Source organism: Zootoca vivipara, chromosome 1 (genome assembly GCF_963506605.1).
Source record: "Zootoca vivipara chromosome 1, rZooViv1.1, whole genome shotgun sequence".
NCBI classification, from domain to species: Eukaryota; Metazoa; Chordata; class Lepidosauria; order Squamata; family Lacertidae; genus Zootoca; species Zootoca vivipara.
Window position 1 is genome coordinate 34,623,064 of NC_083276.1, and position 135,913 is coordinate 34,758,976.

Here is a 135,913-nt window from a genome sequence, read left to right on the forward strand (position 1 = left end):
GCATTTTCTCTAGTCGAAAGCTGATATAGAAAGGATGGAGGAAAGCTTTCTTTGGTACAGTGGGGCATTCTGAACAAAATTAATTTGGTAATTCAGTTGTATTATGAATTTGGAAACAGAGCCGTCGTGTAGGTCAAAGCAACCTATATTGCAACCTGGTAACAAAGGAGTGAGGAACCATAAGTTTGGTGATAGAACTCATGTTTCGCATGCAAAAGGTGTCGAGTTCAGTCTTTGGCATTTCCCGTTCGAAGGACCAGGTAGCAGGTGAGAGGAAACTGCCCTGTCTGGGGGCATGGAGAGCAGCTGCCACTCAGAGTAGGAAGAACCATGCACAACACCTTCTGCTCCTTGGATAAATAGTGGGATATCAGTGTAAGAAGAAAAAGAAAAGAAGTCAAGTAGTTCATATAATATAATAAGAAAATTTACTGTGTGCAGAATGTGGACCACCATCTCTCATACACCTGGGATTAGGGCATGACTTCTGAATAGACTTCAGGCCTTACCTTCCATGTCCCGGACTGCAGAATCCGGGACCGGCAGCCATGTGACACCGGAAGTTGCGTCAACGTAACTTCCGGTGTCGCTTTGCCCTTCTATGGGCACCAAAAAATGGCCGCCGCCGACACCGGAAGTCGCGTCTATGCACTTCCGGACATGCGTAGATGCGACGTTTGAAGCAGGCGGCGGGCATTTTTGGTTCTCATAGAAGGGCAAATCGGAAGGAAAAAAATGGCTGCCGGCAGGAGAAAATAACGGAGAAAAACGGGAGACGAAGTGATACGGGGGACCACTGGGAAAAGGTAAGTAAAAACGGGGGTTTCCCGGGGAAAACGGGGTACTTGGCAGCTATGCTTCAGGCTAGGCTCTGCTTTGTTCTCTTCCCTTGAAGTCAATCATCACTGCTAAAGAGTGCACATTGGTTCTGCTGGTCTGAAGGAAACATTTGATTAAGTTGTTGTTTAGTCGTTTAGTCGTGTCCGACTCTTCGTGACCCCATGGACCAGAGCACGCCAGGCACTCCTGTCTTCCACTTTGATTAAGTACAATATCATTATAGATTACATCTCGTTACCATAGAAACTTTAGAGAAGAAAGGTTTGGTGTGGGTTGTTTTTTAACCCTTAGGAGGTGGGATCTTTGCCACCAAATGAAATGACGCTCCTGACAAGATAATTTCTCCCAGCGATTCTATTCCATTAATTGGATTAAATGCTTATGTTTAGAAACCGAGCTGCAGATGACATTTCACAGGGAGAGGGAAGCTGTGAAACATTTGTATTATAGTACATATTAGCCAAGACATTCATAATTGGACAATTTGTTTACTGGTAAAATCCTAGGGGAGTCATTTTGAAAGGCATAATATAATAGTTGTAACAGAGATATTTGAACAGAGGTCAACCTGGGGCAAATGCAGATGGTAAACAATGCTACTCCTCCTTCAAGATTTTTAACCAACCCAAGTAGTTAAAATTCAAAGTTTTATTTTAGAAAATGCCAACAGATGGTTTCATGGGCACCTTTCATTCAGTTTTATTCAAATCATAATACTTTGACCTAAACAATGCTGTGGATCTCTCGCCCTCTTGTGTAAACATGGATATTTAAGATGTAGATGTTCCTAAACATCTACATGAAGAAATTAGCAGTGGAAATAGCTGATTGACTCCTGGAATGCTAGAGGCACTTAAAGGTAAAGGTAAAGGGACCCCTGACCATTATGTCCAGTCGTGTCCGACTCTGGGGTTGCGGCACTCATCTCGCATTAATGGCAAAGGGAGCCGGCGTACAGCTTCCAGGTCATGTGGCCAGCATGACAAAGCCGCTTCTGGCGAACCAGAGCAGCACACGGAAACGCCGTTTACCTGCCCGCCGGAACGGTACCTATTTATCTATGTGCACTTTGACGTGCTTTCGAACCGCTAGGTTGGCAGGAGCTGGGACTGAGCAACGGGAGCTCACCCCATCGCAGGGATTCGAACCGCCGACCTTCTGATCGGCAAGTCCTAGGCTCTGTGGTTAATAATAATAATAATAATAAATTTTATTTATACCCCGCCCTCCCCAGCCAAGGCCAGGCTCAGGGTGACTAACACCAGATATAAAACAGCTGATTGAATTACAACATAAGAACAAAATTAAATAAACATTAAAATTAAAATGCAGCCTCTACGGAAGGAAAGGGAAAAGGAAAATGGGGGAGGGGATCAGGTTGGCTCCAGGCCAAAAGCCAGGTGGAACAACTCTGTCTTACAGGCCCTGCGGAAAGAAATCAGGTCCCACAGGGCCCTGGTCTCAGGAGGCAGAACGTTCCACCAGGTCGGAGCCAATGTTGAGAAGGCCCTGGTTCTACTTGATAATAATAATAATAATAATAATAATAATAATAATAATAATAATAAATAATAATAATAATAATAATAAATTTTTATTTATACCCTGCCCTCCCCAGTGAGAGCCGGGCTCAGGGCGACTGACATCAATAAAATTACAATAAAATGTAAAAGAAAAAAAACAATTGATTAAAATGCAGATTAAAATACAATTTAGATTTAAAAATTGTTTTAAAATGCAGCCTCATTTTAAAATGGCTAATCTGAGACTAATCTGATTTCCTTCGGGCCCGGGACCTCTAAAGTGTTACTGTTTATGGACCTTAAGGTCCTCCGCAGGGCATACCGGGAGAAACGGTGCCGTAAGTACGAGGGTCCTAGGCCGTAAAGGGCTTTAAAGGTCAAAACCAGCACCTTATATCTGACCCTGTACTCCACTGGGAGCCAGTGCAGCTGGAAAAGCACTGGGTTTACTTTTGTGATGTCATGTTTATGATTGCACTCTGTGTTACTGAGATAAATATATGACATGAAGGGAACATACTTCACAATTAGATTTACACTAAAGTCCTCATAATTAAAAGAATCAAGTATCTGGTGTGGTATTCTAAACAGAGGAGTAGGTCCAAAGAATCCATTCTAGTCGAGAGTACTCCACAGGCACAAACATACCACCAAATATTCCAGCCCTTCCTTCCTTCCTTCCTTCCTTCCTTCCTTCCTTCCTTCCTTCCTTCCTTCCTTCCTTCCTTCCTTCCTGAATGTTTACACAAAAAAAGTGAAACATTATCTTTTGGGAAACAGTGATGCCCATGAATTCCAGCACATAGACTCTTTGCCACCTAAGGACAAGATAAAACAGTGAACAATTTAGAATGTGGTTAAATTATAAACTGTCATGCACTCAGATGATTTTTTACTAAGATGTCAAAAGGAATTAAAATATTCGCCCCAAAAGAATCTGAAATGTGCTCTCAAAGGGACAGAGAATAGAACAGCAAAAATCACACTGGAATAATTTATCCAGTTCCTCTTTACTAAACGACCTGCTTAGTTCTTCTTTTTCAGACGACTAAGGGGGTAAAGGTCTTTTTTTCCTGCATGACGGTTTTGAAAAAATTGTATAACAGTTGTCAAATTGTATATTGCTCTACGACATTTGTTGGCAATGACTCTGCCGGGACTGCTGGTGACTATTTGTTTTGAAGTTTATTGTGACAATTGGTAAAACACATAGAAATTAGAGGTGCGCAAAAGATTTGTACAACTCCTAAATAACAAGCCAAGGAGGGATTCCACAGAGGGATTTTGTGCTTCTATAAGGTGAGCCAGGATCTCTACAATACAGGCAAGAGTTGAAGCAAAGCCTTTGTGGCCTTGGTGATCTAAACATTAGAAAAAAGAAGCAATGAACAGGTATCTGTGGAAAATTAAACTATGTTTCCAAGCTTAATGATCAAGCCAGGGGCTAGCAGCTTAGCAAAATTGAAGAGTACACCTCTCAGGATAACATTGTTGAGGATGAGGAGGTCTCTTTTTTGTAAATAAGGTTTTTTACATGGCAGCTGTCCTAAATAATAGTTGCAGCATCCCCGGGCAAAACACCCAAGGCTCCGCGCTAGTGCTCCCGAACTGGGCACGCTCCTCTAAATCCGCCTCTGGCAACTTGCTTGCATGGTCGAAAATTTCATTGGTCATGCCTGCTACATATATAATCTCTGAGTCAGGTGCCACAGGGCTCCAAATGGGAGGCAGTTCACTTGCGTAATAGCCCAGAATTAATTCTCCTGGTCCAGTGAATCCGCATGCTGTATGTAGAATCTGTAGAATCATCTCCAATTAAAAGAAACGGGTAGTAGATGATGCAGAGATCCCAAAGAGGTGTCAGTAGCCTCAATAGACAACATTGTGCTAAGTATAAGGCAGTTTTGCATGTAGCTGGACCATAAAGAAGGCTGATCGCCGAAGAATTGATGCTTTTGAATTATGGTGCTGGAGGAGACTCTTGAGAGTCCCATGGACTGCAAGAAGATCAAACCTATCAATTCTTAAGGAAATCAGCCCTGAGTGCTCACTGGAAGGACAGATCCTGAAGCTGAGACTCCAATACTTTGGCCACCTCGTGAGAAGAGAAGACTCCCTGGGAAAGACCCTGGTGCTGGGGAAGATTGAGGGCACAAGGAGAAGGGGACGACAGAGGACCAGATGGTTGGACAATGTTCTCGAAGCTACCAACATAAGTTTGACCAAACTGCGGGAGGCAGTGGAAGACAGGAGTGCCTGGCGTGCTCTGGTCCATGAGGTCACGAAGAGTCGGACATGATTAAACAACTAAACGACAACAACGACAGAAGATGGCCAATCCTGGGCCAGTTTCTGCTATAAAGTGCCTAGATCTGCTGCACTCCCTTGGTGTGCTGCTGTTAGTGCAATTAACCTGGGTCTGCCTGCAAGGAGCATTGGCCCACTGTTCCTTCCTTGCCGAGTGCTTTTTACACAATGGAACCTCTTTTCAAATATCTGCCCATTGTCACGAGAAGGGAGATGGGTGAGCGGCTGTGTTTGGTTCTTGTGACTATCCATGGCATAGTAGGGATGTGTTTAACTTGGGAACAGAGAATTTGTTATTAAGATTCCTTGGGCTACACTGTGTGCATTTCTCAGACAAACAGTTCCAGTGGAGTCAATGTGCTTGCTGAGCCTTATTATTTCCAGTCCTGTAACATTTACTGCAATGAATCACTTTAATTTTAAATTCACTGGCGCAAGTACTCACCAGTGCCAGGAAGGTCAACACAATCCAGCTCAGTGTGTACCGTTTTCCCCGCATGCAACTGATTGGCATTCTCAGATGAGAGGATCTTATAAACCAGTGTTAATAATATGTCTCCTACAAGAGCTTCACAAAGATTCTAATGTGTCTAAGTAGCATGTGCCACCCCTTTCCACGTTGTAGGTTTAACTATTAGACCAAGGATTTGATTAGAATGAATTGGAAGCTCCTGTCTGATTTAGAGGAAAGTCTGAATGTTGGATTTGCGTCCTTGGAACACGTTGTCTATGAATGCATGGTACTTAATTTGCAGTGTCTCCTAACCTTCCAATAGTCCATGAGTGACAATACATATACACACGTAAGAGGTTATTTGTAGCAACGTCCCTTATCACCAAAAAGTACACTTCTTGAAATAATCTATTGTACGGTGAAGCATCTTTCTGTGAATAGAAATACTTTAAAGCTGTCAGAGCCATTTCATTCAGGTATTTGCTGTTTAGAGTCTGAGAGAAGAGCACTTAGCTCATTACCTACTTATACAGTAAAGATCCCAAAAGCAGCGCTTGAATAATAGAAAGAATGGGGGGAAGGCAGATAGAGTGGGCTTGGGCTCCTGAACTTTTGTAATGGTCTCCTTGTATACTGCTGTTAGAAAGTTGCACAGGGGAGGCACAAAGTTGGGGTCCAAAACTGGGGAGAATCAGGTATGGGATTGATAGATTTCATTAACAGATCCTTGGACACTTCTCCCATAATTTGAGCACCACCATATAAGCATAATGGAGTATTTTCTGTGGGTTCTCCCAACACCCCCTAGTGCTGCTTGCACTGGTGGAGGAACGGGGTGCAGTGTGTACGGCCCGGCCCGGGTGTCATCCCAGGGGAGGTGACATCACTGCACCACCACCCAGATGCTCGCCACTTGCTACCGGGGGCTAGCTCCGCCCCATGGACGGCTAGCTCCGCCCCCGGGTGCACGGCATGTGTGCTGCTCCGGGTGCCAGAGCAGCTAGCTCCGCCTCTGGATGGTTGTGGGGGGCACAGGGGAAGAGATAAGTCCTGTTGCGCTAGCAGAACTTGTTGTGTTGGCTCCTACTAGCACAACCATTTAGTTGACTCAATTTACATAAAAAATATTGAATAAGTACATACAGAAGTCAAGGAAATCTAGAGATAAAAAAGGGAGATAAACTGAAAAAAGAAGAAAACAATTTTACATATAAAGCAAGAAGGAACTAATGTAAAATTTCAAATATTAGATTGCCCAACAGATTATGAATGGACTCCAGTGGTCTAAAATGTGGATGGTGTGTTCTCCTACAGTCTTTTGAATTGTGTCAACTAGAGCATTGTCACAATTTGCCAAACACTTTTGTTACCAGTTTTCCTGGGGATTGATCTTTTAACTGTTTCTAGCAGAGCAGTTCTCATATTCTTAACCCTATGCATGTTTGCTCACACCAGCTGGGAAGGAAGGTTGGGGGAGAATATGGAGGTGATACAGCAGTGGGACCTGAGTTGGGCCCAAGGACATCAAGTGGGTCAAGATCCAGTAGATTCCAAGCCAGTTCAGCCCTTGCCCAACCCTTGCCCACCCCATTTGGAGGCTTTCCAACAGTGGCACTTCTGCCCTTTGGCATGTTCAGCACAAGGAGCGCCGCTGTGGCACAAGTGGGCCCCAGCCCAGCCCAGCCTTGCACAAAGGGAGCTTGGAGTGCAGCCATTGTCTCCCAAGTGCAACATGGAATTTAAGGCAGATGTATCTCATCTTGCTTATCTTCTTGCCAAGTCCCTTGATAGCAAAGCTGTGTAATGTATAATATAATGAAGAGCAGAAAAGCAGAATTAACACTTAAAATAGTGCTTAAGTATTTTGTCCAGGAGGATCCATTAATCAGATTTTAATGGTGTGGAGCTTATTTTGGAAGAGAGATGAAAAGCCAAGCAATGGGAATTAGATGGCACTTGAGTTCACCTCAGCTTCAAGATGGATATTATTTGTTGATGCTGTTTGATTTAAATACCAGAAAATGCTTCTCCTTGAACCATCATTGCTATCCCATAGAAGCTTCCCAGCAGTAGTTTGACAGCCCAGCCAGCGCAGCTTTGATCTCTCTCATAGCTGCATCTGTCCCTATGCAGTAAATGACCAGACCAGACACCACTAAAATAAATAACTCCCTAGCTAGAAACATCTCTTTAATCCTAAATCTTTCCAGTGTGTTATTCTTTATTTTGGAATGATTAGTATCTCATCTTTAGCTGCTCAAACTCAGGGAAAAAATGATTTGTTAGTCTTCTGGTCATAATAGTTCTGCAGAATAGATTGCCCTGTGTTTTCAAAGTCTCTTTAATCGTCATGTTGCATTTTAAATATGAAGCAGCAACATTTATATTAACCACTATTTATAGTTCCATATATCTGGTATTCCTCATATCGCTCTAACTTTATGAAGCAGAGCAGTGCCCAAACTACTGTGACTGATGTATTTTCACAGCAACCCCATCTGCAGATAGCCAGTTTCAAAGAGACTAGATGTCAGTTCTTCAGCAAACAGGAAACAAGAAGTACACTTAATATGGGGGGAAGAGCATTCAGCTAAGGTCCACAAAACAAAACAAAAGCCAACAAAACAAAATTCTGCAGGAAAATGATCCTAAGCACTATAGTGGCATCAGCCAAGATTATAATATTGCAAATTAACACCCACATACCTCAAGGATCATGTCTCCCAATATGAACCTACTCAGACACTGTGATGTTCATTAGAGACGCTTCTTCATGTGTCTCCCCCACAAGAGGTCCAGAGGGTGGCAACATGAGACTGGGCCTTTTCTGCAGTTGCTCCCTGTTTGTGGAATGCTCTCCCCAAGGAGGCTCACCTGGCATCTTCAATATACACATTTAGGTGTCAGGCAGAAATGGCATTTGGCTGATTAACATGGTATATCCATTTATATGTGTCTTTGCTTTGTTTCTTTCTCCTCTCTGTGTTGGTGTAACCAGTCCCATCAGGTGGATGTTGTGGTCCAAAACATCTGGAAGGTGAAGGAAGGCTGGTTTTATCACTGCAAATAGATCTGAACCTCTTTTTCCTCTACCTAGCAACAATTCAAGACATGAGCTTTCAACCAATTCCCATTCCTAGGGTTGTGTGTTGTTGTTGTTGTTGTTGTTGTTGTTGTTGTTGTTGTTGTTGTGTGCTATGAAAGGGTGGGGGTGCTCAAAAAGGTTTCCTCTCTGTTCCAATGGCAGAGCAATCATTTCAGAGCTACCCAGTCTCTATAGTTACAGTAATACTAATAATACTACAGTAATACTAATACTACAGTAAAACTAATAATAAAACAGCAATGCGGTGCCCTCTCTTCAGGTATCCTTATGCTTATCTTAGAACAGAGCCATATCAAATAGGTAAATTCTGAGGTGTGCTTAAAGGTAAGGTACATTCTCTCTTTTGATGAAGGCTTTGAGTTTGTTAATCTGTTGATGTATGTACATCTCAGTCTCTCACTATGTGTTTAATGAACACTTGATGATTCTCACTTGGATGTGTGAAATGTAGCTCCGTTAGCGATTGTTGTGTCTAAGATAATGAAAACTGACATGTTTCACAATTAAAGGATATGGATGTTGAAGCTGCCCTGCAGTATCTAGACAATGGGTAGGCAAACTAAGGCCCAGGGGCTGGATCTAGCCCAATTGCCTTCTAAATCCGGCCTGCGGACGGTCCGGGAATCAGCATGTTTTTACATGAGGCGAATGTGTCCTTTTATTTAAAATGCACCTCTGGGTTATTTGTGGGGCACAGGAATTCATTCATTTCCCTCTCCCCCCAAAAAATATAGCTTGGCCCCCCACAAGGTCTGAGGGACAGTGGACCGGCCCCCTGCTGAAAAAGTTTGCTGTGGAAGGACGTGCGGATCCAGAATTGGCCTCCACAGTCACTTATGGACTCACTGTTAAAACCATGTTTGTGGAAGACAATCTTACTCGGCCACGAGTGATCGCCAAAGAGGAGAGACCTAGTTTTGCTTAGCTTCAACTTCGGCAACGTTGCTACATCATGTGTCCCAAGTCTCATATTATGGGTGTTCAATGACATTTTGCAGTCCATTGTTGGACTGCATCACACCTTGAAGCTCATTAATTGCCTGCCTTGATGCCTGGACTACAAAGGATCAGAACATGAGTTGTCACCATGTTGCTGTTTCTTGGACAGGTAGATGTCCCAAATCAATGCCATGCTATATCCCAGCCATGAACTGGAATATTATTTTGGAGCATATGCTCAGTTCCTAGACTTTTAGCAGCAGTGACATTTGAAGACACACTCTGGAATCAGGCAAGGAAATTTGAAATTGTTTTTATGCCCCTCAAAATGCATAGCAGATATTTTCAATCAGCTTGAAGTCTCGGCAGCTTGTCCCTGGCAAATATCCAAACGATGAGTGGAGCAAGGCTGAGACCTGGCACCACAGCAAGTACATTCTTGAAAGATGGGAACTTTTTTCTTTTTCTTTTTTAGGGCTTGGAAAAATAAATGTTAAAAGTGAAAGCACTTTTTGTTCGTGTTGCCCAGATTCTAGCTCCAATGTAACTCAGATATCCAGCTGCTCTTTGTTAATGATAAACAGCAAGAGGCCCGAAAAATACAGAATATAGAGTCTCTCTTTCCTACAAAGACATGCTGCGAGGCCAAGTGACTGCTTAGAAGACAGGAAAACCCTTGTAATAACATTTGGGCACATGAAATAATAAGACATGATTTAAACAAAGAACATGAAACTTGAGTTAATTGCGCTGGATGGACACCAATGAGAAAAATTCAGAAAGTTGAGGTTTACCTAAAGGCGGCAAGGCTGTGGTGGTTAGATTTAAGGACACTTTGACTGTTCCCTGAAACCATCTGAGATGGCGAGACTGGAGGTGGGGAAGAAGCAGACATGCTGAAAACTAACATCTCTGCTGATCAGTGTTAACTGCAGGGCATGTACTGACTTGTACCGCTGCAACTGAAGCCAGCTACATTTGCCTTGCTACCCATGAAATAACTGTAGTTTCCTTACAAGAAGCCAGTTCACATTGTGCCAGCCTCCACAATTCTAATTAAGGCCCAGGGGGTGCTGCTTCAACCTTCTAGGTTAGGGGTAGACAACATGGTGTCCTCCAGATTTTGTTGGACTACAGCTCCCATAATGCCAAATCATTGACTGTACTGGCACAGACTGATGGGAGTAGTAGTCTCACAACATCTGAAGGGTTGTCCTTGTTCAAGGTTGTAAGCTTATCCTTTGGTCTGCTTGGCTTCTCTGACACCTTATACCCTGATACCATTCTATCTGATTATCAAATGTCTCAATTGGAAGGGGACATATCTGTCAGTACAGATCATCCTTTCTAGCACTGCAAATGTATTACAAAACCCATGCCACTTGTGTCTAAATTTCCCATTTCTTTCTGAATCTTGCATTGCTCTGTTTGCTTTTGGTTCTGATGCATTGAGCTTGGTCTAATAAGTCCAGGAAAACTTTTCTCCTGTTGCTAAAGCAAAGGTAATGAGATTACTACAGTGACAATTCATATGCATCGTATAGTTCTTTATTTCATGTGTTCTTCAGCTAAGTTGTGGCCTAATAAGAAACAAGCTAGGAAGCGCCATCTTACAATAAATTAGGATTGTGTGGTATGTGTCCACAGACTCAGGCAAGAATGCATTTTGTACCTCCCAGCTACCTACAGTCACACATAGTCTTAAAAGCAGGAGCTCTTCTCTTGTTTAAGTGAGTTTGTAATAAAATAGACTGGAATATTGGCCAAGATGCATATTTGCATTACAAATGACTCTCGTCTTCAGTATGATCAACAATCAAGCGTTAACATAAATAGTGTGAAAAATACTCAAAGTTCATATAGTCTCTTCCCCACCTCGGGGGGAGGAGATGTTGTGGGCGCCACGAGGCCTTCACATGGGGGGGGGAATGGTTAGCATTCCCCCCCCAGCCCATTGGTCATCTCCCTGCCGCGGCACGCCCCTAGCACAGTCAATTAGGTCGCTCTGGGGGGCGCGGCTCGCCTATTTGAACAAGAGCGCGGCAGGGACTCTGCCTTGCTTCTTCTGGATTCAACAACTGCGTTTCTCCCACCCACCTCCCCCACGTAGGCAGGGTTTCTTCGTGACAGTGCTATGGACTACGGTTGGTCACCTATTGGGGCCTGGTAGGAGTTTTTCCCACTTGGCAAATTGGCTCAGGCCTTGTGGTTTACGCCTACCTCGTAGCTACTCGTCACAACTTGGGTTTTGGCGGTAGGCATTGGATTATCTCGTGAAGGTACAGGTGTGGGGGGGAGGTTGCGGCCATCACCTCCCCCAAAATGCGGAAAGGTACTCCCTTAAGGAGTCCGGGGGCGTTGCCAAGTCCGAAGCCGTGGTAGGTGAGGGCCAGAGGGCACGCCCCTAGCGGTGGCCCCAGGATAGCTCCTAGTTGATGTGCATCGCAGGACTCATCCAACGGTGGTTAACCTTTCACAGACTGCCAGCAGAGCGGGCTGGAGTCAGACATAGTCGGTTAGATCCAATGCCTAGGCCAATACCCCTCTACATCCGTAATCAATAAAGTTGTGGCCTTCTATGCCCATTAACCTTATGCAATGTGTCTAGTGTTTTTATTTCTCGGGGAGGCATCGGGGTATCGCCACACAAAATGCTTACATACTAACAAAGGAATGCAGAGGTCCCAATTCACATGCCACAAATGCAAAGGTACCTGAAGCCCTTAGATCTTGTTGGATTACAACTACCACCAGGCCTGTGCAGGTGGGGAGGCAGCCAGGTACACTTGTCCTGGGCCTTGGGGGTCCAAGCCAGCTGGGGGGGGCTGCCAGGGACTGGTGTGGCGGAATAGTGCCTGATGATGATTCCGGTTCATCAAGGGTTAACCTATCACTCCTATGATAGGCAGGTGTTCCCTGGAAGGCGGAGCTAGACGGCGTTCTAAATGGAGGGGGGACAACCTTTGAAAGGCAGTTGGGGGTTGGCAGTTGGGGTTAGAGAGGGAGCAGGAGGTTGGGTTTGGGTGGGTGGGAATAAAGGTTATAGCCGTTATTATCAAGATGCAGGAGATGTATTAACAAGTCTGTATTATATGAAAAGAAGATACACACTTTTAAGAACCAGAGAAATCCATGTTTTCAAGTTAAATAATAAAGTTAAATGTGCCTAAACGTTCGTGGACTCGGGCAGTGTCTCAGTACCTTCAGAGGTGTGACTAAGAGGCGAGAACAAAGCTTTCCTGTGGAAGAGGAAACTGTTTGCTTTTTCTCCTGTCATACAAAGGGCTGGTTAGTGAAGCCAAGGGAGCCACATAGTTGCCTAAGGGAGAGGCAAATTGTAGCAGTAGGGATCCATGGGAGGGAGACCCTACTGGTGGCAATAGGTTTCGAACGCAGAGCCCTGAGGTACCCTGGAGACAAGTCCAATTTGGACACTGGAGGTTTACTCCCGTTTGAATAGAAGCACAGGGAGAGCCTCTGTTGTTAAAGCAGTGAGGGGTGGGAAACGGGGAATCCCTCACAACTGGCTGCCTTTTTGTTTGAGTTTACCACTTTATTCCTAACAAGACTCCTGCCCCAGCCCTCAGACAAGCTCCGCATGGGCCTGACCACCGCCATTTTTCACTATTGGCCGTGCTGGCTGGGGCTGATGGGAGCTGGAGTCCATCCGCATCTGGAGTCTGCCACAGGTTCCCCATTCCTGTGCTGAAGATTTTGTCTACAGAGAAGCCATGATTAAAACTAGTCAGTGGCAAGTGGGAAGTGCAATGCATATCCCCACATCAATTGCACATGCGTGTAAAATGAATGGGTCCGATGGTTCCAATGGTGCCATTTCATTCATGGAAGAGGTTTGTACCTAGTGGAGGCTTCTATCAATGGAAGGAAGAGAGTTGCCTCTTTTAGATTCTAGAGTGGGAGGTGGCAACCCTAATATTTAAGAGCAGATTTCATAGAGAATTGGGAGTGGAGATGACCCCCATCCTGCTATTCATCTTTTTTAAAAATCACCACCACCACCACTACCACCATCAGCATCATCCAGTTTTGGCCTGCAAGACTTATGAGCTGTGCAAGTATAATGTCAATTGTGCCAACCTGCTCTCCACACCAGCAATGTCCTATAGGTTTTGATTACCATTTGATTCTTGCTGGGAAGTCTCACCAAGGCTTGGGTCTGGGAAGCTACTTGTGATTGCCCATATATAGGTATAAATATCTGTGATCAGTTTCTTTGTAAGGAGTTACTACTGCTGCTAACATTGAGTGAAGGCAATTCACGTTAATTATTCTACACCACAAAGACAATTAGCATTTCCAAGCAATATCATGGCTGTGCTTCATAGATTCATTAGCTATAAATTAATTCTGTGTGCCGATGCTGACAACGAAAATACTAAAATTAATGTTAACACTTTTATTCAGTCTTCCCCAAGACACTAAACTGCACATCCATGACTGTTTCATTTTATTATGGCTGTTTGTACTCAAAGATGTTTTAATATAAATGATTAACTCGCCCTTTAATACTTCTGCCATTCTTCTGTTTATCCAACCCACTGTGGGCTGAAAGCAAAGAGCTGCTGAAAATCTGTTTCTTTTTCGGTCCCCATCTGGTACCCACAGGTGCAGTGACGCGTGCACTCTGCTCCCCACAGTCCAGGATTGGCTGAAGCATACAGGAAAGGCGGGCTGCTTGACACAGCAGCTTTACCTATGGTTTGTTTACTGCTAACAAACCATGATCTGAAGCCATAATTTGCGGCTTGCAAACCTTGGCTTGTTATAACTATAGCTTGGCATCATGCATGAACCCAGCACCCTTCCTTAACCATCCTTTGTTCAGCCAACCCACCCCCCTCATCACCAAATACAAAGGGGGAAGAGAAAGAGACAGATCTCTGAGCTCTAGAAGACTAGAAGGCTATCTGCTGTGGAATGGTACCAAACTGTGTATCTCTGCTATGCTCAGCTGGTATAGTTGTAAATAATAATAGAAAGTCATAGTCTTCGGTCACATCCATTTCCCAAAGGAGCTGCCCCTGGAGCTTCTCACCACTTGGGGGAGTGCAAAACACAACACACAGGCAGCTGAGGCCCTACCTGCCCACAGACTGTCTCGCCAGAGTGGTGCATGCTCTAGTTATCTCCTGCTTGGACTACTGCAATGCGTTCTATATGGGGCTACCTTTGAAGGTGACCCAAAAACTACAACTAATCCAGAATGTGGCAGCTAGACTAGAGACTGGGAGTGGCCGCCGAGACCATATAACACCGGTCCTGAAAGACCTATATTGGCTCCCAGTATGTTTCTGAGCACAATTCAAAGCATTGGTGCTGACCTTTAAAGCCCTAAACGGCCTATACCTGAAAGAGCGTCTCCACCCCCCATCGTTCAGCCCAGACACTGAGGTCCAGTGCCGAGGGCCTTCTGGCGGTTCCCTCACTGCGAGAAGTGAGGTTACAGGGAACCAGGCAGAGGGCTTTATTGGTAGTGGCACCCACCCTGTGGAACACCCTCCCACCAGATGTCAAGGAAATAAACAACTATCTGATTTTTAGAAGACATCTGAAGGCAGACCTGTTTAGGGAAGTTTTTTATGTTTGATGTTTTATCGTGTTTTTAATATTCTGTTGGGAGCCACCCAGAGTGACTGGGGAAACCCAGCCAGATGGGCGGGGTATAAATAATAAATTATTATAAATTATTACTGTTATTTGAAGCTGTATTATACCAAGCTGGATCATAGACCAGTATTGTCGGACTGAGAGCAGCTTCTCAGGCTGTGGTTTCCCCCAAGCCTGCTACATGGTACTACATGGTATCCCCTTATCTTGAGCCTGGGATCTTTTGTATGAAGCACATTTACTGTGGACCTTCTCATCTGATAGAAATGAAAACATGGTGATGTGGGACTCCCAAATTTCTATCCCTTCTACGGTAAGAGTTCCAGCAGCATCCGATTGTGTCAAAATGCCACAGAAAAGCCAAAGAGAATAAAACAAAGTTATGGTATGCTCCCTCTGTCTAAAACTGAACAGATTCCAAACAGACATATATTGCTCTGCTTGCCACATTTAAAGTTATCCATCTTCCTGATGAATATTTATATTTTGCTACTGTCAAACAGAAATCTTTCTTACACGAACTGTGAAACAGTTTAAAGGGGGAACATTTGCCACTTGCTGTTGCACTGTGCCTAGCAGATAACAATATATTAGCTGTTCTTCACGCATGGGCTTTGCTCAATTTTGAGTGCCTTCCATGCTGCACAATATCTTGTCCTTTCAGAGTCTTGCTTCTTGATCTTTTTTTCTTTGAAGAGGCTTCATTTGGTTAAGATTCCCGCCCCCATAACTCTTACCCATTTCCCATCAGCAAATGCTTTTAAATAATGCAGTTAACAATATGTTTTCTATGGGCAGGACACTTGGAAGCAATGAGAAGTACCCCACAACATACCGGTAACTTGTTTTCTGCCCAGAAATGTATCTGCTACCTTTTAGTATTGTTGGTTCAATGCCTCTTGATACTAGCCCTTATTATTAGGTGAGGAATCTCTACTTGACAGAGGCAAAAGAAGAACCCTCAGGAAATATTATGGTTTACAATGGCCCAGTTCTCATGTACCTCTAAGCCAAAACGTGACTAAGCACAAACATGTGGCCTCCAATGCTTAGTGTTATGTCTGAAGCCAGACTCGTATCTCCTAAAAACAAACTACAAGCCTTAGATCTAGCCTTCACTACAGCTTATGGTTTGTCTAGAATGAAATAAATCTTGAGCCTGGATTTGGACCTCTCTCTACCCTGTTTCTCCAAAACCACCAGGGACCCAAGTGGCGCTGTGGGTTAAATCACTGAGCCTAGGGCTTGCTGATCAGAAGGTCGGCGGTTCTAATCCCTGTGACGGGGTGAGCTCCCATTGCTTGGTCCCAGCTCCTGCCAACCTAGCACTTCGAAAGCAAGTCAAAATGCAAGTAGATAAATAGGAACTGCTACAGCGGGAAGGTAAACGGCGTTTCCATGTGCTGCTCTGGTTTGCCAGAAGCGGCTTTGTCATGCTGGCCACATGACCTGGAAGCTATACGCCGGCTCCCTCGGCCAATAATGCAAGATGAGTGCGAAATCCCAGAGTCGGTCACGACTGGACCTAATGGTCAGGGGTCCCTTTACCTTTACCTTTTACCTACCCTGTTTCTCCAAAAAAATAAGACATGCCCATAAAATAAGCCGTAGCAGGAATTCTAAGCATTTGTGCAATATAAGCCATACCCCGAAAATAAGACATAGTGATAGGCACAGTTCTGGAGGGCGCCAAGGAAGAGGCTAGGCTGGACACGTAATTAAAAAATAAGACATCCCCTGAAAATAAGCCACCGTGGGTTTTTTTTTGTTTTTTTAGGAAAAATAAATATAAGACGGTGTCTTATTTTCGGAGAAACACAGCATGCCAGGCATAGGCAAACTCTGGCCGTCCAGATGTTTGGGACTACAATTCCCATCATCCCTGGCTAACAAGAACAGTGGTTGGGGATGATGGGAATTGTAGTCCAAAACATCTGGAAGGCCGGAGTTTGCCTATGCCTGCTCTAAGCCAAACCATGGCTTAGTTCATAGCAGCATAATAGCAGCAGGATCAGAGTAGGAGACAGCTGGTTGAAATCCTCTCTCCAGGAACCCGCATGTTTGCACTAAGCCATGGTTTAGCTTAGTGTTAATGATTAAATTTCAATTACAAATCCACTACTAAAGGCTTTATAAAATCCCTTTGCAGTCGTTCTTCGCTCCTGACTGATCTCGGGTGCATTCTGACCCGAAGTGTTTATTGTGGGACTGGTGCTCCTCATACATACTTTAATGTTATTATTTATTAAATGTATATCCTGACAGCCCATCATCCACATGATGTCATAGGCATAAAAATGACATTCCATGTTTTCTTTCCCCTTTCTGGGAAAATTCTGATGTTAAAAAATCCTGTGGCCAACTAACCATTTTTTTTGTGATGTCTCAATGACCCTATTGCAATATTAAGCTGCCATCTGGAAGCACCCATGAAGGCGATTGCTTTTGTTTGTCCTCAGGACTCGATATTCAGAAGCATATCACTACTTTTCAATATTCCCCTCTAACATGAAAACCTATTATCTTTGCTGCATCACCCCACAGATACTGGGACTGCAGAACGAACCAAGCAAAAACAAAGAATATTCATCTCTGTTTTGTGTCATCTTTTTTATAACAAGCCCCAGTATTATTGATTTTCAAGGCTGCAAGGAATTTATGCAATTAATAGTCCTGTCCCCAAGCAGAACTGCTAAAATGGGAAAATGCCTCACTATGTTATTATTTCGTATCTGCTTCCTATTGATTTTTCTGGTATATGTGTTATTCGTTTGGCGGAATTAATGAATTTTGGGGAGATATATATGTAAATGTTCATCAAATCTCCCATTTACAAGACAACTGTAATATATTTCCTTGGCTATTGTAACTCATGATTGTACTGGATGCAAATTTGATGGGAATCCATTAGCCTAGCCATAATCATCAATGGTGAATGAACAAATTTCTACTCTGTTTTCTCAGAGTGAGTCTATCATTGTTTTCTTATTAATTTCAATTAATTTTATTGGGGTTTGCTTAGGTCAATGTTACAGTGGATTGTGCCCTATAATAATAAACTTGATCAACTATTAGCTGAAGTTATTTAAATCCACACAGAATATGGTTCAAACATCTCACTGTTGCATGAACTCTAGCCCTGAACCCACTATTTGCAGACCTAACTGTTAGGGCTGTGGGTGCAATTTTGACAATTAACTGTTAGATGGGAATAGAGAGCTTTTGCTGGCTTTGTTTTTTTGTTTTGAAAACATGATTAGGCATGGGGAGTAACTGCACATGCAGCACCCATTTGCACATGTGTCGACATCCAAAGAGGAGTGCTTGTGTAGACACCTACCAAAAAAGCACAGGATTAAAATGTATAAAAACTTGGAATGATCCATTGGAAGCCAGCCAGCCCAGGGCATGCATTTTTGAATGGCATGAATCGTATCTGAGAAAGATAGGGTGGCTTTTTCAAAAGCAGGACTAACTTTGCATTTTTTAGGAAAGAAATTCCATGAGAAGATAGGGGACTGCCTAACCTGTTAAGTTTCACATGCATTACGAGTGAAACAGTAGATCTGGCTAGAGAAAAAGATCTCAGCATTGGATTACTGGATTACTGGTTTTCTGGGTCTAAATTTTCAGTGGTCTACTCTAGTGTTTCTCCCCACCCACACTCACATTTTCAGGCACTCATATAAAGAAAAAGAAAAGGCAGAACAATAGGAGATACCTGGTTTTGGATCACGGATCAGATGCAAAATGATACCCCAATGTTACTTTAAAGTGCTGCATAGCATAGGGTTTTCTTGTTTTTTTTTTAAAAAAAAATCATAATGTGCAATTTAAACAGTTAGAAAAACAAAATAAATAGCCAGCAGGATATATAAAAATTACCCAATTATCTATTTGTGCTTTGCGTAATAGCCATATGTTTCCTGCTTTTTGTTTGCATGTGTTACTTATTCAAATTTCCCTGGGCTAATTGGCAGTTGTTAAATTTCCGCACCATATTATTTATTTGTTACGTGTCTTTTTCTAAATGCATGTGTACAAAGTGTGTGCCCGCATTGCTGCTGTTCATCATGATGGCACCCTGGTGTTATGCCTCTGAATGCCAGGTGCTGGGAATCACAGCTGGGAATCGCAGTGCTGTTGTGCTTGTGTTCAGCTTGTAGGCTTCCCACAGGCATCTTGGTTGGCCACTGTGAGATCAGGATACTAGACCAGATGAGTCATTGGCTTGATCCAGAAGAGTAAAGGAGCCACTGTTAAAATGTTCGGGTCTTGTGGAACCTTAAAAACTGGTAGCTCCATCCTATGCCTGCCTATTCAGAACTATTGAGTCCAATGGAACTTACTCTCAGGGAACTGTCACGGGAATGCAGGCCTGTTGAATAATAATAATAATAATAATAATAATAATAATAATAATAATAATTTATTATTTATACTACGCCCATCTGGCTAGGTTTCCCCAGCCACTCTGGGCGGCTTCCAACAGAAATATTAAAATACAATAATTTATTAAACATTAAAAGCTTCCCTAAACAGGGCTGCCTTCAGATGTCCTCTAAAAGTCTGGTAGTTATTTTTCTTTTTGACATCTGGTGGGAGGGCGTTCCACAGGGTGGGTGCCACTACCGAGAAGGCCCTCTGCCTGGTTCCCTGTAACTTGGCTTCTCACAGCGAGGGAACCACCAGAAGGCCCTCGGCACTGGACCTCAGGGTCCGGGCAGAGCGATGGAGGTGGAGACGCTCCTTCAGGTATACTGGACCGAGGCCGTTTAGGGCTTTAAAAGTCAGCACCAACACTTTGAATTGTGCTTGGAAACGCACTGGGAGCCAATGCAGGTCTTTCAAGACTGGTGTTATGTGGTCTTGGCGGCTGCTCCCAGTCACCAGTCTAGCTGCCGCATTCTGGATTAATTGTAGTTTCTGGGTCACCTTCAAAGGTAGCCCCACGTAGAGTACATTGCAGTAGTCCAAGTGAAAGATAACTAGAGCATGCACCACTCTGCTTCATCCAACCAGGTCTCCATTACACATGCCAGGTCAAGTCCTCCATTCACGATCAAGTCATGGATGGCAGTGGTCTTATGAATCATTGACCTGGCATTGCACAGCAACACCTTCAGGTCATGTGGGTATCCCTTGCTGATTCCAGTATCCATCCGGTCAGGACCAGACCCGGAGGCAGGGATAGTCCTCAGACAATGACTAAACCTGCCTCCTCGGTAATGACATGGCCTGGTCTTAGCATAACTCCTCCTCCTACCCATGACCACTGAGATCGTTTTTCCCAGTGCATCCCCCCCCCCCAATGGAAGCTGCCCCAGCCAATACAATGGGACTTACTCTTAAGGTTAAGATTGCAGCCTCAGTTCTTTTTTTTTCCAGGCCTTTAAAATGGCTTTAAATTCCCTTTCATATTTAGGCCCTGGGTTTTATGTAGCTTTGTAAATATATTTTATAGTTTTTTTTATTTTAACATGTTTTTATCTTTGTTTTAAGCGGCTCTGAAAACATGGTTGTTAATATAAAACTATTTAACACAGAGAAGTAAATTTATAATCTCAAAAAGCAAGTCAACAAGCACTGAAGACAGAGCAGAACAGGAATGAGGGTTTTTCTTTTGTTGGTTGCGGTGTTTGCAAAATGAAGTTCAACATGGTAAAAGAAATACAGCCTTTGTTGCTTCTCTGAGCTGCCTTGCAGAAGAGCAAGGGTCACCTTTCTAAAGAGATAGTAACATATGGCTGGCCATGTGAAAGAAGCCTGCAGGAGAGAAAGCAAGAGCTAAGGCATGAAGTGAAGTGAATGGCAGCAATTTCAACAGAGGCATTTTAGTCTGCCCCGGAAGGCAGACTCCACAAGCACATAACAGATGTAATTTTGTTGTTTTGTATATGATTCACTTTTTATATTTCTTTTACTTATGTACATTGTCTTGAGAGATTTATTGTTTAACTGTGTTTCCTGTGTTTCCATGCAGTAAGCATGTCAGATTAGGTCCTAGGAGACCAGGGTTCAAATCCCCACTCAGCCATGAAGCTCACTGGATAACCTTGAGCCAGTCGCTGCTTCTCAGTCCAACCTCCCTCACAGGGTTGTTGTGGGGATTAAATGAGCAGGGGGAACCATCACCTTGAGCTCATTGGAGACAAAGGTGGGATATAAATGGAATAAAATAAAAGGGGGAAGTTGTAAAAAAAATGTTATCATTATTATTAGTTGTAGCAGTTGAGGTGGAGAAGATCAGTCTACATCCCAATCCCAAAGAAGGGCAGTGCCAAAGAATGCTCCAACTACCGCACAATTGTGCTCATTTTACCCGCTAGCAAGGTTATGCTTAAAATTCTACAAGGCAGGCTTAGGCAGTATGTGGACCGAGAACTCCCAGAAGTGCAAGCTGGATTTCAAAGGGGCAGAGGAACAAGAGACCAAATTGCAAACATGTGCTAGATTATGTTCCAGAAAAACATCTACTTCTGCTTCATTGTCTACGTAAAAACATTTGACTGTGTCAACCACAGCAAACTATGGCAAGTTCTTAAAGAACCTCATCTGTCTCCTGAGAAATCTCTATGTGGGACAAGAAGCTACAGTTAAAATGGAATAACTGATTGGTTCAAAATTGGGAAAGGAGTACGACAAGGCTGTATATTGTCTCCCTGCTTATTTAACTTATATGCAGAATTCATCATGCAATTCCCAAGCCGGAATTAAGATTGCCGGAAGAAATATCAACAACCTCAGATATGATGATGACACAACCTTGATGGCAGAAAGTGAGGAGGAGTTAAAGAGAACCTTTTAATGAGGGTGAAAGAGCAGAATGCAAAATATGGTCTGAAGCTCAACATCAAAAAAAAAAAACCAAGATCATGGCCACTGGTCCCTCCTGGCAAATAGAAGGGGAAGAAATGGAGGCAGTGAGATATTTTACTTTCTTGGATTCCATGATCACTGCAGATGGTGACAGCAGTCACGAAATTAAAAGACGCCTGCTTCTTGGGAGAAAATCAATGACAAACCTGGACTGCATCTTAAAAAGCAGAGACATCACCTTGCCGAGAAAGGTCCGTATAGTTAAAGCTATGGTTTTCCCAGTAGTGATGTATGGAAGTGACAGCTGGACCATAAAGAAGGCTGATCGCCAAAGGATTGATGCTTTTGAATTATGGTGCTGGAGGAGACTCTTGAGAGTCCCATGGACTGCTAGAAGATCAAACCTATCCATTCTGAAGGAAATAAGCCCTGAGCACTCACTGGAAGGACAGATCCTGAAGCTGAGGCTCCAATACTATGGCCACCTCATGAGAAGAGAAGACTCCCTGGAAAAGACCCTGGTGCTGGGAAAGATTGAAGGCACAAGGAGAAGGGGACGACAGAGGACGAGATGGTTAGACAGTGTTCTCGAAGCTACCAACATGAGTCTGACCAAACTGCGGGAGGCAGTGGAAGACAGGAGTGCCTGGCGTGCTCTGGTCCATGGGGTCACGAAGAGTCGGACATGACTAAACGACTAAACAACAACAGCAGTTGTACTAAGGGTGGGAATTTTTTATTGCTGTTGGCATCCGCCTCAAGAGACAATGTTTGTGTTTTTATATTATATATAGCTATTGAGATATGTAAACCACTAGAGATTTCTGGAACTATAAAGCAGTATGCCAGTTAAATAAATAGATAAATAAGTCTTGTAGCTGCATTGATCAGAATGCAACCCTCTTCACAATGAAGAGGACAAGTATTTCGACAAAGAGATGCAGTTGCTCATTGACATTGCTATCAATAAACTGACTATTCCCATCAAAATCTAGCAGCCATACATGGCATTATTTATTATTATTATTATTATTATTATTATTATTATTATTATTGATTTTTAATGCAAGCACATGAGACAAAGGGGGGGGGATGAGAAAATAAAAACAGAAGAAATAGGCAGCAACCACCCGCTCATTAACAATGCAATAAACATCAATACATACAGTACATATTAGTTTACATGCACAGATCAAAAGGTGCCCTCCAAATGGATATCCAGGCAAAGTTAGTGTTTATAAAAATGTATGTTCAAAAGTGACAAGGGCATTAAGGTCTTCAGACCATTGTGTAATAGATGGTGGGCACACCGTATTTTTCTGTCTATAAGACGCCCCCATCTATAAGACACCCCCTATTTTGGGGGACTCAGATTTAAGAAAATGGGGGGAGATGCATCCGTGTATAAGGTGCCCCTTAATTTTTGACATTATTTTTTAAGGGGGAAAACCTAGTCTTATACACGGAAAAATACGGTATTTCTCCTTCCAGCCTTGAAGTACATGTTTTGTAATGACCATTAGGGCCCATAAATGCAATTTTTGTCATCCTGCCATCAATGCCCATACCACAGGAATATAAATCAAAACAATGGGAACATCCACAGATATCAAAAATATGCAGAACTTTTAAGTCAAATAAAATATCACTGGAGATGACAACATTATTTGCCTCAGCGAGACATTTCCAGCCTCTACCTGAATTAGACAATGCCTTCCTACAGAGACATGGAAGCCATACATTGATGAAATGTTAAAGGTTAGAATTGTCAATCAGTGCATAAAAATAGCCTTCCTATTTTTAAACAAAATATTCCTTTCACTGGTTTACAGTAAAGTAAGGCAATATAATGTCATTATTATTTGCAGGTAGTAATGGTGGTTTTATGCTGGTATCAACTTGGGGCCAAGTATAGGCTAAAAGTGTAATAAGCATTTTTAAATGTGCACATATTATCGGAACTAAATATGAGACGCATGGTTACCAATTACTAATTCATATTGTAGCTGCATCAATATTATGAGAGTACCAAAAGGATCTCCCCCACCCCAATTTTCTATGGTGAAAAAGGCATCTATTGATTTCAAATATCATCTGATGATTTCTTATGTCAAGGATTTGCTTACACGCCTAGAGATTTATTTAATTTTTTTGCCAAGCCTAGCTGAGCTTATGTGTTAAATAATTTAGTATTACATTGCATCTCTTAAATATAAGCATCTAAAGAATTTCAGCTTCAAAAAAACCAAGCAAAAAGAAACATTGCCCCCTCCCCCCAAAAAAAATTCTGGATCATCATCACAGTTAGCTGTAAGCATGGAAACTGAACATCAGAGTAGATTGGCCACTTACGGATTTCCAAAAAAGAGAGGACATAGATAGCATAAATATATACAACTGCTAATTTCCGTGTGGAAATGCAAATTTAGACGCAATTAATAATTACCGTAATTAAAATGGAAATATAGCGCAACTCACCATAGTGGGGACAACTGTGAGCAGGTGATCTGTGTGCCTGAACAGTTTGTTGTTTGGGTGCTGTCAGTGGGCAACTTCAAGGTCTCTGCTGCTCTCCCTCAGGGGCTGAGGAAGGGGTGGCGGTGGGGGTGATCCGCCCCGGGTGTCACCACTGAGGGGGGGTGACAAAATGCCGGGCAGCACTCACTGCGGGGCCTGCAGCGTGCCCGACCCACTGCATCTCTCCTGGGAGTGACATGGTGGCTTGGGCACCCGCAAGCTCTATGCTGCTCCAAACGGAGCGTCCACTGCCTCCCCCCCCCAGCTGTAGGGCGGCTGAGTGGGAGGAGGCAGGCAGACTTCAGAGGCCCCGGCTTAGCTGCCAAGTATCCTGTTTTTCACGGGAAACCCCCGGATTTTAATCCATTTCCCATTGTTCTCCTGAATGGAGAAAAATACTGGAAATCCCCCGGATTTCCTACCTGCCAGGGAGCCTCCATTTTGGGTGCTGCTCTGCCCATGTGTGGGCACCGGAAATAGGGCAGAGCGACACCGGAAGTCGCTTCTACGCAACCTCCGGTGCCATGTCGCTGCTGATCCCGCATTTTTCAGCAGGAGACTTGGCAGGTATGGGCCCCGGCCCTATGGGCGGCTTGCCCTGCCCCTGGTCGCGCCTCCCCAGGCACCCGAGCGGCTTCCTCTGCCACTGCTCTTCCTGTCTTTAAACCAAATGTGGACCAGACCATCCAGGTCAGCCCTTCAAAGAGGATCCCCCTGTTCAGTACAACATGTGGCCACACCACATCAGTCTCTACCATGCAATTGTAAAGCAAGTGTGAAGGATGGGGAGCCATCATTCTGAAATTGCCAATTGTTATTATTATTTTAATTAACCACCCTTCATCCTAAGGTCCCAAGGCAGGTTACAATTATTTAAAATACAGTTTAAAACCCTTATGAGTGACATCTTACTTCTTAAAAGCAACAACAACAACCCACCAACCAACCAACCAACCAACCAGATCTTCATTGGAAGAAATCTGAGTATTTCCCATCATGTACTACAGATATGTTTGCATTATTTATTTATTTATTTATTCGTTCATTTCATTATTACTACTATAAAAGACAATGTGGGAAATGAAGTACTCAAATGAACTAATCTCTTCTGTTTAACAAGTATGTGATGAGAACTCAACTCATCTGCTTGTGTACTGGGGTGACATTTAGAAATTAAATACCTGTAGATCGGATGAATGGAGTATTGAGAACGTAAAGCGGCCGTGAAGTCTGGGTAGGGTCTTGGGATGCAAAAAAGGGCAGAAATCTAATAGTTATGTAGAAGTGGAAAGTTGTTACTGCACATTTTCTCAGCTCTATATACAAGTTGCACCTGGTGAACATCTGCCCCAGCTGCTAAATGTATAGGAGCCCCATCCTGCTTGGATAGGCAGATCCATGAGAGATCCTCAAGTAGTGTTCCTATCATGTTTAGGCAGTTTTTACAAGCAGCACTTCAAAATTGCACTAATTAGAAAACACATGGGAAGCTGTCTTATACTAAGTCAGACCAATGCTCTGTCCAGCTCAGTTTTGCCTGCAATGACTAACAGCAAGTTTCCTGGGTTTCAGGCAGTCCTACAATGAAGCCTTTTGGTTTCACTCCTATAAAGAATGTCAGTGCTGAAATGTAAACATTTACTCATTATGCTGTAAACTCAAGGCTGTGTACAATTCATTGTATGCATATTTGTAAATGTTCAGTTTCTAAGAGTCAATTAGTGGCTCCCTGTAGCAGCGATTTGCTTTTTCTATTTTTAGTTATGGCAAGTGACAAGGGAAGCAAGCCTAATATTCATGTAACCAAGATGAAAAGAATGGATAATCTTCTGCTCAGTGTGTTCTGTCAAGAAACTATTGGTAGGATGAACAAGGACATGTTGACATCCACATACTGTTTAGAATGATGTTGCATAATTGTACCTCATTTCCACATGATAATGGTGTCAGTTACAAAGACATACTTTAGTCCAGTTTAAAATGGAAGTCTCAGACTTAGCATATGTTCTAATTTCTGCAATGAGGTTAAAGAGTGAAAAGGAAGTACCTGGCCAGGTGAGATTATAAGTGGCTACGCTCTTCCCCGGTGAGGGCACAGTGGGAGTGGCTCTCAGAGTTCTCTCTAGCAAACTTACAGGAAAACTCTGTTGCAAATTTAAACTCCTATCATGTGCCTATCTAGCAAACAGGTATTGTTGATTTGACTGCATTGTAAATACAGTGGTACCTTGGTTGTTGAATGTAATCCATTCCGGAAGACCATTTGACTTCTGAAATGTTTGACAACAAAGGCGCAAAGGGCAGTCTGCAAAGTCAGTGGAGAAAATTGAGGGGGAAAACCGCAGCAGAAGCCATTTGACTTCCAAGGCACATTTGAAAACAGAAGCATTTTTCTGGGTTTTCAGCGTTCGAAAACCGAAACATTCAGCTTTTGAGACGGTCGAGGTACCGCTGTATTCCAAACTTTCTTTCAAAGTGTAGGAACTGTATTTTATCTATATATTACTGACTGGCAACCTCATAATGGGTGTTGTTCTGGAATTCTAAGAAACTAAATTATCAGTGCAGCTTTGAAATAAGTTCTGTTCAGAATGGTGGCCAGTTGTATCCAAACACAGACAAAGATCTGCTCCTTGAAGTACCAACATGCAAAATTTGAATACAATATCTTAAGATGTGTAGCAAACGGACAAGCAAACAACTTTGCAAACTCTACTCATCAGCAAGGAATAGAGTTCAGGCATTTATTGAACTTGGGCTAGTATAGCTCAAACTATGTAGAGAGAACACACCCATCCCCACCCTGGTGCAAAAGGCAAACAAGCAAATTTAAAAGTTCCTTCAGACTTTTACACTGAGAAAATTATAGCACTTAAGCATTCTTGTAAAACATTACAATGTTTCAGAGATTTGGTATACAGACCTTATGAAATAAAATGAATAATTAAAGTAAAGGCCCACGGTAGGTGCCATGATACCTTTTAATAGAGGACTCGAGATAACTTCCCAACTGGGAACTGAAAATATTCCGGGGCAGTGAAGTTATCAAGATGTGGACTCAAGTTTCACTTTCTCCCTCTTTCGAACTAGAGGGGCCTCAGAGAAAGGCTGCTGCTTCAGCACTGAGCACAGGCAGCTGATCTCTTACTGATTTACAGTCCCTGCAATGAGCAGAAAATGGATACATAATTCTATCAGTTTGATAAAAGACATGCCTCAGTAGCCACAACGCTCTCGGTTGATGAATATACAATAACCATGCACAAATATGCAGTAAATCTTTACTTATGTGAATATAATCTGGATCTTTACCATTTCATTGTATGCTAATGTCAGCAGACCTCTGTGTTTAATGCTGGGTTTGCACATGTAATGGAATGGGCTGGTGGAAAGGGTTGAGTTAAAGAGTTCCCATTTATGAATGTTGCTCTCATCTTCTGAAATTTCATACACACAGAGAGGTGGGAGGAGGGGGGAGTTTTAAGAGCCTTGCTCACTTTTGCAGCTGGCCACCAAAGTTAATTAAGTAATTTGCAGGGGCTACTTTTTCCACAATGGGAAAGCATGCAAAAATGGTGTTTCCCACCTCCAGTCTGATGGTACAGTCCACTCTATCTCATGGGTGTAGCCAGGGGGTGCGGAGGGGCAGCTGTCCCCCCTAAATCAATACAAATCAATACAAATATAAGGTTCTGCCCCCCCGAAAAAAGCCTGCCTCCGTATGAAAAATCCTGGCGACGCTCATTCTCTACATCCCAATTCCACTGTATATGTAGAGCTGCCCAAAAATGCCCACATATGACAGGGAGGAGTGTCTCCAATCAATCATATAATTTTAATACACTTGCTCTTAAAACATCACCACCAAATGCATATAAAAATAGAATCAACAACCATTCAGCAAAACCATTAAGAGAGATTTTGGCTGGAAAGGGAGCTGACATCTGGATACCCTAAATTTTGTCTGGAGGTGGGTGGTGCTTGCTTGATCCTTACTAATGTGCCTTGCTTCTTAATGTGATCATTTGCTGCACTTCATAGTCTGAGAACTGTCTGCTTCCCAAGAGCACACCTAGTTCGTACTTGACCTATGTAGCAAAGGAGGTAATTAAACTGCTTCTCTTATCTTTCCTTTTACAGCTCCCACCCAGCTGTGTGCTACCTGCATGCTTCAAAGCAGACCCATCTACTCTGTGGAAAACTGTGAGCTTAACGAATGGAAAACAGAGTCAATTGAAAATGTCATTGGTTTAAGCTACCGGAAGGGCTTTTCAAGTTACAAGTTGACAGTGTCACACATATGGAAACGATCGCTACATGAAAATTATCATGCACTAACAGATTTAGCAACCGAGCAAGAAACATGTCATTATAGGATTATATCCTTTCCCCTCACAATACAGGAACACAGGTTACATGCCAATTAGTATGGAATGTTTTTTTTAAATAAAAGTAATTGCACCGTAATTTGCCTGTAGTTACATGGCACTATTTATCAGTAAACCTTAAGCTGGTGCACAGTTGAAGATCAGTGGAGAAATTCCTCTGCCACCCAAATTAAAACTGAATGGGAGAAGAGGGAGTAATTATCTTCCAATCAAACCTGCTTCCTAGGGTTGCTACAAGGCCACTCCCCAGAAGAAGAGGAAGTGCAAATATAATACAGTACAGTATTGGGAATTTTCTGAGTTGAATGCTTCCGTTAATTAAATTACTAATAGAGCATCTGTTCTACTAAGACCAAAAGGCCATCATATTATTGATGACTGCTTTGTCACAGTGAAGTTATATCAAAAGCATGAAGGTTTTTCACAAGTACGAACTATCATATTTCTTATTCACATAGCACATAGATCAATTATGGAATGTTCTACCACAAGAACCAGTAATGGCCACTAACGTAGATAACTTTAGACTTTAGACAAATACATGGAGCACAAGGCTATCAGTGGTTACTAGACATGACGGCTATGTTCTACCTACCATTTGTTTCTGAATGCCAGTTGGTGGGAATCACAAGTGTTGGTTGTGGTGTTGTGTCTGCTTGCAGACTTCTCATAGGCATCTAATTGGCCACAGTGAGAACAGGGAGATCAAACCAGGTTCATCTTCATTCATTCATTCATTCATTCATTCATTTGATTAATATACAGTCCTTCCTAAAATCTCTGGGCAGTGCACAGAATGTCCTACAAAATCAGCAGAATGATACATTTTGTCAGACCAGGAGCTGCGGCTACTATTTTACTTGTTTCTGGGTGTTCTTCTACTTTAGTACCATCAGCAACAGTTTATTACGATCAACAGACCAGAAATAAACTGTACAGATTAACAGATACGAGCACAAGAAAGTGGAACATAGCAACAGCAGCCCAGTTGGTTGAATTGCAACATCCACCAGCATTAAGCAGCACAGAGAGCTTCTGACAAGATTGTAAAAATAGTATCTGCAAACAGTTTCTTCAGAGGAAGGCTGTCTTCCGTGCATCTTGACAAATCCTGCAATGCATTGTTTGAGAACAATGACTATCTAGTTACATGACAATTATTGGCACAAGACCATGTCAGCATTTTTCCTACACATCTATTGCAATGGTATAGAAACTTCCAGCATGTTGAAAGCGACTTTGCCCTATTTTTTTATAATTAATCAATCACTAAGCATGGCTTACTACACTATTTTTTTTTTCCTTTTGAGAAACATTAAGAATTAATGCGGCTGGGGCTATTTTCGTTTTTGAAAGCTGCTTGGAATTTTAATTTAGTTCCGCTGTAAACAACTTTGTTTGTCTGTCGATACAGCAGTACAATAATCCAAAAGAGGAAAGTTCCCAGGAGCAAATGAGCAAAACGTCATTTACATACAATAAAGTAGCAGTTTGGACACAAAGTGCAGAGCAAAAAGGTCATGTTGACCATGAATGAATCAAATCATCCAAGCTTACCATGTTTCCTGTTTTTCAGACTGATATTGCTGAACCAGCCTCTGCCATTTGCCAAAAAGTAACAGGCTTTCAATTTCCTCCTAAAACAACGCACAGTACAGTGGCATCTATGAACTCATAGACATAACACACTTAGTGGTAGCTTTGGGGGGATAAACTGCATGGTGGTGGCAGTAGCAGATCCCTGTCTTCCCACAAGGGTGGGCAGGTGCGAAATAGAGCAAAGCTCCTGCACATTTTATCATTGTGCAGAAGAGGGGAATTCAGCAACTATACATTGCCATGCAAATGGTACCTACCATATTTTTCGCTCCATAAGACACACTTTTTTCCTCCTAAAAAGTAAGGGGAAATGTCTGTGCGTCTTATGGAGTGAATGTGTGGTCCCTGGAGCCGAATTGCCCAGGGGGCGAAAAGCAGATTGTGCTTTTTTTATATAGAAAGAGCTAAAGGCTAACAAGAGGGAAAGAGGAAGCTGCTCAGCAGCTGATTGCAAGAGATTGGGGAGGGAGATAAGGGATGCTAGCTCCCTTCCAGCCCTGCCCCCTTGCCCAGGCCTCCATTGTTGAATGTTCTGCAGAGGGAGGTTGTTTGTTTCCTCAGCAACATGTGACTGGCTGATTAGATTATTAGAAGCTGCAGAACTGTGAGTTGAACAGGATTTTTTCCCTTTGCAAAGTAAACTCAACAACTTTGAGCTGATCCTTTAAAAATGGGTCTTTTCCTCTTTGCAAAAGAAGCTGCACAACTGTGAGCTGATTCACCCCCAAAATGGGGCTTCCCCCCTTTCCTCCTCTGAAAACTAAGTGCATCTTATGGTCAGGTGCGTCTAATGGAGCGAAAAATACGGTATTCGAATTCCTACAACTATTAAAGGTGCAGGAGCCCTGCCCACTTTTGCTTCTGGCCACCCTTTTAAACCACCATCACCACCATTTATGACAATCTGAAAAAGCACCCCTGGACATCCTCTCAATAAAACAGATGTTTGAAATGCAATGCAATGAAGTGGAAACCAAGTGCAACAATAACCACCTGATCTGGAACCTCATTTATAGTTTGCTAACAGGTTTATACCCAGGGTTAACTGGAAATTCTAAGAAACCCTGAAATCTGTGCAGTTTTAAAATCAGCAGTCAAAACCACTGATTTTGAAAGGTTCAGTACACCATCTTGATTCAAGATGGCAGCCAATTTTATCCAGACATAGACAAAAGCCTTCTCCTTCATCTCAGGAACCTATTGTGCCAAAGATGGTTACAGTATCTTAAAAGTGTCTGAATGCATAGCAAGCAACATTCCAAAATATACAGCCTATGGCTGATGCCCTGAATGTTTTAAGTATCTAGCTATGCATTCTACCATATTATGGACAGATAAACCATCACTGAAATATTTTAAGCCATCCATTTTTTTTTCATTTGGTGGTTAAGCAGTTCAAGTGGAGAAAGGGGTGATCTGGACTGATGACAGAGTGTGGAAAAGTTAGACCATTACACCATAGCCCCAATCGACTCATCTACAGCATTTTTAAAAAAGAGTTTCCATTTAATGTGTGGCTTGGCACTGAATATCATACATTCTCATTCTATTCAATATTGCCATTTAACATGATGCTAGGCTAGCCTTATCTTCTCAGTAAATCTTAGCTGCTTTCGGTCATTTTGTTCAGCAAAATCCTTGGTAGCTCTGAGCAGCTTTGTTGCTGCCGTTTTCTGAGTTACACACAATCGGGCAATCATCTGAGTAATCTTCCCAACATTTCATGCATTTGAAGACATAGAAAAGGAAACAGATTGTTCACTCATCATTTCATTTTGTTTTCACGTTTGGCTCAGTGAGGTTTTTAAGGCTCCTGCTTCCTACCTTCTTTTTTGTCCTTTTGCACGGAACGTGTCCTGGTTATTTTCAACTTTGTTTCTCAACAACATGTGCTCAGCAAAAAATATACAGTATCTCAAATACCGTGGGACAAAGGAGCAGTGTCAGGGAGGAACCAATGGAAAAAAACAGGCTTCCTTTGACTGCAACCGCAGCTCATTGCATTCCATGGATAGACAACATGGTGTCCTCCAGGTATGTTTAAGTTACAAATCCCATCAGTCCCAGACAACCTAGCCAATGATCAGGGGTGATGAGAATTATAATCCTCAGCACCTGAGTAGCATCATGCTGGCTGCCCCTACTGTATGCAATCAGCAAAAAGAAGCAGTTAAACTATTTCTGGATTATTATCATTCTAGATCAGGGGTAGTCAACCTTTTTATACCTACTGCCCACTAATGCATCTTTCTTGATGGTAAAATTTCCTTACCGCCCACCAGTGCTCAATGGAAGGAGGATTCAGCTTGTGCCAGAGAACCCTCTACCGCCCACCTGGAATCCTGAAACGCCCACTAGTGGGCGGTAGGGACCAGGTGGACAACCCCTGTTCTAGATGCAGGTGAGAAGTTGCATGTGTGAAGGGCCCACAGTGGGGAGTTGCACATGGAAGTCTTGTATGTAAGAGAGAAACTTCCAGGCCCTTTCCCTATAACAGAGCATGCAAATCCACAATCTCCCATCCCACTTGCATTCCAGTGACAAAATCGAGGAAAAGGTAACCATATTAAGTAGGCTGTGGTTGTGATCTAGCAAAGGTGAGTGCCTTGTAGCTGGTATACATTGCAGCCCTCCTGGAGAACAGCAGCATGGCTAGTTTGAGAATGCTGTTTCCCCCAATTCTGAAAAATGGCCGGATGGAAAGACGTCCCATTACTCTTCTGTTGCTGCTGTTGCTACTTGCCTGGTGCAAATGATAAAGCTCCTGTTGTAAATCTTACAAGTGAGGTATGCTAATTGAGCTTGCTCGGTATGCATGTTGATAAAGTTGATACACAATTAAGCTTCTTCTTAAGGCACAGAGGAACAAGTGGTAGGTGTTGGTTTCTTGTGTAGTCATTGCAACTAGAATTCTTTGTACTGAATCCTGGAGATTATAAATCATACCAACCATCAAAGAATGGGGGAAAAGTGGGATTTTGCGGTCACAGCCAAAGTAACGTATTTTCCAAGATGCTGAGGAAGAGGACCGAGGCAAGACAATTTCATGGCAAAATGACATAAATTTATTGGTTATAGTAAAAGATGTGGTTTAAAACCAAATCAGATTTATGATGTACTACTATTTGTGAAGGAGCATTATGGAAAATAGATATACTGTAGATATGTTTTATTTATTATGAGATAGATCAAGGGAATTATGGAAATATGCTTTATATTTATTTTAACCCAGGATTATAGTGGGTAGGAAGATTAAACAGTATCTTTCGGATAAGCTTTCGGTTAGCAACATTATTGTGAAAGGGATCATGATTTTGTTCATTCCCAGCAATATCTTAACAATCTTACTCAGGTTTTGATAAAATCATGTATTGAGGATGGGGCCATAGCTCAGTGGAAGAATAGCTCCTATGGATGCAGAAGGTCCCAGGTTCGGTCCTCAGCATCTCCAGGTAGGACTGGGAGATAACCTTACCTGAAACCCTGGAGAGTTGCAAGTGAAGTCATTGCCAGTTTGAGCACACAAATGCAGATGCGAGGAACCTGTTGCCTTCACATGTTGTTAGACAATGAATCCCATCACCCATCACTATTGGCAATGCTGCCTTTGCCCTGGGGTGCTGTAGACTCACATATTTCTTTCTATATATAGCTCAGGGCTACGATTTATTCACCACTTCTGCTTAGAGTTTGGAAAGGGATTCTGCATTTTAGCCCTGCTTTCACAATCAGGGTGCAGTAACAAAGAAGGCCATGCTATCAGTCACCAGGGAACAGTGTACAGCTGTAGACAGAACCACCAGCTGGGCTTTTTGCAGCAGCTCTCAAGGCACAGACTGTCAAAAGATACCTATCTCTTTCCCTCAAAAAAGTAGCTTGTTTAGAAGTGGTCATGTGTTCGATCCTCCACCTCCCCAAATGACTGTTCAATATCAATGCTGATTAATATATTTGATTAATATATTTGCAGACCAAACCCATACTGTTCCCTGCAGGTATCAAAATTTCATCTGTCCAGCAGGACTGAATGAAGTTGCCTGAGTGGCTGAGTTTTTGCCAATAATATCTCTTAGAGTGGTAAGTGGCACTATTATATATTTTACATGGCTGTTTATTTGTATATATACAGTAATACAGTACCTTGGAAGTCGAACAGAATCCATTCCGGAAGTCGATTTGACTTCCAAAATGTTTGGAAACCAAAGTGCGGCTTCCGATTGGCTGCAGGAAGCTCCCGCAGCCAATCAGAAGCAGCGGAAGCCCTATCTGACATTTGGCTTCCAAAACTAGTTTGCAAACCAGAACACCCACTTCCAGGTTTGCGGCGTTCGGGATCCAAAACGTTTGAGAACTAAGCTGTTCAAAAACCAAGGTATGGCTGTATATGGATGTTTTATGATGTTTTATCATGGCCTATTCTTGTAATGCCTAATAAAGGTTTGGCAAAGTAAGGAAGGAAGTACCTGCTTCTGCATGCAGTTTGCCTTTACTGGATTAGGGTGCTTGTAACCACTTTTTTCACAGCTGGTTTTTTTTGTCTGATAATGCGGACCAGCCTCACTGCTAGGGCTTGAACATTTTTGTACTGTTGGAAAGCAGATTTCAGCTGGTACGAGGATTTTTAAAAGGCAAGCTAGCGTCATTGGTGAGCAGCACTAAAAGAACGAGGGAGAGAGCCTCTGCTTTACAGCGGAAAAGGCTAAGCCAACTGTTTAACCCAGAATGCAGCATTTTACGCTGGAAAACAGAGATTGGCGGATGTGTTCCATGATGCTGTAGAACAGCTGTGCCAAGGGACACAACGACCTAGATAATTCATTTGATTTAATGGCTTATCTACAATGCCACACATTCGATCCCATTTAATGTGAACTGAAGGAGGAACTTACTTGCAGTGCCTACAAAAAGCAGAACTGGAAATGAGCAAAGGCCAAATGACTTCAGCGTAAAAAAAAATTAGACAGTGTGGATAAGCCCCCTGCATTAACTTGTATCAACTTTCTGAATTGGTATAGTGCAGGAAACTATTTTAGGGGGGATCTGTATAATTTTGACTTTTATTTCTCCTCCGGTACAAACAAACATACTTTTTGTTAAATAAAAAAATTCCTTCAGTAGCACCTTAAAGACCAACTAAGTTTATATTTTGGTATGAGCTTTCGTGTGCATGCACACTTCTTCAGATACGAAGGTATCTGAAGAAGTGTGCATGCACACGAAAGCTCATACCAAAATATAAACTTAGTTGATCTTTAAGGTGCTACTGAAGGAATTTTTTTATTTTGCTTCGACTCAGACCAACACGGCTACCTACCTGTAACTATACTTTTTGTTAGCACTTTCAATTGGCTCACTCTCTCCACCCCCAAGAATTGGCTGTTAGGATCCATGCATGTCCATCAGCCTCAAGCCTGGCCCCTACTGCAGCCACTAAAGCAAGGTAGTCTCTAGGTTCATGCCTCCTCTCATTTTCTTTTATCCATTCTCACATGCAGGGTTCACTCTTATGAAGGACTGACTCTTTCGCTCACAAGTGAAAATTTGCAGCAAAATGACCGCACGGAAATCATTGACAAATAAAGGAATCCAGACACTGAATAATCCGATCAACAGGGAAAATGTTTTCCAAACATTCAACCAGTTTCAGCATGAATATAACCTCCCTGTGGAAGCTTCTTGGCAATGTACCTAACTGGTGACCAAATGGCACACTCCTTTTTTTCATTTTGACCCCCATCAAAATTAATAGAAACATCAGGAAAAGCAGCCCCAAGTGTGCCATGCCTCATTTCTCTAGCCTAAGCCCATCTCATCCATTTCCACTCTTTTCTTCTGCACAAATCATTTTCTGTGCAGCCCAAGTCAAGGTAAAATGCACACTGGTGTTCATAATTTGAAAGAGCTAACAATAGTTGGGCCGGCTATATTTTTAGTGGAATTAACAGATTCTGTGAGGCTCAGAAAAATGGCCTGTTTCACATCAGAATGCTTTCAGAAGAACACTGCTAAGGTACTGTTCAGGTATTATCCACAATCAGCTACAATTTTACCCCAGAAAGTAATTATGCCCAGAATAGATAACTGCTGTTATCTTTAGTAAGTCTGCAGAATGGGACCGGTTCTTTCACGTCATACGTTCATTTCAAATTCATCCAAACTGTAATAACTGGTAGAGGAGATACATTTGTTAAAAAATAAGTAAATAAAAAGACACCGGTGGTTCTAATACCACCTTGGTACCTTGGGTTAAGAACTTAATTCTTTCTGGAGGTCCATTCTTAACCTGAAACTGATCTTAACCTGAGGTACCACTTTAGCTAACAGGGCCTCCCGCTGCCGCCACACGATTTCTGTTCTCATCCTGAAGCAAAGTTCTTAATCTGAGGTACTATTTCTGGGTTAGCAGGGTCTGTAACCTAAAGTGTCTGTAACCTAAAGCATCTGTACCCCGAGGTACCACTGTTCACATTTGTTACATACCTGCTTTCTGACTCGATCTAGATCAAGGCAGTTCAGCTTCTCATACCAAGTGGACCGCAAGAGGTCTTTGACACAGAACCCATGTGTTGCACTCAGCTTTGTTGCACAGGGATGGGGGAAGCAAGGTCAAAATTTGACACCCCCCAACCTTCGTACTGCGGTCCCAAAGCTGGCTAAGCGAGGCAATGGGCTTTGGGAAGGAACCGTAAGGCTATAGCAGGGTCCTAGAGCTCTCCCACCTCCTTCCCAAAGCTGGGAAAAGGCTAACTAGGCTTTGGGAAGGAGGTGGGAGGATCTGGGATCCCGTCAAGAGCCCCCCCACCTCCTTCCGAAAGCCCAGTGCCTCCTTACGCAGCTTTGGGAAGGCAGTGCGAGGGCTGGGGGCTTTCAAATGTTGCCAAGGGCCACCAAAATGACATTGAGGGCCACATGTAATAGTCATGCTACATCAGATAAGGGTTTTCAACAGAGCATTTTGTTTGCAGTAGAGGGCAGAGTAACAGGACGTGAACGAGTAAAACAGGAAGACAGCTGTCCCTCCTATTGCTTGTCATAAGAACAGGCCAAGGACCCATCTGATTCAGTATTCTGTTCCTACAGCTGCCAACCAGAAGCCTATGGAAACTCCAGCAACTAGTGTTGTTGTTGCTGTTTAGTCGTTTAGTCGTGTCCGACTCTTCGTGACCCCATGGACCAGAGCACGCCAGGCACTCCTGTCTTCCACTGCCTCCCGCAGTTTGGTCAAACTCATGTTCGTAGCTTCGAGAGCATTGTCCAAACATCTTGTCCTCTGTCGTCCCCTTCTCCTAGTGCCCTCAATCTTTCCCAACACCAGGGTCTTTTCCAGGGAGTCTTCTCATGAGGTGGCCAAAGTATTGGAGCCTCAGCTTCACGATCTGTCCTTCCAGTGAGCGCTCAGGGCTGATTTCCTTCAGAATGGACCAGCAACTAGTATTCAGAGGCATATCACTTCTGATATTGGAGGTAATAAACTCATATTCAACAACTGGTTGTTCTGCTGTCTTCAACAGCTATTCTTTAAGACCATCCAGACTAGAAGCTATCACCATGTCTTAAAAACAGGAATTCCATAAAGGGGAGCGAAATTCAAAGCTCCTTTGCACCAAGCTGGGGAGGTGGGGGCTGTCAAGTGGAGAGTGGTGTTCCCCTGCCCAGCCCTTCTGACCTTTGCCAGCATCACTCTACAAGCATGGGACTCCCTTTCCACTTGCTGAACAACTGGGCGAAAGTGCCACTGGCAGGATCCCACCCAACATCAACCAGTGGAAAGCCCTGAAATGGTAATCCAAATGCAGGGAAGGGCTGAGCCAGTCCAGATTTCATTCAGCTCAATGGAATCCATTTGTGTTCGTTATTCCCTTCCAGACTTTGCTGCCCTGACTTCATGGGATAACAACAAAATCCGTAGCTGGATTTTAGCTAGGGATGAAGCTTTCGACCTAGCACAATCTAAGGCGGCTAAAATCTCCACGTGGCTTCCCCACGTGAAGGCAGTTAGATCTCTGGCCCACTATTTGTGTGATTTAACAAACCCCAAGCTAAGAAGGGCTTTCACACTAGCCCAATTCCACCCCATACCTACAGCATTCTTACACGCTGCTTTTTCCAACATACCACCGAACCTCCGACTCTGCCCATGCAATGTGGGAATGATAGAGGACTATATACACTTTTTCTTTTACTGTTCCCTATATGACCCTGTAAGATCCAGGCTTCTCCTTTCAATCCCGACGACCATCTTATGGGACATCGATCGTATGAAGTTTTTACTGGTGGACGCCAACCCCTTGGTTTCACGTGATGTAGCTATCTATACTTTACAGGCCCTTAAACTCAGGGCCACTTTCCTGGCCAACCAGCCAGGCCCTAGACCTATGTAAATTCCCGTTATATTTTACACAACACGCATTCCTTTCACCTTCACCCAACCAGTTGCATTTACTTGGATTTTATATTTAATGTTCTAATTGTATTTGTTGTAGTTTTATTGTTGTGCGACAGTTGCCTGTCTTACTTGTGCTATGGCCATACAGCTAATGCAATAAATGATGTTGTTGTCATTCAGCTCAGGGCTGGCCTCTTGCCCTGCTTGTGTCTGGCAGGGCTGCAGATGTTGCTGTGGCCCCTTCACAGTTCAGCTCCCATTAAGCAGTGGGGAAGAGTTAGAATTGCAGCCTTAATTACATGTTGCGTGAATAAGAGCTCCGTGCCCGTCAACCTAGTTGCCAGTTCATTTCCATGGGTGACCCGCTGTCCCAGCGTTATGAGACCGAGGGAGAATAATCCGCTCTCTATGTGCTCCTCCCACACCATTTGTAGCATGAATGCCGCCGTTCTCCGCAACATACAAGATTTACACCTCCGCGACTATTTGTAATGCATTTCTCGTCACTTTTAAGAAGCTTAAAAATGTGTAAATGAAATTACACGCAAACAAGCTCTAATGCCGTAGAAAGACTAACTTTTCGTGAGAAGGTATTGTCACAATACAAATCATTCTCTTGATTGCAATTCCCTTGCTTCAGCGATAACAGCTTACATGCATGTTGTGATTAGTCATAAGGAGCAATAAACATAAGGAGCAAATATAATCTGATCTTTTTAAAAAATCCTATTAAAGTCAAATCAAACCTAATTAGATAATCGTAAGATAAACAGCTTGGGTGTTATTTTGGCTTGTTCTGAACACTTTAAAAAAGAATCTGGCTAATGGAGCACAGCGATTATGAATAATGTAGTCATAAGTGAGCAAAATGTCTCTGTTTACAAATGTGAAAAAATGAAAAAGAAAATCCTGGAACAGTGCTTTATAGTACATAAGAGCATACAATGATTATACATCTTCGACCTATCGACTTTTCAGTCTGAACTAAGTTTGGGTTGCATATTCTCTTTCCCCCACATACCAGCTGTACATGCTGCTTTTCTGCTTGCCTTTCCACAGCAGTTGGTATGAAGGTGGTATGGAAACAAGTGAGCAGAAAATAATGATGCTTCCAACCATTTCAATGCTCTACTGCAAGCAAGGTTCTTATATTTAGTTTTCCATCTTAGAAAACCAAACAGGATTGGCCTGACGCCTATCAAAACTTGTCTCTCTTTGGATCAGTGATTCTAGTCAAGGAGTTTAACCATTGTATGAAATTCCTTGTCCATAATTCTGGCGTTGGGTTTTTGAAGATGCAAGGGACATCCCTAAGTCTGTCTGCACGAACTGTCAGTTGGTAGATCACAACCATGATCATGACATCTTCCATGATCAGAGAGCATGCTGGATCATAAGAATGGCATGAAGGCCAAGATCATCATGCTTCCACAAAAAAGAGGCATAGGAGTGACACGCACGGACCACATAACACCGGTCCTGAAAGACCTACATTGGCTCCCAGTACGTTTCCAAGCACAATTCAAAGTGTTGGTGCTGATCTTAAAAGCCCCAAACACCTGAAGGAGTGTCTCCACCCCCATTGTTCAGCCCGGACACTGAGGTCCAGCGCCGAGGGCCTTCTGGCGGTTCCCTCACTGCGAGAAGTGAGGTTACAGGGAACCAGGCAGAGGGCCTTCTTGGTAGTGGCGCCTGCCCTGTGGAACGCCCTCCCACCAGATGTCAAGGAAATAAACAACTATCTGACTTTTAGAAGACATCTAAAGCCAACACTGCTTAGGGAAGTTTTAAATGTTTGATGTTTTATTGTGTTTTTTATATTCTGTTGGGAGCCGTCCAGAATGGCTGGGGAAACCCAGCCAGATGGGTGGGGTATGAAAAATAATTTGTTTTTGTTTTTGTTACAGTCACATTAATGGAATTAATGGAATGGAATGGAATGGTGTCCCCTAGCTCCACCCCAACCTCCAATAATTCACTGGCTCTGTATCCAGAGAGCCCATGATCATATAAGCTTAGGCACACAATCTCTGCACACTAACAGCTCACCAAGATGCGGCAATCCCTTCAATGCTGTGATTCTACCCATGCTCAAAATGTTTGAATAGGTATGTAACCTACGAATCAGCAGACAGAATCCAAGGGAGTGAGAATACTTGCTCTGTGGAATATCCGACACGAAAAAAGCAGGGCAAATATTTCATACATGACATCTGCTAGGGTTTTCACTAAGCATGAAAGGTGAATGGTAGTCATGAGATTTGCTCACCTAGGCTCTTCAGGTTCCTTGGAACGCTTTCATCAGGCCTTGCTCACCCGATGTTGTCATTCAGGCATCTGCCTCACCGACTGGTGTCTCCCCTCTTATCCTCAGGGAGTTTGCAGATTCATAACAAGATCAAAGTATACACTGAGATGCATGCAGGGTTTTTTTTAATTCTCTCTCCAAGGGATTTAAATTTGTGAAGTCCCTCCCCCCCCCACATCCTTCTCATCAGATACTTTGCTAAATCCTTTTAGGCAAACATTCCACTGCTGAGGAACTGTCACACTGGTTACGCCTGTAGTAACTGATGGATTCCAGGAATTAGTCCAAACTCCTTTTCATAATGTATCACTAAACTTGGAGTATTTGTCTTAATCAAAATGCAATAAACATAATCAATTTGCTGCGAACAAACTTCATTTTTGGAGCTGCCACTATCGTCAAGTGGGAGCAGACCTCCCACAGAGGCAGCGATAAAGTTACCAAGGAACTAGAAATAATAACTTTTCATTTGGATGGGCTCATGTGTAAGAATGAGCAGTAGTCAGAGAATGCCAATAAGATTACCACAGCTACAGTTAGGAATCCGGGGACAAGCTCTTTCTGTAGGCTGGCTCTCACAGAATATATATATATATATATATATATATATATATATATATATATATATATATATGTGTGTGTGTGTGTGTGTGTGTGTGTGTGTGTGTGTGTATGTATATGTATATATATGTATATATATATCATTACACTGGTGCAACAACAGTAATCAAAAACATTAAGGTTAGTCCTTTTTATTGCTGAACAGAACCATAGTCGGTTGAGAGGGAAATGACTCCCATGTTTAAGTGGACGGAAAATCATTAAAAAGAAAAAAAGAGACTTCTAACATTAGTCATAGCAGAGAGCACTGGAAGCAAGCATTCAAAACACTGTGAAGCATATACCATATAAGAAATACGACCCAGCATATTAGACGACCCCCGACTTTTGAGAAGATTTTCCTGGGTTAAAAAGTAGTCTTATACGCAGGAATATACAGCATATGAATGTAAATAAACACACCTAAGATGCATACATACTGTTTGCAGAAGTCACCATTACATAGGTCTGACAAGTTTATCCAACATTAATCTTTAAAATAATGTTTATATTGAGCTAGCATATGGGCTCTTCTGGCAATTAAAACAATACAAAGCAGCTGTTTACTACAATAATTTTGAATAGTATAATCAGAGAATACATGAGACTGCTGCAAATAATTTAAGGAACTGTATCTCAACCATAGTAGAGTTGGAATCAATGGCTGCAATCCTGCAAAGCTGCTTGAATCAAGGGTGTGTCCACATTTCTGCTCGTCCTGCTGCTTCCCCCCCCCCCCCAGGAAAACTCGTTTTTCACCACGGAATTACAACAAACGTCAGTTGGGTTTTCTGTGGATTGTGCTACAATTCAGTGGCAGAGGGGGTTTTCCCAGGGAAGGTGGCAGGGCAAATGCAAAACCTCTCTGTCCTGAGCTTTCTAGGCACAGGGTGAATGGAAGTGTGGACAAGCCCTAACTAAAGAGATTATGGCTGTGCACACACCATATATTTTAAGCACACACCCACACCAGACTCCCGTGAACTGTAGTTTACCCTACACAGAGGTCTAATTCTCAGAATCAGTGCCGGATTTACGTACACTATAAGCTAAACAAGCTATAGCTATAGCTTTTTTGGGACCCCCCAAAAAAATTAAAGGGGGAAAAACTGGATGTACATTTCCAAAATATAAGATAAAAAACAAATAAAATAAAACCTACATACAGTGGCAACAGTGTTTTGTGTTGTGTAGGCTCCTATGATGTAAGTAATGGGCCCCGCATGCTAGCCTGCCCCCTAAAGTATCATTAAAATGCTCATTTCTATATATAGGGTGCCTACATTCTACATGCGCTGGATTATGGAGAAAGCTAGAGAGTTCCAGAAAAACGTCTACTTCTGCTTCATTGACTATGCAAAAGCCTTTGACTGTGTCGACCACAGCAAACTTTGGCAAGTTCTTAAAGAAATGGGAGTGCCTGATCACCTCATCTGTCTCCTGAGAAATCTCTATGTGGGACAAGAAGCTACAGTTAGAACTGGATATGGAACAACTGATTGGTTCAAAATTGGGAAAGGAGTACGACAAGGTTGTATATTGTCTCCCTGCTTATTTAACTTATATGCAGAATTCATCATGCGAAAGGCTGGACTAGATGAATCCCAAGCCGGAATTAAGATTGCCGGAAGAAATATCAACAACCTCAGATATGCAGATGACACAACCTTGATGGCAGAAAGTGAGGAGGAATTAAAGAACCTTTTAATGAGGGTGACAGAGGAGAGCGCAAAATATGGTCTGAAGCTCAACATCAAAAAAACCAAGATCATGGCCACTGGTCCCATCACCTCCTGGCAAATAGAAGGGGAAGAAATGGAGGCAGTGAGAGATTTTACTTTCTTGGGCTCCTTGATCACTGCAGATGGTGACAGCAGTCACGAAATTAAAAGACGCCTGCTTCTTGGGAGAAAAGCAATGACAAACCTAGACAGCATCTTAAAAAGCAGAGACATCACCTTGCCGACAAAGGTCCGTATAGTTAAAGCTATGGTATTCCCAGTAGTGATGTATGGAAGTGAGAGCTGGACCATAAAGAAGGCTGATCGCCGAAGAATTGATGGTTTTGAATTATGGTGCTGGAGGAGACTCTTGAGAGTCCCACGGACTGCAAGATCAAACCTATCCATTCTTAAGGAAATCAGCCCTGAGTGCTCCCTGGAAGGACAGATCGTGAAGCTGAGGCTCCAATACTTTGGCCACCTCATGAGAAGAGAAGAATCCTTGGAAAAGACCCTGATGTTGGGAAAGATTGAGGGCACTAGGAGAAGGGGACGACAGAGGACAAGATGGTTGGACAGTGTTCTCGAAGCTACGAACATGAGTTTGACCAAACTGCGGGAGGCAGTGCAAGACAGGAGTGCCTGGCGTGCTATGGTCCATGGGGTCACGAAGAGTCGGACACGACTAAACGACTAAACAACAACAACACATTCTACATGGACTGGTTGCATGGCAATGTGTGCAAATGGCTTTAGATACCTATTAGGTCCATAAATTACCATATATCATATATGCAACACAAAAAAGTGACAATTTGTTGTTGACAAAGGACAGCTGGACATATAAGGGGCCCCATTACCTTCAGTAGCTTAGGGCCTCATCAAACCTAAATCTGGCCCTGCTCAGCACCCTTAACAAACTACAGTTAACAGGGTTCTTGCAGTGGGGAATGCGATTTACGTGTATTGTGTGTACAGAGCCTAAGCAAGCACCGTGTGTGAGAGAAACTGAGATTGGATACAGTTGGAGTATGAGACTCTGCCCAAGGATTTATCCTTTCTAGTGACACCAACATAGCAATTGCCATGTTTCTCCAAAAATTAGCCACAACAGACATTGCTTGTGGGTTGAAAAATGGTTGCTTTGCATCCTACAGAAAATATTTGTATTTAAATCACTAACCACGGGTATTTAGTATTAGAACCATAGAATTGTAGGGTTGGAAGGCTCATCTAGTCCAACCCCCTGAAATGCATGAATATTTTCCCCAAAATAAATTGTAAAATAAAATCCTTTTTTTAAAAAAAACAAACCATCGCTATTTTAAATGTTGTTCTTCAGTTTCTTGCAGGGAAATGAGGCAAATCTAGACTGCAAGAAACAAGCTCCCAAATCTTGGTACTATTTAAATCAAAGTAATTTTAGTGTCACTTCCAAAATGAAATAAAAAGAACAACAGATGTTTCCCTAACAAGCTTGCCCAAACATATACATGGCCCAAAAGAGAAGTGATTTAGTTATAGTCATCGTAGGGAATATTCAATCCCAGATTATAAACAAAGATATAAGTAAAAATGTACATTAACAAGTGGAAGCTGAGGTTTCTTTGCTAGAAAGACAATACAATTAAATTTAACTATAACAGAAAATAGTAGCTGTTTGACTGCAATAAATTGAGTCAAGAATCAAGATCCAAACCACAGAGTAATGCATAAAATGAAGACAAAACAAGTCAATGTTATGAATACCACATCTGCAATTATTTCCATTTAGTGACCGACTGCTTCCTAGTCCTTTTCCTGCTTGGCTAAAAATATAGCAGCTCATAAAATATGGTTCTGTGTCCATAGATCTGAGAGAGAACCCCAGCTGTTTTTGGAGTTTTGGCAGAGATTTGGTGCAATATGAGATAGCCTTCCCCTCTTTCAAATCTAAAACAGACGCAGAGGATAATAGGAGGGAGATATAAACAAAAACGAGCTTGAAAATAATATTGCTATAAACATCTTTGAATCACCTTCACCTAATATGACCAAATCGGAAATAAAGGCAAGAGGTCAATGGTTGAAAAATTCAGACGAAATCACACAAGGTGGCAGAATGAATGTCTCAGAAACATGAACTGCTACAGCAGGCTGCAAAAGTTAGAATGTGAGTTGGTATCAAATGGGTTTAAAGTGATGGAGTGGAGAAGCTATTCAAACAAAGGTGTATTAGGAGGGTAGGGGGTGCTGAACCTTTTACCTATCTGCTGTTTGTGCCTCCCCCCCCCCCAGGTGCTTCTGCCCTAACTGGGCTTATTTTTAGGTAGAAAGTAGCCTGGGGAAGGCATTGGGGGAACAGAAACCAGCAGAGAAAGTGTTCAGTGCCTCTGTTCCACCTGACTCTCCCCAGCTTGAATTCTCCTTCAACCTGCTCAGCTGGGCCCCACAATCTAGAAGAGAGCCCTGCCATTATAATGGGGAAGGATCCTGGCTCGGTGGCAGAGCATCTGGTATGCATGCAGAGGGTTACAGGTTTTATTTGATTTTTATTCGCTGAATTTGTATGCCGACCTTCATCCGACGATCACAACATGGCACCCAAGAGCTCACACCTCCTCTCTTTTGGCTGCAAGCGCCTTTCTGTTCTTCAGCCCCTTATCAGAACCTCTCCAAGATGCAGCTGTTGTGAGAAGGAAACGGGAGTTTTTAACATTTGACTTCCTTGCATGGTTTTATTACTGCTTTTAGAACTATCCCGTTCCAGAAACAAGATGTGGTCTGTTTACTCATTGCTGGCAATCGTTACTTTCACTTCTGTGAAGAAAATATAGATATTTCAAATATGCAATAAATAAGGTAATGGTAAAGGTCTCCAAGTCCAGTCAAAGGGGTTGCGGCGCTCATCTCGCTTTCAGGCCAAGAGAGCTGGCGTTTGTCCACAGAAAGAGAAGCTCAAGAACTGTATACTTAAATCTCTTATTTTGTGTGAACACTTGAGGTTAATTTGCTTCCCTATCAGCAGTTTTATTTAGAACACCAGCTAAAAATAAAGAGGGGAGAAAGCAGCCAGAGAAATAAATACGCATTTAATTGCGCTAATAGCACAATTATATGACGTGTACAATTATGCCATGACTACTCTTCCTACTCTGTAGAGAAAGTTTAATTGCACAGCATGGTTGGTACTTTTACATAGCTATTCTCACATCATCAAGCCCAGCTGGATTGGAGCTGCTGCCATCATTCCGTCATGGAGCATTAAGAGTCTCTCGAAACTAGCAGGGAAAGTGTTTTATGATGGGGCCAAATCAGAGATTGCACAGGAAACATGAAAAGTCTGATTATTTTAAAATAAATGAAACAGGGTGCCAGTTTGCAGGAAAGAATGGTGGGGAAGTGCTCCTTAACCACCTCACCACCAGCCACTTTTTCTGCCCTCAAAACAGCCCCCCTGCTTTTTCACCCTGGGGGGGGGTGGAATTGTGTTAAGAGTGTGTGGGGTGATGGTAAAGAGATGCTCGAACCTATACATATTCACTCAGCAGTTAGTGCCACTCCTATAATTGATAAGCTGTTCAGAAAAATTGCTTTTCTTTGTGGGTTCAGTACAGATGTCGTTACTTCATACTGGTTCTTTCTCAGCCAGATTTCTCTAATCATCCTGTCACTGTCTCTCTCCACACTGTTTACCTGTGGGCATCAGTCCAAGGAGGGCCCCCAATGCTGCTATATCCCATCTCTCTAGAAAATGGAACAGTCGAGCCCAAGGTCCTTGCCAGGGGATGGCCTGACCATCCTGGTCCCTATTTTCTCAACTGACCATGCCCTGGGCCTGGCTTTTACACCGGGACAGCTTGTGTTCCCAGTCAGTGTTGTGGTCCTGGCCGTGTCTCCAGATGCAACTGTCCATTATCCGCGGATAATTTCAAATGAAGGCAGAGTCGTTTGCCATACGCATGCAAGACTTGACAACTTAATATATGATGGGGTGGAAAGAGCTCCAGGTGTTTGGAAAAATATTTATTTCAGCCTTGAATCCTCCTTTGGGGTCACCTTTTGTTTAGAATTTTCCATCAAGTGTTCCACAAAAATAACTTTCTCCGGGCACCTAGAAGTCTCCCCCTCCCCCCCCCAGACTGCCAGCTGGTCAAGTTCATGGTCGTTTTTCAACTTTAATTCACATAAGAGCTCTTAAACCCTGAAACGTACGAAACAGAACTTCTGTATCACATCAAAACACAGTGCTTTTCAACAGAAGCATTTCACATATTCAGTTAGGAGCCATCAAGTGTTCTTTCTGCTCAGACTCTGGAACATCCTCTCAAAGGAGGTCCATCTGGCTCTGGCTCCCCTCCCCCCCTTCCAATTATTTTTATTGATTTTCCAAATCGCCTGGCTCCATCTTTGTAATCTGGGGAACCGGGTTTGTGTCTCTGCTCTTCCACATGCATCTGCTGGGTGACCTTGGGCTAGTCATACTTCTTTGAAGTCTCTCAACCCCACTCACCTCACAGAGTGTTTGTTGTGGGAGAGGAAGGGAAAGGAGAATGTTAGCCGCTTTGAGACTCCTTTGGGTAGTGATAAAGCGGGGTATCAAATCCTCCTCCTCCTCCTTTACTTGTCTTTGGTCATATAAGACTCTTCTATTTCAGCAGGTCTTTGGCTCTTTTTCTTGAAGTATTTTAATGGCTTTTTGTGGCGGCTAGCTTTAGCAACATTTGCAATTTTTACTGTAAGATAGCAGAGAGTTTATTGTTGCTGTTGTTTTTAAAAAATACTAAGCTAATTATGTTTAGATAGAAAGGTGAAGTAAAGCAGCTCAGTTCTGTAACCAACTAACACATCTGCATGTTTGAAATAGCAACAATACTGAATTTTCAGCATTGGAAAAGCAACTGATAAAACGGATAACTTACAAGAAAAGAGCAGCGTAGAACTGATGCGTTCTCATTATCTGATTTTTCAAAATTAAGAGTGAAACACGTATGGATATTTTAAATGATATCTTGCTCCAAAAAATTGGAGACCACCTTTCATCACATCAAGTGATCACAGAGCAGGTTCCAAAAGTATGTAAAATGCAATAAATCCATCCAACATATACCAGTGATTAAAAAGCAATTTAATCAATACCAACAAGAGAATACTGAAATCAATGGGTCGGCAGTCGAAAAGGACTCTTCACACTGTTCAATAAAGTAGGACGCTCCACCAGATGACCATGTCCTTCCTCAATAACATGTGCAGCACCGTCTAATATGATGGCTCATCCTCGGATGCCTTCCCTATGAAGAGTGGTGTAAAATAGGGTTGTGTTCTCAACCCAACTCTTTGTGCCTATTCTTCCTTGTTGCTTTCAGCACGCTCCGAGGAAGATCTACAGAATCTCATCAAGTGTTTTGCCCAAACCTGCAGGGAGTTCGGCCTTACCATCAACCTGACAAAGACCAACATCCTGGGTCAGAACATCACCAGCACTCCAAGCATTGGCAGCCACACGCTTGAGGTGCTAGACAATTTTGTCTACCTGGGCTCCACCATAACCAACAACTTCTCCATCAACGCTGAGCATTTTGGCAAGGGAGCTGTAGCAACGGTTTGCCTCTCCAAAAGGGTATGGGAGAATGTGAAGTCAATGGCCAATACCAAGATGAAGGTCTACCAGGCTTGCGTGCTGAGCACACCACTTTATGGTAGTGAGACATGGGCAACTTACACCTGCCAGGAATGATGCCTCCCACATGCACTGCATCAGGAAGATTTGGGGCATCACATGCCAGGATGTGATGGCAACATTAACCCCACCATGTGGGAATCTCTTGCAGACAACTGCAGTGTCTGGAGACAGACAGGTTGTGTATCCATAGCAGCAATCAGAAAAGGAATGACTGCTGAGAGAAGCGCAGAAAGAAGAAATGCCATGCTACACATGCATCAGCTGCAACAAAACATGTCTCTCTCATATCTGTCTCTACAGCCACACCTGGTGCTGTAACTCACCAATGGTTTGTCTTCACCCCAGAAGGCACAGTCTTCCATTGTCTCCTGAGACAGATAGATGTCAAACAACTCTTACTAGTGTATTCCAAACAGAAGTCCACATGGCAACAAAAGCATTCATACACGCATGCGTACAGGCTACCTTGATCCTGTTATGGATAAAAGATGCAAGGATTTATAAATCAGTATTGCTGATTTATATTGTTACTAAATTGCCAAAATTCCTTCTTTCTTGTTTAAACACAACACAAAAATTTGCAACACAAAAATAAAGAAACGATTCATGGATGCTCTAGGAAACTTTTAATCAGAGAATCAGTTTGCCAACGCTCAGTATAAAGAAGAGGGAGAAGATGTGTGCCTTTGTCCATCCAAGATGGAAACTTGAGAATGGTGCATCTGGATCCAGTCTCTCCAAAAGCCAATCAGTGCTATATAAAAGTCATTGTAGTCAAGCTCAGTATAAAGGATGAATGGGAGGCACCTTGCCCCTACAATAAAGGTAAAGGGACCCCTGACCATTAGGTCCAGTCGTGACCGACTCTGGGGTTGCGGCACTCATCTCGTGTTATTCGCCGAGGGAGCCGGCGTACAGCTTCCAGGTCATGTGGCCAGCATGACAAAGCCACTTCTGGTGAACCAGAGCAGCACACGGACATGCTTTCAAACTGCTAGGTTGGCAGGAGCTGGGACCGAGCAACAGGAGCTCACCCCGTCGCGGGGATTCGAAACCGCCGACCTTCTGATCTGCAAGCCTTAGGCTACCTGCGTCCCTACAATATGAACCACTAAATAACTTAGTGGTGCTGAGGGATGTCCTGGAATAAGGCCTCAGCACAATCTATCTAGCTTTTGCTCCCTTGGGAAACCTGCTTCGGAAAGCTTCTTTCCCATTACCTATAGTAACATTACCACGTTTTATCTCAGATCCTGTGAATTCATAGGGAGACTGTATTTATTTGAATAGTATATGCTGGAGAACAAAATGGCAGTCTAAACTCTGAAAATCAGACAGCTACTCACATAACCTTTTCCAGTAAAATATTAGGCCTAACATTTTGGACTAGCACAAGCTATCCCCAGATTTGCAAGGCAAGGGAAACAGATTTAGAGGCATGCAGGGGGGTGAGAGCAGGGGAGGATAATATTCCACTACGAAGGATAAATTATTGTGCTGATCGAATGTTCACCTTAGCGCTATACAGTGGTACCTCGGGTTACAGATGCTTCTAGTTACAGACCCTTCAGGTTACAGACTCCGCTAACCCAGAAATAGTACCTCAGGTTAAGAACTTTGCTTCAGGATGAGAACAGAAATTGTGTGGCTGTGGCAGTGGCAGTGGCAGCAGAAGGCCCCATTAGTAGGTACCTCAGGTTAAGAACAGTTTCAGGTTAAGAATGGACCTCCAGAACAAATTAAGTTCTTAACCCGAGGTACCACTGTATTGAATACAACCCGTTCTCTTGCTTATTCTGTGTATGAGTGAGTCATTGTACATTATCATTAGAACCTACCGTATATAACAGGAACAAATAGTAGCATGAACCAAAAAGATGTAGAATTGAATAGAGAGACACTAATAAACCATTCTGTACAAACACACTTTCAGTTTATGTAAGCCTAAATCCTAGATGCATTCATATTCAGTTCCCCCTCCCCCTGCTGTGACCAGCTCTATTAGCAGAAAATAATGATGCAAGACTTAAGGCAGTAGGAAATTCAGACAAAACCACGCAGTATGCACTGATAAAAAAAGGGCAATTAGATCTTTTTGTTTATAGATTCAGGGCTATTATTTCCTAGTGGGAAAATATTCATATATGCAATCGTCAGTAATTAATTTTTATCACTTGTTTCCTCCTTTGGCAACCTGATCTCAAATGCATCTAATTTTAATGAAGAGCTTGTTGCTGATTTTTGGGTTTATTCAGGCTCAACAAGACAAAGGAAATGGAGCAATTTCCCCAGACAATTACAATAAGAAAATTATCTTATGATCGAACATAAGCTGATAAGAGAATGCATTAAAAAGCCAGTTCTTGGGATTCTTAGTTAATTGTTTGACTGCTTATAAGTGAATCTTGGCTAATGATAACTCTTCAAAGCTGAGCATAATTATCTTACATTTCTAGTATCTTCATTCAGACACATGACAGAGAGAAACAAACTGACCACACATGCAGTGGTGCGTTCTGGTGTTTGTCAGTGTACCTACATAAAGACGCTAAAATCTCTTCAAATATCTCTTCCTCTTTAATACCAGGCCTACTGAATGGTGCACTAAAAATATTGAGTTCCAAATACAAGTTGGCTCTTTGGTGCTTTTTGCTGCTAAAGCATGCCGAAAGTTTGCTTCAAACGTTTGATATGACAATTGCACTAAGTTGGTACCGACATTTAATTTTCCAAGACAAAATAAAAAATAAGGCATGTTCCATAATATGGCATTTCTTCTGTCACATCCTACGGCACACTTCAAATGGTAAAGTTCTAGTCACAGAACCTCAAAAATATGGTTTTAAGTTGGAGAAACTGGCAGTCTTTTCACTATTTCAGCAGCAATCTTCAGATAGGCTTGGGCCTGTAAAAATATTTAAAAATGGCAATGTGTTTATCTCTTAGGTCAGAGTAAAACAGCATAAAATAGTATATAAAACAGGCAACAAACTGGCTGTCTTCTGTCACCAGCAAACCAGCTCCCACCCCTTGGCTGAGCTGTTATGTAATGAAACGTTTAGACACTTTCTAATTGTAAGAGAAAAAATGCGTCACCAACAGAATGTTGACAAATAATGGAGCTTCTGTGCCATGAAATTTCAGTTTGCTGGATGGGATGGGGAGACCTTGCACTGGCAAGTACCCACTGCAACTCCTATATAGTATCGTTAGTTATTGGGGGGGATCCCTGTAATGGAAAATAATTTGTGAGTTTTTCATAAGGTATTTCCCTTCTTGTTGCATCCTTCATCAGCAGGCAAGAAACGATCAAAACCACAACAAACCTGGATTCTACTTTTCATAAACTTAACATGTACACATGCTGAACTTTTTCTCCTACTCATATTCTTCCTAATGGGCTATTTATCTGATTATAAAGCTGGATTGAACTGTTTGTGCCATCATTTCTAAGCAACACAAGACGGACTGAAGTGAAACAAGAGAATTTTAATGGAGGGAAATGGAAAGGAGAAATTTACAGTTCTCATTTGTCATTCTGAACTGCCTTCATATTAATAAACTATGTTGTCAGTTTAGAGATTTTTCTGTTCTTTTCGGTTTGAGGTTTCTAAATGGGATTTTCTATAGCTCATCTTTCTGCAAAGAAAGGTGTGGGTTTTCCTTAGCAAAGGAAAAAGTTGACAGCTTAACATTAACAATTTGCTGACCCATCAATTGGAGGCCAAAGGGCTGCTCTGTAGTGCAAAGAGAAATAAAACAGCCAAGAAATGGCAGAAATGCTCTCAAGATGTAACTACAGATGAACAGTGGACTGCAAAAGACCTTGGGACCTCAACTTCAGAAATAAGGCATGAACTTTATCTTGCTTTAAAGCTTTACAGATTTATAAAGACAGGTTCCTCTTCCTGGCCACTTCCTAAACTACGATTTCTGAAAACACTCCTGCACAAAAAGCACAAGGAACACATTCCAAAGGGACCATTCTGTGTGTGAGTAAGAAAAACCACATGCAGAGTCAAGACGTACACTGTAGTTTTCACCAATGCAGTTCCATGACCAATGATGCAAAGTATTTTAAAACTGAAAAGAAGTCAGCTATGCCAGTTGCAACAGTGAAACTACAAGGCATGGCAAGTTGCATGCCTGGGTCCCTTATGAGGATTGCACATGTGTCTATATCACCTAACACAGGAGGCAAACAGATATCTCAGAGTTCCTAAGCATAGGCAATATGACACAATAAATATCTTAATTTTCTATTTTAAAGGAATGCACAGGTAATATTATTTCCTTCATCATAAACTCGAGAAAACATTTAATTTTTTTGCATCTTGTTGGCTTTCTTATTAGACATTAGGATAGGAAGGTAGTGAGCAAATTCTTTTCACCCCACTTTGGAACGTTTTCATCGTTCACGTTTGGAACGTTTTTGGAACGTGCTCATCATGTTATAAATATCTCCATTTTCTAATGGATATGTGCAGGTTTAATATTCCATACATCATCAGATAGAACTGGGCCTTCGGCTATTCTACAAATAATTCTAATAACGTGAAAAGTGTTCTTCAAGGTCTATTTATTAAATCTTCTGAATCTTCCTTTTTTTCCCTTAGCATGGGAGGATCTTTCCGAGCACAATTCAAAGTGTTGGTGCTGACCTTTAAAGCCCTAAACAGCCTCAGCTCAGTATACCTGAAGGAGCATCTCCACCCCCACCACACTGAGATCCAGCACCGAGGGCCTTCTGGCGGTTCCCTCACTGCGAGAAGTGAGGTTACAGGGAACCAGGCAGAGGGCCTTCTCAGTAGTGGCGCCCACCCTGTGGAACGCCCTCCCAGCAGATGTCAAGGAAATAAACAACTATCTGACTTTTAGAATACATCGGAAGGTAGCCCTATTTAGGGAAGTTTTTAATGTTTTATGTTTTATTGTGTTTTTAATATTCTTCTGGGAACTGCTTAGAGTGGCTGGGGAGGCCTGGCCAGATGGACGGGGTTTAAGTAATAAATTATCTTAGCTGAATTCCTGTTCAAACCATGATCAATAAGCAAACAGGTATACAGAGACAGGGGGCACATGTGTTGTAATAAATAAAGCAAAAATGAACAAGATGAGATTTGTACGCAAACTACACTAAAACTCACCACGTCACTCTGGGGCTGTGAGACCACAATAGGCTTGCCAGCATCAGATGTTTCTCTTATGTGGACATGTAGAGGAATGTCACCTGTATGAAGACCATAAATTGAAGTTTAAGCTCAATATTTTATATATGCCATAAATTCAACTAGTACTGGTGTTACTCATATTTCAGCGCAGTAAGTAGCAACACTTGAATGAAAATCAGCTGAAATATTTCTTAAAGAAACATTATTCATAATTTTTTATTTTATTGCTAGATAGAACCCTGCCTTACAGTCATCTATGGAAATGGAGAGTCTTCTCCCTTTTTGTCTGCTGCAATCACCCAATGGGAACAAAAATTCATAGATGATGACCTATTTAGGGTGACAAAAGAAAGCATGTCGGACTTCCATGCACCAGTGGGCATTCTGTTTTCTTTCGAGTCTCCACTCTGGTCTGGAACCAAAAACTGGCTTTGAATTAATTTGTGTTGCAGTGCAGAATTCCGTGGCCCTGCTATACCAAAACTCAAGCTAAAAGGCCAGCTGAATGCATGCAGTGCCGAGCGCTCACAGAACAGGTCCGCAGTAAAGTTTCCCAGCTTCCAGCTTGTTCACGCCCCACGTTATTTATTCGGTACTGCAGTTCATTCCCTACTGATTTCCACAACTGTAACATCCTAATCAATATTCGGATACAGGCTTAAATATTTAATTGCCAAAATGAAAGGATGTGTTACTGTTATTAGGGAACCACTGATTTAATTAAGTGCTTGTTACATATTCAATTAATTTCCCTTCCAACAGTTAACAACTGTGTTTGGTGCTTTTCTAATCAGCAGGGGACCGCCACGGAAATAAAGAAAAATGGCACAATAACACACAGGATGGTCCCATCCTTTTTTTAAAAAAAAATAATCTCTTGTGGAAAATTAAACTTTTTCAGATTCCAACAATGACCATTATTACGCAACAGCTGAATATAAATCAAATCTATATGTAAAATGGTAAGATGAGAATAGCTGCACAGAAAGCAATTTTAAGGGAGAAATCTGATGCACCCTTTAAGGGTGACTGAGGAGCTATATGAAGCTGTGGACTCCCCTCTCCACGGGTGCAGAGTACCATGGGTGCAGAAAGCTACACTGCCATTATTCTATAGCTGATGGCACATTTGCCACAGCTAATGCAGCGCCCCAGGCCGGAGCCATAACTCTGCCATCCATGAGACAAAAGCCCCTGTTTGTCCCCTTGCTGTGAGGAAAGGCTGGGCCTTGGGGATCCAGCAGCTCAGTCCAAGTTCTCAAAAGTCAGTCACCCACGATTCTGCAGTGATTCCATCCCTTTCTCAAATGTATTGGGTGCCCTGTTTGTTACATAAAGTTTGTTACAAATATTGGGCTTGGACTTAAATAAAAACAAGTTAAGGTAATCTGTGAAGGATGACCAATATTGATACCTGGTGTTTAAAATTAATTTAAAAAGCACACACTGCAGAAGCTGGATAAAATATTCTTGATGTTGAAAGTTCATTCCTACATGTCTATAAATTGTTGTCTGTTTTTTTAACACTTTTCGAGGGGTTACTAACCATTATTTGGCCCAAGGACCGCGTTCATCCTTGGCTACGCCACTGAGGTGGGGGGGCTTATTAGTCATCTCACATGCCCACTTGCACGGTCCTCTCCTTAACTTATACTGGTATGTACATATCGACTGAGGAGAAGGGGTTATTATCCTTTGCTTGCTTGTAAAAAGATCAAACTGATGACTGAGAAGATGCAATTTAGATCCTTATCAAGGTGCTGGGCTGGTGGAGAAATTTAAACCTCTCTGTCCCAATGGCATGCTTGCTTTATTTCTTTTTTACCTTTTGCTACTGATGTCAAAATCAGTGGTCTTGGGGAGCCAGAAGCATTAGATTGGGGACTCCCCCCACAAATCTCCTCTAGGGGATTGGGGGAACCCCAGAAGATATTTAGGGGGTGCAGAGGGGGATCCTGTTGTGCAAGCAGAAACCAAGCCTTATGCAGAATGGTTGAGGGAGCCGGGTATGTTTAGCCTGGAAAAGAGGAGACTGAGAGGAGATATGATAGCCACCTTCAAATATCTAATGGGCTGTCACACAGAAGATGGAACAATCTTGTCTTGTCCTTGACTTGAACCAATGGATTCAAATTACAAGAAAGGAGATTCTGACTAAACATCAGGAAGAACTTTCTGACAGTAAGAGCTCTTCGACAGTGGAACGGTCTCCCTCGGAAGGTTGTGGACTCTCCTTCCTTGGAGGTTTTTAAACAGAGCTTGGATCTGTCATGGATGCTTTAGTTGCGATTCCTGCATTGCAGGGGGTTGGACTAGATTACTCTTGAGGTCCATTCCAACTCTATAATTCAAAACCCTTGCACTGATGGAACATGCTGCTTTGGATACAATCGTGTTGCATGACTCTCTGGCGTATCCAATGCAGAGAACTCTACACTAATTATGTGCTCCAATATATAGGTGCACGTCAGAAGGACCATGAATCAACTCTAATTGCGGGAAGTTTTGGCATGGGAGGCTTCTTACCAGTGGTCAGTACCAGTGACAGCTGAAACAAGATCCCAGACTCCAATCCTCATTACGCTTCCAGCAGACAGCCAAGCTAACCCAACTGTGTACTTTTAATTATGGATTTCCTTGCTCTGCTAGGTCTCTGTCAGCCCTTAATGCTTCTATGGCATTTTTTTTAAATGAACTTCACTTCCTGGTTCTAAATGGATAATCTGTATGAACTGATATAATTAAAGCACGGTGTGAAAATATAAATCATTAGCAGGCACAATTATCTCATTTACCAGCTTAATTGAGGTATGCCACATTTTACATTTCATTACCAGCTTACACCTGAACCATTGCAGGCTTCAACGCAGAAGAATTATTTTCATCGGGGACTGTTAATTCTTTTCAGCATGGAGGGCCAGACTCTCCTGGTCAAATTGCCCTAGTGGCTGCTCTGCTCAGCCATAACTGCGTTGCTGTCCTATGAGCTGAGAGAGCTACAGTCTGAAGGGGCTCCAGAGCAGAGCAAGGTGTCGAAAGAAAGCACAAGGTTGGGGAAAGGAGTTATGGCAGGCACAGCTACAGACCAGGGTTAAAGACAGAGAGGGAGCTGCGAGGTGAGAGGAGTTAGTGGACAGACGATATACAGGAAAAGGGGTGGTGGTGGTGGTGGTAGTTTTCGAGAAAGAAGAAGCCAAGGTGTGGGAAGAAAAATGTGTAGCTCTACTTGCTAATGACACACCTGAGATTGAAATATGAAGGCTGCAGCCAGAGGTTAAGGCAGGCACCCCCCAAACTTTGGCCCTCCAGATGTTTTGGACTACAATTCCCATCTTCCCCAACCACTGGTCCTGTTAGCTAGGGATCATGGGAGTTGTAGGCCAAAACATCAGGACGGCCGCAGTTTGGGGATGCCTGGGTTAAGGCAACAGAAGCTGTTGCATTTGCATCCTGACCAGGTAAGCCATCAAAAACCACAAGATGGGCAGCAACAGGTAATGGCCTTGAATGGCAAAGTTCATCTAGGGAAAGTGCAACTCAGTAGGGTAGAAAAAAGGGCAGGTGGGGTTAAACCAACCCACTCTTACCTAAAGTTTGCCTGCAAATCTGTTGGTCTGACTAAATCTCTTCATTGTGGACCCCCACCCCTCAGTCTTATCTTCCTGCAGCTATCACTCATCCTCAACTAGGGTGAGGGATATGGAGCCATATGAACTGTTCCCTACACATCCAACCATAGGGAGCCACCGTTGCAAGAAGCCTGGCTGGGGAAGATCTGTTCCACCCCAGCTGGAGAACTTGGGAGACCTGCTTCTCATCCAGCCGGTAAGCCATCTTCTTTCAGGAAACAGAAGATCAGCACAACAGCCTTCTTTCTCTCCCTTGCTCCCTCTTTTAAAGAGTCAGATGCTTTCTGAACACAATTTCATCAGAAAAAAAGGTTCCTATGATGTGATACATGTAAGTCCAATCATATTAGCGCTGTAGGATGTGAATCAGTGGAAGGCCAAATAAATAATATTCTGCATTTCCTTCTATATGACACAGGAGTCCTGAATACACTGCCAGAAGTTGAGTGCCTGAAGTCCATTTATTTCAATAGGATTAAACAGCAATCAAATAACTCTGGATTTAATTCTACTTCTTTCTCATCTAATACTTTCAATCACCACATTCTTACCTAAAACATCCAGACCAAGATCACAGGCTAGATTCCTCACACCATCAGTTCCAAAAATGTGGGTTTCGTGGTTGCATTTTGGACACCGGAAAAGGCTCATGTTTTGAACGAGCCCCAAGACCTGGCAAATAGAAAAACTCAGAAAGGTTACAAAGAGGCTAAATAAAAATTAGAGAAGGTTAGTTTCTTCCAACTAGCCAACCTTACATAAATAAATCCATAAACTTACCAATTACTCATAAAAGAAAAGCTGTGCCCCCCACTCTAGATGGTAGGGAAATTATTCTCATGTCTACATTTCACAATTTTGACATCATGAATAGGATAATGAAGCATGCTATAAAATATTTAGTGCAGGATTACTCTAACGAGCCCTGTCAGCAGAAGCCCTATGCAATGACTTCCACTTGTGCACCAGGGATTTCCTCCCCCTCCTCTCTCCCCAAACTCCCCATTCCACCCCATTGGCTCGGGGACTGGGGTAGCACTGGTGCTATCTCTGGGGGACCTGGGTGCCTGGGCACCGCCCACAAAATTTCCACTGTGGGTGTCCGGCTGTCACGTCGCACACATGCGGGCTGCTCGGCTGCCACTGCCTTACCTCTTCTGGCTCTCTGGCGCCACTGCGATGGCAGGTGGCGGCAGAGCAATGCGCACACCGCTGGGCACCCACAATCCGGGGCCCAAATCAGAGCTTCTGGCAGGGCTCTGTGCAGGGGGAGAAGAGAGGGGATTGTTCCATTTGGCAGGCTGTTTATGTAGACAGAAGGACTGCCATGGCGGAGCACGAAATTCCATCCATTACAATTGTGTTTTTTGTACCCACCATTCTCTGAGCGGTAAGAAGACCCCAGGCGGGATCAGTTACTTTGGGAAGGTTATAGTTCTGGTGAGTAGCTCTTTATTAACAATTCACAGGTTGGGCAAGCAGAAAGAAAATCGGTAAGCAGCGTCCATTTCAAATCACTGCCCACTCAAAAGGAACAACAGCTGAGGACCTTCTGGCGGTTCCCTCGCTGCAAGGAGCCAAGTTGCAGGGAACCAGGCAGAGGGCCTTCTTGGTAGTGGTGCCCGCCCTGTGGAACGCCCTCCCATCAGATGTCAAAGAGATAAACAACTACCTGACGTTTAGAAGACATCTGAAGGCAGCCCTGTTTAGGGAAGTTTTTAATGACTGATGTTTTAATGTATTTTAATCTCTGTTGGAAGCCGCCCAGAGTGGCTGGGGAAACCCTACCAGATGGGCAGGGTACAAATAAATAAATTATTATTATTATTATTATTATTATTATTATTATTATTATTATTAGAGCTTCAAGCTCTGACGAGTCAGAGCTACTTTTTCTCAAATTCAAAACTTCCAACTTTCTAAGTCTCTCAGCTCCAGCTCATGTCAAGCAAATGAGCTCAAAACCTCTGCACAAAAAGTTGTGAGCTGAACAAACAGTACAATCCTATGCATGTACACTCAGAAGTACATCCCACTTTGTGCAATGAGGCTTATTCTCAGGCAGGTATGTTGAGAGCAACAGGCTAAATAAATAAGGCAATCTGCTGCCTTGACTGCCGATTGAATATGAACTCATTGTTAGTAGCCAAATTATTCCAAAGCTAAAGGGAAACTGTGAACACTCTCTGTAATATTATCTATGCCCTTAAAGCATCCGTTTCATTAGACCACTTACAAGGTGGGATGGGGAGGAGGGAGGAAAGAACTATGATTTTCTATTCACTCTAAAGAAGAGAAACATATTTAAAAACCAAACAACAGAAATAACGACATCTGGCATGATGTGACAAATTACTGAAGGAAAACCTAATGCACTTATGTTAGATGTTGCTTTAAAAGCTAAATGAACTGAGTTAACTTAGAAAACCTGTCAGGAAAGTTAGCATTTTTTTCTTTCTTAATGAGGATGGGGGGGGGGAGAGAGAGAGACTAATTATATTTTATTCATCACTCAAACCACATTCTGCACACTAGAGTTTCTCTCCCCTTTGCCCAAGCCTAGAAAAACATTAGAATCATCTCTCTCACCTGTGGTATTAAGCCTATTTATTTTCAACACATTTGAACTCAGTGTTTCAAATTATATTTCTGAGGCTAACTTAAGAGTTTGGTGTAACATATGCGCCTACAGTAGCACATATGTGCTATGCTTGCTAAATTCAAATACAGTCGTGCCTTGGAAGTTGAACAGCAGAACCCGTTCCGGAAGTCCGTTCAACTTCCGAAACATTTGGAAACCAAAGTGTGGCTTCTGATTGGCTGCAGGAAGCTCCTGCAGCCAACTGGAAGCCGCGGAAGCCCTGTCGAACAGTCAGCTTCCAAAAGAACGTTCAAAAACCGGGACACTCAGTTCCGGTTTTCGATCGTTCGGGACTCCCAAGATCGTTCAACTCCCAAGGCGTTCGGGAGCCAAGATACGACTCTATGAGGAATCCCCAAAAGTACATATGGCAATGAACCCCCTCCCAAAAGAAAACTCACCAAGCCCGATTATGGATACCTATTAAATGGGGTTGATTTTTGCATAAAGGACATTTGGATGTGCATACTATTCAGGGTGGGTGCAGATGTAATACCGGAAGTTCACTGGGATGGAAGCCAGAATTCGAAACATGTACAGTGGTGCCTCGCTAGACGAAATTAATTCGGGTCTTTTCTTATAGCGAAAAATTCGTCTAGCGAATCCCATAGGAATGCTTTGAATTTTTTTTTTTGAATTTTTTTTTGCCCATAGGAACGCATTAATTGAATTTCAATGCATTCCTATGGGAAACCGCGATTCGCTAGACGAATTTTTCATAAAACGCATTCGTCTAGCGAGGCAACCTCCGCTCAAAAAATCATTTCGTTAAGCGGAAATTTCGTTAAGCAGGGCATTCGTTAAGCGAGGTACCACTGTATCTCTCATCTTCTGGAATGCTGCTTTTTGCAAACACTCATAAACCACAGGGTGGTGTCTAAGATCAAAAGTTGGGAATTCCCAGGGTGGTAATGGCTGGAGGAACCAATGCTGTCACTCAATGGGTTCACGGAGGGATAAAATTCTAGCTAACACCAGCAGAGCATCAAAGCCTGGAGGTAGCAGCCATTTTCTAGTGTTAAGTAAAAGCATAAGAGTTGAGGTGAAACTAACAATTGTTGGAAACCACACAGCAATTTCATCTCTACAGCGAAGGAGCTTCTGGGCCTGGCTATAAGATGAGAGGAGGAAGCTGACCTTTTGTCACCACTGTTTTCCATAGCGTCTGCCTCTCCCTGTACCAGTTCAGTGTGTCTTAGCGCATAACAATTGAGGGAAAAGTACAACAGATATTATGTCTCTTCTCCTCTCATATATAAGCACAAATCTAATAGTAATACTTGGAGGCATAGTATATTTAAAACACATATAGTCGAACTGGAAAACAAATGCAGACAAAATAACTTGGTTTTGGTATGCAACACAAGATTAGGGCTGCAATTCTATGCAGCAGTATGCAGGAGCTGGGGAGAAGTGTGTGCATATCCAGAGGTGTTTTTGACAGTTTATGTTGCACTGGGCTGAATGAGCAAGCCACTTTTCCATTGAAATCTAGTGTTCACATTCAAGGCAACTGGCTGCCGTAAAAGCTGTCAAACACACCTCTGTCCATATAGACACACACCTCCCCTGCCAGCATATAGGTTGACTACGGTTGCAATCTGCGGTCGCAGTTATGAGCATGGTTTGGCTCTTGTAAGACAGCTATGAACCAGGCTCATTTGATCTTAATCTCTATGGTCTGGCCAACATCCATTTTTAAAGAGGCCCTAATCAGAAGTCCCAGGGACCCAGGTGGCGCTGTGGTTAAACCACTGAGCCTAGGGCTTGCTGATCAGAAGGTCGGCGGTTCGAATCCCTGTGACGGGGTGAGCTCCCGTTATTTGGTCCCAGCTCCTGCCAACCTAGCAGTTCGAAAGCATGTCAAAATGCAAGTAGATAAATAGGAACCGCTACAGCGGGAAGGTAAACAGTGTTTCCATGTGCTGCTCTGGTTTGCCAGAAGCGGCTTTGTCATGCTGGCCACATGACCTGGAAGCTATACGCCGGCTCCCTCGGCCAATAATGCGAGATGAGCGCGCAACCCCAGAGTCGGTCACGACTGGACCTAATGGTCAGGGGTCCCTTTACCTTTAATCAGAAGTCAGCACAGCAGTCTGTTCTTTTGTAAAGTCTGTGTCTGTCACATATACAGCACAACATCCCTCCTCCTTATTTCCATCTGGCACTCAGTCAGCCCTAACGTAAATGCTCTAGATCATGGTTTGCCAACCTTTGTGGGACCCATGGGCACATTTGAAAACCATATGGGCACAACATGCCTGCCACAAATCTCCCCTCCCCAGCTGTAAACCCACCCACCCTGAAATCACCCCTGCACCATGATTATGGTGAAATAAGTATTCTGTTGGCAATAGAAGGTTTACTTCAAACTTAATTTCACCAGGAAGATGGGACCCTACGGGCACCAAGACCTGCGCTCATGGAAGGCAATCTTACTTGGCCACGAATGATCACCAAGAGAGAGCAAGCTACACTTCAGAGATCCTGTCTGAATATCATAATTGCAGGAAATCAGCTCAGCCGCAGTAAGGAGCTGAGTAGTTGTGGAACAATCTTCTTGCCTTTAGGAGCAGCTATGAAACCCATCTGTTTAGGAAGTCTTTTGAGAGCTGAAGGTGTCTTGATGACTGCTGCTGCATTTCCCCCCTAATGTTTACTTTTTATCTCTGAAATATTGTGTGAGTTGCCTTGAGCACAGGAGAGGTGGAAAAGAACTATTTCAAATAACCCAACCCTGAAAAATTATCTGTAAGTTTTTCCCAGCTACTTGTTTAGGCAGGCTTTTCAGTTATTAGCCAGTTTGATGAGCTCTGAGCATGCAGCATGTTCCAAGCAACGCCAGGGGCAGTCCGGAGAAACATGCTAGCTCTACCCACCTCCACTTGTCATTCCTGTCACCCTCAATTCACGGAGGGCGACTGTGCAAAGCAGGGAGCTGCCTGTATCTGTGAAGACACCCCAAACGCAACGGAATCTTAGAAAGTCAGGGTTCCAAAATCTGCAGAGAGCCTCCACAGATATAGAAGGCTTACTCACGCGGTCAGCTTCCTTGCACAAGTTGAGGGCAATGGGGGGGAATGGGGCTGGGGGAAGCAAAGCTAGCATGCTCAACCCCACTGCCCACCTCATGCATTGGATAATTGAAGCTGAAGGGAGCTTATTTGACTGCATTTTCACCTGTGGCTTTAAAGTGTGGTGTTTTGGTTTTGCTATCAAACATGGATAGGAAGTACAGTTGCAACGTATCATATTCACAGGGGTTTGTTCCACGGGTTGCATGTATAACCAAAACTACCTTTTCCTTGGCTGGCAGGTGAGAGCCTACCTTGTGTCTCCACTGCCTCCCCTCTCCCCAACCAGCTGAAGGGAGGAGGAGGAGGAGGCAGGCAGGCAGAGGATGATGAAAGCAGAAGGGAGGAGCAGAGGTAGTCAGAGGCAGAAGAAAGGGGCTGGAATGGATCTGAAATGGAGCTGGTTATGGATATATGCTGCTGAAGCAAGCATAAGATACAACTCAACTGCATCAAAGATAATATTATACTGATGCTAAATATCAAATGCCCAGTGAGATATTTCAGCTTTGATTCCATATCAGATACTTAGTACATTCTCAGTATAAGCTACTCCAGTTTCAGGAGAAGACAAGTGTACTCCTTGGGCATAGCTCTAATTGAACCAGCACCACAGTTGCCAGTTTAATTTTTTAAAAAGAGGAAACTATTTACAGAGATGATTGATACTATTCTTAATTAAGCTTAAGGGTACATCGCGTGAAGAATAGTTCTTAAAGGTAGGCAATAGTGCGGGTTATCTATATTTTGTCATTAGGGCTGTGCCAAACGTTCACATAAGTAAAAATGTTCTTTTCAAGACCACCCCAAATTCCTTTTTATGACCTGCTCAATCTGCTGCTACTTCCAACTCCTTATTCTTCCTGGAAGGCCAGTGGTAGGAGTTGCCAAACTGGGCGCTGCCAACCCAAACTCCCTGCCACTTGCACTCAGACACTCGTACTCTTGCCACACAAAGGCCACCTCCCCGTTGTCCATTTCCTACTGGAGAGATCTAATGGTGAGGGCAAGGTGGGTTTAAAGAAAGCCTTTTGAAGTCGTCGCCCCCCCCCGGCGCTCTCAGATAGGTTTAGGAAGAAAAAAACCAACTCCGTGGCCAGCACTCTCCCAGAGCGGGGGGTGGGGGCTAAAAAGTGTTCGTTCTCACCTAGCGCCACTCAACCCACGCCTCTGCCCTCCTCGCTTGTGGCAAATTGGAGCAGAACAAGGTACAGTGGTACCTCTACTTACGAATAACTCTACTTACGAATGTTTCTACTTACGAAGGGAGCTCCGTCCGCCATCTTGGATGTGGTTTAGATTTTTAGGTAGGGTTGCTTCGACTTACGAATTTTTTCTCCCAATGCATTCCTATGGGATTCGACTTACAATTTTTTTCGACTTACAAATGTGCGTTCGGAACGCATTAAATTCGTAAGTAGAGGTACCACTGTACCTTGGTTCCTTTTTGCATTGCCACCATAACAAGACTGAGCACTCCAGATTGGAGTACTCCAATCTGCTCTGATGTTCCCTGTGATGGCAATTGTTCTGCGCAGGTTTTGCCGCTGCCAGTACACTGGATCTGGTGGGACAGATCTGGCTCAGGGCTACAGGTGTACCACTCCTATGGAATACGGCGCCATGACACTTATACAGCTATATTTGGCTCTTTGATGCTTTCACGGAGGGCAAACCTTGTAAGAATGAGGGCGATGCTGCCTGTGCTGGCAAACATGTTTGAACCCTTTCATATAAAATTCTGGAGGTCGCCAGGGGTGTGGATAAAGTTTTTTGACACTGCCAAACATATTCACGGGAAAGCAGTGCACTTCAGCTCTGTCCTATTTATAATTTGTTTATCTGTCTTGAAACACTTTCATCCTTAAATGAAACAGGCCTACAGAAACAAAACAAAAAACCAGCAGTGTGGAAATGACTGAAACTGACTTGTTATATAGTATGTATACCAGCGATGTCCCGATAACTTTCAGCCCGTGCTATTTTATAATGAGACTTTTGTTCTGTTCTCAGGAACATCCTGCCCCAGATACCAAATTCTATGAGTAATTCTGTAAGGAACTGCAGAAGATAAACAGCCTTTTTATGGGTTTCTGTCTAAGCTGTGTCTTGATTAAGTACTAGCTGTACAAGTATAACACACTGTGAAATAACACATACCTCCTTTGATTTATTATTTACTTCTCCATATTTCATTGTGCTGTAAAGTATTACCATGTTTAACCATTAGCTTCATACTTAACCACCAGTGGTTCTTCCAATGAATATTACTGTCTCTCAGATTTTGTATGTTTCAAATCAAAAGATGGGTTTGGTGGCAGTGAGAGGAGAAACATGTGGTAGAAACCCTCACCAACTCTGAAGACCAGATTAAAATATCTGCGCAAACTTCAGAATGGTGTCTCTCAAAAAAATATTTTCCTCTACCCATCTTTGCTGTCTTCCCCCATTGTCTGGGGTGGGGAAAGCTTTTGATTTGTTTGATATAAAGCACTGTAAAGTAACAATGTCGCTCTCAAGATCTGCATCAACTGGCACCCTTTACAGTCCTTCATTTTCAACTCCCCTTATTTGTTGCACAATGGCGTATGGCAGGTCTTGGAAGTGCCAGACCTAGGAGGTTCATGAGTTTGTATCCATCCTTGCTAGCCAAGCAGCTAAAAGTTTAAATTCTCCGTATGGAAAACTCATTCGCTCAAACTTCTCAAATATACCTAAATAAGGGAAAACTGCATGTGTGTTATGTAGGAGTACAGCTGGCAACTTTCAGGTTAATTTGTACCGTAGTATATTTAGGATTACAAAGGCTGTATTTTAGTACAGCAAAGCAGTACACCCACTATTCACTTCTGAAATAATTTTGCTATCACCCTCAGAGCTCATCTGTTATTTATAGCATACAGTCAAGTTTCTTCCCCCAAAAAAGTATCAACAACTAGAACATATGAAAAACATAAATTTCTTAGAGAACAGGTACTATCCCCTTCTGTACTCTTAAGATACTGTTATCTAAATGGCCACTATTATTCAAATGGCTTTGTGGGGGCGACTCAAAAACCTGCTCCACAGATTGATCACAAAAGGTCAGACACCATGCATCTAGGACCAGTTGCTTTACAAAGGCAGAAGAACTAGCCTTGTGGGTTTCCTTCAACTTCAAGGAAAAGTGATTTTACTTATAAGCAAAATTGTGACTTTCTTCGGTATATTTATACTGAAATCAGACCACCACCCACAGCAGCTGGCAGTTTTTTCCAGACCCACGAGGGATCAAACTGGATACCTTTGGCATGCAAACCATGCACTCTACTACTAAGCTGCAGGTCTTCCCTAAAGATGGAATTGCAGGCAAAAAAATCACCATCCCTTGGTTACAAGTTGACAGGGCCTCCAGGGGCCAGATGGGGAAAAAAATGCTTTGGTGACCAGTCTGGCCCCTGGACCACATATGCCCATCTTAAAACATATCCATTATTTAGAGGGATCAAACAACTTGCATTTGTAAAGGCTCACCGGCACATTCACTTTTTTGAACATCTCAGTTCCTTTGCGTGCATCCAGTAAAGCGATATCCTGAGGAGTGGACACCATCACAGCCCCTAAGGAAAAGAAATATATGCCATTGTCAAGAATATTGTCAAGAATGCCAGTACTGAGTTTAATTAGGCTGTTTCGTTCCACAGAACACCGCCATGCGCAAACACATATTGAACTCTATTAAAGATTAATGGTGGCTTTGCTTGAGCAGAAAGTGCCTCGGTTCATGCAAATTGGGGGGTCCAGATATTCTGCAGCTCTCAATGTCATTTCCCCTTCTGATCAAGGGCATCTCCCAAACCTTCGGAAAAGTCTTCATGGGTGGGAGGGAATCAGTGAAAATAAGGTACAGTGGCAAAGCAGCCACTGGAAACAACACCTTGAAATTACTACTTTGCCTCCATTAACTCAATTGCTTTCTTTTCACATGGTTAGTACTGTAGTTAAAATCCACAAGTTACTACAGGCATTTCAGGCAACTTCCAATTCTGGAACTTGTCTACACCTAACCAACCATATAAAAACCCACCATTATAGTTGAGATAAACATGATTTCCTACTTAGCAATTACTCCTTCCCTCCCACTCCCTAACAGTTCCCAACACATTTATTCATTCATAGTAAAATATTCATAAATCAAATATGTGACAATCTCATTGAGGAACAGGATTCCGATTCTTCCCCCTTAAGCAGTGTTGCCTCTGCAGGATTAATAGGATTGATAAGTATGAAATTATTTTGATCATTAAAATCAGCAAATGCGACTGAAATTCACTTGAGAAACAGCTCTGCTTGAGCAGAATGTATAATTTTTACCTAATCACTTTTCAGAGATGAACTACTTTAAGGATGATTGAATGAACAAGACGCTGCCTGGATTATGCTTCTTTTGACATGTACTGACGCTGGCTCACATTTTCTCTACAATCTTGTATGTAGAAATTCATTGCCCTGCCTTCAACATTATTCAATAAAAACCAACTTATGGCTAGTGTTATTTATATAGCCCTCCGCCAACAGCAACAAGCCAGGTTACTGAAAACAGTTCGATTCTTATAAAGCAAACAGAAAGAGACATCTAAGCCTACTTTAAAAGCTCTGCAATGCAGGATTCCTCCTGGCTATATCTAAATTGCCTCTTTGCAAATCATGCCAGGCAGCTTCTGGTGTGAAGTGATCTCTCCATAATAGTCTAGAGTATAATCAGTCATTTATCTTAATTCTTCTTCTTTTTAAGTGTAATTATATACATTTTTTCAACAAGATGTATAGGGAGTTGGGGGCCTTGGCAAGCTGAGCTTGCTAGGTTGTCCATGGCTGCTACTTGGGGACCACAGATTGAGATATAGCTGCTACCCAGTGTTTGTATATGAACTGGAAACATTTACTGTTGTTTGCCAGTTCACTTAAAAGCATTGTTTCCAACTCCACTTCACCAGGTGATTGCAAAACATGGTTCTTCACTTCGGACATAATTATTTGCAGAACTTTTATCGCTCCCTTCATCAGACCAGGTTGCTCAGACCAGGTCACAATAAAATATAACCTGTATGTTCAATATTTGCTACTCAAGATCCCTTTCCCCATCACTTCTCCCACCCTCAAATCAAACTGCTCTTTAAATTCCAGGGCCAAAATAATTTAAGATTTAAAGGGGAAATAGGAGATGTTTAATGTATGGCTAATTTTTCAACTCATGGGAGTTAAGACCTTTTCTGATGGAGGGAGGCGGGCAGGCATTCTGAAAGGACAACACAGAGGGAAGAGACAGACTGTGAAGTGGCTCCACCACTCTGCATCCCTTAAACAGACCCTTAACCGTTAGGTCCACTCACAGACAACTCTGGGGTTGCGGCCCTCATCTCACTTTACTGGCCGAGGGAGCTGGCGTACAGCATCTGGGTACAGCATGACTAAGCCACTTCTGGCAAACCAGAGCAGCGCACGGAAACGCCGTTTACCTTCCCGCAGGAGCAGTACCTATTTATCTACTTGCACTTTGACGTGCTTTCAAACTGCTAGGTGGGCAGGAGCTGGGACCAAACAACGGGAACTCACCCCGTGGCGGGGATTCAAACCACTGACCTTCTGATCGGCAAGCCCTAGGGCTCAGTGGTTTAACCCACAGCGCCACCCGTGTCCCAGCTGCATCCCTTTAAGATGCCACCTAAAGTTAAGAAATTGTTACTGCCATTCAAAAAAGCCTCTTGGTGCTTTTCATCTTTAATCACAACTAAGGCTGCAAGGAATATACCCCACTGAATTCTACAGGACTTGCTTCTGAGTAGACACAGTTAAGCTTGCACTGTAGGTCCATAAAAAAGATACCTGCAATTGGGATATTCTGTGAGATTGACAGTTGTACATCTCCTGTCCCAGGTGGCATGTCAATTACTAGATAATCCAGCTGCTGCCAGTCAACCTAGAAAAGGCCACGGATGAAGAAGGAAAGAAAGAATTTTAAATGTATGGGTTAAACATACTATAGTCTAGCAGGTCTCTTAGCACCAGCACCACGGACCAAGGACCACCTGCTTATGTTACATATACTGTGTGTGTGTGTGTGTGTGTGTGTGTGTGTGTGTGTGTGTGTGTGTGTTATACACAGCCCTGTGCAGGTCAAAGGGCAAGGGTTCGGAATCACTGGTCAGGGGGTGGAGTGTGGGGGTGAGGTGGGGCGATCCTGTTGGCTTCAAAGCTCCATCAGATGCTACCATTGACATAAAAGCATAACAGATTAATACAGGGGCATTCTAGCACTCTTGTTCCAAGCCAGTTGCCCCTTGTGCCAGTAGAAACCTTCCTCGGTAGTCGTGAGGTGCCTGCCCAACCACTGAGGTCAGACTAGCACAGAGACCCAAGCAACTGAATATTTATTAATTTAAAATGCGTATCGGAGAAATGAGTCAGGGGCACAAAGTAACCAACATGGTTTAATCTAGATTAATTGCTTGTGAAAGAACATTATGCCCATTTCATTAGCTTCCTGGAGTTCAAAGTGGTAGGGGACTGTCCTTAAAAAGCGCGACCTTTTGAAAGTTGACTGCCTGTTCTCTGAAAACCTACAATTCGTTGTTCATTTATTTCAGACCAGTCCATGCTTAATTACAAAGAGACATACATCATTTTATTTGTATGATGCCTTTCCATCGTTAAAACCACGGCCAAGGCGGCTCACGTGGGAAAAAATTACGTAATCGCAAACATAACGAAAGTAGCAATAGGTAATAAATAAAACAAAATAACAACAAAACTGAACAATTTTCATATAAATCTTAAGATCTAAAAGATGCAAAAATTAATATCAATAATAGCAACAACACCCCCCCCCTTGCCGCAGACAACAAAAAACCCCTAAACAATACCGCAGCCCAAAAGTCCGTTCAGCAGCCTCAGCTTTTGTAGCTGGAGTCAATCAGGGCCCTGCCGTGCCGGCCAGGTGGGAAAAGGCCTGCAAGGGAGGGAGCAGGTCTTTCAGTACTCAAGAGCCAAAACACAATAGTAAACCCTAAGCATCAATCTGTGTTTGGGTGAAATGAGTAATGAATTGGCTAAAAACAAGTGTACACCAGAATGAGCACAGGTAATGCAAAGCTGTGGCTACAAGAGTAGACTCAAGAGTGTGCTCCCGATGGTTCCTTTGTTGAGGTGGCCTGAATTTGGTGCCTTACTCTGTTCCACTGCTTTCAGCAGGGAGTAAACACACGCAGGAGCTTGATTGCTTGAGTGTATCCCACCCCTTCCGAAAGCAGCGCAACAAGATACACACAGGTCCCACTTACTGAGCACAATGTGTTCCCTGGAATTACACTGTGAGTGTTCGCGTAACTAATCCACAATTTCCACTGATTCCTATGGGAATATTTTTAATACAGTCGTACCTTGGAAGTCGAACGGAGTCGGAACATTCGGAAGCCAAAGCACGGCTTCTGATTGGCTGCAGGAAGCTCCTGCAGCCAATCAGAAGCCGCAGAAGCCCTGTCGGATGTTAGGGGTTCCCCAAAAATAGTTTGCAAACCGGAACACGCACTTCCGGGGTTGGGGCATTAAAACGTTCGACTTGCAAGGCATTCAGGATCCAAGGTACAACTGTACATCATATCATTTCTCCTTTCTCTCCCCCCCACCCCGCTTCCATGGTTTCTTCCTGAAATGGCTGCAGCCAATCAGCAGAGCACAAAGAAGTAAGGAAGTAAGGAGTGGGCAAACTCTGGGTGTGGTGCGTATAGCAATGTTTGGGCATAATTAGTTATGTTTGGATAACTGGTTCTTTCGCATAAGGAGAAAGAGGGTAGCAGCACCTGTGTGTTATACACGATATTCAAATAGCACCAAACTCTCAAAGCTTAGTGTGCACTCACGATTGTTCCTCTGCAACCCAATCTGTGTCTTTCCTGCTTTGGGTGATGGAGAGGTGAGTGTGGCTTTCCTGAAATGGCCTCGTGTGCCAAATGGAGAAGCCTTGCAGGTCTCATTGGTTCCACAGGCCAGAAGTAGCTAAAAAAAGTGTTGTCAAAAAGTGTAATGACATCAGACATGATTGTACTGATTGTACAAGAGTGGAGTCAATGTAATGAGCAACACCACTTCAAGAAAAATGTCTTTTTCAGTGAATATGAACAGAATGAGGAATTATGGAGAAAGAGTATTAAGAGGGTTACAGTGTACATTTCATAATCCAACGTTATTCAGTGCTTTGTATAGTTTTCAAAAGTGACTGACTCACATTTATAGAAATTTTTGAGGCTATATGAATTGACCTTACTTACAGATTACTTATATAATCTATCGCTGAGTGATATTGCAAATCTATTTATGTTTGGAGAAGCTGGTATCAACCTTTTAAAAAAAATCCACTTTTTTATAAAAAAGTACAAAGCCAAAGAAAGCTAGTAAAAAGCTACATAAAAGTCAAATGTGCTTTTTGGCAGCAGATTAGGTCTGTATGTGCTGAAAGATTTGAGAGAGATGGTGCGCAATGCACAACGAAAAAGCTAGCCAAGTACCTAAGAACACTTCTCAGTATAAATAATAAGACCAGCACGAACCCATCAGCTTTTCTTATTCAAGTATCTATATATATAGAAATGTAGGCATTGTGCGCACAGAGGTCACAGCCTTTCTCCGTAACCGCTGAACCAAATTGCATCAAATTAGGACAAAGCGTACCTTGCTCATCAGTGAGGGATCTGGTATTAAAAAAATTCAAAAGCACAACTTTCATACCTTAAATAGTGATTAAACGCAAAAAAGTGGCGCACAAATTAGACATCACCAGCAAAAGCTCTGAAGACTCCAGCAGCATCCAATAGAAAGGCAGACTGCACGCTGTCACCAGCAAAAGCTCTGAAGGGCGGCGCCAAATAATGACATCATCAACCAAGCAACTGAAACCACCAAGGTGGCCATTACCAGACCCCTAGGCCCCTGCCAGGCTGCTAAGCCCCCACTAGGCCCGGGGCGGAGGGCGAGCGCCCAAATCGCAGGTCACAGCACAGCCTTTGTTTTATATAGGCCCCTGCCAGGCCGCCAGGCCCCCACTAGGCCCGGGGGGGGGATAACCCACAGCACTTGGGGGCATGGCAATGGGTTTTTACTTTAAAATTTAGTGGGCGTTGTGTCACATGCGAGGCTCCAGTGGCCATTTTAAGTAAGTGCAGTCATGCCCCTTTTAACCTAGGCTTTATACTATGACTGATTGCAAGTCTCTGCGTCTTTTTAAAAAAACACAACCATGTACTTTCTCTCCCCAGTTTAAGTCCTCGGATATTTGCAGTGGCCAATCCCACCCGCCTTGATTTACAATCTCCCACCTTCCCCATGCCGCTTCCTGGGCTTTTAATGGAACTGAACAGCTTGGGCGCTTCGGAACTCGCCTTCTGTTGCTACGGGGCTGTGGGTCTTCACTATTCGATTCCTCTCCCCCCCCCCCACGGTTGGGATTATTAAAGTAGTTCTCTGGGTTCTCTGGGTCACCAAAATTAGAAAATCCAAATAACAAAAAACACACAACCCCCCGCCAAAACACACAACAACACCCAAATCATACAATACCCGCCCACATCATACAAAACCCACCAAAATAAATGACAACACCAAAAATCAACACAATGATACCCAAATCATACAATACCTGCCCACATCATACAAAACCCACCAAAATAAATGACAACACCAAAAATAAAATTAAACAATAATAACTTCTGCTTCTCATGTTCTTATTCCAAATTTTTTAAATCTAAATATATAAAAATGTTCACGATGCGTGTGCAGGGGCCACTGTAAGGAGATACAGGGGGGAGGGGACAACACTCCCCGGGGAAAACAGAGGGAAGGGTATCCTACCGAAACACAGGGATGAGCCAAGGGTTTGGAGGAAGCAGGGGCGGGATATGTCATGGATCGGGACAGGGTGGGGGGAATCACAGGGATGACCCACAGCAACGCGTGGCCGGGCCAGCTAGTTTATTATATTTTTATCCCATGCTTCCACAAAGGAGCAGAAGATTGAAACTATTTTCCACCTCTTTATCTTCACAATGACTCCAGTCAGTCATTAACAGAGGCGCAGCCTACCAAGGCTACCCACTGAACTTCATGGCTTTAAATAGGGTGAATCTGCTATTTTGTATATTTATTTTGTTTATTGCATTTATATACAGCCCTTCATCCAAGGATCAGCAGTCCTGAAAGACCTACATTGGCTCCCAGTACGTTTCCAAGCACAATTCAAAGTGTTAGTGCTGACCTTTAAAGCCCTGCCAAAGCTCATACTAATGACAAACTTAGTTGGTCTCTAAGGTGCTGCTGGAAGGAATCTTTAAAGCCCTAAAGGGCCTTGGCCCAGTATACCTGAAGGAGCATCTCCACCCCTATCGTTCAGCCCGGACACTGAGATCCAGCTCCGAGGGCCTTCTGGCAGTTCCCTCACTGCGAGAAGTGAAGCTACATGGAACCAGGCAGAGGGCCTTCTTGGTAGTGGCACCCGCCCTGCGGAATGCCCTCCCACCAGATGTCAAGGAAATACACAACTATCTGGCTTTTAGAAGACATGTGAAGGCAGCCCTGTTTAGGGAAGTTTTTAATGTTTGATGTTTTATTCTGTTTTAATATTCTGTTGTGAGCCACTCAGAGTTGTGGGGGAAACCCAGACAGATGGGTGGGGTATAAATATATTATTATCATCATCATCATCATCGGGCAGTTTACAGTATAAAAATGCAAAAAAACACAACATAATAACAAATGCTAAGAAAATGTATTTTGATTGTAAAACAGGAAAGCAATCCTGATTTAGCCTTAGGTGTTCCTTCTGTCTTGCTACCTGCTGGAATTCAATAGCCTTCTTCTCCACACACTGAACTAACAAGCCTCGCCCCCAAACTACATGCCTTTACTTCTCTTCACAGTTGCTACCCACATACCATATTCAAGTAAAGCTGTCTACACCACTGGAGACTCCACCCTTTGCAGTGCTCACAGTACGACCCATTGCCCTTTACAAAAGTAACTATCAATTTTCTACCTAAATCCATTATCTTTTCTTCTTGAGAAGATTTATTTGTGCCAATGGTATGTTTTAAGAACAGTGTGGCATATCTCCCCACCCCCAACTTGAAAAATGGGGATGAGGAGATTTATTTGGAGAGTTTAAGTACTGAAGAGTACCGATCCAGCAGGTAAAAATCAAGAGCTTTTAATTCTAACATATTAATAATGCCTGGAGTGATTGCAAGAGATAAGATATAAATTTATCCCATGAACTCAAGGGAAAAGCACTGAATCCCTTTTCTAGCAAGCAGGGCAGGCACAGGAGTTCTGAAACTTCAAGTATTCCAAGACTTTGCATAACTAGATGTGGATGGGAAACATGTTAGGCATGAAAAGATAGTATTAGTAACTGAGCAATGTCTTTTTTGAGGGTATTTTTCTAACTTTCTTAAAACACAATGAAAAGCCATTGAATACTGTGCTGGAGAAAAGCGGGAAAGAAAAGCAATGTCCCACCCAATGCCGGATTTACGTATGAGCTAAACAAGCTATAGCTTAGGGCCCCATTCTCTCCCCCCAAAAAACATTTTTCACTATTAATATTCTTAATTGTATTTCAGTTCAACAATTACTTTGATAAAATACATTTTTAAAAAATAATGGCTTTAGATACCTATTAGGTCCATAAATTACCATATACAATATATTCAATACAAATAGCAGCAACAATTTGTTGTTAGCAAAGGACAGCTGGACATATGTAAAGGGCCCCATTACCTTCAGTAGCTTAGGGGCTCATCAAACCTAAATCTGGTCCTGGCTCCACCCCCCCTTTTTTTGTACATTAAGATCACAATTTGACTGCCAATCAACAGAACAACAGTTTGATTTTTAGAAGACATATGAACTTCATACACTCCCAAGGGGCTCCCTGTGAACCTTCAAAATACTGTAAGTAAGATTGCAACTGCACAGCAGCAGTTCCTGGGGATGTAGTCAACATTTCTCTACACTTCTCCTTCTAGTACCAGGGTCACCAACACAGTGCCCCTGAGGCTGAGCATACATGTGCCCAAAGAAACCTTCCCCTGATATTAGGTTTGAAATTAGAATCATAGAATCCTAGAGTTGGAAGAGACCACAAGGGCCATCCAGTCCAACCCCCTGCCAAGCAGGAAACACCATCAAAGCATTCTTGACATATGCCTGTCAAGCCTCCGCTTAAAGACCTCCAAAGAAGGAGACTCCACCACACTCCTTGGTAGCAAATTCCACTGCCGAACAGCTCTTACTGTCAGGAAGTTCTTCCTAATGTTTAGGTGGAATCTTCTTTCTTGTAGTTTGAATCCATTGTTCCGTGTCTGCTTCTCTGGAGCAGCAGAAAACAACCTTTCTCCCTCCTCTATATGACATCCTTTCATATATTTGAAGATGGCTATCATATCACCCCTTAACCTTCTCTTCTCCAGGCTAAACATACCCAGCTCCCTAAGCCGTTCATTAACATTACTTTGTAGCCAATAGGATAGGGCCATAGTATGGGCTTGCCTGCAGTTATATGTGAGGTGCCCACAGGGCCGGCCCTAAGGCAAGGCTGGGTGCCGCAATGCGGCAGGGTGCCGGGCCACCAGGGGGGCACCGCGCTGTGCCCGCTAGACAGTTGCGCTGGGAAACGGGGCGCCGGAGGGATCTTCGCACCATGGCGCCAGATATGCTTAAGTGGGTGCCCATGACGGTTTCTCCAATTTGCAAATGTGCCCATAGGTCCAAAAAGGATGGAAACTGTTCCTGTAGCGCTTGATAACCTCATTTCCCTCAATCTCCTCCTCCTCACAACACCACAGGACGATTTGAGGTGTAGCTCCCTTTTTACTCCCTCCACCCCCACTTTTTATGAACCACAGGACTCAAGTAGGCCTTGGCTACAATTTCCATTAAAATGTCAGAAATGGAGTACTATTTAGATCAGATTCCCAAATTATTATTACTATTATTAATTATTATTATTATATGGTTTTTTTAAAAAATAATCCAATGGATATCAGTATTTTTTCAGTTTTCTGAAAATCTGTTAGGTCCGAGTTAATCACAGTATGACACATTGTTCTAGATTCATAATAATTTCCTGTTTAATATGCATTTAACTTTTTTCTGTGTAATATAAAAATGCCAGTTTAAACAAACGATCTAAAACCTTAGGATCTGAAATCACAGGGTGTGACCTCACCCCGGAACAATGTGGCAAATGTCATGAATACCTGGAATTTAGGATACCCATCGCCTATGTGCAGCAAGCAAAAGGCTGTAAATTAAATTAGAATAGTTGCAGCAGCTTCCATCTTTCTTGCATCTAGTCACAGGAGTAACAGGGTGCTAGCTTCTTAGCTGCTGCTGGAGATTGTTCAGGCCAATACTTACAGCGTTGACAGTTGAATTGCTGTACTATGTGGTAAACCTACTACTAAGATGCATGCGTGTTCACATATCACAGCTGTGTCTTATTTAAAAGAGATGGCATTCTACATTATCAGCCCTTTTCTTCCATTCATGATAAGCCATCTCAATCAGACTGATAGTAGTTTCTGGCTAGGGAAAATGTGCGCAAATAAACTGTTTTAGACTGCAGACTGTTTCAGGGGGGGGGAATGGAATTTTGCATGCAAGTCTCATTTGTAAGCAACATTCTACCAAATCATGACCTTAATCCTTCTTCTAAGATCAGTTCTAAGAAATGTGTCTATATGCAAATACTTCTTTGTGTAGGAATAAATTAGCTCAGATTAACAAAACATTATGGTAGCAGGAATTCCCTCTTGCAAACAAACAAGTGAGTGTTGGTTACAAAATTATACCTGTAACACCCACCATCTGTCAGCCATTGTGCATGTGTGGAAAATGCTAAAGTGTTCACTGCTTGAGTACGTACAGTGTTGTGAAACATTTCAGATGTTGGAAATGTAATTGCACTTTGCTTAAGCGCAGCATTCATCTTTTTTTTTCCTTCTAAAAAAAACATTTCCTTGACATTTATTGTTAAAGCGGTGTAATTAACTGCCATGTGGTGTCTGTGTATTTTCCCTCATTCAGGAACATCGCGAAAGCTTCTGTGCAAATTGTTCTAATCAATCACCAGGTATAAGCAACAAATTAAAAATCAAAACTATAGATATTCACATAATGTATATTCTAAGTAAGTAGCGTAAACACCACATTCCTCATGATGCAACACAAACAACTTATGAAGGTGTAGATGCACAGGAATGCTGTTTAAGAACACATCCTGTAATGTGTATCATTTGAAGAGTAACAAAGAAAAGCTGCGAATTGTGCACTTGTACTAATGCCACGTTTTGTGAACAGCCTATTCCCATTAATTTAACCCATTTTGGATTAACACTAAACCATGATTTCGCACTACGTAAGCATGCCTGGGGCTCATACACTCTTCCTCTTCTCTGATGTAGCCACAAGAAGATCAGAAGCATTTGCCTCTCTGTTTCAAACTAACCAGAGTTCATCGTTATATCTGAATCGGGGAGAACTCCGCCTTGAATCAGGAATAAACCATATTTAGATCAGGGTGAGACGAGGATAGCAAGTGACATACAAGCATAAAGATAAAAGTGTTTGGGCTTGGTTATAGCTGGGTATCAGGATCAAGCAATTAAGCCAGTCTTTACAGGAAAGGTGAGTTTTGAAGGAAGGATCTGGATGAGCATAAATATTAGTCCTCAAAATATTGGTTATTTTATATATAGGAGCCAAGCTGCGGTGCATGATGATAATTTCCTTGAGCCGTTTCTGCATATTGGCTCCTATGTAAGCTAATATACCACGGATTGGTGATCTTCAGAATTGAATGTTCTCATCTCCCTTCGTGCTGTCCAATTCCTTTGCTATTCTAGAAATTGACAGTTTGCCATTATATATGAGTGGGCAACTATGCTTATCTTTAAATCCAAAACTGGAAATCCCTCCACTTAGTTCCCCAATTCTGATTTTGAGCACAAACCACGATTTGTCAATTTTGATCCTAACAGCAGACAAGGACATTCAGGGAGAAATCCCAGCCGGAGGTGGGGAAAAGGCACATATGAGCCCAGAACCAATGGCCAATCATTTATTTGGCCTTTACTTCTGAACTTTGAAGCAGCCTCAGGTGTTTTGTTTTGTTTTGTTTTTGAAATGTTTGGAAACAGTTTCCCTCATTATTCTTTTTCATATGGAAATGTATAAGCAGACCAAAAAAAAAAACTTTATAAAAAAGTTAAGATACTATCCACAAACCTATGTGGGAGATTTTACATCTCCATATCTGAAAATACATTTTGACTGAAAAGTAATAAGATAAATCCACCCTTTAACTATTCTGTGGCACATTAATGACATTTAGCTTTCTTGCTTTTTGTAATAATCCTTACTTGTTAAGCACACATAGGAGAGTTCATGCTTTTGCTTGAAAGACCGCAAGAGCAAACTACACATTGCATGAAATCAAAACAAAAATGGGTCACCTCACTCCGACTCTCTGAACTTTTCCTATTATCAAATGTCTATGTAATCAAAAGTGGGGCTCACACTCTGGCACTTATTTCTGTTGATATCAAGCAAAGGTTCCATTAAAAACCTACACTGCATGAAAGACACTTGTGTAATAGTATTAGCGTAGCAAATGCTAACATCACGGCAGCGTCTATCATCTTTATACAAGGGAAACAGGGGAGGTTTACCTGCCATTTCAAACAGATTATAGACCAATCCTCTCTCCTATAGGTGAAAGTTACAGTCAAGGTTTGGTATCCAATGGCTGCAAGAGTGGAAGGCTGTGCATCCGACAAAATTCAATTATCCCTTTCGGGCCCTGCACTCTCCAGACAGCCACTCCATAAGGTTGGAGGACATTCTTGAAGCATATGAGTTGTACTGTATCCTCTGTGGGATGCAATCACAGGCAGGGGAACATCCAGTCGGTGTAACTTCCTGTTCCACTGGTCTGGAGCATCCTCCCCCTGCATGTGATCTGGGAGATGGGCATGGCTCTGGCGGGCTCCATAAAAGAGCCGAGTCATGCAGCCATTTTCTCAGTCTTGATTCTTGCAGTTTTGTCTAGTCTAGTTTGTCTTGATCTCTTGCTTTACTTGTTCTCTTGCTTGCTGTTCTTTTGCTGCCATGCTGCTCTCCTGCAGCCATTTTGTTCTATTGGTGTAATTTTGCTGTCTGCTGGCTGTCAGCCAGCAGCACATGAGTTCAGTCTCCATATAAGAGATGAGCTCAGTTTCTTATATAACTATTAAGTAAAGCCTGCATTTCAGGGATCAACATACCTGCCAAGTCCTGGACTGCAGAATCCGGGACCGGTAGCCGTGTGACACTGGAAGTTGCGTAAACGCAACTTCCGGTGTCACTTTGCCCATCTATGGGCACAAAAGATGGCCGGCGCTGGCAACGGAAGTTGCATCTACACATGTCCAGAAGTGCGTAGATGCAACTTCCGGTGTCGCTTTGCCCCTATGGGCACAAAAAATGGCCGCCGCCACCGGAAGTCGTGTCTACGCACTTCCGGACATGCGTAGATGTGACTTTCGGTGCCGGCCATTTTCGGTGCCCATAGATGGGCAAAGCAGGGGGGGAATGGCCGCCGGCAGGAGAATATAAGAGAGAAAGCGGGAGACGAAGTGATACGAGGGACCGCCGGGAAACGGTATGAAAAAACGGGGGTTTCCCGGGGAAAATGGGGTACTTGGCAGCTATGGGGATCAAATCGTGAAGTGAAATGTGAGTAAACGTTTTGTTACTTTATTCAGAAAGACTCTCGTGTCTTTATTCTTTTAAGAGGGATCAAAGGGGACACCAGGAAATAATCCTAAGAGATTCAAGTGTATCTGCAAGCTAGCTTCCAGCTATATGGAGGGGAATCTGCTCTGCTACATCACTTACTAGTGAGAGTGAAGGAAGGATAATGCTTATTCCTACTATCCTTAACATTCCCACATCCTCCCCCTCCTCTGCAGCTTTCTTCAGCCCAAACTGACCAGAAGTCTCCATTCTCCATTCCCTGCCCCATTCTCTAAAGAGGTTTTTCAAAGAGTGCAGAAGCTGTGGAGGGGGAAGAGAAGAAGATAAATATCTGCCATGTGAGCCATCTTCTACTCACACAACTGTTGAATAATATTTATCTTTTTCGAAGCATAAACCCAACAAAAGCAGGTGCCTGCACACTCAAACAAAATAACCAGGTTCTTCAGTGGCGCCATTAACTGCAGTCATTAACTATTGTTATCAAAAACGTTATTCTTTACAGTTACACTGAATGATGGAGCTGAGGATGAAATGCATTCACTCTGAAGTTACTCTGCTGGAAAATATCAAGGCTAACAATGTAAGAGGTTGTTGACATTTCCAACTGATCTCTTAAAAATGTGATGGCTTTCTAGCGACCACTAAAGCTTACTGAATTGCTGGTTATTTCCCATAACGTATACTGTAATTTGTATTTACAATAATTGCTTAGTTACAGCCTATTTAAATAATAATAATAATGGTATTTGAGCATGAAAATGCCTCTACAGAGGGACGGCATATACAAGAATATAGAGGGCTACAGGCTTAAGTAGGTTTTGAAAAGTGAGTCTTGAATAGAGCGAGCCCTGGCTAGAATTAACTGTTTTAAGAGCACAGATGTTAACTATGATTAAGGCTGCAAGGGGAATGTTTCCAAAGAGGAGAGGAAGTATGTGAGAGCTCACATCTTCCCCCAGATAATGCTACACTACATTACGGATATTTGCAGCGGTGCAAGGGTATAAACATCATTATGTCTGCACCAACCACTAATGGAGGGGATATCATCTATTTCAGTGGGATCGACTACAGAATTGGGAATCGTCATTCAACTGTCATGTCCCAGAATACCTCTTCCAGAAACATAATGAAGTCTCAGTGCAGCAGTCTCTTTTCCTGAGTAGCTAAAAGTTCCATGCTCTCTTCCATAAAGAATATAAACAGAATAAATAGTTTTAATGTTACCAGACAGTTGTATTTGTACCTGCCTTGGGAGTGTCTGCAGAACCTAATTCTGCTAAACTTCTACTGTATAAGGGAGAGAAAAAATACCATGAAGAACAACTTGATACACCTCTGTTTTCTGTGTCTCACCCTTATAAAGGAAACATAATATTCTAAAACTGATGATAAAGGCCATTTCACAATATTGCCTAGTTTTATGTGCAAGTCCATGGACCTCTTCCACTGGCTGCAATAAAATGCATTAGGAATATTAGATCTGACTGACTTAATTTTCTTGAGATCTTTATTTAATATTTTATAACCCTGCCTCAATGTCTGGGAGCCCCTTAAACTCAACGTATTATATCATAAACCAAGATTAAGAAGGCAATTTATGTGACTTATATATAGCCAGCCAAAGGAGGAGCAGAACGAACTATTACTTTCAATTCTGCCGGAGAAGAAAAGTTACAACCAGGCTATTAATGCACAAAATAATTAATCCCCCTTTTTTGTAAAGCTCTAAACTTAAACAACAACTTCTGAACAGTAGTTTAACCTGTGGTGACCAGTGACAAAATGTGGAGATAAGAATCATGGAACATCCAATCAAACCCAGCTTTGGAACAATAAAATATTTTGTTTAATTACTGTATGCAACGCCTGAATCTCTACAATGTAAATGTCCTGGTCACATAATTAAATCTGGTAAACAATGAGTAATAACCTACTGTTACAAGCAGGAGTAAGATTTAAACACACACTCATGAAAACACTCTGCAATTATATCTATACAGTTGCGTAGTTATAAAGCCTTCCTCTACAACAGATTCTACCTGTCTTTGCTGGTATCTGTATGCATTTAGTTTTCCTGAAAGGAAACTCAATTTGTCCTGATGCAGGATTAAGGAGCACATAGCTTATACACAAAAGGAAAATGCTTTGATTGGAGGAAAGTCCTTCTTAAAGCCTTCTTGCAGCTACAAGTGAAATTCCATTGTCAGGGAAAATCATTAATGCCCCCCCCCCCCCCGTGTCAAGGCAACACCAGTTCTTTTTTGCTTCTGGATCTGCTAGATTACAACTGCATCTTTAGTTGCTAGGTAACAACCAACTCAGCATACATCATTATCAACACCCACGAGAAAGAAACTGCCATCTGCTTCTCATTTGGGAATTCCATTGACTGAAGCAATATTGCAGTTACTGCAACCCCCCCCCCCCCAATTATCCTTTCAGCCCTGCTTGTTAGTAAAGCAGGTACTGATGTCAGAACTGTGGTATATTATGCTTTGGGTAGTGACCAAATAAGAATAAGGCATGTTTGAAAGGGGGGGGACGCCACCACAGGCAATTGTGATATGTGGAAAACAACACTACCGAAAAAGAAATAGTGTTTCCAAACACATAATAATCTCCCAGTACTAGCAGACCCCTTATCCCAGGGGTCCCCAAACTAAGGCCCGTGGGCCGGATGCTGCCCAATCGCCTTCTAAATCCAGCCCACGGACCGTCCGGGAATCAGCGTGTTTTTACATGAATAGAATGTGTCCTTTTTAGGGTGATGACTTTTTCAATTTTTTTCTCAAAAATTATTTCCTGTAGCACAAATGGATGAACTTTTGCCTATTAATGACTAAAATGAGGCATATTCCATTGAAATATTTAAAAAGGTTACGCACAAACAGTTTTAAATTTTTGTATGCCGTTTTACCATTTCATAAAATTGTATTAACAATTCCATATATATTTCATATCAAATTGGGACACAACACCACATGCCACAATGGGGAGTGTTCTTAGCAACATAGGGTATACAAATGTCACACCTGCGCAAGGTAAAAGCCCCTTTTTGGGACTCAGCCAGCAGACCCTGCCGGACATGCTGGGAAAAGAACCTACAGGAGAGGTAGCAAAACATCCTCCTCTAGCGGCGTCTATACTGTTACTGCAGCTAAAAACAGCTTCCTTGTGTGTTTGATGACCCTATATAATGTTGTATATATGTGACTCTAAAGCTTGGGTTCAATTTTATATCTGCTTACAGTGACTTCAAAAATGGTCAAAAAACTGATAAAAAAAATTTAAAAAATCATTTTGTGCGTGAGGTTTTTTTTTTATCAAATCTCTTTGAAAGTAAGATTTTATCTAATCTTTAGTGAAAGCTCATCAAATTATGATACAGGGAAATGAGGTTGTAAAAAAGTCATCACCCTAGTACTTTTATTTAAAATGCATCTCTGGGTTATTTGTGGGGCCTGCCTGGTGTTTTGACATGAGTAGAATGTGTCCTTTTATTAAAAATGCATCTCTGGGTTATTTGTGGGGCATAGGAATTCGTTCATATTTTTTCCAAAAATATAGTCCGCCCCCCCCCGGTCTGAGGGATAGTGGACCAGCCCCCTGCTGAAAGGATTTGCTGACCCCTGCCTTATCCAGTTGTGCTACGTTGTTATGCTTCTCTTTACGTTAACAAACAATACTGGTGCTGCGCTAAAAACAGCAATGGTTGGAGTAAAATCTTACTTTTAGGTGGTCGGCAGAAATTAAGGCTGGAACTAGCTATTACAGCAAACGGGAAACAGAAGCCCTTTATCACCTCCATAACATCTAACAATGGCTTAATGGGTATCATCACACATTGAGTGTTTTTGCTCTGCCTCAGTTCCACTTCATAGGCTACTGCTTGCTTGAATTGTCCAATGATGTCCCACCATGGACTGTTGCCGTTAGAGGTTACTAACAACAAAGAGGAATGAGACACGGAGCAATTTCTTTCAGCAGAAGCCCCATGTGTTGGTGCTGACCTTTAAAGCCCTAAACGGCCCCGGCCCAGTATACCTGAAGGAGCGTCTCCACCCCCATCGTTCTGCCCGGATAACTGAGGTCCAGCGCCGAGGACCTTCTGCCGGTTCCCTCACTGCGAGAAGCAAAGCTACAGGGAACCAGGCAGAGGGCCTTCTCGGTAGTGGCACCAGCCCTGTGGAATGCCCTCCCATCAGAGGTCAAAGAGATAAACAACTACCTGACATTTAGAAAACATCTGTAGGCAGCCCTGTTTAGGGAAGTTTTTAATGCGTGACATTTTAATGTATTTTAATCTTTGTTGGCAGCCGCTCAGAGTGGCTGGGGAAACCCAGCCGGATAGGCGGCGTACGAATAAAATATTATTATTATTATTATTATTATTATTATTATTATTATGTCCACCATATCATCTAGCCTTGGCTTCAAAGATCTAATATAGGTGATCAGATATTGTCCCATGGGCGTACCCAGCGAGGGGCGGGGGGCAGCTGCCCCCTCCAAAGAAAAAATATTACCGTATTTTACGGACCATAACCCACACTTTTCCCCTCCGAAAACTGAAGGGGAAAAGTCGCTGCGGGTTGTGGAAATTGGGCTGTTTTCGTCCTCTCCGCAGCTGCAGCCAGCGACAGGAACGTGGGAGGGGGGAGGAGCAGCCTAAGCTGGGGGGGCAGGCGGGCGGGAGCTCCATCCTTCCTTCCCCCCTCTTTCTTTCTTCCTTTCTCTCTCTCTCTCTCCCGCCAGCCCTTTTCTCTCTCTCTCTCTCTCTCTCTCTCACCCACACACACCCACACACACCCCTTCTTTCTTTCTTTCTTTCCTTCCTTCCTTCCTTCCTTCCTTCCTTCCTTCCTTCCTTCCTTCTCTCTCTTCCCTCCTCCCTCCCTCTTTCCTTCCCTCTCTCTTCCCCTTTTTTGCCCCTCCCCCATTTTTGATCCTGGGTACGCCCCTGTATTGTCCACGAAAGCAAATTTCAGCTGCTTATCCAACAGAAGGATCCACTATTTATTTGACTGGAAAGTTGTTAAATGCAGAAGGCTACCTAATAGCAAGTCAGACAATGGTACATTGACCTTGTGTTGTCTACATTGACTGGCAACAGTTCTCCAGAGTTTCAAGCAGGGGTCCTCCCCAGCCCTACCTGGAGATGATGGGACCTTTTGTGTGCAAAACTTGGACACCAATTTATGGTCCTTCTCCACTAATGGAAAGCAATGGGATGGATTCAGCTAACCCAGCGCCCTAACAAAAGGGAGCACAGGGATTCCCACTCATGCAATGAGGCTCTCTCCCCTTGTCCTCCCCCTGTGCCTCCCCCAAATCAGCTCTGGAGGGTTGGGACAATCCTCAGAACAGTGGGAGAGGGGAGGAGAGGGAGGATCCTTTCATCTGGTTCTCAGTATTTCCACCTTCTTTCAAAATGCTTTCATATACAGTGATCAGCACAGGCTTGAATAACTTTATCATCTTTCCTTGGTTTATCAATGAAAGGGGGGGGATAAATTTCTTCAAAAAGCAACATGTTTATATAACTCCTTACCTGTCTCAACAACTTCTCAATGGCTGACATTACCATGGGGCCTCGCCAGACAATTGGTGCAGTCTCTTCTACCAAGAAACCTATGGACATACTACAAGAGAAATGCAAATATATTTTTTCAACTTTCAGACATGTTACAGGGAGCAAAATATAGGGAAAAAAATACGTAAAATGGATTTGAACCTACAGATTGCTTACCATGCAATTCCATAGTTCACAAGAGGCCTCATTAGGTTTTCTAGAATGGAAAATGTGTTTTAAAAAGACATTTTTAGACATTATTATTGTAAGCTCTGTTCATTATGACTGTTAAAATGTGTAGAAACTAGAGGCATCTATAAGAGCAATCTGCACCCTCTTAAAGTTTTATGACTTCACTACAAAGCAGAGGGCCAGTCGAGACATTAACATATAACCAGGGTTACCACGAGTCACCGTTTGTTGCTTTAACCTAGTAGGATCTCACATATACAGTATAACCATGGTAATCTCTGGCTTGTGTAACTGTGATATGTTGTTGTTATCGGACTGTTTTCCAAGATATTACATCTTTCTCCCTAACTGCCCTCAGCCTAAAGGGGAAATAAGCTATGTCAATTCTACATTAGGCCTGATACCTAAAGATCTGCTAAGAACCTTCTTAACATGGGTGAAGACAAGTCCAATAAACCAGACTCTAAAGCCAGAATATTTTATCCAGAGAGAGGACCTGCTACCAGTCAAACTAATAAGGTAGCTACAGCTTATTTCAGGAGAGTCCCAAGAAAATGCTGCATCAGCAAGTCAACAAAAATGTGGTTTTTGACATAATTATATTGCAACTCTACTCCATAGATTTCTTTCTGAAGTTTGGTACCATTTAAGATTCTTAACAAGAGTTTACTTGATGAAAAACAGAATATGACGTCACTGAAAATCTAAACATCTTGCATTCATTCAGACACTACAATTTCCCTCAAGAAATCTTGCACTTGCATATGCAATATTCAGCAGTTTATAAATGCTATAAAATAAAATAAAATTTATTGTTACCAGCCTGTGCTAGGGTGCCCATATAATAATCATATAATAATAATTTATTATTTATACCCCGCCCATCTGGCTGGGTTTCCCCAGCCACTCTGGGCGGCTTCCAACAGAAAAATGAAATAAAATAATCTATTTAACATTAAAAGCCTCCCTAAACAGGACTGCCTTCAGATGTCTTCTAAAAATCTGGTAGCTGTTTTTCTCTTTGACATCTGATGGGAGGGCGTTCCACAGGGTGGGCGCCACTATCAAGAAGGCCCTCTGTCTGGTTCCCTGCAATTTTGCTTCTCGCAACGAGGGAACCGCCAGAAGGCCCTCGGTACTGGACCTCAGTGTCCGGGCAGAACGATGGGGGTGGAGACGCTCCTTCAGGTATACTGGACTGAGGCCATTTAGGGCTTTAAAGGTCAGCACCAACACTTTGAACTGTGCTCGGAAACGTACTGGGAGCCAATGTAGATCTTTCAAGACCGGTGTTATGTGGTCTCAGCGGCCGCTCCCAGTCACCAGTCAGTGCATTGCAGTAGTCCAAGCGGGAGATAATGCTTATGCATGCTTCACCACTCAGAATAACCCCATGGATGCTCTTAAAACGTCTTTCTCTATATGCCTGGCTATGCTGAAAGCCGAAAACCATAGGAGACTATGGCTGCACTGTTATAGATTGATTAAATACACCAACATCAATGGGTCTTTAGCAAAAGCAAAAACATACTTGTTTGCATTTTTGACTTAAAACCTATGAACACATAAGCCAAGTTCACCCACCATGTAAGCTGCAGTGAATGGTTTACCATTAATGTGTCAATAGGGGCTGCTTTGCTTCTTTCAGCTAGCACACGGAAGAAGCAAAAACATGACTCCTGACTTAGCATCATATTTGAACTTTGTACTTCTTTTCAGTAGATCATCATGGTTTGTTTGGCATGACAATTCCATATCATGTTTTCTCAGGTTTCATATGCTTGGGGGAGGGGGGCGGAATCTGGAAACCAAACAGGCAGGATATGTACAGAAGGAGGAAACTGTGACATATTGCCCTTATTTCTAGTTCCTTCCATAGTGGCTCCCACCACTGCAGAGACACGCCACTTTTCAGATTTTTTAAAAAAAGGCTTGCCTTTTCAGCAGTGGGAACTGCAACACCAAACACAACAAAAAGATATTTGGCATTCCAGTGCTGCGGAACCAGCATGGATTGCAGCCTTAGAATTTAAAACAAACCACAGATGTAAAATGTTTCAACAAGTGTAGGACTTGAAGGTGCATTTTAAAGTGGCTGATGCCGTTGACAATAGTTCGTGATTGCAACTATTAATTTCCCTTTTCCAAAATTATATTTCAGTGCATAGTTATTGAGCAGTTACTCCTCCACATCTACTTAAAAATAAGACGGCAGTATGAGCTTACTCAGAAGCTTAGGAATCCATTGCATCATGAACACCACCTTTTTGTAGAGCTGAAATCTTTCACCACTCAAAATCATCATTATTATCCACCTCCTCACTTTTTCATGATGTCTCATCTCAGGAAGAGCACAAAAGACTACCACGACAAATGGTATCACTTGCCACAATGCTATTCAGGGGGAGTATTGCAGCATAAACTTTGAACTCTTATTACCTGACAGCTGCAGCACAGACTATTGTTGTTGTTGTTTAGTCGTTTAGTCGTGTCCGACAGGATGTGAATTCAGGAGATCTGAAAGCCAGCCTTTTTTTCCCCTTCCTTTTTTTTTTGAACACACAACTGGGAACAATGTAATTAATCAAATTTCTACTGAAAGGAAGAAGGTTCTCTGTCCATCACTAGTCCTTTCCCAAACAATTAGGATTTCCATTTATGTGACCTCGTGCATAGTTAATAGCAGTCCAACTATCTATCCCTGTTTACTTGAAACAGTCCCTATTTTCTAGGACGTGTCCTGAGTCAGCAGCAACAAAATACCAAAACTGCCACATTAGGAGTATGGAGTAGAATCATAGAATCTTAGAATTGGAAGGGGCCCAAGGGTCATCTAATCCAAGCCCCTGCAATGCAGGAATCTCAGCTGAAGCATCAATGGTAGATGGCCATCCAACCTCTGCTTAAATTGTGCCGAAAGCAACAAAAGTTAGTATAATCAACCAACTGGAAGGCTTTCTTGTTTATTTTTCTCCTCCTAGCCTTATAAACTAATGATAGCAAAAGCATTAAAACAGTTGCCCTAACTATTCTTTCACATTTCTGATTTAATTAAGATTTTTCTGCTTTTCAATGACATAAGGATCAATTCAAGATGTGCATCAACTAGAAGGAGGAAGTGTTCCCGTCACAGTAAAATGCCTGTATCATACACACCTCCCCATGCTTTTGGAAATATTAGTGCTTTAGCCTAGCTGTGTTGCCAAGGCAAGTTATTAAAAGACTGAGAAGAACACACAAAATAAGACTTTTACCTACTTTTCATTGTTAGGAACAACATGTACAGTACAGAATGCTCAGCATTAAGGTTTATTATAAAGCTCTGGATGCCTTTAATATCCCACACTGCTGCTAAAATTTACTCATCTATACAACAGATACTTTGAAAGGCACAGGCGTTTCTGTTTGTTGCAGCAAAAACAGTAAAGAATCTTATGACGTCTTAAAGGCTAAGAAATGTACTATGGCATCAGCTTTCAGGAACTTCGTGCATCAAATGAAGTAGACTCTAGTCCATGAAACCTTACACCATAATAAATCTGTTAGTCTTTAAGGTGCAACGAGGCTGCAGTCCTCTAGGCATGCTTTATGTTTCACACAGAAATCTTCCCACCTCACAAAAGACAACCTAGCAACCTAGGGAGGAACATAACTGAACTTCTAAACTGTAATACACATTTTTTAAAAAAAAATAAACAGGATTGGCCTTAAAGTGGTTGTTTTAAAATTGCTTACTCTGTTAAGCATGCCAAAAATGTCAGAAATTGAAAGGGGCAACACTAAAAATTCTACCTAGCTTGCTGTAGCCACTGCAAGTGCTTTAGAATAGAACACTGAATTAAGAACTAAATCGTTTCACTACCACTGTGATCTGTTATTTATCATCTGGCACCTCCGTCCTATTGCTGGCAATCATCCATCTTTGTAAGGTAATGAGGCTCCCTCCAGTGAAAGTGAGAGAGCCCTCTTTGTGGCCTGATGCTTTGGTGGTGATATGAAGAACCAAACTTCCTTAGCATCTCTTGATCTCACAGACTAAACCCAAAGAAAAGACAACCATCAACACATGGGGTGACATGAATGTGAGTGTGTGAAGATTGTCCATTTTCTGCCTCACAGAACCCCAAATTATTATTTCTTTGGCATGTAAAGCCACAATTTCCAGCTTCTGTGTCACAAACTTACTTCTGTCCTATTATGCAATATGTTACATGCTTTGCAGATTATGTGTTTTTACACTAAAGTAAAATACAGCTACCAACTATTTCTGAATTACAATCATGGTGTTTCCAAAGGAGTGTTTTAAAATCAGACAGTACAGCTTTTTCACTACAGAAAGCAATTCAGTACTGGCCCAAGCTGGCGACAGCTCCATTGACAGTATTTACTACTCTCTGTCTGCAAATTAAACAAATCGCCGCTGTTTAGTCCAGCTTTTCTTGCAACTCCAAGACTAAATACTTAATTTCTGCTGGAGAGTCTTTGAAGAGTTTTTTTTTTTTTAAGAAATTGGAATAGTTGAACTAGGACTACTAGAAATCAAACAGGGGTCATCTCAGAGGGGTCGTCTCTCTTTCATTGCTAGGTACAAAATATGAACGTTGGATCGTCTAGTCCACCCTAGGCTCCTTCTGGCTCAACTGCTTATTTCTGCTAGTTTCATACTACCACAATATTGGGTACATTTTAGCAGCATCACACAGGTTATAAATAGGCTCCCTCCCAACCACCTCTCCCTGTGCCACCTGCAAGCAAAAGTATGGACCCTAAAACGATCTGTCAGTAGCCGCTCCACTCACCCCTTTCTGAAGGGGAAGGAATCATGTGGCAGCTAAGTAAGCCTGGCATTTAGGGCACAGCGAAACATTTAATAATCCATTAATGAAAATTTGTAGACTAAGGAGGGCTCCCTTGGGGGGAAGGGAGCTTTAAACTAAACTACTGAAGGCCCTAATCGACATCTTCCAAGATTTTGTGTTCTACACAGATAAAACCAGCCATAACGCACACAACCAATGTTAACACATAAGGAGATTGGATTAGCTCCAAAAACCAATTACTTGGTGTTCTTCCTACCCCTACGCCACGACATTCCCAGGACTTTGGATAACAAATCTTCACATGAAGATGAAACAATATACAGTAGGTCACCAATGTAAGAATGTCTTATCCCACAAGGGTTTGAGACATTATTATAACACTAAGTACAGGCACAGATAATTTTTCTCAGCCATTAAACACTTGTAATGGTCTCTGTTATAGTGCCCTGACCATAGGATCTTCCACACCGATACTATGGTTAGGAAATCAGGTAGGATGTGACACAGATCATTTCACAATTAGTCTTTACAGATTTGATTTGCATTCCAAGGCTCAGCTACTGTGTTACCAGATTCCAAAAGCAACGCCTAACTCTAGCCAAATGCATGCCCTATTGTGAAGTTAATAAATATTTGTATAGCACACATAATTCATTTCAGTTATAGGATTTTTGTTCTGACAACTTGTAATGATGCTGGATGCTTCCTCACGAGTAAGCGGCTCCAAACTCCGTGGCTGGTTTTTACAGAGTTTTATTATATACATATGAACAAGACAGAGCATCAAAATCCATGACTGTTCTATTCCGAATCAGAATCCGGAAGCACCAACCGTCAGGACTTCTGCCAACAAAACGCCCTTGGCACCTTGAACCTCCTCCTCTGCTCCCGCCTCTTCCCCCCCTCCGCTGTTGGGGTGATGGGGCTGGTGGAGCACCCTCTCCACCCAGGCTGCTCAGCTGAGGAGCCGGTGTTGTCTCCTCTGGAGCCTCCCCTTCTTCAGCACTGTGGTCCGATCCCTCAAGCCTTCCCTCTGGAAACCTCGCACTCTCAGCATCCCCAAGGGTCTGCACCGCTTCCTGGGCCTCAGTACCACCCTCCGAAGGATGCTGCAAGGCGCTAGCATCCCGGGCTGCCAGATGGTGCGATCTCCCCCCCCCCCTGCCCCCAAAAGATAACAGGAACTGGACCTCTGTATGATCAGGCAATCAAGTGGCAGGCCGGGCTCTCACTGGAAGCTGTACGGTGCTCACATTTTCCCACCTCCACACTATTGTAGCACTACCCTAGAATGCATGGTAAGGAGCTCCACCAGAACTGTAGCATTTCCGCTTTTTTAGTGCAGACAGCTTTACTCCATCCAGCCCACACTGAGGAAACTGCATCCCTATTATGTACTTCCATTTGTTTTAAAGATTTACGTATCAAGCCTTCAGCAAAGCTACATTCCAGGACAATTTAAAAACACAGTTAAAATATGGTGTGTGTTTTAAAAGAAACCAGTATGCTTTCAAATACGGTGGTACCTCGGTTTTTGAACGCAATCCGTTCCGGAAGACCATTTGAGTTCTGAAACGTTCGAAAACCGAAAACTCAATAGCCTACAGCCAGGCCTCAGGATATTGCACTCAGTGGAAGCCACGTGGCATGTTCCACTTCCGAGGCGTGTTTGAAAACCGAAGCATTTACTTCTGGGTTTGCGGCGTTCGAAAACCAAAATGTTCATCAACGGAGATGTTCAAAAACCGAGGAACCACTGTAGATGCATTAAAAGAAGTCTGGAATGATTAGGACTCACATTTGTTTGGCACCAAAAAGTTAACATAGATGCCTGTTGAGCCTCTCAGGAAGAGAACTCCAGATGTTATCACTGAGAAGGGCTGCTATTTAGTTGCCACATGTCCCATCTTGGATGATGGGGACACCTGAAGGCAAGGGTCCAAAGATTATCTCAACTCGTGGGCAAGTTGATATGAGAACACATCTCCAAGTCCTAAGTCATATATGGCTTTAAGAGGTAAGCAACATCACTTTCAAGTGTGCTCAGGAGTAGACCGGAAGTCTGTGAATCTCTCTCAGTGCTGCTATGTATGTTCTCATTAACCAGCCCAAGGCAACACCCTTAAAATCTGGATTTTGAGCTACAGTTTTCAAACAGTGGTCAAAGGCAGCTCCTTATGCAATGCAATGCAAGTCTATTTTTGTTACCATGGCATGGTCATTTGGCAAGATAGGAGCATCTTCCCCGACTCTCACCATCACAAATAATCACTGCCTCTCAAGATTTCCTTGTAACTTTGGGGAGGGAAGGGGAAAAACAGTAAGATCCATCCAAACTTACTTGGTGTCACTTCTGGACTTCCTTTCAAATTCATCATCTTTGGGATGGAAGGCCCGTACACATCTGCATCAAGCAAACCAACTGCTTTTGTCTGTGGAAGGAGAACACACAGCCACATCATTCTTAATGGAAAAAGTTATGCGCAACAGTTGTAAGCGAACTTTAATTTTAGCTCTAATTTAACTTTTGTAACTTATTAACTAGTGGTGCTTTAAATCTAGAAAGAACTGCACTCAATTACTCTACTCAGCAAGGGATATAAATGCACAGCCAGTAGATGTGCTTAATGGAAGTATAAGCACATTCCCACCTGGTTCCAACGATTACCATGTGTAACTAAAGCTGGACTAGTGTCGCTAATACAAGATTATTTTGAGACTTAAGTTTAAGAGTAAAAGAAAAACTAAGAGGTGTCTCTTGGCATAAATGGAAGATATTAATAAAAAGATTCAGAGAAGGATGGATTATTATTTCTTTCACAGGGTAGCTGCCATATTAGTCCGCCGGGGAAGGGCCATGGCTCAGTGGTAGAGCATATGACTTGCATGCAGAAAGACACAGGTTCAATCCCTGGTATCTCCAGGTAAGGCTGGGAGAGACCTCTGTCTGTAACCCTGGAGAGCTACTGTGAATCACTGTAGACAATACGAAGCCAGGCGGACCAAAAGAGCTAATAATAATTATAATAAAAATAATTATAATAATAATTTATTTATACCCCACCCATCCGGCTGAGTCTCCCCAGCCACTCTGGGCGGTTCCCAATCGAATATTAAAACAATACAACATTAAATATTAAAAGCTTCCCTAAACAGGGCTGCCTTCAGATGTCTTTTAAAATTAAGATAGCTGCTTCTTTCCTTGACATCTGATGGAAGGGCTTTCCACGGGGACTTTGTGCTACCAGCAAGAAGGCCCTCTGTCTGGTTCCCTGTAACCTCACTTCTCGCAATGAGGGAACCGCCAGAAGGCCCTCGGCGCTGGATCTCAGTGTCCGGGCTGAATGGTGGAGGTGGAGACGCTCCTTCAGGTATACAGGACCAAGGCTGTTTAGGGCTTTAAAGGTCAACACCAACACTTTGAATTGTGCTCAGAAACATACTGGGAGCCAGTGTAGATCTCTCAGGCCGCTCCCAGTCACCAGTCAGGCTGCCACATTCTGGATTAGTTGCAGTTTCCGGGTCACCTTCAAAGGTAGCCCCACGTAGAGCACATTGCAGTAGTCCAAGCTGGAGATAACCATAGCATGCACCACTCTGGGGAGACAGTCCACGGGCAGGTAGGGTCTCAGCCTGCGTACCAGATGGAGCTGGTAGACAGCTACCCTGGACACAGAATTAACCTGTGCCTCCATGGACAGCTGTGAGTCCAAAATGACTCCCAGGCTGCGCACCTGGTCCTTCAGGGGCACAGTTACCCCATTCAGGACCAGGGAGTCCTCCACACCTGCCCGCCTCCTGTCCCCCACAAACAGTACTTCGATCCTGTCGGGATTCAACTTCAATCTGTTAACCGCCATCCATCCTCCAACCGCTTCCAGGCACTCACACAGGACCTTCGACTAACTAAGCAACCTATGGCCTTTTAAACTGTGTGTGGGGTGGTGCTGTATGTTTATTCGTTTATTAGATTTCTGTACGCCTTTCATCCGAGGATCACAGGGCAGTTTACAATATAAAAACCCAAAATATATAACATAGTAGCAAACAAAAACAATACTACCACCCCACACACAGTTTAAAAGGCCATAGGTTGTTTAATTAGCCAAACGCCTAAGAGAAGAAGAATGTTTTTGCCTGGTGCCTAAAATATGTAACAAAGGCACCTGGTGAGTCTTCCTGGGGAAAGCATTACACAAGCGGGGAGCTACCACAGAAAAGGCCTGTTTTCATGACCCTCTTGCCGAGGAGGCACATGAACAAGGGCCTCAGAGGATGATCACAGAGTTTGGATCGGTTCATATGGGAGAGGCGGTCCTTAAGAGAGCTTCTTATGTTCCTATGTAGCAAGTAAGTCCATAGCATGCATAAGCTTTGTGGCATAAAGTTTTTCTAGACTAGAGTCTAGCTTAAGAACTGAATGAAGGAATATTATACGTTATACAGTAGTGCATACACATGCACACATACCGGTACAAACAGATTCTTCAGATTGGTATCTGAAGAAGTGTGCATGCACACGAAAGCTCATACCAATGACAAACTTAGTTGGTCTCTAAGGTGCTACTGGAAGGAATTTTTTTATTTTGTTTTGACTACGTCAGACCAACGTAGCTACCTACCTTTTAGGTGAAATACGATATGGTAACTGTACTTCAAACTTATTTTTATCAAGATACTTTGTAGTGCCTTCTTCATCTATAATATTGAGGGTGCCAAACACAGAGGGTCTTTTCAGTGGCGGCCCCCTGGTTGTGAACATTATCCCTAGAGAGATCCACTTGCTGCTTATAGTGACATTTTTCAGCAGCAGGTGAAAATTCTGTTCACCCCCGAACCTTTTAAACATCTTTATACAAATTTAATACTGTATCTTAAAGTCAATATTACTTATTATTTAGTCTCTAATTTGGCAGCATTTGAGCATTTTATTTTAACTTTCATGGAATTACTGTAGTGCTTTCAATAGTGTGTGTGTGATTTTATTCGCCGATTTTGTTTTATCTGATCCAGTATTTTATTGTATTGATTTTTGCTGTGTGTTGCCTAAAGGGACTAGAATAATAGGCAGCGGATATATACAAACAACACATAAGAAAACAGATATTGCTGCTTTCATGCTGAAATGTAGCCAGTTCTGTATCCAGGCTACAAAAGAACTTGAAGACCAGAATAGACAAGGCATTATCTTCTCTGTAGCGTTTGGCACAGTTTACTAGCTTTAGCTTTGTCTTAGCAAGTTATTTCCTTACCCTGCAGGGACAGCACACCTTAGCAGTTCAAGACCTCTATTTGCAGCACTACTTCACAGCGAATATGGGCTATTTTGTTAAGGGCTGCCCTTCCAACTTCACACTTCTGCAGTGTTTTTAAAAGAGATAGCCACCAGGATGATAGAGCATAATTGCTCTCAACTACTACATACGGCTGGATAGAAGGCAAGAAATTGAAGGAGGTTTGGTTTAAAACATTAGAAATGCTTTCGAGCTGTAAAAGAATTGATCAGCAATGGAGAAAACTTTGCTTTGGAAACATGTGAATGTTGTTTAAGAGAAGATTAACTGAAATCCCTATTTCTGGCAGCATTTAACCAGGACGGCGTTTAGACTTGGCACTGGGGATGGTTGAGATCCTGAGCAAACTAAACCCAGTTCTGGACTCCAAAATGAGTTGGATCCCAACTTAAGCTACTGCAACATGGCTGGAGGAAGATGGGTTTTCTTTCCACCATGACCTACACAACGCCCCCTACACAATTCCCCACCAATGGTCAGGGGAGGGTGCTGAATGGGGCAGGCTGAGGGAGGCTAACTCTGTCCAATTTGCAGGGAAGAAGATGTTGTTATTACTTATACCCCGCCTACCATCTGGCAGAGTCTCCCCAGCCACTCTGGGTGGCTCCCAACAGATTATTAAAAATACAATAAAACATCAAACATTAAAAACTTCCCTAAACCGGGATGCCTTCAGATGTCTTCTGAAAGTCATCTAAAATGGCACAACAGTCCATGCCATTCAGCAGCTCCTGCAACACCTCTTTGCCTTTGACACCTGAGATGTATAATTTTTGGAACCCATCTTACTTCTGTGATTGCAAGTTGTTTTTGATCCACTTTTAAACATTGTAGGTTAACTGTTGTAACCCGCCATGCAAGTGAGCAGGAAATAAATTATAATAACTACCTTTGGTGAAGCATGCGATGGGGGTGGGGATGTCATGAAGTGGAGGGGCAGGGATATCAACTGCTGCCCACTAAGACAAGCTTAACTGGAAGTCATGCACCTGCCTTGCCTGAATTGAAGCATCTTTCTGCTTCTGCAAGAAACTTTTGAATACGTACAAGCCTACTGCTGTTAGCAAAGCAGGGTGCTGGCCTAAAGCTATTATTATTATTAGAAGCTGGTATTTAAAAAGCAGGATTCCGTTTTAAGCAAGAAATGCTTCTGAACTTAAAAAAGCTGTTCTTATTCAACTTGTACCTTTCTCAATACTGATCATTCAGATGCACTAAAATGCACAGACACACATGAGCTTAGCGATGAGGTTATAGAAGTGGTTTTCGTTATTAAGGAATAACTGATTTTTCATTTATTTATTTGGTGTCCCGCTGAAAATATGGCAGCCCAATCCCCCAGCATGTAAAGCCAACTGTGTCCCAGAACCCTAATCCCCTAACCACCAGAAATCATCATTAGCTCCACTCCCACCCAACACCAAATTCTGAGGTTTGACCAGCCCACTATAATACCAGTTTTGCAACTTGAATTCTGCGGGATCTTTCACAAAGGTTGAGTGTTCCATAATCAGCACCTGCCTTTATTTGATGCTGTAAATTGACATCTTATTTATGCTTGCTGCTGGCAGGCCACAAATTTTGGATAGGCTTGACTGTCAGCTATTGTTTCCGGTAGTTAATAAGGGTCAGCTTTCCTGTAGACTACGTTCATCCAGTGCCCACTAATTGGGGGGGGGGGTAGAGGGAGGAATTGAGAGATGTGGGCACATATGTTTGTAACAAACCCAAATCCATTATACTGATGCTACACCTTGACCCATTTTGAAATAGGCACTCTCTGCTTCCCCATGCTGCCACCATCTTTTAAAGAACCTTACTTCTACAGTGGCACCTTAAAGAGGCTTTCACCACTGGTTGCCCATGTTAAACTTATGGATGCCATTGTCTACCGTATTGGTGGACCCCTGCATATAATTTATATGGAGGAACTGCAGCATATTCACCTCCAGTATTGGATTGTACCGTAAGAGATCATTTTTGCAGTTGTGATTTTTCAAGTTGTGTAGCCTTGCAACGTAAGGGGTACCTCGGGGGGGGGGGACTTATTTTTTTACTTGTGCAGATTAAGGATGTGGTTACTGGGTTTTTGGTGAAAGTTCAGGCATCCTTAGTTAAAGAAATCTATTACATTACTTTTACATATATAGATAGATGTAAAACATTACTACCATTGGGCAAACAGAACCTCAGTCCTTGATAGAGGGTGTTCCTAAAACTATCAGTAATAGCTCACTACACTGTCTAGCAGTGTAAAGGGTGGCGCTGTGGTCTGAACCACTGAGCCTCTTGGCCTTGCCGATCAGAAGGTCGGCAGTTCGAATCCCCGTGACGGGGTGAGCTCCCATTGCTCTGTCCCAGCTCCTGCCAACCTAGCAGTTCAAAAGCATGTCAGTGCGAGCAGATAAATAGGTACCGCTGCGGCACGAAGGTAAACAGAGTTTCCGTGTGCTCTGGTTTCCGTCACGGTGTTCCGTTGTGCCAGAAGCGGTTTAGTCATCCTGGCCACATGACCTGGAAAGCTGTCTGTGGACAAACGCAGGCTCCCCCGGCCTGAAAGCGAGATGAGCTCTGCAACCCCATAGTTGCCTTTGACTGGACTTAACCATCCAGGGGTCCTTTACCTTTTACCTTTACCTAGCAGTGCAAAACCACCCCTGCTCCATTAGGCAGCCCTAATACATAATAAGGTGAGTCAGTTGCCATTAAGTGTGGCAGGATTTACTAGAATGTAATCTGAGCACTTCCAAGGCTTCAGTTCATTGATACCAGGTAACTTCTCAGGGGTTGTATCCTTGATTAATTAGAAGGAAAAGGGATACCACTACATGTTCAACTTCACATATTAAAATGTCCTGAGCTGGCCTCAAGTCCCATTAGCATTTTCTGCCAATTTATCAAAACGCATACAAACACTGTACAGTATCTGACTTATTTCAATAGCTTGTTATGACAAGCACAGCCTAAATTAGGGTTACCAGATGTCCCCGTTTCCCGGGGACAGTCCCCAGATTTGCAAATATGTCCCCGGACAAATTCCATCCCCGGAATGTCCCTGGATTTTATCTAATGTCCCCAGGAAATGCAGCAGTGGCAGTCTCAGGAGCCCGGAGCAGTTGGCTCTGGCTGGCTCAGGAGTTGCTCAGAAGTCCCCATATGATGGTGGTGCAGGGGCTCCAAGATGCTCCATTAGGCAACGGGAAGCACGGCCCCTCCTGCTTGCACGCTAGTAGGAATGGGATTGGGGCTGCTCTGATGGGAAGGGGGGCATTTTGCTGCCTGAGAGATCCCTGCCCCCTCCTGTTTGCATGCAAGTAGGAATGGGATTGGGGCTGCTCCAATGGGAAGGGAGGCATCGCGCTGCCTGAGCCTTGCCGCCGCTCTCGGCTCTCCTTCTCCACCTTCCATGCCTTACCCACCTCCCACAGCTTCCCCACCACCAACACCACCAAAGAACCATGGAGAAAGGAGACAGAAACCTTGGAGGAAGGGGAAACGTGGCAGTTGAGGTCAAGGCGGCAGCCGCCCCTATGCTACCGCCATCGCTGCAGCATCAACGTCCTTAACGTGTAGTGTTTGTTTGTTTGTTTGTTTAACGTGTCCCCGGATTTATTGGGGGGGGGGAAATCTGGTAACCTTAGCCTAAGTGCAGACATTAGCTTTTTAGAGAATGGCAGAATAACAGAGTTCTTGTTGGCTATCAATGCACATATTGGGGTGGGAAGGCTCCCTCCCACTATGGTGAGACAGGCTTTCTATTATTTTGAAAAACTAAAAACCTGCAAATCCTGTTTGATCAAAGCCTTAGTGAAATAGAGAGGGTGGGAAATGAATGTGTGCTCTCTGGGCAATAATACCTCTATCATGCCATCTTGAAGGCTGTATAAGAATTAATGTCTGTTCACAGCCATTGCTTAGCATCATCACTGCACATTCCACCAATTCCTTTCTGTGAACCTCTTGATATACATGTCAATTGGGAGACAGTACCATTTTAGGTAATCATGTAGATCAAAGCAAATATCTCATTTAGCACTTCTTCTTTTCTTTTCTTCTCAAAAAATCATGTTTCTTTATAATGCACAAAGCTATTTAAAAACCCACTGGAGTTACTCTGACAGATTATGCTGTTTCGTGTCTACTGTACGAAAGCTGCAATTTAAGAGATCGGGAAGCCACATTTTCATGCCAGATTTCAAAGACTTCAACACCATTTTTGAACTCCTTTGTTCTCAGACAAAACACATAATTTACCTGATTATGAAGATTCATGACTCATTTCTTTTATCTGCATGCACAGCTAATCAAACCCCTTCAAATAGTCACTCTAATGCTTTATCCCCTAATTACCATTTGAAGGATAAATATTTGGAAAACTGCCTAGCTTGTGCTTAAACCTAAGTAGCGCTCTTTTTCCATCTACAGGTTCTCCCATTTTTAACAAACCAAAAGAATACTCGGGAATGGATACGGGGGCAAAGGGGGAGAGGCATGACAAAGCTTGGCAATGACAATGGCAATGCCATCTTTGGACACTACAAACATCTCAAAACTTTTTAAAAAAATAGTTCACAGATGTATGCTTTACTCCATCAATGCACATAGATCTGTAAATAAAAGAACTGTGCTTAAGAACACACATCAAAACATTTCCAAGTGGCTTTTCAAAACTTCATATGTAGCCTAATACAGCATGGATCAACACAATCATGAAACAAGAGGACTTTCAGCCATATTGCTTTTGCAAAGTTGCAAAGTAAGATGCTTGCTTTTTGCTTTAAAGTCTCTCCTACACAAAAGGGCCAAAAGTTCAAAGGAAGTACAGAAGTTTGAAGAGATGCTTAGCTCAAATAGCTCTGCACAAGAGGGTCTAAGTTCAACCTAGGAATCTGCAATTAAGGGGAAACCAAAATTTAATGAGGGGTCTCTTCTCCTCTTGATTGGCTAAAAGTTTGGGAGGGGATTTGAAAAATCAGTGATCCCCAAACTAACCCCCCTCCCCAGCCTATGGAGCACTTGAAAATTGCCAACAGACTTGGCAGACCACATAACAATTTTTCTGCCTTTTGCAGCAATTGTAAAGAGCTGCACTGGAAGCTTATCTCTTACATTGTATTTTATTGTACAGTATTACAATTAAACTAAAAACTAAAATATATGGAACGCTTCACGAATTTGGATGACACGCAAATTCGTGAAGCGTTCCATATTTTTAGTTGGGGACCCAGGTGGCGCTGTGGTTAAACCACTGAGCCTAGGGCTTGCTGATGAGAAGGTCGGCGGTTCGAATCCCTGTGACGGGGTGAGCTCCCGTTGCTTGGTCCCAGCTCCTGCCAACCTAGCAGTTCGAAAGCACGTCAAAATGCAAGTAGATAAATAGGAACCGCTACAGCGGGAAGGTAAACGGCATTTCCATGTGCTGCTCTGGTTTGCCAGAAGCAGCTTTGTCATGCTGGCCACATGACCTGGAAGCTATACGCCGGCTCCCTTGGCCAATAATGCGAGATGAGTGCCGCAACCCCAGAGTCGGTCACGACTGGACCTAATGGTCAGGGGTCCCTTTACCTTTACCTTTATTACAATTAGCATCCCATAGTATTCCAATTTAAATCCAATAAAATGCAATAAGAAACGAAATAAGCAATAAGAATACAATTAAAAGTCAATATGAATATTCAATACCAGCATGCCATGGGTCACCTGAATGAAGCTTGCGAACCACAGACAACAATTTGAGAACCCCTGAGGAAGAACTGAAGAGAGAAAGAGAGCCATGGATTCAAAAAGTTGAAGAGCTCTTACACACTTTAAGAGAGCTGAAGTATTGGAAAGTGCTAGCAAGAGAAGCCAGTATCGGACAATGAACGGATCCAAACTGGTAAATGCTGAATTTGTTAGGAAACTCTTAAATAGGCATATGTGTTTGCCTTTATCAACATTTGCTTTTTTCCGCTCTCACTCAAACCCTAAATTACTTTTTCTCCCCTAAAATAATATTCTTAAACTGTTTAGCTTGTTCTACCTTTTCTAAAATCTTAAGCACAATTTGCTTTGGAAAAATTTGTTCGAAAGCCTTGTTATTCACTCATTGCCTACGTTGCACTACTGGAAAGAAGTTGGGTCAGTTAAAGTCCAGGTGGCCTTGGTTGTCCTTGATTAGTAACAACCCCCCTAAAGGTCCAATTGTGCTCCCACTGCCAGGCGCTCGATGTGGTGCTGCACTCAAAGATGGCCTGGAAACTGCAACCAGTGCTGAATGCAGCTGCTAGGTTGGTAAGCAGGGCTTCCCAATAAGACATTGCGTAGCCAGGCCTGAAATTCAAGATGTTAGTATGCCAAGGTTTTAATGGTTTGGGACCCAAGTACCTAAGAGCGAACCTCTCAATATCAATATCAAGCATCTCAGGCAAGACAATCAGTAGGGGAGACCTTTGCAGTAGGGCTTCCCCATTTAGGGAATGCCCTCCTGCTGGGATAAATCTGTCTCCCTCAATATTCAGGAGGAATTTAAAAACCAAAACATTTGCATTCACCCAAGCATTAGGTGGCGGAAATACACTATTCCTAGCAACCTTGAAATTATTAGCTGTTATTAGGGTGGTTGACCATGTTTAGATGTTCTTAGCAATTTTCATTACAACATTTATCTGTTTTTAATTGTATTATTTTGCTGCTTTCTCGTTTGCCGCTCATTTGTGTGGAAGAGTGGGGGGGGGATATAACTTTGTTTAACAACCCAGTCCTACAAGTCTCTGTGTTCAATGGGACTTACTTCAAATGTGCATAGGATTGCAACCCAAGATAATAATGTTTTGCTTAATGGAGGTTCTCTGAACCATACTGCTGCACTCCCATGGGCTAAATTACAGAGGTGTCAAAAGCAGTGAATAATGAGACCTACTCCTTCAAGAAACCAATGCACAGAACAATGCTGGTTTGACCTGGTGTTTATTTGTTTTATGGTAAAGCAGTATTGTTCTTCTCCAGCACCATGGTGCAGACTCTTATGGTGCTGGAGGAGACTCTTGAGAGTCCCATGGACTGCAAGAAGATCAAACCTATCCATTCTTAAGGAAATCAGCCCCGAGTGCTCACTGGAAGGACAGATCGTGAAGCTGAGGCTCCAATACTTTGGCCACCTCATGAGAAGAGAATGTTGGGAAAGATGGAGGGCACAAGGAGAAGGGGACGACAGAGGACGAGATGGTTGGACAGTGTTCTCGAAGCTACCAACATGAGTCTGACCAAACTGCGGGAGGCAGTGGAAGACAGGAGTGCCTGGCGTGCTCTGGTCCATGGGGTCACAAAGTGTCGGACACGACTAAACAACAACAACAACAGTATTGTTCTTCTAGATACAAGGGCTCCAGTTTAACCTAGGCACACGTAGCTATGTATCACTAATTGACAGCCAGAAGATGGATTTGGATACATTGCTTTTGGTGTAGTGCTAATGAGCAACATCTGTATACAGATGCTCATAAGATTTCCACATCCACAGTTCCTTAATTCAGAGAAGACCTGTGCGTAGAAGTGTCTCCAGATAGGGATCTTCTCTAAATAAGGGCAAGAGTGCATGAACAAGGACATCCACGACCTACTGACAGGATTCATGCCCATAAGTGTCCATTCCTTTATTATTATGGCTTCATAGGTAAAATTACGAGGCTTAACATACACCAAAACCTAAACCTAACTTTTGATCCTGAAATTTTATCCTTCTTAACTGTATTTGAACTTCATTTGGCAGCCATTTTCACCTATGTTCCCTTTCCTGGATGATTTGTTTTTCAAGAATTTAAGCTGCTATATTTGAAACCAGCAAAAGGCAAGCAGGTATCACAAGCACAAGGTTATCTAGCGAAGTGTAAGCTAACCAACATACTGCACTGAAGAAACTTTTTGGTCCATCTGCAACTCTGCATTGACTCTCACAGATGAGAATACTTAGCATGTTTTTACTCTGCACCTCCATTTCCTGTTCTTCAAACTGATTCTGTTGCTAATAAAGAGTTGTGTGGGAATTTTTAAAATAAAAAACTTATTTGATGATGTCATGACCAGAGTGCCGTATGAAGGAAAATGATGAAAAGCACTCCCTCTGCTGGCTACCTCTCTGTTACAAGAGTTCTTTACTGAAAATGGCCTGGTTTTGCTTTGTTGTTGTTTAGTCGTTTAGTTGTGTCCGACTCTTCGTGACCCCATGGACTAGAGCACGCCAGGCACTCCTGTCTTCCACTGCCTCCCGCAGTTTGGTCAGACTCATGTTCGTAGCTTCGAGAACACTGTCCAACCATCTCGTCCTCTGTCATCCCCTTCTCCTTGTGCCCTCCATCTTTCCCAACATCAGGGTCTTTTCCAGGGAGTCTAGCAGAGCCAATTCTGATTTTCAGATATCTGTTCCTGGTAGTATTCATTCCCTGCTTTCTTGCCTTTTCAGAACATGCTATTTAAAAATTCTAAAGTGTTCAGAATGGCCACTCTGCAGACTTCTCTGCCTAGTTTCCATAAATCTCTGAGTTAAGAAGGGCCCAGTTTACTAATACTGAATGCTTTATAGGCCACTGTAGGGCAGACTATGGAACAGGGAATGAATTATGGCTGCCATATGTCTGGATTTTTATGGAAATTACCGGGATTTCAAAGGCAAAACTGACATCTGGGGGGAATTTCCGAAAGAGGCACTTTGTCCTGGATCTTAGCCAAGTCAATCAAAAAATCGTATTTTTGTAAACTTTGTTTGGTGTTTGTCTAACAAAAGCTCAACAACTTTTGGGTTTTCCTAAAGAAAGCTCAACAGCTTTGGGGGTTTCCTTAAAAAACCCTCAACAGAGCCTTCAGGCTATGTGCAGGTGTGTGTGTGTGCAAGCATGCATTTTGGCGTTAGACTGAATGGAAGTAGATTTGGGACCAGGATGTACAATGTGACAAGAGAACTCCCATCTTCCTCTCTGAAATTTGATCTCTCTGTCTCCCAAACCCTCAATGGCTGCAGTCTCTCATGCAATAGTTTTCCAAAGGCAAAATATAGGTGGTTTTTTTACCTGTGCATTTTAAAATTTGGGAAAAGGCAATATGGCAACCAACCAAAGATGAATGTCTCATGCAAGATTGTGCTGATTGCACACAGACAAATGAGCTGCATACCATCTTCAGTGCTGAATACTTGACTCAGCTTTGCTGTAGTTGGCACACATTTATTTATATATAAAACTAATTTTCTGCAAGTACCCTAAGGGTGCTCTTCTACTGCCACAAACAAAAATGGGGGTGAGGAGGAGGGCTGCTTAGATCACAGCCCTTAGTAAAAAAAGAATTTTTAAAGCAGTTTGAATAGGTAGTTATCCTGCACAATGACAGCATAAGCACAATTTCCCAACTGGATTTGGGCCATCCTCAGTCATGCACAGCTGGTGTTTGCTCACTAAAATGCAGTGTTCCTAAACAAGCAATCTTGATGTATTATGCCTGGCTTCTACTAATTTGAGTTCTTTCTGCTATAATAAATTGTCTGGGGCAATGCAGCTTTCATACACAGTTGTCCTAATGTGCATGCGAGTGAGCTTGGCAGAAAAGCCAAAAGATCTCCTACAGGGCTCCTGGGGGAGCAGAATTGGCTACTGCCGTTTCTGAGGGTTAAAAAGAATCTCCTGTCAAAACTAAAAAACCAGTTAAGAAGGAGGATAGTTGAGCAAAGCCCATTTGCTTCAGGGGGAAAGCAGCAGAAGTTGAGAAATCTCAGTACAGCCTCGGAGAACTGCACATTCTTGTCGTTAATTAACTAAGCCAGCTGTAATGATTTGGTAACTTGAAGTTGTTACAGATACAGAGAGCCAGGACTGGACCGAACACTCCCTTTGCTTTAAGCAATACTTGACATGGATGACCTTGACATTCGTTACTGAATCAGAATCTTCCATCAACTAAATTATTTCATCTGCAGTGAGAAGTAGTCACATACACCAACTCAGAACAGCTCTGAAATCCAAGTACTAAAGTCAGCTCTACTTTTGTTGATTTAATACAAACAAACTGAAATACTGCACACATCTACACTAAAGTACAGACATGTCTATGTGGCAGGTTTGAAAATCAAGAGATATCCAGTGTACTGATCTTCCTAGTCCACATGTTGAACTTTAAAGCCCTAAACGGCCTCGGTCCAGTATACCTGAAGGAGCGTCTCCACCCCCATTGTTCTGCCCGGACACTGAGGTCCAGCGCCGGGGGCCTTCTGGCGGTTTCCTCGCTACGAGAAGCCAAGTTACAGGGAACCAGGCAGAGGGCCTTCTCGGTAATGGCACCCACCCTGTGGAATGCCCTCCCACCAGAGGTCAAAGAGAACAACAATTACCAGACCTTTAGAAGGCATCTCAAGGCAGCCCTGTTTAGGGAAGCTTTTAATGTTTGATGGATTTCTGTATTTTAATGTTTTGTTGGAAGCCGCCCAGAGTGGCTGGGGGAACCCGGCCGGATGGGCGGGGTATAAATATATTATTATTATTATTATTATTATTATTATTATTATTATTGAATGGTAGGTAAACTATGAACATACTATTTTTGAAAGCTTCTCATGTTGCTGGTTTAACACACAATTGTCCAACCATGTGCACAAGAAACCATTGTCTGGGTGTGTCTTACGGGCCCAATGGAACAAAACATCTTATAACAAAAAAAACTGGAATACATAATTAAGATTCAGTTCTACATGTACGCACAGCATTAATAAACTAGTCATTTCTAGGCAAGATGGAATTTCTAAAACTAGATTTATAGTTCTGAAACACAAGCAGAGTAAGAGTTATTAGTGTTAGCATTGGGAATCCTTCAATACCTCAAACCACAACATCCCTGCGGTGCTGCCTGCCAGCAGGAAATAACAGCTAATGTCTTTCCATCAAATAGATAAGAAGAATCTAGTATCTGTAGCAAATGAGAAAGCCAAGCCTGTGGCTAGCCTAAATTCACAAACTAAGCTTGTGGTGAATTTAGGATACAGTATATATATTTCTAGTTCCCCAATAGGACTCCAAAGTGAAACATCATCATCATTATTAAACCTCCCATTCCTGGTACACAAGATCCACTGCAAGTTAAGAACGAATCTAGCATTTCTAAACCATTGTAAATACGGCGCCATAAACTTTTAAAGATGAGGCAAAGGCAACTCCACAACCTCAATTTACCTTGTATATGTATATTCTTAGTTTGTTGAAATTTAAGCAACAAAGCAACTTCAAGACTAACACGTTTATTTTTGTATAAGCTTTCACTGACTAGTCAACCTCAGATGCGTTAAGTGTTATCCTGAGTAACGGGTGGAGAGGTGGGTGTATGGGTATACAGTACACAGTTTTAGGAAGAAACGGTGAGGTCAAATGAAAGAAATAGCAGGGTTCTCAATCACACAGGAAGCCCACACAATAGCAGGCTCTCTACTGCAGGGATTCCTTCGCAGCACATGGAAAGCAGTGACATTGACCACAATGATGCAACAGAGAGAGTGGTGGCCAACAGGCTCTATCCCTGCTCTCAATGGATGGTGATTATGTGACTCTGAAGGAGAATAGCTGAAGAGGGCTATCATTACGAGAAAAGTGACTTGTCCAAGGCCAATTAAGTGAGATCTGATGGCAGGAAGCAATATTAGAGCAGGAACTTTCAAAATCATTTCTGCAAATCACTCTCTGAGATTCTGTGGCACTCCCCACATTTTACTTGCAGACTTCTGTGATCAGTAAGTACTTGAGAAATGTAACATAACCACGTGTTCTTAAAAATGCTATTTTAATGATGTAGAAATAAACTGAAGAATAATGACTGTATTTGAGGGGTACAGCAAAACCACACACACAGCATACACAAGTGCTATAAACAAAGATGATTCATTGTTTGCTAACCCATTGTGTCACGATCGTAAATTGCACCCACTGCAATACCAGGCATTAATTATGAAACACTTTCTATGCAGTGTTTGAGAACTTGCCAGGTGACTCCTATTAGTGTCAATCAAGCAATTAATTCCAATACAATGATTTTAAAAATTTACTTCTGTATCAAATATTAATGCAACATCTGCTACTCTCAAGTTGTGCCTCTGCCTTTCCCGCTTGAAAACCTGACAGATATTTCAAGAGCCTTGAACTTTCACTGTTAAATTTGCACGGTACATTTTAACCTTGTTTTGACAGCCTTGTTCTAATACTAGGATATTTGCTGCAAATGTCACTGCCGTGTTTCAGAAACATTTTTGATTCATTCACATGGATTGTGTGTTATTTTCTTAAATGCCAACAAGGGATATTATGACCACCTTATTTATATCAGCATAAATAGCAAAGAGCAGTGACTTAGAGAATGAGCAATGGACCAGAAATCCCCAATTCCAATTTCAGCTCTTGCATTTTTCCCATATTCAACTAAAGAACGAGCTAGTATGGTTTAGTGGTTAGAGTATTAAACCAGGTAGACCAGGGTTCAAATCCCCCCTCAGCCATGAAGCTGAAGGGGTGACCTTGCATCAGTCAGTCTCTAAGCTCAGCATACTTCACAGGGTTGTTGTGAAGATAAAATTAAGAGGAGGAAGAATCATGTATGCCACCTTGAGCTCCTTGACAAAAAAGTGGAATATAAATTTTTTTTAAAAAAAAAAAAAGCTGAAATATACAGCAGAAGCACAACTTCCAATTCCATTTCTGACCAATCTGCACATTTTAAAGAGACTATGAACATACAGACATGTGCATGTTTAAGTTTTCTCCATGGGATCACAGTCTCTAGAATAACCAGGGTCTGTTAATACACAGGCAGAGGATTTTTTTACATCTTCTCCAGAGCATGTATATAGAGCAGACATGGGGTTAGTCATGTCTTCCCACTGTATGCCTATTTAACTGGATATGTGGTTTGTGCCAATGTGGCCTTAGACAAGTTTCTGTAAGGATTTACTGTACTGAAACAATGTATGTGAAGTGCTTTGAATTCTCAAAAGTGGATTTTTTAAATTAGAGTATAGACATATTTCACAAATGTACTTCAATAAAGACATTAAAAGGTGAGTCTAGCAATCATTATAATAGGGCCCTGTGAACCTTACCCTTAGAAAACTACACACACATACCCACATCATGAAATTGATTGTAACATTAAAAAATGCACAGATTTACTTAATGTAAAGCTTGTTTTCCCTATCAGTGATAGCGGTCAGGGAGTGAAACTCTTAAGAATGCACAACAGATATAGCACCACAGTGAAGATGAATATTAGGCAGAATCCTGGGGGAAGAAATGGTGTCTTTTTTACAACTATATCATTTGAAGCTAGCTACTGAAATTAAAACTACTATTTCAGAAGCAACCTTTAAAAATGTCTCTGCCTATATACCAGCTATTAAGGTGTTTATTAATATCTGTGTAACTTTTTACTGATTTTTATATTTAGCAATATTGAAACAATAATCAGACAATTACTTACCGAATCATTTGCTGCCAGTGCAAGCGCTACATTTACTGAAAAGAGAACACAAAAATTAGCAGAATCAGCCTCTCGGAAATGAGATCACTTCTAAGAAAGAAGCCCCTGACTCCAGATCATTTATGAATAAGTAAAATAGTATGGGTCCCAATACAAATCATTGGGACACTGCACTTTATAATCATTTTCACTGTGAAAATGATTTATTCCTATCTCCTACTCCCAGGTTTCTTAAATCAGCTGCTGAACCTAAACTCCTAACCCATAATAGCTAATTGGAGAATTTATTTGGAAGTGTATGAAGTCAGTATTTTCCTTCTTCCACTAGATTCATCTCAAACCTAATGACTGTGTATTGCATCTCCTAATAAAAATTAGTCACAGACAATCCTAAAATGACTCTTTCCTTTTCATTACTATTTGAAAGTCAGGATTTTCATGGTTTACAATTCATAAAATGAAATGATGCTTAAAACCTATGCAGTTACCTAGAAATAAGCTCAATGGGAGACGACAGATATAGGGTTGTACTGCAGACAATTTAGATTACTGTCTAAAATTCAGCTTCAGAACAATGAGCCAAAACAACAACACCAAGAGCTTAAAATTATTCAAATGTCATAACAGATGGAATTTTAATGAAGGGCTACTTTCACATTAGATTTAGTATTAAACTGATTAAATTTAGATTTTGTTTAGTACATGTTTGCTTAGAGGTATATTCCACTATGTGCAACAGGCTTACTCCAAGGGTAGATTTGAAACAATAAAAACAATTACAGTAACAGCATGATCTACAAACAATCTAAGTCAGAGTAAATCAATACGTAGCCACTTTTTAAGCTAATAAAAGAAAAATTAAAGTATTAGGAAATGAACACTAGTTTAAATTTGAGTCCCTATTAGTTTTACCTAGTTCTAACTATTTTGCCTAAATAAAACAAAACGATGCCAACTTGTCGAGGAAACTTTTGTTCACACTCTAATAAACATTGAAATGCAAGTACTGTAGTGTTATGGACACACTCAAGTCAATAGAACATGAGGATAATTTCTCAGTGTAGCTTCTTTCCCTCCAGTATAATTATTGAACTAGTTTCAACTATGTACTTGATCCAGGGAGCATCACAAATTGTTCCAAATAACAATGAAACAAGAACTCTGCTTATATCTGACAGCTTATTTCAGGCTGAATAACATTTATTTAAAAACTTTTTCAAATTAAATCCAAACTAAGAGTAAAATGCACTGGAAGTGCACATTGTTAGATAAACACTTGTTATATCTACAAGCAAATTAAAGGGAAATAATATACTAATTCAAATACACAGAACTTACCAGCAGTTGTTGACTTCCCAACACCTCCTTTTCCAGAAGCTACAACCAACACCTGCTTAACTCCTTGAATCGGTTTTTGCTTTGGAAGTCCTCTAGCCATGATTTTGCTACGCTTCTCTTTGAGGACCTCATCGTTTGCATTTGATGACTGAAAACAAAACAGAAACGTGCTAATTCTAAACTGTTTTCATACACCAAAATCTGTGGCTTATTTTAAAAAGAGAGCGAGCGAGTTTCTTCTTATAACCCAGCCCCTCCACTAAATTTACTGGCAAGTTTATTTCGTCTGACGCCTTGCAAGACTTTTATTATCTCTGTGTTGCTCTAACCTAGGGCACCTTTGTAAACCATGCGTGACACCAATGAGATGTGTCAAACTGCACATGGGCATAAATAGGAAAGCTTACCATTTTTTTAAAGTTTGCAGCCAGTAATTTTAGCATCCTTGAGGGACTGCCAGCAACTAACAACGCTTTCAGTCCTCTTATTTCCATATCAAAATACATCACGCCCGTGTGGCGTCTCTGAAGTAAAGCTAGAAGATTTGGAGACAGCAGCTTATATAGCAAAAGCAAGCTTCTGCCTGCAATCGGTTAAAACGATAGAGTCGCCGCCCAGCAAGGCACCTCTAGGTGCCTTCTCGGTCCGACCAGAAATGGATGCAGACGAGGCGGAAGTACCTCCTCGGCAACGACGGTGCTTCCTGAAGTGTAAGAGGAATGGGTGCAACTAAGAATCGCAGGGTACTTTGCAGCGTGACTGGGTCTGTTCACACAGCAGAGCATAGGATCTGGCAGAGAAGAAGGCGGTCGATATGTAGAGTGGTAGATAATGAAAATGCGGGTGTGCAAGAGAAAGGAAATCAGAGAAACGCATTCCGATTAGCAATAGCAAGAAAGTACAATGCGGGAGGGGGGAGGTACCGGAAGAAATGGGTGCGAATTCAGAAAAAGGGAGTGAAGAAAACCCCGACAGATGGGGGCGGGTGTCCGTGTGAAACAGAGAATGTGGGCAAATGTGTCCACGGAAGGATTGTTAACATACACTGTATATGCATGTGAGAGTTAATGCAGATAGTATGTGCACATGCGTGGAGTCTTTAGATGCAATTATGATTATTGAATGGTGGTGCAAAAAGTAACTGGAGACAGTAAAAAAGTAAGGTAGGTAAAATAAACTAGAGGGATTTGAATGTGAACAAGAAAGAGAAGGAATAAAAGCTCCAAACAATCCTCCTATGGAGCTATAGAAATGTCACTTGAAACCAATCTCACCAACACACTTTTTAAAAGTGGGGGGGGGGGTGTTGTGCAGTGCAATTAATTTGAAAAGGGGATTTCATAGCTCGCGCCAACCACTATTTAGAACCCCTTTCATCCACCAGGCACGAAAAGGACGCACCGCACAATGACATGCTCCGGAGCTCCCGCCTGCCTCGTGCCCATCCACCCTCCTGTCCAAAATGAAAATGGCTCTCCACGCGTCACTTACCCGAAAGCGGGCGGAAACAGCCGAGTTCGCGGCTCCACCCCAGCCTGGCCGGAGCCATTGCAAGGCTTTTCTCTTCGCGTTGTCCCGGGGGAAGAGTGCAGTTTGTAACGCCAATGCATAAGCTCGCGCCACCATCCTAGCACCCCTCCCAGCGCCTGTCGATGGCTCTGCGTAGCCTCGCCTCAGCCCAGCCCCCAAAAGGGGAGGGCAACGGAGGCTGCAAGCAAACAAGCAATAAATGGGACTTAATCCGTTTTTAGCGACAAAGACTATTAGCACTGCCTTGGCTTTAGGCGACTGGTATGCAGGGGTCAGCGTCACGTTAGGAAGCTACCGAGATCCTCAAAACCCCAAGAGGGGGTCCATATGTGATCAGTCGTTGGCCAGCAACTATTGAGGGTCCACAGCCGGTGGAAGGTTGGGGCCAGTCCACAGCAACACCGCATATCCCTCAGGCTTGGAAAGCAAATGGCATTTCCTTTTCTCCTGAAAAACTCAGAGATGCGCAGAAATGAAGGAGTACTGTAATTGTGCTGCTAGGCACAGGTGCTTGCATGAGCAAGGAGTGTCTCCTGCCTGTCTGGATCATCCTCCCTGTCTATTTCTGGGCGCACAGATTTGGAGTATGTTGCCCAGAGAGAGGCAGAGTGGGTGGGTTCACATAGACAAAATCACTATCGCGTTAAAAGCGCACCTGTGGGGACACACTGCAGGGTGGTTGTGGTGACCATGAGAAGGTCTTGCCTCCATCCTCACATGGAAGCCCACGTACGTAGAAGTCTTTCTTGCAGAACAGCAACTGTCATTCCAGTCGGCTATTTTGTACATGGAATTGAGGAGATGTCATTCATTCATTTATATGCCACCTTTTCCTAAAGGTAAAGGGACCCCTGACTGTTAGGTCCAGTCGCAAACGACTCTGGGGTTGCCCCGCTCATCTCATTTTACTGGCCGAGGGAGCTGGTGTATAGCTTCTGGGTCATGTGGCCAGCATGACTAAGCCATTCTGGTGAACCAGAGCAGCGCATGGAAACGTCGTTTACCTTCCCACCGGAGCGGTACCTATTTATCTACAGTACTTGCACTTCAAGCTTTCGAACTGCTAGGTTGGCAGGAGCAGGGACCGAGCAACGGGAGCTCACCCTGTCGCAGGGATTCGAACCGCCAACCTTCTGATCAGCAAACCCGCGTGGGTTAAAGGTGGCATACGTAATTCTCTCCCCCACCATTTTATCCTCACAACAACCCAATGAGGAAGATTAGGCTGAGAGATAGTAACCAGCATAAGGTCAGCCAGTGAGAAGGGATTTGAACCCTGGTCATAGTCCAGCGCTCTAACCATTACACCACACTGGTTCTTTGCCTTAGCCAACAAAATGTCTTGGGCTGGCCCTGAAAAGCTGCTGCTACTGTTTCCAATCTTTTGCCCATCTTTTCCCTATGGGACACAACCCCTGCTCTCACTCTTCCTTTTCTGGCAGTCTGATTACTAGGCTTTTTAGCACCACCACCAAATACGCAGCAGGAGGCTGAGCTGGCTTTTAACTAATACCATCTCTTTCTGAATGTCTTGTGTGAACCAGCAGGCACTGGCTGTGCTTTGTACTGTACAGTATATCTTTTCTCATATGTACCCATTCCCTGAGGGCCCAATAGCACTGCTCAGAGGGAACTGGTTACTTCTGGTTACTTGCTTGCTTAGTCCCTCTCCTCTTCCTCTCCCTCCCTCAAAGGTGCAATAGATCCACCACCTTCGCATCCAGAGAGAGAATGTAGTTATTGGAAGCCAGCAGAAGCAGCTACTGTACTTGTGTAAGAAGCAGCTACTTCCCCCTTGCACTCAGGGAAGCAGAGCGTTTAATCTACTTTGATGTTTTCTTTAATTGAAGGCTTTTCATCATGCTCCCTCTCATGGAAAAGAATAGAATAGCACTCGTAATATTTACTTTTATTTGTTTGTAAAAATATGTCATAAAAAATCAAAGCCATTTACAGCAATAAAACATTAAACCGTACTATAAAAACAGACATCAGTTAACCATTGTGGAAATATTCATTCTTAATTGTTTAATGTGTAAGCCTGGCAGAATAGAAAAGTTTTCAGCAGGGATTTAAAAGTTGGCACAGAAGGCGTCTGCTAATAGGCAAAAATCTCCCAAAAATTTCCAAAACAGTGTGAGCAGCATAGGTGACCTCAAATATCTGCCTGCAGGGATGTGTGGGGACTGGGTTTAATAGGATCAGTGCCAGCTGTGCCTCTGGGGCTGATGGATTGCAGACACTCAGGTGTTGTCTTTTGTGTGATGATGCATGGATGTGTATTTGGAGCATGTCCCTATTATTAGTTGACTAGGTACTGTATGAGGCCACTGCAGATCTCAACTCACTGGATGATGTTGGGGCAGATCACTTGCTCAATCTTTATCTAGCTGAATGGGTTGTTCTGAGAACCATGTATACTGCTTGGAGGAAAATGGGATAGAAATCTAGTCTTCACAGTCAGAGTGCATGAAGAGCGGTTTGTTCAGCCCTTGAGATGCAAAGTTCCATTTAGACCAGAGCAGGTCTCTCTATCTGGTCCTCCAAACACCCCCCTCACTGCTCTCGCTTTGCACTGCGAGTGGTTGCCTGGATTTTGCCTGGATGGTTTCTCTCTTTGAATGCTTGCAGTCTGAACAGCGAAACAGGGTTTGGAATGTGTATAAAAACTAGCCTACTTGTACGAAGATAAAATTTACATTTACACTGGCACATGGCCCTCTGAAAGTTGTCTGGAAAGGAATGCAGTGCTTGGGCTGAAAAAACGGGTTCCCACCTCTAGTTTAAAGATTTTACTCTGGCATATTAATGTAGAGCCAGACTGGTAGCCTCTTCATATGGATCAATAGAAGTTACCCTTGTATGTAATTATCTTTACATTTTTGATGTGTCTGAAATTTGTGCATTTAGGACAAAAAAAAAAGAATCCAAATATACTGTCTTGCCATTTATGCAGTTTGCACTTATTTTACCTTTCCCTGCCTTCATCTTCCCTACCACCACTTTTTTTAAAAGGGTTTATTTAAAATACTGTACTTAAACCTCGCTTCTCCCGTTTCTCTCCAGCACATCATACAGCAGTACTGCATGTGTTGTTGATACGGAAGCTGCTTTTCTGCATGCACATGAACACACACACCAACAGAGAAATCTTATTTATGTCTGCAGTACAATATTCCCTAAGTACCAGCAAAAAAGGGGGAAAGAACTGATGTTCTGCAGAATCATTATGAACTCTTGTAACATGATCACTAGTTTCTTTGGTGTGATTAATGTGACCTTTGGTTCTTGCGTATCACATGGTAGTAAAGCAGTAAACCGGGAGAATCAGCACATCTGGAGAAAATTATTGAAGTGCTTTCAATTTTCCCTATCCCCATTGCATTACATCATCTGATTTTTATTTTGATATATTAATACATTCCTGCGTCTTTTCCCATTTATTTCCAGTCACTGCATATTCATAAATCTTAGCAGATTTGACATTCAGGTAGAGTGCTCCAACATGTTTTTGTAAAAAAAAGTTATAATAGTTAAAGATGTCACCACTACATACATTTTTGCTGTTTCTTGTAACATCTGATACAAAGTGTGATGTGAAGCCATTGTGTTAGGTATCTCCCCATTCTCAGGAATCAATGGCAAGCAGCTTATGAGACATGCCCAATAATTTCATGGCACAAATTGTTTGTATTTGACATGGACTAGCAGCACCTTTGTGCCTCTTGTGTCTAGTTTGTCTCTGAATTCTGTAAGATCTTGCATTTTCATCACTACCAATAAATGTGTGTTCTTAACAATGTGCTTTTATTATTTTCATATTATAAGGCCCGATTAGCGTTCACTTTGAAAAATGTCTAGCTTTAAAACAAATGTAAAAGCACAACCTTGCAGGACCTTCCCCCCACCTACATGACTCATGCAAGCAAGGCAAGCTCACTAACACTAACTGCCTCCACCAGCCAAGATTTGTCCTCTCATTGCTACTGCAAGCTGCTTTGAACATATATTTTTAAATCAAAAGGCGGCATATAAATAAACGGTGGATATTTGACCAAGTATTTGTGGTGCTTTCGGCCAATTATTCCAGAGCACTTTTCACAATTCCGATTTCTATCTCTGGCTTCTGTTCCTTCCTTCCAGGCTTTGCTAGCGGCGCTCTAGCTAGCAAGACACTTAAAAATCCCGTTTTCAACGAGCAGCTTTCACTTCCGCCTACGTGAAGAAGGGGGAAATCAAGAAGGAACCAGGAAGTCCCGTCCTTCTCCAGGCCCCTGACACTTGTCGCACGGCTTCCCCGGCCATCAGAGACTGCAGCAGGGAGAAGGAGGGGAGAAACGCGGGCCGGGAGGCGGGACCGCCATCCTTTCCCGGTTTCCTCCGCCGTGGGCCATGGCCGACTCGACCCGGGGTCCTTTTGCCCGGGCCCTTTTGCAGCAATGTCTGCACGCGAAGCTGCAGGTGAAGCCTGCCGAGTCGGGTTCCGAAGCCGAATGGGTGGAGGTAACGTCTGCACGGGCAGATCTCTCGGGGTTCCCCCGCTTTGATTTCGCTAGGGCATCCCCCGACTTGGCGAGCAGAGAGCATCGCTTTCTCCTGTCTCCCTGCTCGTCCCTACCCCCACCATAATAATGATGATGATGATGATGATAATGCTACCGCCGAGTTGATCTTCAATTTGCACACCACCCTGCTTGCTTCCTAAAATAAATCAAGATATCCCGATGGCAATACGGGTTATTGTAATAATCGTGAGGATTCCCCCCTCCCAAGTGCCGGAAGTACTTCGCTTCCATGGCTTTTTTCCATCGCTTCCGGAACTCAGGAAAAATCCTGAAACGGGAATGGTGGGCGTTTTCACGTGTGAAGTTTAAAGTCACGGTTTCTTCTCATATTGCTTAGCATTACTGTACAAAGGCGTCCCCCCCCCCCATTTTTTCTTTTTTGCATGGGGAACTACGCTAGTGACCAAAATACACATTTAACATTTCGGTGAGACTTAATTCTGAGTAGAGATCAGATTTGTTCACACGTTACGCGGAACAAAGCTACGAGCTGTCTCTGCACGTGCTCAAGTGCCAGTATGAAAGACTGCATAATCGTTGATTGGTGCAGTTCGGGGGCAGTTTGCACAGAGAGTACATCTGCTTAATGTAATGTGTGAACACCCCTACTGAAACTTGGGAAGCTGCCCAAACTTTTTCCCACGGACCACTGGTACTCCATGAGTTTCACACAGCATGTCTGTAAAAATACAATTAGATTCATGTAGCACAGTACTTTACAGTTGCTACAGCAGGCAGAAAAATTAAGTGATTCCTCAGCAATTTTCAGGTTGTAGGGAGCAGGGGACAGAGCTTAGGAACAACCACGGCATTGGTTCAAATAGCAGCTGTTTCCCAGAGTTTCAGGCAGGACTTTTTCTTAGTCAGACCTGGAGACACCAGGAATTGAATCTTGCGGTCTGCTGTTGACAGATAGGCCATGCATATTGTGAAAGCACCTGGAGCCGTTGAACATTGGACATCTCTGATTTGACATATTGGATTCCAATTACTCTCTGGATAGTTATCATTATTTTATTAAAATCATTTTTACACAATCCCCCAGATGTGAAGTGACATTAATATTATTGTTGGCTTATTTTGTTTTTAATTATCTTTTCCTAAATGGCACATCAGGCATTATTGTTTCAATACAGCTCATGTTTATTCTGAGATCAGCTTATTTGTACTCTGAAGATTTTGACTGGAGATTCAACTGATAGTCGGAGACTAAGAATGTATAGAACATACTTGCTGCTTGGCTGATTTTTGGCTGATTTTTGTTTAACAATTTGAATATACAGTACGGTAGTTTGGAAAGCCTAAGTCTATATTTTGAGTGTATATCTGACACGTGTATGCCTCAAAATAAACTATGTAACTTTGTATTTATTTGTTCAAGAAACAGAGAAAATAAAACATTCAGTTCTCTATCATGGAAGAAGTTGTTTTTAAAAGTACGACGTCTGAGACACAAAGAAATATGTATTCAAGATATAAAAATGTTTAATTTTATTCGAGTTGTGGTCTTTATGGTCCTTTCCACAATTTTCCACAAAAAGAAATCTAGCTTGTGACCTTTTAAGTCCTAGATTACCTATTACTTCAGAATCTAGACATGGAAAATAAATTGCTTTTATTTTGCATACAGAAACATTTCATTTTACATCTACTGAAATGAATGAGTTATACCAATTAAGGTTTAAATCCTAGACATACTTCCCGGGGAATAAGTCTCATGAATGTCTAAGAAGACATGCATAGGATTGTGGTTTCATGCACAATATTAATAGATCTCTTTAATTACAGGGGGGGGAATTGTATGGGTATATGGATGTATAAATATATTTCTTTGTTATTTTGAATAGATACAGCGAGGACTTATAATCTATGTATGTTTCTTCAAAGGGGCTAGTGAAGAAATTATTCCCAAAATGGGTAGGTGTTTAGATAAAATAGTATTTAAAAACAGCCATTTTAAAACAGCACTAAAATATGCAAATAACTGCAGCTGCATCATTGAGCCTATCATAAAATAGTACGGTAATAAGAACTTGTTTCATGAGATTTTTGTAATGAAAAGCTTTGAATCATTAAAAACTGCTCTCCAGGGGAAGTTCTAAGCAAGTATTTCATTCCGAATCATTCTGCATACAAGTCCGATGTGCTTTTTAATTAACTTGTTCTTATTAAGGTTTGCTGTTTAATAAGCTTGTTGGTGCAGAGTGCGTTATTAATACAGTGCCATATTTAGCTTAAGGCTTGAGACAGTATTGAAATGTAGCCTGAATCAGTAACTATGTTTGTTACTTTCTGTCCTTCTTTTCTTTTATACTGCGGTTTGTTTTGAAAATAAAAATTGTTAAGTGGCACACACTCAGTACCAAGCCTTCTCCTTACAGAATGCTTGTAGACAGTGTTGTTCTTCTGCTGATTCCCTTGTGGCCAAAGACTTCTGGCTTTAGCTCCCACTGCATGAACATATCAGAAAGGGCTTCACACCTTTGCGCCTTGTTACCTTTTGATCATCTTCTTTTGCAAATGTTATGGGTGATGAAGAGTAGCAAAAGGGTTGATTCTTACAAATTCTTTTCCATTTGTACTTAAGGTGAAGTAGGATTTTAATCATGGGTTGTATCCAAAGAAGTCTTGTTTGCACAAGGCCTTCTGCTTGCACAATGGAATTTCCTCTCTCTCTGCTCCCCCCATGCCCTCCCCAATCTGTTCCCCCAGTTCTCCAGAGCAGATTTTGGATGGTGTGGTGAACCAAGGAAGGGAGATTGAGGTCCTGACACTAACAGAACAGTTTGGTTGGATACAACCCAGGGCCGGATTTAGGTTTGATGAGGCCCTAAGCTACTGAAGGTAGCTTTATATAATGGGGCCCTTTATATGTCCAGCTGTCCTTTGTCAACAACAAATTGTCACTGTTTTTTGTGTTGACTGTATATATGCTATGTGGTAATTTATGGACCTAATAGGTATCTAAAGCCATTTGCACATAACAAAATATGTATTTTATCAAAGTAATTGTTGAACTGAAATACAATTAAGAAGAAGTAAAGGTAAAGGGACCCCCTGACCGTTAGGTCGGGTCACGGACGACTGGAGTTGCGGTGCTCATCTCGCTTTACTGGTGGCCGAGGGAGCCGGCGTACAGCTTCTGGGTCATGTGACCAGCATGACTAAGCTACTTCTGGGGAACCAAAGCAGCGCACAGAAATGCCGTTTACCTTCCCGCCAGATTGGTACCTATTTATGTACTTGCACTTCATGCTTTCGAACTGCTAGGTTGGCAGGAGCAGGGACCGAGCAATGGGAGCTCACCCCGTCACGGGAATTAGAACCGCCAACCTTCTGATTGGCAAGCCCTAGGCTCTGTGGTTTAACCCACAGCGCCACCTGCATCCCTTTAAGAAGAAGTATAGTAATATTAATATTTTAAAATTTTCCTTTAAATATTTTTGGGGCCCCCACAAGAGTAGGGCCTTTAGCTTATACATAAATCTGGCGCTGACACAACCCTATGTGTTTGGACTAGTCTTTCCAGATTAGTTAATAACTTGTGTTATTAGAGTACCACCTTGTGTACTGCAAAGCATGAGTGAGGACGAACCCAACTTAGATCCCATCACAGTTATGAAGCTTAGGAACAAACTTGTCTCTTAGCATAATCCATGAGCCCGCCAGGTTACCAGGAGAGTGAAATGAAGTGAAAATACAAAGCAGTCCTTTTTAAGGCATCAGAATAAGGGTACAAAAGATGTCTCTATCCATGCCCATTATGAGACAGTAAAAAAAAGTATTAAATTAATTGGTGGGCTTAACCCCAATTAGAAGTATTTTTACTTGCTCATTTTTCTTGATATATACTGTAAATGTATACCAGGTAGCCAGTAGAGGGAGCTAATGTACAGGTAAATGTGCTTCTTCTTCACTATTGTATAAGAAGAAACTGGACATTGGAATTCAGGTACTATCCTTGTTTCACAATGCCTGTGTTCACTTTTGTCCTTATGGGCAGAAATTAACTTGCCACATTGCTAATGCATAACCACTTCACCAACCTACTAACTGCAATTGTTTTTCCCTTCTCTGTCTTTGCAGTCAATACGCTCGTGAATGTGAAGTTGAGTGAAACGGAAAGCGGCGAATACGTTTCTGTTCTGGATTTGCCAGGCAGCATATTAGTAATACCTCAGGCCACGCTGGGTGGCAAACTGAAGGGAAGAAGAATGCAGTATCATTCCAACATTGAAAAGGAAATTGGGATGGAGCTGTATTCCCAGTTTGTGACTCAGTGTCGACGGGAACTGACTGCAAATACCAAATTTGCAGAGTCTGGGGTTGCTCTCAAGTACGGCACATATGGAAACCGGCAGGTGTTGAAAGTGGATACAAATGGATCTTTCAGTCATATGATTGACTTTTGAAGAAAAAAGTGGTTTTTATTTTTTTTAAGGACATGCATACTGCCTAAGGGATGTTGCACGGTTGTGTTAAGGAATATACAGTAGTTAAATTGATTCTAAACATTTGAGAGTGAGGAAAAGATTTCTGTAAACCCAGCTAATAAATATATTTAATTCTTCTAAGTTAAATTGCCTAAAATGTCTTCTTCCCTTGTGTATGGGACCTAACCAATCAGTGGTTCTCAGGTTTTGACAAAAAGAGGCCCAGCTGCAGAATAGTCTTTGAATCTATTCTGTTGGTAATGCCACCACTCTCTGTGGGTTGAGGGGGTGATAGAACAGGAGATGGCCTTCACTTTGGAGATTCCCAGGTTGTGGCATCGGGTCCATCTTGCACCTTCACCATGTGCTTTTTGACAATGAGTCAAGGCAAACTTCATTATCCAGGCCTTTGGCTGAGCAGACGCCCGCCTTTCTCCTACACACAGCTATTCTGCAGTGCTGCTTTGCTATGCCAAGGTAGATCGAGTTCATACCTTTTCTTTTATTGTTGATTTCTTGTAACCTGGCCTGAGGCACTGAAGGGTGGGCTATAAGTGAAGGGTGGGCTATAAGTACAAATCAATCAATCAATATGTAATAGCCAGTTCCCAGGATTCTATTTTTGCTGCACTCTTAAAATGACAAAGAAACAATATATCCACCATAACAAGGGTGAAGGGTGAAGAGACATGTTCATGGTCTCTACTTGCTTTCAGCCTGTGCCAAGGATTGGGTCATCCTTACCAGTCATGAAAGAGTGAACAGGGGATCTGTTTTGGATCTTTAGCCTTCTATGCAGGCTGAAGAGATTGGCACTGCGGCATCCACATGGGTGAGAAATGGTGGCTGAGGCAATTTAGGGAATGTAATTCTTCCTGCTTTTGGTGGTGGCACTTTGTATGCCCCCCCCCAAAAAAAACAACTAACTCAGCTCCTTTTTTGGACTTTAAAATTGAACATTGCCCATCATAAATATAGGCACTTTGTTAATGGTGAAGAAATTGTACTGAATCTTCGATTTCCAGTGTTTGCGACATTGAGCTGTGTGCTGCTTCCACTGTGATACTCTGGGGTGAATATTGTGATCAAGTTACTCTCTTTTACAGAAAAGAAATGATTTCTATTCTGTCCTCTTGTAGTGTTTTTTTTCTTATCATTCCAAAGGCATGCATGTTGCTTGATGATGGGCTTCTATATTCCAATATGTAACGAGATAGTAGATGACTAGTTGGCTCCCCACTTGCTTATAGTACAGCATTCTCTTGAAAACCACTTGCAAAATCAACAAAAGTAAATTCCCTAACGTAGCTTTGATCTGTACATTTTTTACTATTTGACTGCTCTGAATTTCATAGTAGTACATTATGTTCATTTTAACAGTATTTGGATATTGGTCACGATATAACTTCTTAATTCCATACATACTAAAAATGTGAATGTAAGGCGCTTAATCAATTGCGATGTGCTGCATTAGAAAGAGATTACAACATATTTTGGATTACAGACAAGGGGAGGGTGGAATGGTACTGTGGAGACTATAATAACCAGCTGCCCTCATTATTGTTATTTATTAAATCTTTATATCAGCCTTCAACTGAAGATCACAGGGCTATTTACAACATAAAAATACAAAATACATAATAAAACAAAAACAAACCAATAACCCCCTTCCCACAAGCACATTTAAAAGGACATAGAATGTTAATCGGCCAAAGGCCTGGTTATAGAGTAATGGTTTCGCGTGGCACCTAAAGATATGTAATGAAGGTGCCAGGCAATCCTCCCTGGGGAGAGCATTCCACAAATGGGGAGCCTCTGCAGAATCATAGAATCGTAGAGTTGGAAGGGACCCTGAGGATCATCTAGTTCAACCCCCTGCTATGAAGAAATATGCAGTTGTCCCATACAGGGAGCGAACCTGCAACCTTGGTTAGCGCCTTGCTCTAACCAACAGAGAAAAGGCCTCTTCTCGTGTTGCTGCCCTCTAGACCTCGTGTGGAAGAGGCACACAAATAAGAGCCTCCGATGATGGTCCAGATTGATTCATATGGGGAGAGCTGGTCCTTGAGGTATTACGGTCCTGAGCTGTTTAAGGCTATATAGGTCCAAACCAGCACTTTGAATTGGGCCTGGAAAACTAATCGGCAGCCAGTGCAGTTGGGTCAGGATAGGTGTTATACGCTCAAACCATCATGCACCGTTGAGCAACCTAGTCACCAAATTCTGCACCTGTTGAAGTTTCCGAACCATCTTCAGAAGCAGCTCTACGGGTTGGATTGTTGCAACACTCTATCCAACCTAGAGGTTACCAGAACATAGACAATAGAAGTTTGGCTATCCCTGTCCAGCTAGAGGTGCAGCTGAGCCACCAGCTGAAGCTGATGGAAGGCACTCCACGCCACTGAGGCCACCTGAGCCTCAAGCGACAGCAAAGGATCCAGAAGTACATACAAGTACATACCTGCTCCTTCAGAGGAGTGAAACCCCTTCAAGAGCAGGCAACCTCCCTTCCATCCAGACTAAGGAGCCACCCACCAAGAAGGCCTTATCTGGATTGAGCTTCAGTTTGTTGTCTCATCCAGTACAGTACATTACTAAATACCATTTCCCACTGATGCATTTAACGGTAAAAAAAAAAAAACTGCTTCGTGTTACAGTCAGCTGTCTTAGGTCATTATGAGTAATATTAAGCACAAAGTGAATGAAGCTGGTGACTCAAGATTGTTTCACATTTTTTTGGATAGAGTTCAGTCAACAGTCATCATTACAATGCTTTTAGGGATACTTTGGCCTTGGGGAAAAACACTCAAACAGTGGGCATTACTGCACCCACCAAATTTGAAGAAACAAGTTGGCCAGCATGAAGGCACTTATTTCTGACTCTGATGGCAACAAATCTAAATTACTTTTTCAGTTGCCATCCAGCAGAGTTATTCTGGGTGGTTAAGGTAATGGTGAAACCTGCATAACAGTCTGCAACATCTGAAGTCTCTGCAGTCTGATGTGACTAGTTTGCAAGGCACTTCAGGAATAAAACCATCAGAAACACCAATATGTATTTGTTTACCCAGGCTTACAGGGGATTTGGTTGGCCTGCTAGAGACACTCAGAGTTGCATTCTGCCTATTTGTGGAATCTATGATATTGTACTCATGGTGTGTGTGTGTGTGTGTTTGTCATTGGAAAGTGTGACCACACAGTTGTTAAAAGTAGTATACATAGTATACAATTAAAATAAATAATATGGTGCCTGATACCAAAAAGATCTCAATCCACTTTTATGTGGATTTATAAGTAACAGGCAACATATCTGAGGAAATCATTCCAGAGGCAGATCATTACAATCAATAATGACATCTCCCCAACTGCCACCTACTTTAGCTCAGCCGGGGCAACATGGAATCATAGACTGATAGAGTTGGAAAGCATCCTGGCGGTCACCCTGTTCAAGCCCCTGCAAAGCATGTTTATGCATGTTTCCCATCCAGTTTGAAACCATACAGGACCATGCTTAACTTTGCAAATGTGTTAGGAATTTTATTGCTGAACCACTGAAACATAAAGACAGTCTTTAAGGGACTCCTTCCGGAACCTGGATCCCCAGCTGTAGAGTGCTTTGAATACCTGTGCCTGCATGGAAAACAAGCCTCAGCCACTTTAAGTTTCAATACTGCCTAGAATGCTTTTATTGGTTCCAGGTAGCCAGAGTGACTTTCTATCACAATTAGCTTTGCTACTGTTTGGTTGTTGGGTTTCTGTCGATGACCAGAGCAAATTATCACTCTTAAGGGCGTTCACATACGTGTTTTTCAAAGTATCTTGGAAATGTATTGAATGGCCTTAAGTGTAGGATTGGGGATGGAGCCATGGAACATGTTAACCAGGCAGTGTCCTGCTGAGCTCATTGGAACATCCAAGTCCAAAGAAGCAAACACCTTGTGGGCTGCCACACACAAGGGTTGTGAGCAGAATTGTATGTGCGGCTGCGGTCAGATCAAATGCATCAGATCAAATGCATGTCAAAGGGGACAGTTGTGGCAGCGCAATACGGAATGTGGATGTTTTAAAAGAAGGCAGTGCCACAAGGAAATGTTTTCTCAAAATAAAAAAATAATGCAGGCTAAAAAGACAAGACTCTTTCCCTTGTCGTCATCTTTTGGTTGGTTGCTAAGCTAAGCCCAACTCTCTCACTCTCCGCCTCTCTTTTAAGGAAAGGAACGGCCCTGGCCCTGAATGGAAGAAAAGTTTGACTCCAGAGCAGAACTAGCGGAGTTATTTGTCTGTGGTTGCCTGGGGCCGGTTCCAAATCAATTCATCCTTGTGGAGGCCGAGACTTTTCAGCCCTGGCAAAGGGAGCGCAGTAGGTGTGTGAGTACAGAAGACAACAAGGTGCGGCGGGGAAGAGGATCCGGCTTCGCCAATAATTCCTGCGAAAACAAATGACAGCGGTTTCAGGCGAGTTTGAAATAAATAAAACATATATGCACGCCTATTGATAACAGCACAGACCAGCACAGCGTTGTCAGAAGAGAAAGAGGAAGCGGAGGAGGAGGAGAGGGCGCCTGCTGCGAACTGAAGCAGCCCCGCCATCCGAGAAGCGAGCCTCCGCCCGCCGCGCCGCCTTCCTTGCTGGAGGAGCCTCTCCCGGGGCGCGAGGCCTGCGCTTGGCCGCCGTGGGCGTTCGATGGCTCGGGGCCCGATTGCACCGCCCTGAGCTGCTGCTCCCGCGGGGAAGAGGGAGGGCGCCCCAAGAGGCGGCTCCTCCTCCTCCTCCTGCTGCTGATCCGCGGGGAGGGCGCGGGGCTTCCCTCTTCACAGGGGAGAAGCGGCAGCGGAGGGAGCGCTCGGCTTGGCCATTCCGCGGCGGCGGCGGTGGTAGCAGCAGCAGCAGCCTGCCTGGGACCCCACCCTGCGGAGCCAGCCACGCAGCCCGCCCGGCTCCCCCCGCGGAAGCTGCATGCAGGCCGGCGAGCGGAGGCAGCTCCTCCTTTTCTTTCTTTCTTGGGGGGAGGAGGCGCGGGAGCCGATCCTGGCCGGCTGGGAGTCCCGTCGGGGCGCTGGTCGGAGGTAGGCGAGAGGAAGCTGTTCAGCTGGGGAGGTTTCTCGGGCGGGTTGAGGGGATTGAGGTGCTTGGGGGGGGGCACGCGTCATTTCCCCGCTGGTGGAGTGAGGCGGGCTGAGGGTAGACTTTAGGTTAAATAGAGAACTGGTGTAGAGAGAAGGGGGACAACGGCGACCCGTCCCCTTGGAACTGGTTTCTAGCCAAAGGCAGGACACCCGTCCCCTCAAAGTTTTCAGGTGTCCTTGCCAAGCCTCCGAACAAGGAAGGAAAGTGTAGCCGGGTTGGAAGGAAAGTGTCAGGCTGGGTGGTGTTTGGGTCGAAAAAGAGATACGGTATTCCCAAGCCCCGGAAGCCAAGGGAAGTGCGCTTATCTCCCCCCAGGAAAGCTGCTAGTGGAAGTCCTCGTGTCCTCAGCCTTCGGGATATGTGGAATAGGCACCAGTTTCTGCCTGCAGAGCTAAGCACAGACTCGAGGTCCCTTAAGGCTGAGGACGAGCTACTTGCTGTCGAATTCTTATTATTAGGGTGGCTGGTAGCCTTGAATGTTTATTTTTATGTGTAAAAAGTAATCCTCTTTGTATGCCTCTGTTGATTCTGAGTATGGAACAGAAAGGGGGTGGCTATTCTAGACTTACTAAATGCAAATTGTAAGGGTGCGATTTTGCGGCTTGTGGAATAAATAAATACAGGCTCCTAATGGACAAGAGATTCCGGCTGCCCCGTATCATGTTTCTTTGTAAAAAAAAAAAAACCGTGTTCTGTCAGGCCTTTAGGAGGACATAGAGGAGGACACTTTGTTTTTGTATTGTTTTACTTTGGATCAGTCAATCTGGAGTTCATCAGAACATAACAAGAACCCTACAGGGTTAGGGCAATGGTCTGGCAAGTCCTGCATCCTTGTCTCAATAGTATCCAACCAGATACCTATGGGAAGCCTACAAGGAGGCTCAGGCACAACAGCAGGCCCCCACCTGTACACTCTTTGATTCCCAGCAACTCACATTCAGTGGCATGCTGCCTCTGACAGTGGAGATAGTATGTTATTGTGGCTAGAAGCCATTAGTAGCTTTATTTATTCTCCACGAATTTGTCTAAACTTTTTTTTAAAGCTGTCCAAGTTGGTGGCAATCACTACTTCTTCCTGAGAAGATTGCACATACAACCTAGATCAAAAGTGTTGGGAAAACCCACCCTTTAACCACCCTGTAACCACTTCAGTTGAACTCACTGAGGCTTACAATTGTATAAGCTGCATAGTGTGTTAAGGAGCAACACAGATCTTGAGCGTGCACGTTAGGAAATGCCCTGTTGCTTTTATTTATGTGATTAATTAGCTACACCTTCATCACATGAAAGTCCTTGGAAGGAGGGCTTCACTCTAGCAAAATAGAAAAAATACATGAACTGCACAAAATCAGCAAAACTGCAGAGTAAATGAACATTAAGCATAATTAAGACACAGTGGATAACACTCTTAAACAGTGCCTAAGCTTAGGTGAATTGAAATACTTGGTGGCAAGCTGACATCAACGTAGGTGCCAGAGAATGCTTCTCTGGGAAGAATTTCCCAAAGAACTGAAATAGTTATCTCCCCAATTGCCACCCTCTGTACCTTAGAAGATGGAGGCACACTCAGGAAAGTTCTGAGGATGATATTGGTCAGACTGGTACGTATAGGAAAATATGATCCAGCAAGTACTTTTAAACTTATAAAGTGAGCACCCCCACTTTGAACTAAGCTCAGAAGTGGATCAGGAGTCAGTGAAGCTGTTTCAACACCAAGAAGACATAGTTCCAGCACCCAGTCCCAGTTAGTGGCTGTTTCTGAAGGCAGCCTCATGTTCAGAATCAGCACAGTTCAGTGGTTTACTCAGTAGCGTATAATGGGGCGGGGGTGCGCCACCTCGGGTAGCAGGCTGGGCGGGGGGCAGCAGGCTGGACGGGGCTCACCGCCTCCGATGACCACCACCGCGCGACACGGCTGCCACCATGAAGGAGAAGCCCCGATGCAAGCGAGACTGCCTCACTCTGCGGCTCCTGTGCGCATCATTACGCGTGCATCGTGTGTCATGACGCGCGATGGACACCCCGCCCCCCCAGCGGGGTGCCTTCGCATTTGCAGCCCCGGGCAGCCAGGCGGCTAGCTACGCCACTGGGTTTACTGAAGAGTATTGAACACAAAGTTGCGTAAAGCCTATGACAAAATAAGAGGAGCTAAATATTACTTCTGCTGGTGTATATTGTGATATGCAGCCTAGTGGAGATCTTTCTGTGTGTATTGTATCCATTTGGACCAACAGCATAGTGTCTGAAGGCACATGATGCAACAACGTTGTTAAAGTTACCACTGGCTGAGTCTAGCCAGCGTTTGAATGGGAGACTGCCAGTTTTGCCATCATGAATTTTCTAGAGCAGCCTTCCTCAACCTGGCACCTGCCAGATGTTTTGAACTATAGCTCCCAACATCCCTGTAGTCCAAAACATCTGGAGGGTACCAGTTTGGGGAAGTTTACTCTGAAGGAAAGGTGAGATTCATTTTTCATTTTCACCATATGTTTCTCATGAAAGAGAGCAGGTGGTAACACTAACATACAGAAATTTACCAAATAAAGAGTCAGTGAGACTTCTTGAGCAGCTATAGCTCAGTATCAATATATTTCTCAGAGTGGTCTACATTTTATCTGTATTATTGCCTCTTGACTTGTATGGTACAGCCTGGTAACCAGTTACTGACTGGTTGGCCTGGTGGGAGGGATGCTTTGTTGTTGTTTAGTCGTTTAGTCGTGTCCGACTCTTCGTGACCCCGTGGGCCAGAGCACGCCAGACACTCCTGTCTTCCACTGCCTCCCACAGTTTGGTCAGACTCATGTTGGTGGCTTCGAGAACACTGTCCAACCATCTTGTCCTCTGTCGTCCCCTTCTCCTTGTGCCCTCAATCTTTCCCAACAGCAAGGTCTTTTCTAGGGAGTCTTCTCTTCTCATGAGGTGGCCAAAGTATTGGAGCCTCAGCTTCAGGATCTGTCCTTCCAGTGAGCATTCAGGGCTGATTTCCTTAAGAATGGATAGGTCTGATCTTCTTGCAGTCCATGGGACTCTTATTAAGGGATGCTTATTAGGAGTTAACTCAAATGCTACATCCTTCTTTCTTTTATACCAGCAAGAAAATGATGCTCCTGCTATTTGTGATGTTTGAATGGTGACATGTGCTATAGTGCAGCCTTTCTTTGAGGAACAAGGGGGAGAGAGAGCAAAGCACAACTTTGCAAAAACAATCTACCAAGCTGCAGAAGCAATTTTTAGTTGCTGATGTGGCTATGTCAAATGAGAGTTTGAAAGTTGCTTCATGAAGTAAAAAAAGGCACAGCTTTGCTGTTGTGAAAAGAAATCCTTATGGCCTCCGTGTCTGGAAAGCATGTTAAGTAAAATGGACAGCTGGACTAGGAACCTACTAAAGGTGTGATTTAATATTTTTTATTGTTCTGTGGGCTTCAATCTGAAGTCCACCCTGGGATAGGTGGTGAAAGGAAGGCAAAATACATAGTAGCATTTGGCATTTAGATCAGGAGGAGCTGTTCCTTAAATGTACCCATATTCCATTTCTTTACAATCACATTTACCAGTGCTATTTTATCATAGTTACAAATAACAGAACCGACATGTTTCATCTGACAAAATGGGAATAGGAATATACAGTACAAGTGGGACCTGCAACAAAATTTTGCAGGGTGGAGTGCTCTTGTTCACCTTTCCCACCCTCAACAGCCACTCAGCATTCTGTGGCCAGTGAGCCTGCTCAGTCCTCATGGGGTGTTTGGGTGCTCCTCTCCTTATGTTTTTCCCACCCTAAAGGTTTTTTGTATTTCCACAAACCTCAGGGTTCCATTCTTGTGGACGGTGCAGTTTTGGCAACATAAGCAGCATCAATTAAGCCTGAAGTTTGGAAATGGAGAACTGGACATTGTCTTGTCCTGAGAAGTAAAGATGAACTTAGTAATTTTTTTCAAAGCTATGCAAGAGCAAAGGCAATCATGACTTCAAGTTAGGCTTGTCAATTTGGAAGACATAGTCTCAGAAATGTAGAGTTTGAATGCACTAAAATGAAACAGGGGGAAAGCGGGAAACTTTAGGCTGGGTTTTCTAGGTTATGCCACTCATGAATGTACTGATGTTCTATAGCAGAAAGAAGTTTTAATACCTTGCCACCCGCTAATAGAAAATATTAACCTGTATAAACAATCTGTTTCCTTGTTGCAGTTGCACTGTCATTGATATATGTGTGCAATTATTCTTACAGTGAAACCCTAGCCATGTCTATTCAGAAGTAAGTTCTGTGGAATTCAGTTGGGCTTACTACCAGATAATGGAGTTAGGATTGCAGCCTTAGTCAGGAAAAGGGTGCTTCCTTTATATGTGCAAGCATGGAAATTGCAACACATACACACAACACCTCCCCTCCCCCCAAGTTACAGATTTTGGCAATAAAAAGGTTTATTGGTTTAAATAAATAATAAACACAATACATACATTATGATGCAGGAAGATTTCCCCTATGCTTTTTTTCAGATGCAGGAAGATTTCCCCTATGCTTTTTTTTTCTTTTTCTTTTGTGCAGAAAACTTGAGATTTCTCAAATAAACAAAAATTACGTAATAACAAACAAGACACAAAGGACATACCTTTACGATGAACTTAGTCTCGGTGGTACTTGTGGATGCACAGGAAAAAAGAGAAAACTCAAACAACCATGAAGAAATTATCCAAACAGTAATATGGAAAGCCATCAAAGATAATTTATAGATTTTAAGTAAAAGACCAAACACATAACACTTAAACTCCCTCCTATCTTCATGTGTTTGCTAGAATGTAACGACACAATCAAATTCATGTCTGTTCAGAAGTAAACCCCGTTTTGTTAACTAGGGCTTACTCCTAAGTAAGTGTATAGGATTGCCTCCTCAGGTTTGAATAATAAAAACACTATTTGTTTCAATACGTGCAGGACAAATTGATTGTATAGGTGGCAAACTGGGCATGTACATTAGGCTATCGTGGAAACAAATCCTTGGTATGTCTGCAGAATCACATTTGCACCTGGTAAAAAGATAGCTATGTCTACACACATTGCAAGAAGATTTTGGATCAGATGCACTGCAGTTCCTAAGACGTTGGATAGCATTAAATGTCTCATCATGTCTTTGAAAGGCTTGTGCCAGTTTGGACCTAGTAGCTGCATAGCATTGGGGAATAGCCCCTAATAGTGTAACAGGAATCACACAGCTCAGAAATCCATTTGCTTTGCCATGCTACCCCTGAAATAAAACTTCAGAAATATAGGAATAATTTTTATGTAGAGCAATTTGCAAAATTCCATGAGAAATGTATCTCTTGTGTGTTTACCGGGAATTAAGCTAATAGATTTCAATAATACTTCCTAAGTGAGCTTAGAAAGATCACAACCTAAGTGTAAATTATAGATAACTTAAATTGTACACTAGGGGAGTTTATTTCTATGTTTAGAAAGCATCTAGCATAACAGTATAAATAATAAATAGGACCTTTCTCTTGAATTACATCAGATAATCAGATCTCACTGGACTTCCCAGTTGCATTCACGTTTAGCTCTCATCTGAGCTGTAGAAATTCCTCCCTTCCTCCACTAATTCATTCTGTTAGAAAATAAAGAAGATATCCTTGTGTCCTATGGAGAATCCTCTTTTATTTTTTCTGTTCCCTCTGCCCCATCCAAGATACATGTATTTGTTCCCCAAAACCAGTATCCCTGAGGAAATCTACTTCCAGAAGGAAGTAAATTGACATCTGTATCTTGAGAAGGGGGAAAAACACTTACCAGATTTTGTGTTTTTTACCCTCCTTTATAAATTCCATTTAAAACTGAAAGCCGAAATAAATTGTGGTTCGTCATATAACTGATTCATGTTCAAAAGGTAGAGTCATTTAAAGTACTGTTGTATTCCTAGCTCAAGTACTAGCTCTGGGTGTAATTTGAACCTGGGTGAATATATTTTTCAAGCATAGCTCTTTCTTTAGTCCATTTGTGTGTGTGTGTGTGTGTGTGTGTGTGTGTGTTTGTTTGTTTCACAGTCCTTGTAGTCTCCAGATCAGGGGGATGTGTGTTAAAAGATGTGATCAACCTTCTTTAGCCTGGATGGTTCTGGTGTTGTTGACATGAATAATTCTACAGCTAAAAAGTTAATTTATAGCAGTAGGATGTTGGTGTATATTGATCTACATTTTGTTCATGTAGAATTGGTGTTTAGCATTACATGTAGCTATTGCATTTTGATGTGCACTGATAATACAGCAAATGTTACAGTAAATATGAGCACATGATCTGGTCTGTCTAACTGCCCCTTCCTGGCTACCTTTTCCATGTAATTTTGCAATATTGCTAATTGTGTGCTTGCCCAATAGTGTGGGTCAGGGGCTATTTGCAAATGCAACTTGCTGCTTGAAATCTCTGTGAGTTGCAATACCACTGCTTATCTGTTTTTCTTGAAACTCCCAAATAATTATTTCTTCTCATAAAGTAGTAAGGTGTATTGTGACAGTATTTCTTCCTATAGGCATTTGATTGGTTACTGTGAGAAAAGGATGCTGAACTAGATGGGCTATTGGCCTGATCCAGCAGACTCTTCTTTTGATGCATATGATGTTAACAATGCTGAAAATTAATTTATGGCACCCTGGTCTTCTAAATTAGCATTATTGAGAAGAAGCAAAATACCTTGTACATCCTTTCTAGATGTTTGGCAGCTATAAAATTGTACCTATGATGCTGGTGACTGTTCAATGGGTTCTGTTTCAGTTGAAACTCCTTTGGGAGAAAGGATTGAATAAATAACAGCAATACAGTATGTTACAAATGTTCTAGCAAAAGTGATCACTGTACCTCATTCTGACTTTTTTTGCTGGAGGAGAAGCTCTTAAGATTGAGCATAAAAAATTAAACATTCTGTGATTTAATATATTTGTGTTTGTGCAGGTATTCCATTTCGTTCATCCTGTGAATACTAATATCCTTTAGCTACAGTCTTGTGTCTTCATGAGTGGCTTTCAGATAGTGAGAAAGAAACGCTTTAAGGCATGGAGTTGGCTCACAGCTTTTTACTTAATAAAGAGGCCTATAACCAACTGGGCGAATTTCAGAAAGCAGAGTTTGTTTTCGAGTGGCTGAGGTTTTTGGAAAAACTTTTGCCAGCAACCAGCCGGGTGAGTATTATACAACTGGAATAAAATAACATTTTGAGAAAATTGGGGGGGGAGTTTACATACTTTTATCCCCTAAGTGGACTACAATCCTTACCAGTGTGTGCTGGGGAGAAGTCATTGTTTAGCCAAAGATAGGGGACTGTTCAGGGTTGGCTAGATGGCAGGAGCAGTGTGGTGTGTGTGTGTGTATCTGATTTTGAGACAGACTTAGACTTGAATGGTTCTGAGCCTAGTTCAGAAAGGGGTGAGGCTTTTCAAGCAGAGGATGTTCACATTCAGACCCCACCACAATTTGATCTTAGCCTTGTCTCTAACTGTAAAACCAAACTTGTGTATTTTATCTTATATATTATTCTGTGAACTGCCCTGAGATCTAGTGATGAAGAGGGCGGTATATGAATTTACAGTAAATAAATAAACGAACTGCTTACTCTTTTTATGTTTTCAGGCTGATATAAAGGAAAAACAGAGCAAGCTTGTTGAACAGCTGATATCTTTATTAACCAGTTCTCCAGGACCTCCTGCCAGACAGCTTATTGCCAAGAATCTTGCTATAATATATAGCACTGGGGACACATTTTCTGTGCATCAAACAATTGATAAATGCAATGAACTTATTCGCAGTAAAGATGATTCACCAAGCTATCTGCCTACAAAACTGTAAGTCTGGAAAGGTCCTGTGAAGTCTTATTAGAAGATTCCTCCATTTTAAAATAGCAAAGTGTCTGTGGCGCATTAAATAAAAACTAACAAATTGATTGTGACGAGCTCTGTAACCGATAGCAGGAGTGACTTCCGGTTTCTATTGACCCAGGCAAGAGAGTCAGTGGGCTTCACTTGCTATATTGTACTATGCACAGGCCTTTCCTCCTGTCCTTTCCTCTGATTACATCCCTTTGCAGGAACAAGACTAGATTTGGGTGATGGAATAGAATGGTTCAAACAGATCAAATATTCATTGGTGCAGCTAGAGAGTTTGAGCCGATATGGTAGCAGAGACTGCCATGAAAAATGTTATCATTGCTGGGTCTATGGAGATGAATTTCCCACAAGGCTTTGGAAGGGGGAGCACACATGGTCTTGGAATCACAAGAGAGCAGGAGGAAGTCCGTTCAGGTTCAGATGAGGACCAGAAAGCTCAATCCCAATGAGATAGGAAAGGCATGCTGGGATCCTTCTGGTCTCGTAGCTTTGCTCATTGGCAGGTCCACATGGGGTAGGCCATCACACCCATTTATGTTGGCTTGTTGCTTGTTATGGCCATCACCATTGCCCCCCTGCTTGCAAGGCAAATCAGGAGGGTAGAACAGTAAGCAACAGTGGCTGTTGCTCCCCCTCACTACATAGTTGCTTATTGCCTTGCCATCTGCTGGTAGGGCGTTCCACAGGGCAGGTGCCACTACCGAGAAGGCCCTCTGCCTATCACAGACCTCCTGTTGTTTTGTGACAGAACAGATGAACATAGCTGCCCTGGTCATCTGGCTTATTTCTTTATTCAGATATGGTAGATCCATTAAGTTGTAAACTGCCTTAAAAGAGGATCATCCAGTTTTTTTTATTTTCTGTACAATTGTGAAATCACTTTAGCTTTTTTTTAAAAAAAATGTTGATCATGAAATTTAGCAATAGTTTACTTCCTAAGTAATTTAATAATTGCTTTTTGTAATTGTAAGCTTCAGTTATGCACGATAAAAGGCTGGCATCGTATAACTTACTAAAGACATTTTGTTAAACATATGTTGATTGAATGCCATTTTCCCCCTTTCCAATTCTCTGTTTGTTTTTTAAAAGTGCTGCAGTGGTTTGTCTGGGCTATTTGTACAAAAAACTGGGAAGAATTTTGGGCAACAGCTTTGTAGATACTGTCGGGAATATCCTTAAAGCAATGAAGAATGCAGAGGTAAGGAAGCATGAAACAAGTTGGGTGGGTTGACAGTTGGAAAAAAAAATGCCCAAAGAAGACATATTTCTAGAACATTATATTTATTATGAGAAAATGTTTCCCAGTAGGAGAGTACTGTTTGATTATGAGGCTTGACAATTACCTTTGGGTGCATATTTTTAGAATCATCTTTCTATTGCTGCCCTGGGCTCCATTGGGAGGAAGAGAAGAATATAAATTGAATGGATGAATGAATTTTAAATAAGCATAAATTATTGTATAAGATGAAATAATATTATTAATTCATTAACATACTTGCAAAGCTACTTTAGTCTTGAATCAAACTTCATAAATAGATTTGTTTTGCTTTAGAAGAG

At 42.6% G+C, this 135,913-nt stretch overlaps 3 protein-coding genes across 11 annotated transcripts in view; 2 read left to right on the forward strand and 1 right to left on the reverse strand.

Moving 5' to 3' along the window:
• Nucleotides 1-43,290: 43,290 nt before the first annotated feature.
• NUBPL (NUBP iron-sulfur cluster assembly factor, mitochondrial) lies at nt 43,291-112,500 on the reverse strand. 6 transcript variants are annotated; one of them, XM_035109842.2, is made up of 11 exons: nt 112,326-112,500; nt 110,835-110,982; nt 109,497-109,531; nt 93,068-93,158; nt 85,892-85,931; nt 85,694-85,784; nt 69,178-69,271; nt 66,826-66,911; nt 58,149-58,269; nt 53,945-54,027; nt 43,291-45,800 (listed from the first exon to the last, which is right to left on the reverse strand). In XM_035109842.2, the coding sequence occupies exons 1-11, from the start codon at nt 112,458-112,460 to the stop codon at nt 45,768-45,770; spliced, it is 957 nt and encodes a 318-aa protein (XP_034965733.1). In that variant the 5' UTR covers nt 112,461-112,500; the 3' UTR covers nt 43,291-45,767. The 6 variants fall into 6 exon arrangements, with proteins under 6 accessions (XP_034965733.1, XP_034965723.1, XP_034965743.1 ...); XM_035109832.2 differs by lacking the exon at nt 43,291-45,800 and adding an exon at nt 45,814-51,702; XM_035109852.2 differs by lacking the exons at nt 43,291-45,800; nt 112,326-112,500 and adding exons at nt 45,814-51,702; nt 111,242-111,413.
• Nucleotides 112,501-116,495: 3,995 nt separating this feature from the next.
• On the forward strand, nt 116,496-121,509 carry DTD2 (D-aminoacyl-tRNA deacylase 2). Of its 2 annotated transcripts, none has more exons than XM_035109880.2 (3): nt 116,496-116,867; nt 118,777-118,846; nt 121,016-121,509. In XM_035109880.2, the coding sequence occupies exons 1-3, from the start codon at nt 116,757-116,759 to the stop codon at nt 121,339-121,341; spliced, it is 507 nt and encodes a 168-aa protein (XP_034965771.1). In that variant the 5' UTR covers nt 116,496-116,756; the 3' UTR covers nt 121,342-121,509. The 2 variants fall into 2 exon arrangements, with proteins under 2 accessions (XP_034965771.1, XP_034965780.1); XM_035109889.2 differs by having other exon boundaries at nt 116,496-116,825.
• A 4,641-nt stretch (nt 121,510-126,150) lies between these two features.
• HEATR5A (HEAT repeat containing 5A) overlaps nt 126,151-135,913 on the forward strand; it is a 59,243-nt gene continuing 49,480 nt past the window's right edge. For 2 of the 3 annotated variants that reach the window (XM_035109897.2, XM_035109925.2), the window contains exons 1-4: nt 126,151-126,429; nt 133,428-133,654; nt 134,103-134,314; nt 135,446-135,554. In XM_035109897.2, coding sequence (XP_034965788.2) covers nt 133,529-133,654; nt 134,103-134,314; nt 135,446-135,554 — 447 coding nt within the window. In that variant the 5' untranslated portion in view covers nt 126,151-126,429; nt 133,428-133,528. Of the gene's footprint in view, nt 126,430-126,475; nt 133,655-134,102; nt 134,315-135,445; nt 135,555-135,913 lie in introns of those variants that run through there. The other variant, XM_035109907.2, reaches the window with a different exon arrangement.

Excerpts from the sequence above, each read along its gene's own strand:
- NUBPL (XM_035109832.2), bottom strand. The coding sequence starts at position 112,460 with ATGGTGGCGCGAGCTTATGCATTGGCGTTACAAACTGCACTCTTCCCC. Across the intron at positions 110,983-112,325 it reads CTGTTTCCGCCCGCTTTCGG|TCATCAAATGCAAACGATGA; the intron begins GTAAGTGACGCG and ends TTTTGTTTTCAG. Across the intron at positions 58,270-66,825 it reads TCAAAAAAGTGAATGTGCCG|GTCTTGGGGCTCGTTCAAAA; the intron begins GTGAGCCTTTAC and ends TCTATTTGCCAG.
- DTD2 (XM_035109880.2), top strand. The coding sequence starts at position 116,757 with ATGGCCGACTCGACCCGGGGTCCTTTTGCCCGGGCCCTTTTGCAGCAA. Across the intron at positions 116,868-118,776 it reads CCGAAGCCGAATGGGTGGAG|ATACAGCGAGGACTTATAAT; the intron begins GTAACGTCTGCA and ends TATTTTGAATAG. Across the intron at positions 118,847-121,015 it reads AGAAATTATTCCCAAAATGG|TCAATACGCTCGTGAATGTG; the intron begins GTAGGTGTTTAG and ends CTGTCTTTGCAG.